Source organism: Macrosteles quadrilineatus, unplaced genomic scaffold, assembly GCF_028750875.1.
Source record: "Macrosteles quadrilineatus isolate MER2022 unplaced genomic scaffold, UCM_ALF_1.0 Scaffold_2__2_contigs__length_208266976, whole genome shotgun sequence".
NCBI classification, from domain to species: Eukaryota; Metazoa; Arthropoda; class Insecta; order Hemiptera; family Cicadellidae; genus Macrosteles; species Macrosteles quadrilineatus.
The window spans coordinates 166,618,646-166,762,824 of record NW_026542595.1 but is presented as its reverse complement, the minus strand read 5'-3'; the positions used below and the strand labels follow the sequence as shown (position 1 = coordinate 166,762,824).

At 35.6% G+C, this 144,179-nt stretch overlaps 1 protein-coding gene across 2 annotated transcripts; it reads left to right on the top strand.

Moving 5' to 3' along the window:
- The first annotated feature begins 53,688 nt into the window (after positions 1–53,688).
- On the top strand, positions 53,689–143,935 carry LOC128986481 (POU domain, class 2, transcription factor 1-like). Of its 2 annotated transcripts, XM_054406878.1 has the most exons (15): positions 53,689–54,098; positions 72,514–72,567; positions 105,491–105,595; positions 105,958–106,029; positions 106,255–106,317; positions 106,484–106,552; positions 125,030–125,077; positions 130,248–130,345; positions 134,572–134,724; positions 135,342–135,563; positions 136,570–136,635; positions 137,141–137,324; positions 137,451–137,823; positions 137,958–137,999; positions 141,752–143,935. In XM_054406878.1, exons 1-15 carry the CDS (start codon positions 53,909–53,911, stop codon positions 141,948–141,950), a joined length of 1,938 nt encoding a protein of 645 aa, XP_054262853.1. In that variant the 5' UTR covers positions 53,689–53,908; the 3' UTR covers positions 141,951–143,935. The 2 variants fall into 2 exon arrangements, with proteins under 2 accessions (XP_054262853.1, XP_054262854.1); XM_054406879.1 differs by lacking the exon at positions 137,958–137,999 and having other exon boundaries at positions 141,752–143,933.
- The last annotated feature ends 244 nt before the right edge of the window (positions 143,936–144,179 follow it).

Here is a 144,179-nt window from a genome sequence, read left to right as displayed (position 1 = left end):
GATAAAACTGTACCTAACCTGTTGAATTTTTTTTTCAAGTGGACTCATAATTAAATGCACAGTTATTACACAGAGGGATTACTTATAGCTACAGCAAGAATAATATTATTAATACAGGAATATTGTGACTATTCTTGTTAAATACAACTTCTTCAAAAGACCATCCAGTCATTGTTGATAAAATTGAAATATAAAAAAATGCAACGATGTTTAAATCTACACTCATAAGGAAGTACACAGCCTTTGTTTCCACGAATGTATTTCCCGTAACTGCAGCAAAACTAATTAGTAATGCGAGAATTTAGCGATTAATTAATTGATATTCTCATGGAGTACCACTACTTCATTGATTAAACTACTGCATTAATATTAAACAAGGTTTACCATTGCGATTTTATCACCTTCAATGCAGATTAACTTACAGATTCTGCAATGTCTCTGCAATGACTACGTATTGCAATCAGCAGTTTTTAAATCACATCCTGTATAAATAAATTAGCAGTAATTAGCATACAAAATATTATAAATTTAAGAAATTGTATTTCGTTTTTACCAACATTTATTGACATTTTATTGATCATCAAATGTTTTTTTAACTACAGATAGGTTCTTTAGTTTGATTTTAATTTTTATTTTAAGGCAATTAAGGATTTGAGGACTCCGTAGTTATTTTAGTTTGTCAAGTTTTAAAATGTAGTAGAACAATTTAATTTAGATCCATAAATTTGACGGAGAAAATACTATTTTTCATTACCAATTGTACATATATGTATATATGTAATTTAATATTTTTCAGCTAGTTACTAGATATAATTTTAAAAATTTTAGGTTGACGAAAGTAAAGCCTATTTTTATCAAAGTGGAATCATGGTAATTTGATATTCATATTCTAAACCCTAGCTTATATGCCTAGCTAATTTACCATATCAACCTCCAATAGTTAAAGCGTAATGAATTAATATAGTTTGCATATCTTAGTATTTTTATTAAAACTCCTTTAAATGTTTACTTTTGAAATTAAAGCGATAAAAATACAAAACCTCATGGAATAATCAAATTTAATTCCTATTGTGTTACGTCGTGTGCCATCTTTTACTAGTTCAGTTTGTTTTGAAATAATAGTATTATTTATAGTGTTTAGACATTTTCAAGTTAAATAAAATGTATTTATAAACGGTATTCATCTTAGTGCACACTCCCTAAGTCACCTTTAGTTAAATGAAATTTTAAAATGTATAAAGTGTATTGACTAAACACTTCAAATCTTGTACATCTTTATTGTTTTCAAACGTCTTCGCTCATATTTTATTTCTGAAAACGACATTCCATACTCATACAATACAGCTCTCACAACGGTCGAGTACATAATAAAAATAGAGATAAAAGTGAAATGGCGGACGGCGACTTGGGGTGAGGATGAGGAGGCTTACATAATTCATAGCGACTCATGGACACAGAAATCTTTATTTATGGGACTCTCGGTACGAAAACTTGGACTGGACGACGAAAAAACCCTATGAATGACAGGTAGCAGGATTTACCGCGTCGGTGGACCAATGGTAGGCCGCCATCTTGTCACGTGACCTCTCATAAACTCTCGGTCTTACATTTATGTAAAGACATGCACACGACAAAGGACTGAAATAAATGTCAGTTATTGCAATATGTTTCCTCCCGTTTGTTGAGAGGAAATATATTTTTGCAGGAAAGCCTGACGTGAATTCATTTTGTTCGGTTCTTTTGGAATTCTAAATAATTCTATATATTTTTTATTTATCAAGAAACTTTGTTAAATTCGTCTTGTCACATGATAAACTATTAAGAGTAAATTTAACGTCTGGTTATTTATTAAGGTTGGTGTCCTTTTATTTTTGCATCGGCCCACATGGGACTCGAGCCTATGCATGAAACCTATGAAGACTGAAGAGGCGTGTACCTGTAGAGAGTAGAAAAGTGATACAATTAGGCCTACAATGAGAAATACTACAAAGGCGCCGGGTACGAACCAACGACATCTTCGCCAGTGGTCCATAATCCGCCACCCACTGAGTCATCGTATCATTGTATTGTTAGATTAGCAAATCAAATTTGTAAATGACGTTGGAAAAAAAGTGCAAATGAAATATGTAAAAAGGTGGTTGTAGTAATATCCAGTTAAAGTTCTCGCAAACTAAATGGGAGCTTGATTCATTATCGGTTCGCTCATCATCAATTGTGTTTCCTTGGGTTAAAAATTATCAAGTGAAATAATTTATCATAATAAAATCAAGTCAGTCAACTAGTCCAAATCACCTAAACAAATGTTCATTTTTGTTACGCTTCAGGCAAGTCAATTCTTTGGTTGAGCTGGGAAACAACATTAAAGAAGAAATCTTAAGTTTGAATACACAATGTATGTCTTGCTCTCATCGTTGATCTTTCATTCTACTCATATATACTGCAGTAGGAATGGTTTTCAAGGAGATTTAGTTATGCAATCCTGCAGATGGATATTGTAACTCTAAATCGGCACCATAAAGAAATCTATCCATGAAACTGGTGAACAAGTACAGGGTGATTCAAAATGAATGACCCGGTTTTAACGCTTTATAATTTTTATGCTATTAAACTTACCGCTACAAAATACACATCAAACGAAAAAGCAACTCAAAACGTTTATGCCTTCCAAAGACAGATCATTTAACAAAATCGATCCAGCAGAACTGTAGATTTAATTGTTCAAAGTTAAAAAGTAATATCCAACTTTTTTTACCACTATAAATTTGGAGGTTACTTGTCGTTTTTGCAAATAACTTTTAAATGGTGAGGAAATCAACCAAAGTGGAAGGTAATATTCCGAAAGAGAATCAAATTTCCTACAATCTACTAGTATGCATTTTTTTTAAATACTCAATAAAGGTACCAAAAATTGCCTCAAAATGAGAAAAATATGAAAATCCCCGTCTTGAGTGTAGACAATAAACATAGCAAACATTAAATTTCACACCTTTTAATTTTAAGCCAAATTTAGGCTACATTTATTGAGTATTTTCAAGAAATGCATAATGGTAGATTGTAGGAAATTTTATTCTCTTTTGGAATATTACCTTCCACTTTCATCGATTTCCTCACCATTTTAAAGTTATTTGCAAAAACGTCAAGTAACCTCCAAATTTCTAGTGGTAAAAAAGTTGGAGATTACTTTTTAACTTTGTGCAAATCTACAGTTCTGCTGGACCGATTTTCTTAAATTATGTGTCTTTGGAAGGCATAAACTCTTTGAGTTGCTTTTTCGTTTGATGTGAATTTTATAGCGGTAAGTTTAATAGTATAAAAGTTATAAAGCGTTAAAACTGGGTCATTCACTTTGAATCACCACATCTAACAAACCCTATAACAGTGTGTTGTATCACAGCGTTGTCCATCTGCATGACATGACAAGATTTGAGTACCCCTAAGGGTTTAGAGGCAGGTGGTAGCCAAACCATCTATTTGAGAATTTGGTCCTCAAATCATCCTGTTCGTACCAGTTTCATCCCAGTATCACATGCATATATTTCTTCCATATACATATCTTCCACTTCTCTATCCACAAGCCCATACAAAGTGTACCAGTTACGTTTCATTATCCAGATAATTTATCTTCCCTTAACGTCGGCTAATCTTTGACGCCGACAAGCGTCAGTTTATGAAACGTTGCTGTCTGTTGCGATATAAATTATTATACCCGCGACAAGGTAGTGAAAAGTTAATAAAGAACCCTCTCTCTGTCTAACACACGAAGTTGCGTATCGTCCTCTCTCACTCGTGCTCATGGGCAGTCGTGTCACGGACACTTCTAATGAAAGATGTGTTTAGCTTCTCACATAACGAAATGAGAAATGAGTTTCTCGCTGAAATACGACCGCATTACGGATGCCTGCCGCCTCGCCGAGTAATCCCTAAGTAGCTCTTCGCCCAATTTCGGATCGATTTTGTAGAGCATTCGTGTAGTTCAAGTAATGGAGTATTTCGAGGATGTGAATTTAGGCTATTCTGCATATTGCCATGGTTTGATATTGTTTTGGCCTCAACCTTGATAATCTCAAATCTCCACTTATAGACGTATGGATTTGTATAAATTATGTAACAATGAAGAATTCAGCTGAAAGACGGAAAGCAGCAGGAATTATATTTTAAAGGCTAGAAATGCACGATGATTATCAAAGTTTATACAGAAATCACACAACGTGTGCCATTGAGTGATTTAGTGGATATATTAAGAATTGTTCAAAGTGGAGGTTTACCTTTATGACAAGTTCTTTCAAATACACCATGAAATTAGGATGACATCGAAATTTCCATGTTTAGACTTTAAAAGCGGACAGAACAGCAAAACCAGGATCCCTCGCATTAACTCAAAGACAATTTACTAAAGTAACTTTCAATATTACATCGTATTTTCTTTGAAGTCGGCTGAGCTACTAGAGCATATTATCTTTGCGATCTAACCTGTCCTTTTGGTAAAGTAAAAGACCAACCCAGTTTTTCTAACAATGGAAATATAGAGACGGTCAACCAATTCCGCATCAAAATACTGGATGTGAGAAGCATGCTAAAAAATTTAGTTTTGTATTTTGGATCAATGAATCAATTTTATCCGTTTTCCTTTTAAATGATACTGCGAAAAGAATGCAAATGCCACAGGATAAGGAGGAGACTGAATCTTGAAGCTCGCCGATAAATCAATTGATGGTTCTTTTCTCATTTCTCAATTCTGAACACAAGTATAACACATTCTTCCCATCTATGAAGTTGGAAGAGGTGTCAAACACCACAAATAGCTGTTGTATTATGCCGCTACTGCTGATACAAAACTGATACCGTCGTCCGTCAACTGATTGTATTCTTTGATACGACTGAAGGTATCCTAGATCCACCAATATTTTCAGTGCGGTAAGGTTCTTAATCAGCCGTTGTGTCCTGCCGTTGTTGGTCAACTGTTTTTCGTTGATACTGTAGGGGCTCTTCTAGATCGACTGACATGGATTGTTCTACCACTGGCGTTGTTTTAGAATCAGCTTTTGATTTCCACCTCCGCTACCTCCATAGCTGTAGTTTGACATATTCTCTTCTACCGCTGAGACAGTTCTCAATCAGCTGTTGTATTCTGCCGCTGCCGTTGATGCCGTTGTCGGGCGGATGATGTCTTCTACCGTTGGAATCTTCTAATTACGGTCTCTCCGTCGCGTGACCGCATATTGCAAATGGCGGCGACTCAAAGCCCGGGTAATTTATTTGTTTGATTCCCGCTGCAGAGATTATTCCTCTCAGCTCCGATCTCCGACGCCGTTTTTGCACGCTTCTTTACTACACGGGCTCCTTTTCTTCGGTCGCACCGAGAAAAAACGTTAATTATTTTTTACTCGAGATTTTTTCCTAGTTGACATATTCGATATGCCGTTCCGTTTGATTGGTGGAATTCTTCACCCCAGTCGGTGTTTGAACTTGTTTATGTTTTCGTCGCGGAGGTTTTATGTCAGAGCCTAACAAGTAACACGTTGTATGTGATCGGATATTGCGTTCCGATTTATATTAATTTTAATTGGCTTTGATTTTCTAAATACTATTTATGAATAGTGAGAATAAATTTGTATTTAGACTCTAAAGGATGTTTAGGATAAAGTGTTATTTGTAGAACAACATTGAAGTTACCTAAACAAAGTTCATTAAAAATTAGTAATTTTTTTCAATCGTAAAATTGGATACTTTTTACTTAATTAATTAATTCTAAGAACTGTGAGTCCTGCAAAACATACAGCGGAACATCTATAACAAGTGACTCTTGATAACAAGTGTCATTTTTTAACCTCTAAAATTTACTTTTCTAGTTCTATTTTACACAAAAATTCCATAAAACTCTAACTACGCAGCCTATAAAAACAACAGCATCTCAAAACTGCACAACCGGGACATATCTCGACATAGAACAAAACCCATAACACCCCCAGACTAGATCCAACACTATTTCATCTGTTCACTAATTACAGCATTACTAAACAAGCCAAACAAAACCGGACTAACTCACTCAGATTGCAGATACCAGAAGCCCGCCCAAGGTAATTACCGAGATGGAATTAATTCACCATTAGTGAGGCAACAAATTTTATTTGCATTCATCAAACAATCGAGAACGCCGCTTCGTGACTGAGAACGCACGAAAAATGCAGAATACAATTAAAGTAGCTGTAAACAATGGGAGTAATCTGATGAGATCGACCTGTACTCTGTAGCTCATATTTATGGGGGATGCTCCGCGTGCAGCGCGTTAATCTGTGCGAATTTCACGCTACTCGTACACACGGATGTGATCTAGATCGTTTATTGTTTATCTTTAGTATTTATAGCGGTGCAATTAATCCTGGATTTGCTCTCCTGGAACTCTTTTGGAGGACGTAACATTTGGCATTACCTTTGTGATTGTGGAACTTGAACTCAAGAGTCTTCAGGATTTATTATTGTCCATCTCAAGTATTTATTTGGTACCTACAATACATCTTGGATTGGATATTAGGAGTGTATGAGGAATGGATGAGTATTTTTAGACTGCATCATTTCTTTTTTTTATTATTGAACTTTGAGCTCAAGCGTCTTCAGGATTCTATTCTAGATCTTTAATTGTTTATCTTAATTATTTATTTATGTGGTCCAAAGAATCCTGGATATGCATAACGTTGGAATATTCCCGGATGTCCGTTAACCTGGAACTGTTTTGGACAACGTCCCTTTTGGGATTATCACTTTTCTTTGTGATTATAGAATTTTTATCACACGCTCCCAAAGTTTCTTAAGTTTACCCTTCACCTAGAGTAGATGAGGCCTGCTTATTAAGGTTATTTATTTACTTAGGGTAAATTGTACGATGGATTATCATACTCTCCTTTGGATTAGTTATCTTTACGGATCAGACTTAAGGTATCTTCATGACCAGAGAGCGTGTAAATGTTTCTCTTTATTACTTGTTCTTAACGAAATATATACACAATTCAACGAAGTTAAATGATCCATTTTAACAAAAACTTAAAGAACTTATTTGTAAAATCTACCTGGAAATAAAATAAAACATTTCGGTAGACATAATTGCTCATGAAACACACGTCAATCAGACTTAAAAGATTACAACTGCGTGTCTTTACGTGTTTTATAAATCACACCCCTATAAACCATATACTTGTTCGTCATGGCGAGAAACCTTGCGCAAGACTATCCAGTATTTCATAAATTGCCCTTTAACGTCGTAATTCCTTGCTAAAAGGAACTTTCCATACACCTAATGTAAAAAAAAAAACTTAGCTGTACTTATTTGTGTCATTCTTAAATTTATCACCTTATTAAAATCAGGTGTGATTATTTTTTTGTATACTGTATTCTGTTTTGTTTATTTCAGCTTAACTTAACCAATCAATAGTTTTATTAATACTTATGATGTCAAACGGGGTGAAGCCCGTGGGTAACAGCTAGTATATATGTAAACGCTTATCAATTGCAATCTTCCACAAGTGCCCTAAAGGCTTAGTTTAATTGTGTACTTACTACTTTTTAAAATCAAGTATCAGCTGAAATATGTTATCTTCTTCCTTGTGAAATCCCCTTTTTGAGACCTTTTTAAAATAAATATCAACACGCTTTTAAATATCCCTTGGTAACGCATGAAAATGGTTTTAAACGAGTGACCTAATTTATGTGTTCTGATAAGGCAATAAGGAAAAAATAAAGACTAAAAATGTTTTGTTCAAAAAATAAAATAAGCCCTTACTCCAAACTTTTAAGCATATACAAACTCAAATAAAAACATTAGAGTTAGCAATACAACCAGAATTTTAAATTATATTACATCTTAACATTGTCTCAGATTGAAAAACAATCTAAAATTCAAACAAAATAAAAACAACTGTCTCAAACTCGTTACAATACAAGCTCGCTGAAAAAAATGTTCACGATTAAAAATCGTCGATCTCGTATCCACTTTCAACATCACACACAAGAGGTAATACAACATAGCAACATAACGATAACAAATCAGCAGCCAACAATCAGCTGCTAACAATCAGCTGCTAACGGCACAAACACAACAATGGCTAATTCGTCTCACACATTAATTTCCAATAGTTTGCTAATCTCGTGGCCGAGCCGTCGCTGTTTCCTGGGTCGATCGCCGCCATTTCACGCCCGGTGGGTCCGATCACAAGATCACTACCGAAAACTAATTATTAACCGTGGCTCTGGAGAGAGGCAAGCCACGGCATCGCACCTCGAGAATACACTGTTGCCACGCAATACAAGGTGTATTTATACTTTATACTTTCTTATTAAATGGCGACCATACGAAGTAGGTATTTTAAGCTAAGTATGAATGGAGATGAGTGTATAGGATGAGTGGCGCGATCTTGTAGTCTTGTTAGTGACTAAGGCCGACATATTCCTTAGACATTGCTGTTAATTAATAGCCCATACAGCTTATAGTGGAATCCGAACCACATTTTTGCCTTGGTGTATACGAATTGGTCTAATTTTTAGGATAGTACTGCGGATAGTCGTAGCGGACGTTAATCCACACCAGGGAGTATCGCATCCACAGTGCATGCCTATAAATATCCACAACTCGTGACCTCCTAGTAGCTGGATTACAGGACAACGCCTATTGGAGTATTGCACACGTTCCCAGATCGTATAAACAAGTGACTAAAAGAAGGAGTATGTGTTTTGAAATTACACATTTGTTGATGATCTTTTGAGTGGTTGGTCTTTTGTTGATGGATGTTTGCGGTGGTCCTTTTTGGGATACATTTCATGGAACTCAATAAAGTACTCTTGTTGTATCTATGTATGTATTTTGTTTATCTTTTTATTTCAAGGGAAGTGTAAAATCATAAATATTTAGGTTTTGGGTCAAACCTGATCCTGAATCTAGATAAAATGGTATATAAAACAAGAATCACCTTGAATTGGTAATACAGTACGGTAGTGAAGTTTCTCTAGTGAAATGGTTAGCACTAAAGATTCCTCATAGGGTTTTGAAAAGTGTAAGAAATTGTATAGAAAACATGTAGGATCAATGATCAACAAAGTTTTACAAAACAATAATCATCATTAAGTTTTGGTTTTATGCTATGATATTATTAGTTTCAATTAATTCAAAATTATAATTATTATTTATATCAAGAGTGTTCTAAACAAGTCAGTTGACTCACACTAACTTGTAACCAGGAAAATAAATATTGTACATATAACCAATATTCTGACACGGTTGTTTGCTAGTATTAAATTTGGATTATTTATCATAAATAACCACACACACAAGTTTTGCTTGAAATCCACCATGGAAAATAAAGGAAATGCGTTATTTCTATTGATTTCACGACGGTAGTATCATTTAAACACTCAAACCAATCAAGTTTTGAAAAAAGACAAAAAACATATTGTTTATTTATTTATTAAAATACATCACATAACGCCTAAGGAGTGCTTCTGCATGCAGGCAGGTAAATTAGCAAAATCTACAATCAGACTGATAAAAAATCCTCAATTCTGTAAAAACAATTGTCTAACAGGTAAGACAGTAGGTGTAACCGGAACTTTTTAAATGATTTTACCTCTTTCAGTTATAGAGGAAGCTTATTATACAGTTTAATCGTTTACAATTAGCATACTAAATTTGTATACTGAAGTATTTAAATAATTGTCGATCGTCATATTAATGTAAGCTAAAAATGACATAACACATTCCTTTAAACTGTGTTTATATATTACCACAACTGCAATAACGTTAATATAGTTTTGCAGGATAGCCACTTATGTGTAAGATTATATCTTTTAGCTCAGCAAAAGAACAATGTCCGTGGGCGTGAAAATAGTACATATTGATAATTGTTCAACAAAATAAAATAAAAATAAATTCCAATATTTTTTCATTCCACGTATGCTCGTCCAAGGTTTTTAAAATCGTTCACCACATGATATAAGAGGCAACCTGCAGCGCCTTGACGCGCTAGATAGGCAATATGAGGACAGTATGTACATTGCCTATCTACCCCTGTGGATACAGCAGACGACTGCTTGTTCATGTTGAATTATTGGCCTCTTGAAATATAATACTTTGTTGTAACTAAGTCGACAATTAATATTGTGCTTTGTGTTTTTACCATTGAATTTAAGACTTTGCAATTAGAGTGATTTTTTTATTTAAATCAAAGACATACACGTACGACACGTAGTGTTTAATTTTTTATTTGATAATTAGTAAATATATATTTCTAGAAATTTCGTCTCCTGGAGTGTTTTTCTAATAGGTAACTAATAAATCTATGATTATGACTTTTGAAACAGTTTTTATGGTCTGTGTTTAACTTCAATCAATAATTGATTGTTTTTCATATGCAAAATCCATATCAGTGTTACTTTTTATAACTTGCTAAACACTAAATGTATGTTTGAATGGGTTTGCATGACTGTTTTTATAGTTTCAACTATGGAATTTGTTACACAATGAAGCATGGCAATAAAGGAATTAAAAACATGTTTGTTGCCTTTGGCAGAGTTAAACTGCTTGAGTCATTCAAATGATTTATTGAAAATAACATCAACAAAAGCAGACAAAAAACTGTTTTTTACACAAAAGATATTTTGAACTGGAATATCTATGCTGACAGATAGACTATTTGAATCTGAGATTGTTAAAATATTACAATAATTTGTTTTACATTTGAGCTTTTTTGGGACTTATGTACCTACAAGCCACTAGTAAAGGAATTATTCTTATTGCAATGAGGTACAAATAGAAATTGAAACTATTCATAAACATGTGCTATATTTTTACAACTTTTTTAAAGAATTAATTAAATACATTTATACAATATATAGTTGTTGATTATTTAAATAAAATATATTGATAGCAAAATTTTGTAAGAAACTCTATTTTTATTCCTGCTATGAAATGTTTTTGATAACCTTATACTGAATGTACGGGCAGTTTTTTATACGAAGCGCAAATTGCGCTGGTATTATTCAATTCCCGGGGGCGGAAAGCTTTTACTCTCAATGCCGGAAATGGCCTCTCAGCGACGCCGCCTTCACCAACATAGTTACTGGACGTCCAGCTGGGAAAATCATATTCCTAAACATTATATAAATATATACATTCTATAATAAAATATATTTATTACGTAATGTTAAATTTTGCAGCTTTAACAACATTTATTGTATTAGCATTGACTATGATGAAAGGTTTTTTTTTATCTACGCCAGTGGCATTTTTCTAATGAAGTCAAACACTTTTAAAGGTTTATACATTGCCAAATATATAACCTGCCGTTCAAATATATGTGTATAGTTTTTACCATTAGTAAATACACAAGTCAATTGTATTGTCCATAAAAATATTTTTTAGACTATTTCTACATTTAAAAGTTGATTATTCATACTATATAAATGATTACCTACTTATGACGTAAACCAAAATTTAAATAAGCAACCAATAGGTTTTGGCTCCTATAGTTAAATTGACAAAAAATTAATGTTTACAATTGAAACCCTCCAATTTCCTTACGATTCCCCGATAATAATATGAAAGCAACGATGGCAAAAATTACCAAGCAAACCAAAATGAAAACTAATAGGTTTTTGTATCGTGTAATTTAAGTAATAGTGAATTAATTTTCACAATTAAAACTATCCAACTTCCTCACTACGATTCGATGAAAAGCAGCAACTGTAAACGACGACTGAAAATAATTACAGAACTAAAACGCAGCGGAGGTAACAGTAAAACAAAAATTATGCTAAACAGTGTTCGTGGGTGATAATTTGATGGATGCGGCGAATAATTACAAACGCTGGGCTGTAATTTACTATGAAAAACAGGTGATTTAGATTGTTTCCTGGGAAGTGGAATTAGTAGTCAAATAAGACATAAGTTACATCCTCGCTCCGTATACGACATTTCCATACATAAATATCAACTAAGCGGACTTTGTTTAGGCATCTGCAGATTAACACGAGCACACCGTGACTACGCGGGGTGAGTTATACGCTACCTGTTACACGGGAACAAAACACAAGGAAATTGTGGACAACTACTATAGTTGATTGTGGACTTTGAAAGAGGTTTTGTGTGTTACGTGTCCTTAAAATGAACATTTTGTTCATCGTTGTACGAATGTGACATATTCCATTGAAGTTAGTTGTAGGCCTACATAGATTTTACGGGCGTTTTGTGTAGTTTTGATGATGATATTTCATGGATAGGAACGATTATATCGAATTTGTGTGCTTTTGATATATCGTGGATTTTTTTGGATTTTAATTTTTTGTAGGATGTATTAGTTCGTTTAGAAATGTAGAGACAGAAAGATCTCGTCTCCTCGGCTCGGTCCAAATTAAAATTAATAGAATCCTTACGACTTCAACAGCTTTATCGACGAATATTGCACGTGTTGAGAAATACTACGCAATCACTTCTTCGTGGCTACCTAACATCTCGTCCAGTCTTTGAAAGAGTTCAGACCTAAACCAGCGCCAAACTACTCGCTGAATTTTGCGGAGGCTCTAAACATCAGACATTTTACCCCACTCTACATGAAAATATAACCTCGTTTCCCATCATCAGTTCCTGTGGTGGTAAAATCGAATGGTATTCTTTTCATAGGGTTTTGCCTGATTTGATAGGGGTGTTGCTGTAAGCTAAATCCATGCCAATGTACATTTAATTCAGACGATGTTCTGAGATGTTTCTCGTTACATGATGCATCTTTTTGACAACATATTTTGAATGATAGATTAGTAGAGAATTTTCATCGCTATACCGGCAATATCTCCGATTATGCTGTGACTATGACTATGTCCTCAACAATGACTGTCTAAAGAGTTATAGTTTTTCTAGTTTCCATCCCTCAATTCCTTTCAGCCCATCGCCTATCTACCTTCCCATTTGTTTTTTCTTCTCCTCTCCATCTCACCTAATTTATTCCCAATTTCCTCCATATTCCTCCTCTTCCTCTATCCCCCGAGTTCCTCCATATTCTCCTATCCCCCTCTTTCTTCTCCCTATACAAGATTGTGACATCACCGCGGTCGTTGCTCAAGTGAGCCACGCCACTCCAGTCCAGTAACTGCCAACGACCAACGACCAACAAGTAACTGACTAACGACGGGTCGATCACATCATCACTACCGCTCTCACGGCCATTATCGATAAGCGATCGATGTAAATGAGTGGTAGCTGCAAACTATCAGTTACCGCGTGGTCCAATTTGCCCCGGACGTGCCACATGGGACGTGCGCATGCGCATATTTTAGCGTAGCGACCCGAGCGCTCCTATCGTCGCGGACAGTAATTGCCACCGCGTGCGCCAGATTGAAAACAAACAGCGCCGAAGCGAGGATTTTCACACCGATTTTTCGCGGTTCGGTCTCGCACCTGTGAAAATGATGGATAAGTGGTAGGCGGCCGGATTGGCCCGTAATAAAATCGATCGAAGCGGCTTTCGCCCGTTACTTTCCAGCAGGTGCAAATTGCCTAGGCTTGTTGACCCGCGTTTTGGAAATTGTAAAACCCATTAGTGATTAGAGTAACCTTTAGAATACCGTGGAAATGTGTAACGACTAATCGAGGAAAAAGTGACTTGAACAAGCTTTTATGTTAATTAGTTAGTTTTGCCTGCCTCTAATTGCGAATCATCGATAATAAACCACACTTAGTATCCTATCACAAAGTTATTTGCCACTGTCCCAAAATCAACTGCGTCCCCTTGTACCGTTTAACTGTCATGGCGATTGAAAAATTGTATGACCAATTTAACGGACCCATCCCTTTAAATCCTCAAATATATAAACAAATTCAAAATCACTCACGTCTAAAGAACATGCGGTGTTATTTCGTAATGGTTGGTGCAACTTGTGAAAATAGTTTCTAGATCAGTTACTCAACTGCAGAGCTGAAATTTAGACAGTTAACTATACAGACTAGAATGTAGATTTCCACTGACATACTGTAATAGACTGTCAAATCTTACTGAAGACTGAGTCGTCAAAATGAGTCATATAGTGAATGGTTGCCTTTTACGAGCATGATAGGGTAGGATATCTCTACTCTTCCCCGTATGTACCAAGGATGGATTTTAAATCTAGATTTGGCTAATAACCGAATCCATTGTGTTTTGCAAATCATTCTTTTCTTAAAGGCCATTTGCACATACATATTTTAAACCGAAAAATGTGGCAACAGATACACCTTTCAAACTATCGACCCATCACTCGTAAATTAATCCTCGTTTTGCAAATTACAAATTGGAAGTTTCTAACCATTTGCTACATGTAATGGCCACTGTGAGACCGAAGTGAGATGAGATCCTGGGCGATTTGTCAGGACGAAATAAGTCGTCGATAACGAGAAGGTTGGGGCGTTAAAAATCGGACTCGGTCCATCCAGTGACCCGAGCCCATCTATCTGGGGTGTCAATTAGGCCAGATAGTGACCAGGTATTGCTAAACACACCTAATGTGCGATAACTGCATGCAACTGCAGTGCTCGCCTCGTAAAGTGGCAGCCGTGCGAGAAACAGGTTTATAGCTTTGCATATCCGTGGAGAAAGCCACTGAATATTAGTGCAGGGATGCATGAAGAAACTGCAACGCGGGTGGTTGATGTGTTCTTGGTTGTAGTTCAGTTTGAATTAATGTAAAAAAGGATCTGGAAATATTGCACAACGTTATTGGATGACGATTTGTTTTTAAAAGGAAATTAATTACTTTTCAAGTTAATCCATCAATGGTTGGATTCATTATTTGTCATGGTTGGAGCAAAACAGGGTCTAGTGTACGGTCAGGACCGATTGGACTATTTTATCATCATTAACTTAAATCCTAAAAACTTACAAATATGAAATAGTTTTGTCGAATGATGTAAAAATCTGGTTCAACTTTTTTACTGTATGGAAATTTTAATTTTCCTAAAAATGAAATGATGAAGCATTTAGAAACGAACGATAAAATTAAAAGCATAATTGAAAATTTAATGGCAGATAAATATGTATTTTAAATAAATTTTGCACATTTTCCATAAAATTGGGAAATTTTAGAGGCGCTCAGATTTAGAAAAGTTGAGAAAATATAAAAATCTGAGAGGAAATTAAACCGTTAGAGATTTAGTCTTTTGAGATCATTACATTATATCTTCTATAGCAATTATTTATAAATATTACATGGTTGCCAATAACTTAAAAAGTATATATTAAACTGTGTCTCATTAGTAAACTAAACCAATATCCGACGCTATGTTATACTTCTATACAACAGTTTAATAACCTACTCCTCGTCCATCAGATGTTTTAAAACAAATTCAACAAGCATCTCTTTTAGTAAAATCCACATTATATTCGGCAATAAATTGCCCCACGTGGTCCGCGGGTTTAGAGCTGTAATTAAGCCATCATCTGCATCACAAATGTGGCAATCCGCTTCTCGCTCGTTTGCTAATTGTCTCAACAGTAAACCTTTTATTTTCACATGCTCAAAACTCCCGCGACCGTATCTTTGTGGATGTTCCTGAACGTACAAGTGTTTTCTCAAGTCGGGTCAGTAAGCTCATACTGTTTACTTTCACAAGAACTGTACGGCCATTTGAATACAATATTCAGTTTAACGTTTGATTCAGTTGTTTGCAGGATTTGTGCGGGCATTTTTCAATTCTAGTTGGGAAAACAAAAAATGCACGAAGATTAGGGATGTGGAATCGCATCCTCATCAGGTGAAAGATAATTTGAAAATAACAGTATTAGTACATAAGCCGGGTAAAATTTTGTTTCAACAAATGTCGAAAACAAGATGACTTGAGAAACTAACGTGACCCCTGGAAAACCTCAAAATCGTAGTATTTGATGTACTTGTAAAGACATTCTAGTTTCACCGTGTAAAACTACCCATCAGGAATAAGCCAAAAGATCAATTAACCCAGAGGTCAGCAATACTTGGAAAATTATATAAATTCTAGCTCTGTTATTAAGCGTACAAAAACTAAAAACTGATATGGTTATGCTGTACAATAGCCTCAATCAATCAAATATCCAAACTGACATGAGCTTTGACATTCCAAGAAAAAAACAAATCAAGATCAACTCCCGCCAATCCAGAGACATTCCCGCCAATTATCGACCGTCTTTGTCTTCCAGCTGACTGAATACAGTGCTGCCAACCATTAATCTTAACAATTAATATAATTAAGGATTCCATTTATAAAATTAGCACGTCGTCGGTTCTGGTGACTTATGGCAAGTGGAGCGCTGGGAACTGTTTCAGTTGGTTGGATATGTGATTGGAAAAGCCAATGAAAACAGTTTAGTACACAACTTCAAATATAATTTTGCAATGGAAAGAAATTGCCCATAAAAAATATATTGGCAATACATTTCTGAATTATATAATGTTTTGTTGCATAGTTTATGATTGAGTAGAAAAACAAAACTACTCTTTATTGGATGTTTCTGTAAAAGATTGTTGATTGTTCCAGTGTTTACAACCAACAGCAAATTACTTCTCTTTACCAAAACTAACAGAATTCTCAAAACCCAACAAAACACAACCCTAGACCCTTTTGCCTTCTAAATTACACCAGTAAAAAGTCAAATTCCACGAAGCGTTGTTTTCGAGATTGTAAAACTTTTTATTCCAAAAAAGGGGAATCGGGAATTTCCATTGAAAATTGGCACAGAGGGCTCGTCCCTGTCGGTGCATTGGTTACAATGGTAAAAAACAATCATAAATATCCGACTGTCGCGGGACTTTCTCAAATGCGAAAAAACCGGCGGCGGCCTTGAACAGGCCTGCATAAAGTCGGGGGTCTACATTAGCGGGGCCATATTTCAAAGTTTGATCGGAGGGCTGACGGCCGGCCAACCAAATTGCTACTCGGGGTTGCTCAAATTACATTTAAACGCTATCCAAAAGTAAATTCTGCAATAAATTCAACATCCAATGTGCGGTCATTATAAATAATTATCGTTTATATTCCCTTTGGGATAATGGGCTTGGAAGCGCCATGGAGAATCAGAGTGCCCTTTGTGATAGTGGCTGGTAAAAATCTGGGTTATAATTAAAATTTGTGCTATGCCATATGGAGGGATTTAGGAGGTTTTTTCGCAAAAATGCTTTAGAAAATGGGCCATGGGTAAGAAATAAAATTGCATCTAAGATTGCATTGGAGTGTGTCAGTATTAATTTGTTCTGTGTTATAATTTTTTAAAGATTTAACAAGGTAGCTTCTAAAAGGCCAACCTGCAATAATTTCGGTTATTATTATTGAGTAAATAAAGAAAATCATAGTGAAATATTGATTTTTATGATTAGAAGAAGATTATTGAACATGTTGAAAGGAACATCACACATTCAAATATTTCAAAACGTAAGAGATATCTTATAGTTTTAACTGTACTCGAAAACTAATATCTTTTGTATTACAGGTATTACCGAAAAACTATTTATCCGAGGATATTTTCCTGATCTATTTTATATTACAGTAATTAAATGCAAAATTTGGAAAAGTTTGGTTGGTTGGTAGAAACTATATACTGTACCAAACAAATATATATCTCCACTTTCAAAACTACTATTTGTGTAGTTATTTGTTGTTGGTAGTTAAACACTGGAACAAGCAACTATCTTTAACAGGAACATCCTTTAACATTTGGAAGCTCCTGGGTCCTTACATGCATGCAGCTCCGTAGTGTTCGCCACACTGGAGCTGCAAGCCTTCTTTGGGAGGTCCTGGGTCCTCACATGCAAGCGTAACGCAGTATGCAACTCCGTAGTGTTCGACACACTGGAGCTGCAAGCCTTCTTTGGGAGGTCCTGGGTCCTCACATGCATGCGTAACGCAGTATGCAGCTCCGTTGTGTTCGACACAATGGAGCTGCAAGCCTTCTTTGGGAGGTCCTGGGTCCTCACATGCAAGCAGCTCCGTAGTGTTTGCCACACTGGAGCTGCAAGCCTTCTTTGGGAGGTCCTGGGTCCTCACATGCATGCGTAACGCAGTATGCAGCTCCGTAGTGTTTGCCATACTGGACTTGCAAGCCTTCTTTGGGAGGTCCTGGGTCCTCACATGCATGCGTAACGCAGTATGCAGCTCCGTAGTGTTTGCCACACTGGAGCTGCAAGCCTTCTTTGGGAGGTCCTGGGTCCTCACATGCATGCGTAACGCAGTATGCAGCTCCGTAGTGTTTGCCATACTGGACTTGCAAGCCTTTTTTGGGAGGTCCTGGGTCCTCACATGCAAGCGTAACGCAGTATGCAGCTCCGTAGTGTTTGCCATACTGGACTTGCAAGCCTTCTTTGGGAGGTCCTGGGTCCTCACATGCAAGCGTAACGCAGTATGCAGCTCCGTAGTGTTTGCCATACTGGACTTGCAAGCCTTCTTTGGGAGGTCCTGGGTCCTCACATGCATGCGTAACGCAGTATGCAGCTTCGTAGTGTTTGCCATACTGGACTTGCAAGCCTTCTTTGGGAGGTCCTGGGTCCTCACATGCAAGCGTAACGCAGTATGCAGCTCCGTTGTGTTCGACACACTGGAGCTGCAAGCCTTCTTTGGGAGGTCCTGGGTCCTCGTATGCATGCGTAACGCAGTATGCAGCTCCGTAGTGATTGCCACACTGGAGCTGCAAGCCTTCTTTGGGAGGTCCTGGGTCCTCACATGCATGCGTAACGCAGTATGCAGCTCCGTTGTGTTCGACACACTGGAGCTGCAAGCCTTCTTTGGGAGGTCCTGGGTCCTCACATGCAAGCAGCTCCGTAGTGTTCGCCACACTGGAGCTGCAAGCCTTCTTTGGGAGGTCCTGGGTCCTCACATGCATGCGTAGCACAGGATGCAGCTCCGTTGTGTTCGACACACTGGAGTTGAAATCCTTTTTTGGGAGGTCCTGGGTCCTCACATGCATGCGTAACACAGGATGCAGCTCCGTTGTGTTTGCCACACTGGAGTTGCAATCCTTTTTTGGGAGGTCCTGGGTCCTCGCATGCATGCGTAACACAGGATGCAGCTCCGTAGTGTTGGCCACACAGGAGTTGCAAGCCTTCTTTGGGAGGTCCTGGGTCCTCGCATGCATGCGTAACGCAGTATGCAGCTCAGGGGCGGACTGGCCCGCCGGTCCACCGGCCAGTGGGCCGATGCGCCTTCTCAACATTCCAATATTTGCGCCCTCGTTAAAGGAAAAATTCATAAAAAAATTTTAAAAAATGAGACGAGATGTATTTTTTAGAAAGCAAGAGGAAAAACTTAGAGTAAAAGTTTCAGCAGTGAATAGCAAAACATAAAGTCGGGTGTGAGACCTGAATAGACACTGTCGACAAGCGAGAGCAAAGCAGCTCTTCTCTCTCGTACGTGTAGGCCTACTCCGAGTGGAAGGCACTTGGTCTGAGCAACTTAAAAACAGCTGTCCTCTTCCCGCGTCATTATACGCCGAACCCGAAAAAACTGCACTGCGACCACGAGTACTAGAAAAATACCGGTATGGATCATAAACATAAACAAATGACGTTTTTGGCCCGAAAATAAACATTATTTAACATTGCTTAAATGGAACTGCCAAATCATATGTTCAATGCTCAGTATAGGATTCGGGCCAACGACATCATTTGTTTATGTTTGTGATCCATACCGGTATTTTTCTAGTATTCGTAACTGCGACTAAATCCGACATTGGTCGGTGTCACGATGTCGTCTGTGGTAAACAACTAGTGAAGATAATTTAATATTATTCATATTTGTTATAATATTTAATTATTGCTCACACTATATAACTATTTCACTTCAAGTCACATTTAATTTTTATCAATAGCAACTCAACTCTCTTGTAAAATGACGTTTGCCGTGCATGTAATAAATAAATAAATAGTGTGAGCTGCCAGTGCCAATTAAAATGTGACTCTCTTTAGTGAGTGTCTGATTTGTGTCTCTGTGTCGAAAGCTTCAATTTATTTTTATATTCTTTACCTACACAGGAAACATGAACGAAAGCAGTATTGTAGAATCACTACTTTTAGAAAATTTAAATAGATTTAGTGACAGTGTATTTGTTAACTTAACCATTACACAGTAAAGATTAAACAGTAAACAGTATTTTAATATGTGGCTACAGCCTATTAATTAATTATTTCAATATGCAGTATGGCACTAATTTTACCTTCTACCCAGTCTAAAATACCTTCGTAGTTCTCTCTAGGCTATTTCGTTTGTAGAAATAGGTTAGGTAGGCCTACTTTAGGGTCACAGTTTTGACTTAATTTAATGCTAAAAAGTTTAAGTCAATAAATTGGTTTTGTTCACAGTGAAAGCGTATTGTTTGTGTTACAATAATTTCATAGAAATCTAAAATATATAACTTCTGTTATTTACAGTGCCAAAAAATACAACAGTTGCAAGTTCAGGCTGTAAACAGGAAGCAAATGATTTATATTGTATGCATGCAGCTAAGCCATGCAAGAGAAAACAAAGAAAATACACAAATATAATACGAAAGAACCTAAGAAAATCATTTGTATTTTTATTTTTGTTAGGATATTTACTGTCAGAATAGCACCAAGTCGTGTGGGTAAATAGTCTAAATTTGGTAAACCAAACATTAATCAATAGCTTATCAATAGTATCAATAGCTTAGTAGTGGTTGCTTATCAATAGTTATCAGATTTCTGATTTCCACTGTTAATGCCTCTAGATTGCCTAAAAATGCGAGTTTACAGGTATAATTTTTTAAAAATTTCCCGGACCCCCTTCTGTACAGGGGGGTATTCCATACCCCCCAGACCCCCCGGTTGGCGCCTTCGGGCTGGTCAAGGTTACCGCCCAGATAGAGTACCCAGTCCGCCCCTGATGCAGCTCCGTTGTGTTGGCCACACTGGAGCTGCAAGCATTCTTTGGGAGGTCCTGGGTCCTCGCATGCATGCGTAACGTAGTATGCAGTTTGCAGCTCCTTTGTGTTGGCCACACTGGAGTTGCAAGCCTTCTTTGGGAGGTCCTGGGTCCTCACATGCATGCGTAACGCAGTATGCAGCTCCGTTGTGTTGGCCACACTGGAGTTGCAAACCTTCTTTGGGAGGTCCTGGGTCCTCACATGCATGCGTAACACAGGATGCAGCTCCTTTGTGTTGGCTACACTGGAGTTGTAAGCCTTCTTTGGGAGGTCCTGGGTCCTCACACGCATGCGTAACGCAGTATGCGGCTCCGTTGTGTTGGCCACACTGGAGTTGCAAGCCTTCTTTGGAAGGTCCTGGGTCCTCACATGCATGTGTAACACAGGATGCAGCTCCTTTGTGTTGGTATACTGGAGTTGCAAGCCTTCTTTGGGTTGCGCCCCAGTATGGCGTTGTGTTGGCCATACTGGACTTGCAAGCCTTCTTTGGGAGGTCCTGGGTCCTCGCATGCATGCGTAACGCAGTATACAGCTCCGTTGTGTTGGCCACACTGGCGGTGGAGGCGTCAGAGCGAAGCGTGCTGGTTTTGCATCGATGTTATCATAGTGGCCGAGATATTTATGGGTGGGAGAGCGGCGCGAGTCCCATAACTCATTTGAGGGTAATTGTCACCAAGCGCGGTATCTCCCGCGATATCTTCTCATTTACATCGCCGCGTGCAATGCTGCGCGCGCAGGTATTCAAATTGGGCTGTGGACTCCACAAATTGTGCGATGTGGGTGCTCCTCTTGTCAAGGAGGTTCTCACGCGACGGCGAAGGTCGATTGGTTATTGTGGAAGCTGCTTCGTCTTAGCTAAAACGTTTCATCGCATAACGTAGCTTATTTACTTAATGAGAAATTCGCTCAATAGAAAAAAGTGAACGGGAGTAATTATTAAGATACAAAATTACGTAATATTGGTATTAATTTTTTTTAAATTTGTTTTTATATGAGTTGATAATAATTTATGTTCAAGGTTATTTTAATTATCACTCAATACTGTTACCTTTCCTATACGTATGGTTATTATTTGTTAATAAATGCACATGTTAACTGAATGCAAACTGCCTCGTCCTCAGTATCGTTAATTTAACGTTTATAAGGCAGAAGAATGGAAAGCAAATTCGTGTCATCTGCTAAGTAAAATTAATGTAAATACAACCATACAAACATCTGATCCTTGTAAGAGGCAGACAGTGTTCTTGTTGATTACAACCAATGACTTTTTGGATACTGTAGAAGAAATCACAAAAATATGGAGCATCTGTAGCCTAAAAAAAAATACTCATAAAATACCAGGTAAACTATACAAAACATAAATAACATGACGATGTCACAATCGCGCATTATTTTAGGAACCAATCGAAAAACAGCTGTTCCCAACACACGGGTAAAACAAGCGCTTCCGTTGCTAATTGGAGGCGTGCAAACAAACGTCTGTCTGTCTGTCTGTTTGCGCAGCTTGCGAAACCTGAGCCTTCGCAAAATCGGGGCCATGATCCGTGAATACTTCTCTCTTCCGTCTGTTGCACGACACCTACAGTTTGTCATTTCAAAGTACTGTATGTACTTTACTTGGCAGATCTAAGTTCTGCTAAATTAATTGCCTCTTGGTTATCGTACTTTTGATATTCGTTCAGTAACTCATTAAGGGGCATATTAAAATGGAAAAGAAGGTATATTTTCCAACTCACTGACATAGTTTTAAAATGTAGCATTCTAAACCTTCTAAAGTTGTACATAAGTAGGATACGTTAAGGCCCTGAATGTCTTACATTTTGTGAAGGGGTAGGGATACTATAACATCCTGAATTTCTTAAATTTATACAGTGGTAGGGTGGGGTAATTTTTTGAATTTCGTACATTTGTTTATAAAAGATTATTTAACAGAAATATAATAAAGATAACCATAATAGGTGACAAATACGATTATGACTTTCTTCCTATTCTTGTAAATATCTCAGAGTTAAACAATGGTACTCATAGTATCAACAATGTAGTACTTTAAACAATACAACTAATGTTTTTTTAGTAAAAAAATGTTTCACATGAAGATTAGCGTAAATAATTAAAAGATTTGCGCACCGTGTAATTCCCCAATGCATGTCAAACATTGCCAAACAAAACATTGTTATCCATCCGTAAATTTCTATTTGCAAGAAGTGTTCATTATTATATTCATCTTTACTAGCGATTATTTGTTTTGCTAGCCAGTAACTAACATGTCGGTAGCGTAGCTATTGCTAGGTTTACCACTTAATATTTTCAGTGCTTACTTTCTCTAACTGCATGGTTATGAATTTACGTGTAGAATTGTCCGGTAGGGCGCACCACTGAAAAGAGCCCAAAAACTCAGGCAGACGCTTGAAAAGCGCCCGGACCTCCAAGGCAAGGTCCCACCCAGGACGGTGCGAAAAGAGCCCGGTCTCTTTCTAGAACTTTCACAACGGGTCTTCAAAGGAGAAGAACCAATAGCACAATTAAAATACATGAAATTATTTACAATATTAAAAGATACACTGTTAAAAGATACATTAATAAAATATATATTATTCAAAGATATTTACATTACTAAAAGATATAGTCTGTTTACCTAACCTAACCTAACCTAACCTAGCCTAACCTAACCTAACCTAACCTAACCTAACATAACCTAACTTAACTTAACCTAACCTAACCCAACCAAACAGAACACTATTTTCTAAAACACTATATATACACACAATTTATAGTCAGCGTCCTCCTCGTCAGGTACCTGTGGAGACCCGGGCTCTTTCCATGCTTAAGATTAGTCAACCTTTTTGGGGATTAAAATTTCGGGCTCTTTTCATGTGCTCCGTTCCGGTACTATCCCATTCTTTGTCTCTCAACCAGTCAAAAGTATACGCAATTAACTACTGCTTTACGTTACACGAGACTTTGTGGGAAAATACATATTTACGCAGATTGTTAACAATAAGAACATGTTCATCCCGTTTCCATTTTGGCAGTTGCTACGATCCTAACTATCCTCCCAAATTATCAAAGATTCCCACTATATGTGATTAACGATTAGGACATGTTTTGTGTATAGACAATCACTCATACAGATATTTTTCAAAAAACCCAACACCTATCCTGCTCCCAACCTCTCTCCGTCCCCAAGAAACACCTCTCCATCAAAGAGCACATGTGTCCCCAAAGGATTAACGATAGGACAATTAGAGTAAGTAGATTTTGCGTTAAAATTTTATTTGAAATATCCCAACTCAATGCGAATGCGGCATAATCTGGTTGCCCCCCCCCCCAAACCTCCCCTGGACCCCCCCCCCCCCCCCAGATAACGTCAGAGGACGTCAAGAGGCTGGATGTCTCCCGCAGCCCTTACATATGTAGGGGCGATTTTCTAGTCGGGTTACCACCGCCTCTCCTCACTATATTAGCTTTTTTGTCTCTTTGAATTTCACTTTGCCAACCCTTGGCGAAAGCTCTTTGAAAACTTCCACATTGCTTAACGTTTAATTTGAGAAGTTCTTTACTAAAACGTTAAAGTAGATAGCTTTGTACTCCGTGCATAACATTTTATTAAGTTTTAACTATGTTTTCCTCGTGTAATTGTTTTAATTGTAATATTGGTGACTTGTTTGAACAACATTGACTGATCATGAAGTTTGTTTTCAAATATTGGTCTTTTTGGTGAAATAGTTGACTATGGTCTCAAACTTTGATCGGCTGGGCCATTCAAAGTATGGATCTAAACCAAGTTCTCCCGAGCAGAAACCTTATCAGTTAAACCATAGAAGAAACACATGTTAAACATAGTAAGTGGAATGGGTGTGGAATAAGCAAATACTTTACGTTAATCAATGATAAACGATTTGTCCTACACAAAATATCAATTATTTGTACTTATTATTTCGCGATTATCATCTTAGCTTCAAGGTTTATTTTTTTATATTATTTTAACTCTTTTCATTCAACGTGCTGGGTCGAGGAAGGAGGGTAACATACATTTTTAAGCTTTAACGATTAGTTCATGCTGATTTGTATGTGTTAAACTATTTAACTAATTAATTACTGTATATTAGTGTAGTGACAAATATTTGTCATCTGAAATCATAATCGATGATGATCATAATGCGATCTTCAACTCAAAATGTAAGATAAATCCCTAAATACAGAGCAAATTTTAAAGTAAAGCATTCAACTCTTAATCGTGAATCGAACATTCATTCAGCATCTCCAAAGCAGTTCCTCAATTTTATAATGTCAATCACTATTGACTTTCGAAATATAAATTGGACTTCTCGACATATTGTACCACTGATGTATTAAAATATCTTCTTTATACCCGGTTACGTAAGTGTGCTAAGGTGATTTAATGGTTTTATATTATTTTACAATTTTGTGCTTTATTATTATGTGTTAATAATATACCATAGGACGATCAGCAATAAATAAATAAATATTTTATAATATTAAACAGTTCTAAGGTCTATGAAATGAAATCTGAAGGTATATGAATGGGAAACATTAAAGCTTACTATGGTGCACCAAAATATGCATTGAACATTGTCTAAACTGATCTCAAAGGATTTTAAATCTATGAGGCATTGGATTTAATTTATTATAATTGATATTATAGTGTTACCTAAGCCAATAACCTCTTTGATTTTTTAATGGAAATTTAACTAATATGGTATTAACTAGGTGAAACCCGTCGAAATCGACGGATACTTTCAAGGCTTACGCTAACTCATCTAACTGCGATAAATTGAGTGAAATTATACATATTTTGAGCATTTAGCATTGTTTAAAGGGTAATAAGTGTAAATAATGATAATGAACAATAATAATATATATGATAATATATAATAAGATATATGATAATGAATAATGAAGTGACAATAATGATATTAATTGCGTTAGTTACCAAATATGGTTGATCATTCAACAAATAAGATATTTCCCATACTTAGGAAGAACCTTTAAATAGTATTAAAACCGTATTGGTGGATCTTTTTTATTAGTTAAAAACTTCCCCGATTTCATCAGTGTAATAAAGATTAATCTATGATTTTATTTGAGAGAAAATATCTGCTTGTTGAGGACACATTCTAACTTGAAAGGGAGGTCCATCCGTCATAGTGTAAGTTTGATTTTTCCTTCGTCACGTCGCATCAGTTCATATCGTACTTCTGTGCCAATGAATTATTCTCTAGTATAGTTTTGAGAAATCGGTTGTGGGGTTAATGTTAAAGCTAAAAGACACTTCTGCACTTGTATTATTTTGTATTGTATCACACAATCGAAGATTTTTCCAATGATTGAAAACATGTATGACAATAATCTCACGAACCTCTGATAATCAGTCTAGAATAATATGATAAAATATAGCCAAAAGTGGTGAAAAAGGCAGACACCAACCCGTACAATAGATATAAGATAGTTCAGTAAGAAATAATTTATTGTTAAATAAGAGTTACTGTGATAAAAGGATTTTCCACTGATTTCGTAATGGAACGTGTTATATTGCAAAATATGACATGATACAGAAGAGAATCAATTTTAAAATCAGAAAATAAAATTGCAAATACTTCTTTTGGACAATTCATTAACTCCCAATAAATGTGTGTTGTTTAAAATACAATTCAAAAATTAACAGCTGTTTCATTAAAAAGTATTATCCACATGGACAAAATGTAAACAAATCTGTGGAGGGATCTTTTGAGGGCTTCTGGGGCAGAGCCCTAACGGGATTCACTTAGTTTTTCTTTTGGTAACTCATCTAGAGACCAAGACCTTTCTTTGGACACCTATACCAAGTTTCTACGCCCAGTCGTTCTCTCAAATTAATGGAGACAAAGTTTCCAATTAAATATTTAGATCCCCCCATGTTAATCTTATGGGAGAAAATCCAACTTTGATGGAAGATCCTGCCCAAACTAATAAAGATTTCAAAAAACGAAAAAGACTTTGCAAAACTACAGATCAGGGCCATTCATTTGACACTTTAATCGTCAAAATCGGTCCAAAAATGAGGGAGGAGTTCTGTTTACAAAAATCGGCTTAGCGTATTATATATATAGATGGTCTACTGGTATCACAGATTAAAGAAAGTCTTTTATTCTTTCCTGGTAAACTATTTTCACATATAACAGTTTTAAGTCACTCTCAATGTTGAAAAAATCCAGGACATTTGGAAAGGAATAGTAACTGAATAAAGAAATAAAACATTCTACCTCCGTTATTTACTGTGTAGTTATAATTGTTTTCCAAGTCAGTTCACTCACAGAGATAAAGAGGCCCGAAGCCTAAAAATTAACTAGTGTGTCCAATACGTACCAGGAAAATGGTGAAATAATAAGAGATATTTTCGGGTAATTAATGCAAACTATCCGCAGTAATTACTTTGGTTACAGTTACTTACGCATCTAGCCTGCGTTAATGATACGTTTACATAGTTGTAATTCACCTTTGGGGTTCCTCGAGTGCTAAAAGTGTTGCTACAATAACTCTAGACTTTCTAACCTACATTGGTTTGAAGTAGAGTTATCATCGTTGAGATCTTAGTCACAAATTATTTTTGGTTTCCATTTTATGGTAGCTATATTGAAGAATGTTCTCTAGGATCATTGACTTGATATCTACACTGGGCCATGCAAAGTATGAATAATCCTATTCAGATAAACAAAGTATGTGGAATAAGCACTTTACGTTATCAATGATAAATGATTTATCCTACACAAAATATCAATTATTTATACTAATTATTTCGCTATTATCCTCTTAGCTTCAAGGTTTATTTTTTATATAATTAATTTTAACTCTTATCATTCAACGTGTTGTGTCGAGGAAGGAGGGTAACATGCATTGTTTAGCTTTAATGACACAAAAAATACAAAAAAATAAAATTGTCTACGCTTATTACTTTTCCTAAGATTTTTCCTTGGGAACGACGTAGTTTAGTACCTTCACTATATTCATCAAAATGCCTGAACCCGTATCAAACTCTGTGTTATAAAACCATTAGCTCGTGTGTCAAGCCTTTGAAATAACTACACTCAAACACTCGATTGCCCAACAAGATTATGATTCACACAGTGTTAAAGAGTAACTACAGTACTGCATTACAACCCGTATTTGCCAAAGAAGCAACCACTAAAGGGATAATTACTGAAAACGGACTAGAAAACTATAAAACGCCGAAGAGACAAGCCGTGGAGACCATCAAACTTCATAATTTTATTTACTTTTAACAGGCGGCAAGCAGTATTTAGCTCGGCGCAGTACAATGGAATGTATTACAATTGTTGACTAATATTAGATACCTTTACGGCGAACATAAAACCGCATGGTAATTGGTTAATGGCACTCGCTAGACGCAAATAAAACCGAATAATAACACCTTTGAAAAAATAAACCTCCATTTTTATGACTATATTTGAAATGTCAGCGTGGCGGGGTTTTATGTAAATAGAAATGAGAGTTGTAAAAAACACATTCTTGGTAATGAGACTGGGTAATAGTTTCTTGGTAGTTGAGCTTGTTAGCTGGAGTTTAGTGGTGGAGTTGCAGATTTATGTTGTTTTAGTTAAATTACTCTAAGAACATAAGTCTAGATTGTGAAACTTCATATTTGGCCATTTTAATGTAAAGCTGTTTTTGTTTGAATCATTTTATTTATGACACTCTTCGAATCCCTTCGCACTTTGAACACTTAAAACTTACCAATAAGTTCAAACTGAAAGGATTTCAACAACTTCAGCAGTTGTAGAATTTTTTACACTCCTACATAAATATGATGTACAAGAAGCTCAAATGAAGGACACCTGTGTAACCAAAGCACTTCAGGAATCCGTTGAATTTTCAGTAGTCATAGTAGAAAACGCAACAAGCAGAGACACGAGAATTTTCTTAATTATCTACGATTTATGCAACGAATTTTGGTACTTTTGCCATACAATAATGGTAATTTTAAAAATGCATAGCACCAAAATAGTTAGCGGAACTCTACAGCACTTCTGAAATAAGTATACTGAGCATCTTACAACTGGTTTCCTGGAATTCGCTATTAAAATTATATAGCAAACTCAACATAGATCTCTAATTGATTTTGTCCCCAGCTTCTTACCACGCGCCTTTACGACTATTCTGCGCACTATTACGACTTTTAGAACGCACATAAAGTTTATGCAAAGCGGGACAAAACAGTGCAGATCCAATCTGGGAAAGCTAGTAACATTACTTTAGTGTCTAGCAAAGGCGTTAAGAGCCTGGAACTGGTAATTAAACCCAGTTGGGACCAGAGTAAGTGTTGTCCAAGTGAGGTTTTTATCCGGAATTTGAAAAAAGTTGAATTCCGGTGGGATATTGAGAAAAAATTAATATATATTCAAAACTGTCAATAATGCATGTTTAAAAAAAAAATAGTCGACTTTCCATTGTTAAAATAATCTTTGAGGGAAATCTAAAGAGCGAAAAGACGATTTTTTTCTTGTTTGTTTTAAGAATGGGTGCTGTAAAGGCACATTTTTATATTGGCTGTGACAGAAATGACAACCTTGTAACTTACAAAAGTGGACTAAATCATTAGACACATGGGTATATATCGGGATATGCATGTGAACCTAGGAAAGGCTAGAATGGAGTACAACAAACAAACTGAGGAATGAAGTGGGTCACAAAATCATAATTTTTGGGTATCCTGGATTAGTTTATGACCGTGGAAAATGCAAGATCGTTGATGACAATGTGGAAAAATTAGTTGGATTTTAACAAACTTGGGGGATAGTGGGATTTTTTACTAGGGACAAATTGCAGAATAAGGTGTGATCACGCTCATAGACTTTGGGATAAAGTAAGATAGTAAATACCAAGCTGTGGGATACAGTGGATTACTAAATGAGAAGCTGTAGTATTTGCAAAATCTATGAAGGCAACAAGTAAAAAATATCGGTTTTAACAAAAATTTGAAAAAACGCAGGCTTTTTGTGAGGTCTGAAATATCTCGTTGGGTGGAAACCAACGCGTATGCAAAGACTTCCAGGAAAGTAAGAGGCAATTAAAGTAAAACAGCTGTGCACTTGGCGGCGACTTTGACAGTTTAAAGGGTCAAACAGTCAAGTGACATTAGCATGGTAGTTTGCATGTCACGGCTCTGAGAGGCCGCTACTTACTACTTACCACTTCTACCGCTACTTCCTGCTACTTCCTGGCGTGCAAGGGCGAATTACGCGATGCCTACGCGCTGTGTAATGTAATGACTGTAGGAGTTAGTAGTTAGTTGTTAGTAGTTAGCGATGATCAACAGCTTTTAGTGGAAACGTTTCTCAGGCTGTAGACATTTTGGGTGATTGCACAGTTGGGCGAATACAAAGTACATTCGGTGCAAAATATTTTCAATAGAAAAGGTGTTTTCGTAGTTTTGAATCAAAAGTAAAATGTCGCATGGACGATGAGGTTTACATATGTTTTGAGCATATACATTGGAATTTATTGGTTACTAATATAGACCAGCAATTGGTAGTTTTGAAAATAATGCCCCAAAATGATATTGTGAATTTTTTTAATTTTTGCCCTCATAAATCGCAAATATGGAACGTAATGCTAAGACCTGCATACTTAAGACATTGAAAACGTACACTAGTACCTATATGTCTATGATATTATAACACTTAAATCCAACAATGGACATTGTAATTTTAATTTGTCTTCTAGTGGTTTTAAACTAGTCACATTCTTCTCAAAGCCGTTCATGGTGAAACAGTTTTTTTTTTCAATTCCAAACCTCATAAAAACTACAATTTACACAATCGTTGAAACTCGAGGTCGCAACATATAATTCCGAAAATCCGCCGAGAGGGAAAGGGACGTTAAAATTCAGATCAGCGGCCCGTAATTCTTTGCCCCACAATACAACCCTTGGCCCAAATTCGGAAATTCGTTATTTCACCCCTTCGAACAACCCTTGAATCTCACTTGAATACAAAATCGGAATTGGAATTACAGAAACGCGGAATTCTCGTTAGAGATGGAGCAACTGTCAATCAAAATACTTTTGACGCGGCCCCGCCCCAGGGTAGATTGCAGGGTTTTTGGTTTTTTACCAATCGTCACCTCCTGATGATTCGGCCGCAGCTGCGCATAATCCCTTCCCTCGTGTCGACTTGCAGGATTACAACTATGATGATTCCATCCTGCGCGGCTTTGTCGTTTTTTCCGTCTTTGGATTCTCAGCATTTCCATTCGATCGTTGGGACTGCATAGGTAAATCCTTTGATTCAACCTGGGATCTGAGATTTGGGATTTTCGCGTGTTGTCATTATTGTTATTTTTTTGATACGATTTTAGCAAAATGAGACGATAGCGTGAGGTGATTATGATATAGAACGGATAATGAATAAAATTAGTTTTTTTAGTCAGACCATGGACAAATGCTCAATGATCAAGGTTAGCCAGGCTATTAACACCATTCTGACCCTTCTAAGGGTAGAACTATCTTAAACCTTTTTCAAATAATAAAAATAACATTCAGTTTAAATTATTAACTAAACGTATCTACCCTTAAGCAATAAAATTAATTTAAGTATTTTATCAGCATACTAAATTATTATCAGAAACACAAAGGGAATGGTCGTAGTACTCAAGCTGACTTTTTTCATTGACACTGACTTTCAATATTATCTCAAAATCCCACCTAAAAGGAATATTTTCTATTTTTTGTAATAAAAACGTGTTACATTTTCAATCAACAGTAAATATCATTAAATATGAATTTCAACGAGGGTTTAGATCATTAAAATTGAATATTTGAGAGAAAACTGCAGCTATAACAATTATGTGTTATAATTTTACTAAAGATCACTCAGAGCAAAATTTTACGGTTAACTGGAGACAATCTTTCTTTTTTGCACACGTAAAGAATAGTTTATATTTTGGGGGAAAATTTTAGAAATATTTAATTGAAATGACGTTAATCTGCAATAATTAGGAGATTCTGTAAGACTAGGTTAATTAAAATCAGCAAACCATTCACTCTACTCAACCACCTTCGTAAAACAAAATATTCCGCGCAACGGAGCGTAACGGGGTTTATTGGGTGGTAAAATCCACGTTCACCCTCCGGAAAAGGGGTTGATGCGGAAAAGTCGGAGGGTGGTAAAAAATGGGCAGATATTTTGTAGTAATATTCAGCGTCGTCATGTTGACCCGGGGGCACCTGCTGCTTGAAGATAACGTGAAGGGTGGAAATAGAAGGGTGGCGGGGGGGGGCCTGTTGAATGTGAGGTTACTGGCATATTCATCTGGCCAGCTGGACACCAGAGATATGACGTATTGGCTGAGGTTTACTTTCATCGGAAAATGTTTAAGTCAAGCGAGATGGGTTTTAGGATGTGCTAGATGTTTTACAGCAAGTTTTGTGACGGTAGAAAATTTTAAAAATGTAAAGTTAATTTTAAGGGAAAATGGATAGTGTTTTGGTGCTAGAAATCTAGTCTTATTTGGTTAAGTTGATTTATTGGGTTTTTTAGGCGATTCTACGGTAGGATATAATTCATTACAATATAAAATGGACATAAATATGTTAAAAACAAAACGAGATGAAGCTAGTCAAAGGGGTGAATTTTTTGGGTGAGAAATAATTAAAAACACACCAAACATATATGATTAGAAAATCTAGGAGATGGAGCAAAGAGTGTGGTTTAAGTTATACCATTTTCAGAGATATTTTATGTGTTCGATATCCTTCTTAGAAATAAATATTAATAAGAAATATGGAATCCACAGTGGTTGTGTACCTATTTTTTTTTACTTTTCCCCCAAAACATATGAAAATATTATTCATAATTTATATTTGGAACTTTGAGTAAAGTAGGTTCATATAATGTTCTATATTTAAGGTTTCGTTTCGTGTCTCCATTTCGGGGATGTTGAATTATTGACCGACGTTCCAATAAAAATTGAGGGCGACAAAATCTGCACAAAATTCACTAAAAAATATATTCTAGTGAATAGTTGTTTACAAAATTTGCAGTCAAAACTCTGTTTTTAATTTTTTCCTTGAAGCAAGTTTTTTTTAACTCTATTCGGAAACAAGAAAAAAAGTTGTAAATTATACAGTTTACACTAAGAATGCTGATATCATTAGTAAGACTAAGGGGATTGAGGAAACTAACATGAAATGTGTACAATTGATTTGATTAAAATTGTTAGATATCAAGATAACAAGTGATTAAAATTTCCAAACAAAGGTCTTCCAATATAGGATATATTTTTGTTACAACAAGAAATGTTTTGAAGAACAGATGCCTCATTTCTTGAGATACCAATACATTCTTTCCACAAAACTATATAAATCCAGCAATCATTTTATATTTAGGAAACATGGTTTTCCAAAATTCTAAAATTATAGTTCACCAAATTAAAACAAGAAATAGAAAAAGCTGAATCAAAGCCAATTTATGTGGTCTGCAATTATACATATATTTTAAAGACAATCTTACACATGGTTCGGTTACCATTGGCGTAGTTAATTTAGTTGAACACAATTTAAAACTAACCTAACTAAAATTGTAGCTATACATCGAACGAACAAGAAATAAGAAAACAATTATTTTAACAGTGATTATACAATGTTCTGGGGAAATAAATAGACATACAGTATCAAGAGACAACTTATGGAGATGGAGTTCGATATGAATTACACACAACTACTATTTTATACGTGTTAATCGAGGAAGACAGAATTTTTTGACACATGAATAATCTAGGAAGGAACGGACATTGATAAAGGTACAAAAAACAGAAGGTATGAAAAACTTCTTTTTAAATTAGGTGTTCCCCCAATGTCGCCATAAAAGGAAAATGTGAACCACACGATCATCTTTTCCATACTACTTTTCAGGATTAAAAGATTTCATTTATTTAACACCATTTTAAAACTAACCTTCCTCAAATTGCAAGAGTAAAGCCCATTCAAACCCGCTGGCCGGTCTGCTAGTCACCTGTTAAGTTAAACTCTCACGGATCTCTTATCAGATTAGGTTTTTGCTCGTCTTATCAGTAGCCGCATCAGGTACTGTAATTATCAGCCGGGTTACACCTGATTTGCATTGGCCGGTGGTCGGGGATTCTTGCACGCAGACGTGCACGCACAACACAGGAAGTGCCTGCTATAAACTGATGGCTGGGTTTAGAATATGTAAAATGTTGGCCACTATGGCTTAATCATGTCTCTCATTTGAATTGTTCAGGTTAAACTTGCAGTCTTGTGTGTCTCTGAAGTTTGTATGGTTTGAATTTGTCTTTTCTGAAATAACTATATTGAAATCGTTTCCTTTATAGCAAAGGGGTTGTAACCTGCTAAACAAACTGATTTCTTTGTTGAAAATATTCAAATTTGGGCACTGTAGCTTAATCATATGGACATTTGACAATTAACCCATTAAACGAACTATTGAAATGTTGAAGCGTGTTAACTTCTAGGTGCATTGTTAATCGTCTCTACATGTTGTTTTGTTCTGAAATAGGATAAGGTACTTCAGTATTAAACGGAGGCCACATTTTGTCAGCGCGCTGCGGCGGTTATGTTAGGTTGGGTTATCGTAAATATTATGTGTGTAGGACTTTCCTCGCTTCGTTATGAATCGAACGATACTTTCTATTATGATAACCCAACCTAACATAACCGCCGCAGCGCGCTGACAAAATGTGGCCTCCGTTTAATACTGAAGTACCTAGGATAATTAGATCGAAGCATTTTTTCTAAAAAATATAATAAAAAAAACAATCATATGTGAAATCCTACCAAATGATAGCAATAAAAAAGGAGGGGGTAAAATGATTTGGTATCCACCGAATCCAACAACTAAAAATTATGAAAACAGTTAATCTACATACGGAAAAAAAGAGAAAAAAAAAATTGATCAAGCATTACTAAAACTTTAACTTCACAGTGTCATATTAACCAAGAAACCAATGAATAAGTAGAACAAAGTGAAAAACTGCGCAAACTATACAAACGATTTATAAATCCAATGTGTGACTACCAATAAACCGTGGAGTAAAACAATTTACAACTTCCTATGTGAATAAAGGAAAATTTAGAACAACAACTTATTAAATCCAAAATGTACCAAACAACAACCAATGAGTAGAATTAAAACTGTGAACAAAGGGATACAATTCGCAAACTTTCCTTGTGACGACGTGATGTCAAACCATAAATATACATAATTCTAAAGAGTGACGTCATCAACAGGTGATAAGTTGAGTGACAGTTGGGATAGAGGTAAGAGTGTTATAATGTAGTGGGCGATAACTCTGATGGCACAGATACCAGCTGTCCATCAGCAGGTTAACTGCTTTTAAACTAGAATATAATTGACTAGGTGACATTTGACTCCGTCTCGTGTTCTTTAGGATTTCCTAACAAACACTACGAATTGCGCCTGCGGTGGCTTACAATGTGTTACACAGGTAGGCGATCGTTTGGGATTCTGCTGTGCAAGATGTAGAATGTCACTGACGCCATCTTTGTTTAGATTACTAAGAATTGAACACTTACGAGGTGAATTCAAATTGTTGAGCTTCTACTTGACAATTAATTGGCTAATTTGGAAACCTTTTGGGCCTATAATACTGCGGTTTCTATGAATCACTGCGTTGCTGGGACGAAAGTTATGCCTAACTGTGCTTTTACGATTATGAAGCAGTTTAAATGTGCTAAGCATAGACTTGAACATTAATTTGCTTTTTCAAATCCTCACTGTCTTTTCCACCCTATTCCCCGCCGTTTATACCAGCCTAAAAAAAGTTTTAGTACATTTTTGTTTCTACAGTTCCTAGTTGTGCAAATAGGGTGTTCGAAATGGTTTCGTTGGAATAGTTTGTGTAAAAGGAATGCATTGCATACATGTTATTTGGCTACTGTATGCAGTAAAGAACCTGGTCAAAGTGTACTATCAGGCCAGAAAAAATGACATGTACCTATTTGACTACTGTTGCATACACTGTAATCCCCGATCAAGCATTGGTAAACATTTTTGAAAGAGATTAAATGGGCTGAGTGTGACAAGGTTTCGGTTGATTGAAAATTACAGTGCCTAATTTAGAGTTAGCTTGTGTTAGGAGACTAACAGTTGAAACAGAAAATTACCTTACCTAACAAAATAGTTCAGTACGTTCTCAGAAATTAGTATCGCCTTTTCAGACCCTTCAAATCAGGAATTTCTGCATTTCCATTTCGTGCAGAACCAGGCAGATGCATTTAACTTGTAGCTGAAAATAAGAATGACGTCATTGGAGTGGTTTTCGTTAAATTGGTCCAGGTATGGTTTAGATTCCCCACAGCTCTTTCTAACGGTTCAACAAAATTCCTCATTATTTATTCCCAAAAATGTGTCACCTGTTTATCAATGCGTGACATTACCAGAGTCAAAACACCGCCTTGTTCGTATTCAATGCTGCCAACATTGGATATTCAGGTTCATCGGCCTCAGGCCCTACCCTGATGATTAGAATGGTTTAATGTTTCCACGTTGGTAGCACTGACGGTCTACTTGGCGTGAACCTCTGGTCACGCTCATGCTCATGTCACATTCCGTGTTGACCAGACGTCTGTCCGTCATCTGCCACCAGCATGTCAAGTATACGGGGCGGATCTTCGATGATCATGCATTAGATATCATACGCAACCGACAATACGGGGATTTTTCAGAAATGGCAAGACTTTGACCATATGGGCGTGATAGGTCAATTGAAAAGGGTGATTTCTCGTATTTCATATGCATGCAATTTACGGTGCAGTTGCAATAAAACGAGTAATCATGAAGCTGGGCCCTAGCTTTCCTTCAAAGGTTGATACCCTGGAATAAGTATCTACGAAGAAGTATTCATTAAGGTTGGGGGTTTTGAAGATGGCATACTTGCTAACTCTCCAGAAGATCATAGATTTTATGTCATACGCACCCAACAATATCGTATACAGTAGCAAAACTGACAAATGTTCACAGGATCCTACAAACTACTTTTACTTACAGTATGTTAAGGACAAAAAAGGTTAATGGAAAAATTTCCAAAGCATGTCAATTGCAATTCCCTAAAGGTTTTTATGCACTTTACTATACACATAAGCAGAAGGAAATCTTGTAGATTGAAACAAAACGTTATTTCATGCACAACTTTGATAATTTTTATGCAATAGGAGTTAACTAGAAACTAGTTCTTTGTATTTATCTGAAAATTAACCTTCTTGACTAGGCGAATCTAAAAAAAAATTATGTCTAGTGAAGAAGGGACTTAGAGCGAATTTTGTTAAGTCTGATACAGCATTTTTATATAACATCGAGTTATATTCTACCTTTCTAAAATGGTGTTTGGTTATCGGATTCCATAGTTCCGCCTAGGAAATAAAGGGCAATCTATACTACCTATAAGGTGGAGAAAGCGGTCTCTGCGCTGAAATCCATAAAAAATACAAACGCTCCAGCTCTTCATAACCCACCACGTTTTTCTACGACGTAAGTGAACTATATCTCGTAGTTTTCGCAGTGTTGTGTTTTAGCTGACATGAATGAGCGCCATCCCCTCGTAGCAGCAGGTAGGCGGAGAGAATAAACTGACCCTAAAAACCTTCAACCTTTTTTTGTTACTGGAGAAAACAGCAAGAATTCTCCCTTGAGGGTGGGTTTTTAATAGACGGATAGAATTTTGCACACGATAACTAAACCACCCCTGTATCATTACGTAAATAGGTCTATTGAGTAGAAAAAAATCCTGAAAGATTACCAGTTATAGTTTGTCCAATGTCCCGTGCGCCCTGGAGGATTAGAGCGACCCTACTCACACACGCGCTGCCACACTCACTCGCACGGTCCGGCCGACCTGCCGCTAATGGGGTTTCTATGAATCACTTGCTAGCCCAAGTGCTACAACATCACATTTTTATAACTTTTAATTTCATCCAATTTGTATTTGAATAACTAAACTCTAAATATTATTACTTGCAAAATGAGTCCAAACACGATACAAATCTGACAACTCTAAGTTATTTTAGTTATTTAAAAATTTAGAAAATTAATAAGACGCGGCCTTTATTACGTATTCGATATTGTAATAACCATAGGTCATAAATTAAATAACAGTAGTCAGATCAATGACATGGAAATAGTTTACTATTCACAGTTAACAGTTTAACAGGTTAACAGTTTAATTATTCTAGAGATGACTTACACTGTTTGCAAAAATAAGCTGTAGTCCCATTACTTGTAATAAATTAAGTATGGAAACAACGTAGAAATATTAGTTTAAAAAGGTAAGGAAAACACGATGAACAAATTAATCTGTGTAACATATAACATAATTATTATATAACGAAGGAGTTTAACTTTACTCGTAATTATTGGAAACACGCAGGGTTGAATCCCCGGCATTCGTCATGGGCCTATGAGTCACACTTAGCGGAGAAGCGGAATCTGGAATTTGAATCCCTTTTAGTTTTAAGGGATGTAAAATTGCTATGTAAATATGCCCCTGTTAGTTTAATCATGTTATTTATATTTTTTACTTCAGTTTGCACGATCTGTAATCTAGTGTAATTTTAATTTTCTTCCGTATCGGCTTATGAATGTAAATTGTTTAAAAATGTAATCTCTTGCTTTTAACTGGATGGTTAAATGATAGATGTGTTTGTGAGAAATGTTTATGATATTTTTCTCCTTGGTATTTATATTGCCCTAGAATTTTATTTATTTATATTTTGGCATACGTAACGTTTTCGTTTTCGAGGAATGTATACGATTGCTAAATGTAAATAATTACGCTATTTGACGTTGCTATGTAAATTTGATAATGTTAGTTTAATTGTATTATTTTTTTTATTTTTACTTTATTTTGTGTTTAATAAATTCTCTACAACCATTTATAAATAGTCGAAATTATTATTTTTAAACCTACTGGCCCTAAACCACTTAGAGTTGTCATAATTGTACCGTGTTTGGACTCGTTTTGCAAGAAAAAATTTATAGATTTCATTAATTAGAGTAACAAATGAGTAAAATCATCAGTTTTAAAAATGTGATGTTGTAGCACAAGGGCTAGTTGGTGATTCATAGAAACCCACTAGCGGCAGGTAGGCCGGGACGTGCGAGTGTGTGTGTGTGTGAGTAAGGGTCGCTCTAATCCTCCAGGGCGCACGGGACGGGTAGACCCTTACTGCGCCAGGACTAAATAATCCCTCTCTAGCAAACACCCGTACTGCGCCAGCACTAGTCCAGGTAGGCGAGGGGCGCCTTCTGGTTAATCTACCCATTGGTATTGCGAATGTAAACAAACATAACAGCTTTCGTCATTTGGAATTCATATTTTCAACTTTGTTTTCCCCACTTATTATTGGTCACATATTTTTATATTGTCGTATATTGATCCCCCTCCTGAAATAATTTCAGTTGTTCGTTAGTTTTCAACGTGAGGAGTTGTAGTTGTTATTTTGTTTCAATGTGTTTTTAGTTGTTGAGTTTCGTTTTGTTAGCGTTCTATTTATTTATTTGAATTAAAGTGTTTAGTTTTTAATCATGAAGAAAATTTTGAGTGAACGGGGAAAACTTTGTTAGTTATATAGTTGAAAACGTATATAGTTACGTCAAAGATCACCCTAGAGGAACGGTGGAGATGTCCAAATAACAACTTATTGTATTTTCTTTATACTTGCCTAGCTCTTTGTTAGTTTTTTTAGTTATTTATTTAAAGTCTCCATATACATACAAAGTTAAGAACATTTTTTTAATGCTCTTAAGTCAGGAAAAATTGTTGAAATTAGTTTAAAGTCAGGGACATTTACATTAATTTTGCGGTATGGTTTGTTATGTTGAAATGAAATAGTTGCTGCAGAGATTAACAAAAGTTATGAAAAATTGGTGGCATGTAATATGTAATTGTTATTACCATTTTTCTTATTTCATTTAAAGCTGCAAGTACATAGAATTTGATTTCTTACTAGGTATTGTTTTAGCATATAATTAGTCATAAGACCTGTGGCTATGGAGATGGCAGAGGGCATATTAAGTAATGAAAGTTTTTTTACTAGAAAAACAGTAATATTTAAATATTAAGACCACTCACAGTTCAATTCATAAAATAACAGGCGTTGAAAAATTATTTAGTCCATTTCTATTTGAATACTAAACCTTGATCATACATACTTGGATTGATTCTATAGTACTAAGACGAATACTACTAATTTGATCACTTAGGTTAACTAGGATAATCCATAAATATTAAAGATTAAATGTTTGCGGTCCAAAATGTTGAACGCATTCAAGGCAATGGACATACTTTACTAACCCAAGAATAAATAATAATTATTAATGTTTTTAATCGATTATCCGGCATAAATTAAATTAAACGAGAGCTAGAGCCCCGTGTTTGAAAACTCGACCGAAAGTTTGTAGTGTGTTTGTAGTGTTGTTTTATTATAAATCTTTTTGGAAAATTGTATATTGGGAACTAATACCCTTTTTTAATGTTTAAATGTATTCTGGAATATCATTCGCCTTCCCATTAATGTTAGCCTATATATAGTACAGTATACTTATAGAAAATACAAACTGAATTTCGACATATTATTATTTCTATTATGATTGTGACAGAATTATTCACTTCAAAAATCATAATTAAAATTTTATTCAATTATATTTCATTATACCAACAACTAGAAGCAGATATTAATATTTGGATCAGCATTGTTACTCAAGTTTTTATTTCATAAAGTAGATTGAGTATTGTAGTAATAGGTTTTAGCACAAAATACAGTAGGTATTATGATTGTATAAGTCACAGAGTGTTTATAAATAAGTGGATAAATAAGTTTGATTTGATTAACACACTGAATTTAGGTATACGGTATCACACTGAATAACTCATTATTACGACAGTTTCTCTCAGAACTATTATTACAAAGAAAACACCGCTCTGGCGCAGTACAGTTCTGATTTTAGGGGGTAGATTTAAGTGCTGGCGCAGTGAGGGCCTTCTACCTAGACCCTCTGGCGCAGTAAGGGCGCCCCGCACGGGACATTGGACAAACTATAGTGTAAGTTTGATAAATCTTGATTTAATGGAGTTCCTTCTCTATGTATCCTAAAGTAAACAAACATTTCTTTTGATAATAAATGTTGAAATTTCGTACAAAATAGTGCATTATACATATTTAGATCGTTAACTATATTCAATTAACTAATCAGTTTTCAAATATATTCTAAGTGGACATGTTTGTGAAAGTCAAACCCTCATCTCACATCAATCATTGCTGTAGGAAATAGACAAGAACCAACAAATTCTGTACATTTGGAGGATCAAATGTAAAATTATCATACGTATCATCGCCCTCTTGAGGGTATGAGGTACCCTCTGGGAAAGAGTAGTCAATATTGATATTTCGAAATTATATACAGCTCTGACATTAACCAAACACTACTACTGTGCTGTGTTAATTGTAAAACATATAACTCTACATTTCGATGTTATTTTATGTAGGTAAAGGTTTTAAGAGTATTTTATTAATGTTGTAGTATGATGTTTCGCAGCCCATTGACAAGAATCAACAGATTCAAAGGAGTATAAAGTGTGGTGTACTAAGTTACGTATTCTTGCACCAACAAGATATTTCAACATCTGTAATCTTCTCAAAAGATGAGTATGTCTATATCCTTTTAAAAAAGATAACCTCAATTCCCATATATCAAAAACTAATATAAGTAACAACTTCAAAATCAGGTTTCCATAAGCAACGACCTTGGGATAGAATAAAATTAAAATGGCGTTGGAAAACAGAACCACCTTTTAAAACACTCTTTTTTCGTTTTCAACTTATCATCGACAACACTACAGTGCAAACAAAGCCAACAATGAATATGTAAAAATTGTTTAACTTTTTTCTAGGATATCTTTCCATACAAAATTTTCACTTATACGAAAAATTAATACCACTTTATAACAAAGCCGAAGTATTATGACAAAGCCAAAATAGTGCTTTATTCCGATTCGTTATCTAAAATCAATACCAGTCAACGTTTGACAAAGGCTACAGTCGGCGTAGATTGTACGTTTGATTTTTGTATAAATCATGCATTTCAAATGTTGACCCCAAAAGCCCCATCATGTCCCGCATATTAAGCCACCAGCCCCCCACATCGGGGCATGTTTATTATGTAAATGGCAGAGGGGGTGGAGTTTTACAAAAAACGAGGGTAAAAAACGCGGTACAGGACAGGACATTTGTGCATGGACCTCGTCTGTGGAGTTTTAGCCTAATGCAGAACTGGGGTGGATTGTCTAGTGGTCCCAGGGATTAATGAAATATTAATACTTTTTAGTTTCTCGATCTTTGTGAAAGAAACTATACACTATACAGTTTATACAACATACAGTAAAACGTGTAGTGCTCTGCCAAACCTGTATATAGAAGGACTGGGGTGGATTTTGCTAGATCTCATAAGGAACAGAAATGCAAATATCATTTAGATTTTCTCATATCTTGAGACAAAGATTTTACTGTTTATTCGACGTGCATCCACACTCAAAATTCGAATGATGCAAAATGTTTCAATAGCCTGTCCACAATATTTAAAACATGTGAAAACAAAAACTAGTTTTTTGGTGATTGGATTATCCTGCCATCCAAAAAATAGAAATAGAGAAAAATTGATTATTTCTTTTACTCAGTTGTGTAGGATCTAATAAATTTAATAGTTTTAGCAATATGTATATACACATATTCAGAATCTAGAGGTGATACAAATAATACAAATAAAAAATGATAATGTGCAATGCACACATGTTGTTAATAGACGGTGGAAAAAGTCTTAAGTGTTCACACATACAATTCACAAAGATAAATAAAATAAATAAACTTAATTGCTTATAACATCAAAGATAAAGGTTCCCAAACTAATACTTTGGAAATACAGTTAGTTATTTAAGTTTTTTATGTCGGATAACTCGCGAAAAATCCTTGTTCGTAATAAAGCAAAAATACTCTGTACAGATTTCCTTGATCTTTTCATGCCAAAGAGTTGTTTTTTACTCCATATACTTTTCTATTGGTAAATAACTATATTTTACTAGTCACCCAACCTGTTTTATACACTATAAATGTGAAAACTGAAGAAATCCTGACACAGCTCAATCATAAACTTCGTGTTTCACCCCTAAAATATGAGGAGAGTTGACCTTGGGCCAGGTACTCGAGGGGTTGCGAAGCTCCATCCCCTCTTAAAAAACAGTCTCCACAAAAAACATACGAAGAGCCTGCTTCGCTCGACAGCTGGTCTGGTGGCCGTTGACAACATTTTGCCCCCCCCCCCGAAAAAGGACCATCGCACGCGCTAAAGGGTTGACAGGCTCGTGCCCTCCCCCTCCCCCCTTCACCAACGTTACTTATGATGGCGGGGTAGAAATATGTAATACTTCCGTAAACAGGTTCATGTATAGAAAAGGAATGTATTTTGAGATGTAAGCGGCTGTTTATGTTGGATTTGTTTGGTTTTTGTTGCACACGTTACTCCACTAAACACCACATACAACTCTGCAATGAACCATATAAACTGGACTCAGCTGTCCCTGATCAGGCTTTAGAGGTCCTGACTGAACAGCTGATCTTAGTCAGTAATAAATTTACACAGGTCATCACACACCATTTCTACACTCATATTTGGGTTAAAATACTCACACAACTTATAATGTATAATTTATGAAATTCTAACTTTTCCTTTTTGTTTGCCTTTTTTGACAATTCTAAACATTTTTGACATGTCAAACTCGATTTCATTTTGAACTATTTTGACATATCATAAGTTTATTCTCACAGATACAAAACTTTGAATAATGAACAGAGAACCATCTTCTATAATATTAAAACGAAACAGTGTTTTTTTATTTCACGATTCTGAATCAACCACTCGACGGATTTTCATGATTTTTGTGTTGAAAGAAAGATAATTTCGAGAACTAGGGAATGTCAAAGCCATAATTTTAGTTTAGGGTCCCAGTTTTTTAGAAATTAAGTTTTAATTTTTGAAAAGTCTAGCAGCCGACGCTAAGATTCTAAACTAGCTTTTGGCATAAAATAATGTGCTTAACATAACAGCTGTAAACATTCAGGTTTTGTGTCACAATTTCATCATTTGGATAAAAATGTAAAAACATACTTAGGATTGACTAATTTATACTATGTGTAACGCTAATCATTGATACGTTCAATTCTTCTGTAAGAGGATGACAGATTAATTAAATATACATAGTAAAATACTAGGATGTTCAAATTATTTTTTAAAGCAATCTTTGTAATCTTCGATTTGTTTTAGAGCAATATAATTTGTTTTAACTAACAGCAGGTTAAATATAAACTATGGAACTATGAAGTTATGTTATTTACTCTTATTTTGTCATTGATTATAGGAAATGAGTAAGATTAGTAGAGATAATTTGACCACAGTTTGAAATAGTTTAGACCAAAATTAATTAAACCACAGTACAAATCGAGGCTCTGTACACGAGTCTTAATAAAAAAGGATAAATGCAAATTATTTTACTATTCCACTTTTCGAGGAAAGAATAGAAAAATAACAATGTTTACATGTTTTAATTCTTCATGGTAGGTTTTTGTTTACAATTAATGTTTGTCTGCTTTAACTTTGATTGGATTAGGCCCAGAAATATTGATGTCATAAAAAGAAGATTTAGAATAATTAGGAATCACGATTTTAAATTACCACCACAACCTCAGCCGAGGTTTATACAAAGATTGAACACAACGTCAAAATTGACCTAGGATACTGCAATTAGACAAACCATCCTTTTATGAAATCGTGTTCAGTGTGGTTACGTTTGGGGGTGCCTATCAGCGCCCCCAAACGTGAAAATATCACTTTTATTTCAACTATGAATATATTGTAGTTTAAATTAACTAATATGGGAAATTACGATGTACACTTATTCAATGAGGGTGGGTAATTATCAAGGATAGAACATGATAACGGTATGGATAATAAACATTGACAATTACGTCATTAGCTTTACTAGCGTGTTTACTAATTATATTCCTGCTACATGTGACCAGTTCTTTTAGTAATCGTGAGTTCTTTTTTTTCAAATGAATGTTATTTGAACCTAACATCTGTTTCAAAACAAACTTATTGTTTTTACTTTTCACTTATTACACTTTTTACTTTGTTTACACTTATTTATTTAGCAATTAATGCAGTGAAATTAATATAAAGGATAGGTGTGACGATTTATGAGTATTGTGAATGTTATTGGATATTATCGTTTTATTTTAGGTCGTTTCTATTCAGACCTACTGGAAATTGTGTATAGTAGTTGTATTGTGGTGATAATAATCATGGAAGAGGCAGGTATGCTATGGAAGGTGGTATCGTTGACTAAGTCTATACACTTCTCAATTGACTATTACAAGCTATTACTCTCTCTACTGTAGGCTACTTATAATCAGTGTGCGTCTGTGCGAATCGGCTGCAAATCTCACTTCAACGCTTTTCACATCGTAAAAATTGCAGAATTGCTGTTTTATTGTAAAACTATCGAATTTAAAATGCATATCGTATTAGCCTATGGTGGAATAAAAACATATTTGGTCACACAACATTTGTTTATAAGATGATTTTTCACATTAAAACTGCAAGAAACTTTGTCTTTATATGTGTAAACTAGCTGATCTGAATTGTACACGGTTTAACTGACTACTGAATTCCCGTACGTAGGACGGGCTGACACCTCGTTACATTTTAAAATCCATTTAACTTATGCGTACATCTTACATAGAAACGAGCGGATTACTAGTAGATACAATAATATTAAATGTTACATCAATATTATCATTTAAAGTGGCAGCATGAACTCGCATTGTGTTTTTAGAAATTTAATTTTAACCTAATTTTCAAAGTTTGTCTATATTCACCGAAAAAAGCGTCTTGGATATGTCCTACAACAATATCCACAATACACGTGCTTTAATAAGTAAAATAAGTAATTTAATTTTTCTTGTTGGGTGGAGAGCAGTTTCACACAATAATTCACAAATAGCTGCTGTAATTATTACACTATAACTGCAAAATTACAATTAAAAAATACGTTGCTTTCTACAACACAAACAGTACGAACTTAATTCTCTGGTAAGGCAATGTATTTTCAATCGTCTCTTAAAATAAAGATACAGTACCAGTTTTCTCAAAATTTATTTGTTTGATTTTATTTTAAATATAAAAGTTATATTTTAAGAAATCATTGTCAAATTATGATCCAAACATAATCGGCTAATTCAATTATTTTGCATACATTTTACGCTGACTTATAAGAAGCATACGGAATAATTAAATACCCATCTGTTATTCCCAGTCAATGCAACATCTACAACATCCAGAGAGAAAATATTAATCATCCATAACAAAGAGGGGCAGATTTTATCTGTGAAATTGTTGCTTAAAGCAGCTGGAAAGCCGAAAGAGGAATGGTCGGCGAAATCTGCAAGTTGTTATGGTTCCGTGAAAAATAACATATGGGGGAGGCCTGGGTCGGAGATTTGCATTTTGTGCATTGTTAGACGGAGCCATTTGGGCGGGGGCGCGTCACCTGTAGGGGCCACAAAAAACCTCCCCCGGCGAAACTGAAACTAAAAAACCCCCAGGCTACAAAACTGCTACACTACAACTATAGCTGCGTTCTATCCAAGCTAGTTCACAAGGTTTCAAAACCCTAGAATTTCACTTACGAATAAACTTCAATGAATAAACGTAGAAGGTTAAGTTTTTCCTATGGTGTCTGATTAATTTGCAGTTTTAACATGTAATTTATTTTTAGGATATATTTTGAGAGATAGTTTCAAAAATCTTAAAATCAAACATGTGTATAGGCCTAATCATAATTTTACTTAAAAGGTCGTGTAAAAGTTGCATATCGCCTCAATTCCAACCGAAAATTACAGTTTGTTTGAAAATGGCAATCTCTGGAAATTTATTTGAATGCAAATGCAGTTGAAAATCTTATTCTGGGCACAATTACTTATTAACTAAATGTTTCCACTATGTGTTGTTAAATGAACAGGCCCTAATCAAGCTTTTACATGTAAAGTGTTTTGAAATGTCTATTTTATACAAATTATAAAGCGTACTGTACTCGAACCACCCAAAAATCAAGTCCGTCAACAAATAAGTTTGCTAAGTTTACAGTTCTTAGCCATGACAATGAATTTTATTCTTATCAAGTACTTTACCTAACTCTTAAGTAAAATTGCTGATGGTCCAGAAAGTATAACCTTGTGAAGGTGAAGGTATGGATATTGAAATTGATTAAGTTCTAAATTCAGTCAAAATTGTTCATGTTTACGTAAAAATTAGATTTTTACTCATACAAAACTTATGAACTTTGACTGCGACCATTAAAGGCATGAAATTAATGAATTTTATAAACACAACGTATTCCAGATCAAATAACTAGTTCATTCAAAGAATGCGTATTGGTACTCAAACTGTGAATGTGTTTTTACTTCATACATACATTTTTTTTTTTTTTTTGGAATCGTGAGCATTTAGTAAACACAGTGGGATAAAAATATCTCACATCCTAATTATACATTTTCAACCTCTTCATACTTCCCCTTCATCCGCCCTATCCGATTTTTTACCGAATATCGGAATCCATATTTCTTTTCACGGAAAGGGCCCAGGAGGTAAAATAACCCCAAAAGAGTTCATGCAAAAAACCCTTCTTTATAGGGATTTTTGACGGAAAGGTCTATTTGAAAATGAAGGTTTCTCAAAGTTCCCAAGTTTTTTGCGAGACGAGGGCGTCGCGTCACAATAAAACGGATTTATCCAAAAATTGGGTCGAACTCCCCCGGGGTGGTTTTGGGTTCACAGGGGTGAGATTTTGACAAAACACACAGGAAACACCTGAAACTGGGGGTAGGTCAGGGTCATTTCTATTGTGCTATAAACTGAGTGTTGGCTGAAACTGGGAATCGATATCAGTACGGACCTGGACGCTGGTCACCCTTGTTGTGTTTACGTTGGAGCAGGAATATCCCTTCATTGGAATATCATTCGCTATTGGATATTTTTAGGGACTTCCTTTTAATTAGAACCACATCAAGGGTTTTCTAGCTTTGGCTGTGTCGGACAGCGCCCTTTCTTTATGTTATTACTGTAGTAGGAAAAGTCTTTAAAGTTTTTTAGAGTATCATCAAGGATTAGAATAACAATAACTAGGATTTCACGTAATCCACCACACAATTGACTAAACAATTTAGGTAAAGAAATTACTTTGGACAAATAGATTATAGTAAAGTTAAAGTTGAATATTAAGTTGCAAGATATAGTAGTTTTAAATTTGTGTAGTCAAAACTATCATAAATTATCGGTAAGCATTGATCCTTGTGATTGGCATTTATATAACATAAAAGCTTTATAGTATTATGACAGTTATGGCATTTCGATAGTACAGTATAGACCGTACAATGTGGCCACCGACAATATCACATGGAGGTGATAAATGATTCCAGCCCGGCGAGTAGCGATTGTTGTATGTATAAATGTATGATAACCGCCAGTTTACATAGCACGGTATACACCGTACACTGTGGCCACCGACAATATCACTTTGAGGTGATAAATGATTCTAGCCCGGCGAGTAGCGATTGTTGTATGTATAAATGTATGATAACCACCAGTTTACATAGCATGGTATAGACCGTACACTGTGGCCACCGACAATATCACTTGGAGGTGATAAATGATCCTAGACCGGCGAGTAGCGATTGTTGTATGTATAAATGTATGATAACCACCAGTTTACATAGCACAGTATAGACCGTACACTGTGGCCACCGACAATATCACTTGGAGGTGATAAATGATTCTAGCCCGGCCAGTAGCGATTGTTGTATGTATAAATGTATGATAACCGCCAGTTTACGTAGCACTGTACACTGTGGCCACCGATAATATCACTTTGAGGTGATAAATGATTCTAGCCCGGCGAGTAGCGATTGTTGTATGTATAAATGTATGATAACCGCCAGTTTACATAGCGACGCGGCGTTGCCACTTTTCCCGCGCTTGCGCCCGCCCCGTCATTAAAATCAATACACATTCTCGTCATAACCTCCCTCTCTCTCCCTATTTTTTATTGGTGGAAAATAACTTGTACGACCAATAAGAATATTTTTTAAAGTTTCACTTTCCGCCGCGCATGTCCGAGGTGACACCGCCTATGGTAATGTAGGCAAATGTGGAGGGGGAACCTCCCGATCACCCCTTCTTCAATTATTCCAGCCCTAAACGTTATTTCTTCTCGTGTATTATTTCCGCTACTTGCAATTCAGCTCGGCCCCGGGCTTTCCGTTCATGTATTAGAAAATGTTATTTGATTTATAAACATACGTGTCGGGGGATTGGCTTTTGTAATGCGGGCTTACAAAGTTTCGAGAAGCTCACGTGTTTTTATTGTTCATTATTTTCCATTGTGGTGCTATACAATGCTATTAAATGTTAATATATTACAATCGAATGGAGCTATTATTAAATTTGAAAATTAACCAGAAACTTAATTTAAATTTATAAAATGTTGTTAATAAACTTTTAAAAGGCTGTAAATATTGCATGATGCAACCCAACTTAATATATTGCAAATTTAAAACGTACTGTAAGCACAATTCAAAAACATCCTACTGTATTGTCATTTGGTTACATTCGAAAACCAAATAAGTGTAGCACTTAAACTTAAATATTATTATGCAAATATCATAGAAGAAATTATGCTAAAATTGTACTTAAACAATGATGCTCATTAAAAGAAATTATGCTAATGTTGTACTTAAACTTGAATTTAATCATGCAATAATAACAAAACAAATGACTAAATCATTATTGAAGTTTAAATCATGATTCCATCTGATCTCATATCCCCAAACAAATTGTATTTTTAACTTAGCAAAAACACACTATAACTGTAAAAATATTATTTAATATCATGCAAACTTATTTATCTAATATAAATTTTACACATAAATTAATTCAATAAATCAAATAGCCCATAATTAGTCTTTTTCTTCTTAGGCAGTTCCACAACTACTTCAGCCATTAGTTTATTTCTCCCACGATGTTTTTATTTCTCCAAGTCTGTCCGAACATAACGAAGAGTAGACGTCAGGTTTGAAGGCCTTTCTTCGTCAGCTGACCACCCCGCTGGACACATCATTAGTGATTCCAAAATAGCCCCCTCCCCTCCCCCAACTGACCAGAAATCCCTTTTGGCACAAACAAAGCACACTCGGTCCCAGTTTCGGGAAACGTCAAGGAACTTGAAGTATTTACATACGAATGCGAACCTCCCTTAAAATTAGCAAATCTTATTCTTTTGTCTGAAGGATTTCACTCACGGGGTTGGTATGACAAGGGTTTTGACCACTACCTGTTGTGTAGGGAATTTGTGGAGTTAATCTATTGTCATCATTGTTTGTGGGGGTTAAGCAGTTCTTGGATTTTGCAGTGTTTCCATATGGAATATTTTCGATTTTCTCTTAAAATCTGTTATTCAAGGTCAAATCACTCTGCATTATTAGTAATTGTGTTGTCTACATTTACCTGACAAAGTGGGCTTCCTTCCATGATTATAGCACGCAAAGTTGCTAATTGCTGCATTTTCCACCTTGCCGTACTCATTTTCTTTTGCCACACTCCAGTATTTCAACGAAACAACACCAAACAGTGTGCTTTTATTATGCACGTAATACGTGTATGCTTGAAAATAAGTTGGCAACGCTTAAAGATACTACGACTACGATCAGCTGGTGCAACGTTTCCTATTTCGTCCAACGCTTGGATTTAACCACATTTAACCTAACCTAAAACCATGTGTAGTGTTTGAAAGACTAATTATTTATACGATTTATAGTAACTGTAGGAAAAATATAATGTGTAACACGCGTGCAAAGTGCCTTTAAACTATTTAATTTCTTGGATTGTTAGTATGACAAAGTATACAACTTTTCTTCTATACCTCAAAATTCAGCGTGTAAACAGAAGACTAAGCGTGATTTTACATATTTCACGCACTATCTTAAGATCTTAAGTAGGTATAAGGAGTTAGCATGACTTGAAAAAAAAATGTAACTACTGTTATTGGTTTTGGCTGGGTTATAATTGTGTGGGAAATTAGCAAATACAATTTTTAGATTCTAGAGAAATATCTTTTTAAGTTTAAAACTATTTTCAATACAGCCACTCTGTCCCTGTGCTTGGTTACGGAGAGTGATCTTAGACTTGAATCAAAATTTCTTTTAAAAAGAAAATCTGTTATTACCACCATGGATGTAGTACGTTTTCATACATTCAATAGCACCAACGTACATTCAAAGGAATAGACGTCCAATAGTTATGCAAATCACTTTTACTAAAAGGACTCACTTCAACACTTAAAAATCCTAGGTAATTAAGTGTGGATAATATTTTAGCAAATTTTCAGCCATACAGGTAAGATATACGTGATTGGAGACAGACACGATTTTTGTATCAGTTGGAACGTTCTTTACACAATCTGTTTTTTTTTCAACACACTATTAACTTGTGTATACGTAACATATTGCAGTTAACCTCAACTTAAAACTCAACACCACGAAACGCCACAAATTGCGATGTATGCATTCAAAATCAAACCAATAGATCACAAATCCAATTAAAGTAGGCCAATGACGACAAGTATTGCAGGAAATGTCAATGATACAAGACTTGAGCAAACACAGTCGTCGCCTTTATGACTATGTGACTCGACCGACCATTGAAATCATAAGTCAGGTCTAGTTGCAACACTCGGCGCGGTTACCGTGAGAATCAGTGTAATGTTGTGTCAGTGTGTGTGTGAGTGTACGTGAGTATGTGTGATAGCAATTCCAATGTAAGCAGGTATGCTGATCATATTGCCGTTAATTATCAGTGTTACCTGGAACAGTCTTGTGACATTATTGCGATTTGTAGTGAGTCATGTGTGTCGCCTGGGAATCGGTTTGTTACGAAATATTTGGAATTTTCTAATTTTAACGATTCAAACTTATTTTGGGGTTAGTCTTATTTGGTGTAAGTTGAAGTTTATTTAAATTTTGAATTTTGATTTAATATGACTTGAAATCGGACAAATACTGTTACGAAATAGTTGTTATTTTCTCAAAAATATTTCAATCTTATTCTGACCGTTATTAGAAAACATGGATGTCGTCTAACTCGAGCCGTACGGTACGTTGATAAAGTAATTACAAAATTGATTAAGTTATATTCAAAAACATTGAACATTTAAAGGTCATCCTAACTTTGAAGCGTCAGTGATGTCACTTGACTTGAAACCGAATGTGTATATATTTATTGTATGATACACAATGTCATATAATATCAATGCTGGTGAATAGGTGAGGTCGAGATACTTCAACATTTTTCAGACTACTGTTTTAAAATTAGTATCATCCCACCTTAGTCATGTATTTCATCGAATTGGAATCCAATTCGATGAAATTGGAATTTGGTAGATGTCACAAATTAATTATAGTTTTCTGCGATGATACTTAAAGATTTCTAAGCATCTCCCAAACTTACTCATGGATGTAATTTAACGTGAAGTCGAATGATAAAGTTGTTGCAAAATAATACAATTGTTCTTTAATTTAGACGTATTCCCATCTTGATGTGTAATAAATGTTATGTGACAGTCAGTCGGATGTGTAATGTCTTACAAAAGAGTAAATCTTTTTCAAAAATCTTTGTATGCTTAGGGTTATTCCAACATTGATGAGTTATTAAATATCGTGTGTTTGCCAATTTTCGATATTTTAGCCAAATTATTATTAGTTTTTCCCAACATTGATGAGTCATGTACCTTTTTACCGAAAGTACCAGATTTTCACTTAGTAATAAAACTACAACCTTATTGGTTTGCATAAAGCGTCAGTAACGATATTTAATTTAAAAATGCATGTTAAAATACATAGACTGTACATGGAATAGGGTAAGAATATTATAAAATATATTTTTAGTGAGTAAAAAATTAGTAATTTGTGTACTGTTGTATTATCTACAAATAGTTAAACATGTGAAAACTCATCTCCACCCTTAAGAGTGTGGATTATAATGGTAGAGGATAAATAATACATAAAATAAATAACGGTAAACACAACACAATTTTTCCAACAGTTTTAACAATAGTTTTCAATTTTCACTCAATATATTTTTTTTTTTGTACTGGTAAGTATATGAATAAATCAATTTCTAAAAATGTGTTTAACTACACCCCTACGAAAAAACTCACAATTATTTTTAGGGGGCCGAAAATAAGTTTATTTGCATACATTTGTATTATGCACACAAAGGGTGAAATATTTCAACCCCCGCCACGAGGGGGAGGCTGGACAAACATAGGGTCTAGGATGCAAAATTTGTAAAAGTCCACAGTGGTGCAGGGTCACTCGGGGCAACACCTGGTATCGTATCCGACCTCTCGTTATTGAAATCAAATTTATTCCGCAGAAAAAGGCGCCGGCAAATAGTGCAAAGAAAATAAGAAGGAATAAATCGCATTTATTCAATCCCGTTTTATTAGGTGCGCATATTTATCGGCGCGCAGTTTGATTGGTTGGCTCCACCCCCTTCCCCCACCACCGGGCAGGCGGCGACGGTCGGCCCTTCATTCACTCCGGTGGTAGTCCGCATGAAGCTCGGGCCGCGCAGTGCAGTAGCGTAGCGTTGTAGCGTAGTGGCGTGTGTATAACCGGCACCATTGTGGAAGAGACGGGGACCAACGAGGCTTGGCTGAGGCCCGCCTTGGCCGACCTCAAGCGATCCGCGGCGATAAGACGGTGGCTGCAGCAACAACAGCATCACAACAAGATCAACAACAATAACAACAACAGTCCGCCAGACAAGATGCCCATGTTGTTGCAACACCCGGTGCGGACGTTGGAGGCTGATCCGCAACCTCTGGACTTCTCTGTGAAGCAGTACAACATCCACCCTCGCAGGCACGACATATTCCTGCACTCCAGCAACAGTGAGACGTCCGAGGATGAGGGTGGGCCTCCGCCCGACAGTCCGCTGCGAGGAGACACGTCTAGCGGTGAGTGAGCGCCTAGCGGTGATAACAGTGTAGATAAGGACTGTGAATTGTGTAGGAAATTAGGTGTTTGTGTAGCTTACTGTGAAACTTACGGTTCAATTACAAAACGAGTAGGCCTATTCCTAGTATGGCCAACAATCGAGAATAGATTTTGTAGAAAGGATATGGCGTACAATACGTATCCTAGTATGGCCAACAATCAAGAATAGATTCTGTTTGGAGGGATATGCGCGTACAATATCATTTAACTGTTTCTAGAATTGCCTTCAATAGTTGTATGATTGTGTCGCTTAAGATACATTATTTAACTGAATAAACAAGATAGGCCTAGTTTCATACAGATCGATTCATATCGAGCAATCCCCTAGTTTGCGCAATTAATTGTCTAGGTCTAGAGTAACGTTGTTTATAATAAACCAAGTGGGCTACATTTTAACATAATTTGCGTACATATTACATTTCTAGTATTGTCCTCGATGGTTGGGTGGACATAACTTACCATAATAGTTACAAAATAAATAAAAATTCGGATCGGTTAGGTAGGTACTCATACAAATTGGTTCCTAAATGTAATCCTAGTCTGGCGATTTATTTAAAATTTATGTTTTATAAAGTAAAAAAAGGCATCATAGACTATTTACAATTGAATAGGCCTAAGGTTTTTTTTTAAGAAATTTCATACCGATAGTCAACTTGCCTGTTACAATAATAGGTATTACCGCGTTTGCTCAAGGTACAGTATTTTAACTGCCAGCTAAATAATCTAGAAGATTTCAATGATTCAATTATTTATTAGACCATTAAGCAAAGCAATAGACTATGTCACTCACAATACAAAATAAATAACAAATCTTGACTCACAAATGCATGCTAGATAAATATAAAATATACAAGAAATTGCCTTAATTGTTAAAACCTACTATAAACACAACCAAAACTACAATATTTTAAACATAAAACAAACATATTTACTGAGATTCTTCTAATTAACATTGTAGTTAAGATTTAACCTAAACAAATTTCGTTGTTGTGCCGTTATGTATCTTTGTACACTGACCATATAAAGGCTACTGATCAAGCTAAACTAAAATAACTTTTCTTTGGTGCGTTATTGGATCGTGTTATTGTTTGATGATTGCGTTAGGAATAGTGAAGTAAACCTCTTATCAGTTATTATAATTTTAACAATAAAGTTTTAGCGTATCAAACTATAAAGTTTACATATTTTGCACACTTTTAAAACTCTAAATACTTTACAAAATGTTTAAATATAATGTATTTAAGTATGTTTTATTCACAATGTGTAGTTTTGATCAGAGTCCAATCATGTTCTACTTCACAAATATATTCTTGAAAAAGTAAAAAATCCATAATTATTCGAAGATTCAATTTGGTTAGTATATTCATGTCCATTGATGTATAATTATAATTAATGCCTTGTCAATCAAAGTAACTTCTGTAGAATTACACGGTCTTTCTGTAACATAATATTTTTTCTTATTGATTACGGCATGTATTGTTATCAATTTACATACAAATACAGCATGAGATAACCGTTAAACACTTGTTTTAAACTTAGTTGTATTATATGTTTTGTGTTTTCGTATATTGTAATAAGTGTTGGAGATCAGATCAAATACCGGTACCAAGAGAATACCCTACTTATTAAAGTTATAGTGAATTTTCTTTTCAATATACATCTTTTCTCCTAAAACCTTTGCTAGTATACAACCTCCTGTCGCTGTATTCATGGGAAATATATTGTATAACGAACTCCCCCTTGTAGAAAGTAGGCCTAGATTTGACGTAAATATGTCTAATTAGATTGTAACAGCTGTTTGAAACAACAATTGGATCCTATAGATAGTTGGCAACATTGCATCAATATTCTATATCATTTTATTTATGCTAATCTATTGCAATACATTCTTTCACTTCTTCATCTGCATTTCCCTTACTGGTGCAATGATCTGATCTTCTGGACATTTCAAATTCAACCTTCATGCCCCAATGTAATACTCGTATAACATGTTTTAAACCCATTTTATTCCCCATAATTACACCATTGCCCTGGGATTTCTTCTAATTATTATTTAAAAAACGTAAACGTTTGTAAACGCACCAATTGCTGGCAGTAGCCCATTATAATTGCCTCGAGACCAGTTCGTTAGTACTTAATGATGCGAAGGCTATGATTTCCCGATAATTAAGACTTGAGATGAGATTTTACACCCGTCACAAAATATACAAAAGTCTGACGGAATATTTATTCAGTTATTAAATGTAGTTTTTGCTCGCGACTGGCTACACCCTAGCGCCACCGTGTCGCCTCTTTGTTCCACTTCGTTTTGTTTGCGATTTATTCATATTCAATTGTATTAGCATGTTGTTGTTGTTGTTTAGTATAACTAATTAAGACGTGGATGTAACTAAGCATATTTGCTCCAAATGTGAATAATTGGTATAAAATGGAGTTACTAGGACTATGTAGTTTTTTACTCTTTAAGATCAGACGATTCGGTAGCCAGAATTATTAATCGATGTATAGACCACACACATCCATGGTATTGTGGATGTTGTACGTGAAATATAAATTATTTTTGTACACATCATTGTTTTCACACACCAAGTTCATGAATGATATTTGGTTTAATTCAATTGAAAGTAATTTCAGTCCAACCCATAAAATGACATCCATACCTTTAATATATGTATTGAAACTAAGTATTTTCCATACTTCAGTACATAGGATTGAGTCCCCCTACCTTCAATAATTTACCGCTGTTGTATGTTAAGTAGCAAACTATTTGTGTTTCAAACATTTTGTTTGTCTATGTTTCACACTAGCCTGTACTTAATTTTCTTTGTCACACCGTATTCCTGTGTTTAAAACCACAACAGAAAAGGTAGTACCCGTTTGTGTAACTAAAGAATATACTGTCTTCCCAAACATCGATCAATTTCCAAAACCCATGACTTTACCATGTTACTCCAATACACATTTCACAATACACACAATATTTGATACCCTATATGTAGTCAAGAGTGAATAGGTACTAAATTAACATGTATAGCAAGTCAAATAATTACCAAATCATCCACCGTTCTATGTTATAAAATTAATTAAATTCACGGTCCTCTCCACGATTTGCATCTTCGCGTCCGTGAACGTGTTAATTCTTGCTCCATCACGCAGTCTTGTTACATGATTCTACATGAAGTCAGTCCAATTAGATAGTTCTATAAAGCTATGTGGTATTATCAGAAAAAGCCTTTAAGGAATTAGATTTGTTCAATATTTGATTGGAGACGTGCTTAAAAGGACACAGCTATCATGAAACCCAGTTCGAATCTTAGCAAACGCCAATGACAACCTTGTGATAAGTTCGGGACCATGTGAGTCGGAGTCCAGGCGAATTCGCTTATATAACGAAACTTTAAAATGTAAGAAACTTTCCTTTGTATTGGAGGACTACCTCAAAAAAAAAAAAAAAAAAAAAACATATACGATAGGCCTACTAATACTACAATATACACTGGTATATTGACAATAGTCAAGACAAAAGTGAATCTTTGCGGGAAGTGTTCTATATTGAATCAAAACTAATTGACTCAAAAAAGACCATTTTCTTTACGTTTTCCATTGATTACGTTTACGTAACATTCAAAAGTGTTTAATGATGCTTTAAATTGAATTTTGTGTAACAATATGTATATTAATGTCAAGCCAGAATATCTTGATAGTGAAACGTACGATTTGTTTGATATATACCGTGATAAACAATTTTATAGAATTATTATTCTTTTTATAAAACTTCTAAAAGTGATTGATTCTGAATAATACATTTTAAATCTTAAGTTTCAAAATAAATAGAGTATATGCTTTTTAAGCTTCTTGCGTTCAATTTAAACTTTTGTGATTAACTTCTGCTTTACAGCTCCTGTGAAATCTTTAAAATGTATCAAGTTATATGATTACTTTGCATTATATTTTGGTAGTGTGTATATTTTAGGGTTCAAGAGTCATAAATGTTTTTGAACTGTATTTGCAAACAATTAATTAATGAAATCTATTAGGCAATATAAAACAATCTTTACCCACCGTTTGCCACACTGCTTATATTTTGTCCTAAGTTTAAGTACACTGTACTTGTACAAGTAATTTAAAATAACAGCTTGGCCTTCTACAAGTGCCATTAAGTATTTCCGAGTACAGCTACTTATAATTGCCATTACCTAGAACTCCAAATTTGACGTGTCACTTTCCGACTGACGCCATTCATGGATGTTCATTTGAATGGAAATCTCAATTAGAAAGTAAATTGGTGTTAACCCGACAGGTTGTTCCGTTACCAAAACAATATAGTGATGTGCTTTTAGCATTTCTTGGAATATGACTCGAAATTAATTTCATATAGTCTTCGGAAGTTATTGAATGTCATTATACTCCTTACATATTATTGTATAGTAATTTGACTCGTGTTTATGTATAGTGAGTACATTTTTTTTATAAAAAAGAGATATTAAAGTCATTGACGCAAAGCTACTGGATATAGGAGTACCAAAATACTAAAACAATACAATAATATGACAAAAGATATGATTTCAATAGGCCTACGTAGATTTAGTAAGTTACGATGACATACCGTAAAATACACATTGGTCCCTGAATGTGTTAAAATTTAAAAATAATCACTTGAATTAATCACTAGATTTGTGAAACTTTAACAGCCCTATTAGATGCTAGGTTCACAATCAATTTAATAAATCGATGTTTTGTAAAGCAAACTCTTTTGATATTCGATTTTTGGAGCTCTTTCAATTTCCTACCATAGGAGTTTTATAACTATAGACAAAAATTTGTAAGATTTTTTACTGAGAAACCATATAATAAATCTGCAGATTATTGGTTTACCAAAGGAATCTAATATATTAAAATCAGGCTAGATGAAACAACTAAAACCACTATGTTCCCACAATATTGCAGGATGTACCCATAATGCACTTCGAGGTTTCGATTGCCAGTTGCCGCCCAACGAGCGACACAGCTACAATTACCGGGAGCATAATTAAGTAATTAATCGTGTAATTAGGTATGCAAATTAATTACCACGTTGGGACAAAAGTAAAATACGAACCTGCAGCCATCCTGGTTAATTATTTAATAAATGCTAATTCCCTCGTTGCTCTTAACAAACATACAATCGTCAGAACGATTTCAATTTCAGTTTAATTAAGATTGGGCGCAGATTACAAATGATAAAGAATGATTAGTTTATCACAGGAATTGTGGAAGTTAATATTTGTTGACACAGTGTGTTTAGGGAATTATTGTATAAACATTTGCGTGTGTAATGTTTGTATCCAAATGAATGGGTCGTGACGCATTTCGGACGATTCAAATGTTTAATACTGTTTAATGACTTGGCTGTGTGAGAATATTACAGAAAGTGCTATTCTAGAAATTCTATTTTCCTCAGATTTTGATTTTAGTGGTTGAATAGTAAAATATAGAGTGAAAGTGTAAGCGATATAAACCTCTTAGATCTAGTAGGTTTACGTATAGAAAACCAAGACTTGTTCAATATTTCTATGACTACATGGCGTTATATCGATATAAAATCAATTAAATACGGTACGTAAATACTCCAACTTTAGAGAGATGAAATTGTATTTTTTTTTTAGTCTTTCCAGTTAAAGCAATCTTTACGTCTAGTTTACTTAAGAGTCTTAATCAGTGGTACCCATATTGAATTTAAGTCCCATAACAGCAATGTTAAATTTGACAGAACATACCATAATTTGAAGCAGCATGCCGGTGTTATTTAAAAAGACATAGTTTTGAAAATTTTTGATTAGGTTTACAACATAGACTACTAGGGAATAAGGAAATTATTTCAAATATTCTTTTTGTCTTTTCTTAATACATTATTTAATTAAAGGCTTAATAAATTATCATTAACTTATTAAGTGGAGGGAAACTTGCAAAACTACCTTAAATTTAACACCTCAATCATTACTTTATCACAACAGGTTTTTTAGATATTCTGTTACAAATTTAACATTGCTCTTATGGGTCTAAAATTCAATATACCACTGATGAAGCCTTTTAAGGTGTGTGTTTTTAAACGATTAATGTTGTATTCGGACAAACATTATACAACTATTATGATACTTCTTTAATTGATCACGAAATGTTTGTACCTACCAGCTCGAGAACTCATACACATTTGTTGTTGTTTGTTACGTGAACACATACACTTTTCTAATTTTCACCTTACTTTTCCTCATTTCAATTCGCAAAACAAAGCGAATGACCCAACAATGCTATCCAAACGCAGGTCGTTCAACAAAGGAAACAACCCAAGATGATATCTCGCTCAATTATAATAAAGATGCGTAATGTTACAATTCCGTCATTCCCAGATGTCCGTCTGTCTGTCTGTCCGTCCACTTCTCAGTTGCAATTCCACTGTTCCACTGCTTAACTCCTTCCCATTCAGATTCTTATCTAGCATGCTTAACAATCACAATTTCGCTGTTTTAATTCTATTAAACAGATTCGAACCGTGAAATCTCGAGCTGTAGTGTATTACATTTTACACGCGTTCGCTTCTTTGTAGAAGACAAATCCTTTAATTGCGTGTTATTTTAATTAGAGTTAGACCCTGTAATTATTTGGTAGTCGAGATTTCCTCGCTTCGCTCTAATTCGTCAAAATTTGAAAACTTGTTTGTAAGTGTAGTTCACTATTGTAGTTGCTTAGTACTATTAGAAGGAAAAAAACTGTTAAAAATTATATTGTAGGTCCTACTTAACGATTTCCCTTTTCTCCTTCAATTTGTATTTATTGACAGTTTCCAACTGGTGTCCTCCTGATTGCGAACAGTCCTGATTGCGAACAGTCCAGACTGCGAACATGTTTGGGTCTACGAGGTGGAGGGGGTCGTCCGTGGGGTGGGGAGGATTCCTGATTGCGAACACATTTTGAGTGGTCGGGGTTTTCAACCCTTTCATAGAAACCCTTAACAGAATGATTTAGCCTAATTCACAACTTAAGACTGGTAATATACATAATGGAGAGGATGAATGTTCTTGAAGACATATCTTTATGAGACGTAGTATAATTTTACGTAAAGCCGCTTGTATATTAACAGACAGATTCTTCCAGACTCACAAATTCGTCCTGATAATAGGTATTTAACGTGGCTGTTTATTTAAAATTAATTATAATATGTTTGACTTGAACAAGCAACAACAATAACTAAAAAATCTCAGAGTAAAAGAAATAAAACAAAAATTTCATATGAACTAGGGTACCTGATGCTCGAAATCAAGCAACTGTCAAGTACCGGTATTATACAGAAGTTATTTTAAAACTACAGTAATAACAGTCATAATTTTCGATCAGTTTAAAAGACCCAACTAAATGCTTATGATTGTAACTAATTGAAATACTCACGCTATTTAATACCGCTTTGTAATAATAAACACTTAGTTTATTTTAGCACTTTTTTGACCCGGCCTATTTTTTAGTGTTTTCTACAAATGTTTTCCGACGTAAAGCTTTTTACCAGTAATTCATCTCCCCAAGTGATTGTGTACCTGGATCCCTTACTGTGAGACCAGGCCTCACCTCTACTCTTCTCATACGTATAAGATTTCCTATCAATTGTCTCCTCCACCTGTTTTCAATATTTCTCCTTTAAACTTAAGAAATTTTCTGTTCTTCCAACAAAACTGATTGAGTTTCGATTTGTCTATAACCTCTTAATTATTACAAACATCAATATTTACTCCCAAAAAGCTGGTGAGTTTCTTTTTATATACAGTTGTTTTTGTTTTTAAATTTGTTTTCAATGTAATTCTTATGGGGAAAATGCGACCCTTGAGAGCGTCTCATGCCTTTAAGGGTAAGGGTTTTTAAATTCTAAAACCTTTATGCAAAACTACAAATTGAGACGAATTATTTGACACCTCAAACGTTAAAATCGGCCCAGAAATTACGGAGGATTTTTGTTCACAAAGAACAGCCCTGACGTATTAATATAAGAGATACTGACTATAGTTTAACATAATTATCCGAAATAACATGCATTTGCCAATATCGCATTCCAAACTCAATCATTACCTAAAAAAAAAACATCGTCAACGAGCAATTTAAATATCAACTAAAACTAATACAATACTTACATACATCTTACATCCGAAATAACATGTAGCCTATATGCATTACACATTACAACATCAATCATTCAATCACATTCCAACTCAATTATTACCTAAAAACATCAAAAACAAGCAATTAAAACTCACGTTCAACAACAGCGACTAAACCATCTTAACAGATTCCAAAATATTTGTTCGCAGTCTGGACGACTCATGTTCAGGTAGTCCACAGCATTTTTGAGGTGTTCGCAGTCTGGACGATTTTACCCTTGTTCGCAATCTGGACTGTTCGCAATCGGGACACAACCTTTCAACTAATGACAATGTAAACCTCACTTGTGAAACATTTTATTTGGTTTGCAAACCATTCATATAGTTTCATTAATAACAAAAAGTAACATTATTTGAAGAATATGAAGTCAGCGAAACTTTTATATAAGACCTTTCACAGTTGGTTTAGAAATGGTGTAGAAACTTAAAACTATTTGAAATGCAAAACTTCAGAGTTTTTTGAACAACATGAATCGATTAACATACAGAATTCAAAAGAAATAACATTTTCATACCCTTTATTTTTCTAAAAGATCTGAATTGAAACATAAAGCAATAATTATTTTTTTAAGGGGATGGAAAACATGAATTTTCTGTTAAATGACCATTGCATGTTTAATGACACCCGAAACAACTAAACCCAAAGAAAACATTGCATAACAGTAAAATCAGTAAAATCCATTATTATAGTAAAAGTTATAAAATGGCAACACAGGACAGAATTCTATTTTCATGCTTACTTGCATTAACTCACTGTATTCCATGTGTACAACCAATACGCGCGCGGGCAATATGATCAGTGATATACAGGTTTTACATTAATTGAACTAACCCAATTAACAATATATAACAGGGTGGGGGTGGGGAGGGGTGGACAGGTCACGTGATCATCCATAGAGCAAGAAGTGGTTATTAATAGCTTCAATTTGCAAAGAGTAACAATGTGCAGTACCGCACGCCATGTGATATACATTGGGAATGATGCGTATATTGAGTCCTACACGTTTGAAAAAGCACGTTTTTAATTGGTTGGATGTAAAATTGATATTTTTCTGTGATAATTATTGATTTGTATTGTTCTAAATAATTTGTCAGTATATCAGTATTTTTGTATATTTGAACGACAATATACAATAGAAAGACTAGGATTTTCAATTGTACAATACACGTTATATTTTGAAGTATCTAAATACATTTGCAAAATGAAATAGTAAACCTAAAAAATAATTAGTTTTACTTTTTGTAATAATTGTTATATCCACATTAAATTGTGATAAAAGTTAAAGTGTTGAATCTGTAATTGTGTTTCTTTCCTTAGCGACAGTGTTAAATCTTTAATCCTCCTAAATCAATTGCCAGTCTATCGTTTCTAAAGCGTCGGTTTTCTTAACCTTAGCCTTAGAATGCACGTTAATTATGTATCTTTTTCCATGTTTATTGTTACATTAAAATGGGAAACTACTGTAAAATTGATAACAGCCATTTGATTAAATTTAGGTTATTTATTCTGTGTAAGCACTTATCAGTAGACGAATATAACTGCTTATATTTTGTTTTAAATTTATGTTATATCATAATAATGGTTAGCATTCATTGTTATTATCAGAAGATAAAAAAAAAAAAATATTATTAGAGTTAAAGAATTGGATTAACAGTTTGTGCATGTTTCAAGACTATTTTGTAAAATACGCATAATAAAATAGACTAGAAATTATTGAGCGTTATTATGTCTTTTGACTCTTTTTATAGGTAGTTGCAGAATAGCAAACGTCTAACTTAGAAAATACTTTCGTTATTTAAGACACAGAATGAATATTACGTCTTGAAATATTTTAAAATTGTAAATTAAATCATCGAAAACAATAAACATCCAAATGAGCTTAGAACATCTCTCCGCTCAATCGTGAAGAAATTTAAATCTTTCAGATGCCTTAACTATTCAATATCAACGTAATATAAGTAACATTTGTAGCTATGAAAGTAATTTAATACCAAACAAGTGTCATGGTTTGTAAGCATATCAAATGATAGTCAAAAACCGGTTGGGAAATAATTAAGCCATAACAACAATAGAACTTGTGGCTGTGAAATTATACTACGGAAGAGCAGAGGCACTAGTGCCCCTTAATTGTGCAGGGGAAATTTTATGGTCCTAAATTCATATTTTATTTTTCACTTCCGACATTCGCGTGTGAGTGAGAAGTCGCGTCGTTTCTTCGCGGTTCTTTGTAAGGTTCTTTTTGAAGAACCTTTAATCTTTTCGTTGCTAAATGCATTTTAGCTTCAATAAATGAATCCATTTAATGGTACAGACAAGAAAATAATTTCTCTGTAAGTTTCTTTTTGGAGAGGAGCCTTCTCCATTTTCCTTTAGCAAAAACACATGGTGACTTTGATAAATCTTACTAATATTATAAATGTGAAAGTTTGTGTGTTTGTTTGTTTGAAGTTCAATCACGCATAAACCACTGGACGGATTGGGCTGAAATTTGGCATGATGATAGCTTACATTCCCGATTAGCATAAAGGCATATTCTTATCTCAAAAATCCTTTCGGGCTCCGCCCCAGTGGCTCTGTAATTCCCCATGTTAACCTTATGAGTATTCATATTTAAAGGGAATTAAAGAGTTTAGTCAGCTGTTTCAACTAAAAAAGTTGGTTCTATGATATGGAAAAGCATTCAAAAGTTATAAGATTTACCAACAGGGTGCAGCACTATATTTTTTTTGCATTTATGAAAACAGATAATTTGAACTAATAGCCCAGGAATTTTAGAAAAAATAATGCCCTAAAATAGAACAAATTAATAACTAGCTGATTTTTGGTGTGGCGTTAGTATGTCATTAGGTAAGTATTTTCTGAAAGTTCCCCTCACTTCCTCAGCTTGCTTCACCCAGTAAAGGGCTAGAAAGGGTCTAGTGACGTAAAAATACAAAAATATTTATTGAGTGACACCAATGTCACCAATTTTAGTGGTTTTAGTCTTAAATCATTCAGAATGAAAGTAGTCATGCTAAATAATCACCACAACAATAATTCATAGCACTTTAAGGCGTTTTATTTGATATATTTTAATTTTTGTTTAAAAAAAATATATATAAAAAAATAAATAAAACTCTTGCATCATTTGTAAGATATGTATTATTGGACTTTCTTTACCTTAGTTTTTTAAATCTTATTTACAACTAATACTCACATATCAACAAATAAAAAAATAGCTAAGATAAGTTAATAATTATTCCTGCACATTTTAGAAAAGTACGGATCAGTTTCTGGGGGCGAATTTTTACGTCACTTAGACCCTTTCTAGCCCTTTACTGGGGAAGCAAGCGGAGGAAGTGAGGGGAACTTTCAGAAAATACTTACCTAATGACATACTAACACCATACCAAAAATCAGCTAGTTATTAATTTGTTCTATTTTTTTACCTAAAGTGCCTGGGCTATAAGCAGCAACAAAAAACTGTGATTCGCAATGAGAACTGTCAAAGTAGGATTGTTTACAGTTATGTATATGTTTTTCATTTAATGAATAATTTGTGATATTTTGCGAATTGATAATTTATTTTTCTCTATTGTTTAGGTAAAATGGTAGAACATTATGGCTATGGTAGATGTGTAATACTATAGAATACTGTAAATTTAAAAAAGCAAATTTTATCAAACTGTGTCTCCTCCACCCATTGCAATCGCAAAGCTTGAGTATAACTGCAATAAGCATTTTATACTTATATTCCAACCCCGTACCAAGGACGGGTACTCTGCTAGTTAATACTATAAATGAATTTAAATGGTAAACTTAAGGAAAGGGATTTGTCTTTCAGTCTTTACGTGTGTGTGTTTTTTAGCGTATTGTTCTTTGTGAAAATAAATCCATGCAGACAATTATTACTTTTAGCTTCCAAAGGTTTCGGTCATATTGTGAGACTCTAATTTTAATGGTGATTTTAAAGTTAACTATGCAATATAATTCTAAACTGTTTTATACACGTTTACTTTCATTGTTGAGAGAAAGACTTTTTTGTTTGGCAAATTGCAAATATTTCAGGAAAAATCCGTTTAAATCAGTATTAATTCACTCTTAACTAATGTGTCAAATGAATACCACGCGCTTTAGAAACAAAGATTCAGTATGATTGTGGATTACAGTTACATAAACTTGGGACTTCTTATCGCATTAGGTTTATAGGTTACCAGACAAAACGTAAAACCTGACAACGCTTTCGTAATAATGGACATTCTATGTTTGCAAAATGCAAATTTCAGATAACCTAATTGCAACGTTTAATTAATTGGCTAGTAAAACAGACCTACAGCGAAATAATTTATGCAGCAATTATTGCAAAATATGGAAGGTTGTAGTGATACGAGAGAGTGTACTGGAAGGCGAGAATCTCACATGAAACGTGGAAGAGAAGTAAATAACCCGGCACATTAACATTTCTCATTTCATATTAATGTGCGGAAATAAACTTAGATATTCATAATTAAAAAGGCCGTGGCGTAAGTAATGAGTTTCGGAGTGACAGGTGGCAGTAGCTTTGCATATAACTGCCTTCTAGATCTAGCGTCGTCGCTCCGTTCCGTGCCACTGCCCGTTGGATATCGTTGACGTTGGAGGTTATGTTCGTTAAAGAAAAATTCTGATTTCACTTTCTTATAGTGGTAGTTAAGCACAGATAGTAGTCATTACATTTTATGACTATAATGTGAAATATTTCCAGTAAAATTTGTACAAATCGTCCAATTCTTGTTGTACGTAGTTATTGTATACAGTGCCATCTTACTGATAGTATTAATTATATTTAAAATAATATTACGATATTTACAACTTTTCAAATGTGTTATCATTTACAATTCTATTAACGGACCTTACTTACTACAGGTGAACATAGTGCACGAAACCACAAATCGTACTATTTATTCTATTATAAACTTAGGTCTATTTATATTCTCTTCGCCTCTTATTCCAACCCTTCCCTACAGGTATATTCCAATCAGTTTGTTTAAGGGTGCGGCGTGGCACAAGAACACTTGTTCTACAAAAAGACCAACCCTTGCTTAATCCGTGGCGCGTGTTCTTTAAGTGAGTGGCCGGATCTAGTTTTTACCTGCGATACTTTTGACTCGATGAAGAGTTATGCTTGGTTCATTTAATACCATCCGACTAAACTAAGGCAAAGAGATGTTTTTGGATACTACAAAATAGTTTTGATAAAAGATGTTGTCCAAGTGGTTTACCTTAACGCTTTACAATATTCGAATCTAGGATGATGATCCAATCCGTTCTAAATCATTTTAATTTTTTACAGCTTATGATTGAAAACGTTATTACAAGTTTTTGTCAAAGTACTACTTCAAAAGGTATGCTTTTCTGACACATTAACACATAAACGTGGAACTATATTTGTCTTGGTGTTTAATAAGCAATGAAAGTCTACTACAACTATAAGACTAATTTGTATATGTGTCTTTGGGCAAATCTCTGCAAGTATATATATTTTTGAATACATATCGTACTAGTAAGCACAAACTGAAAGGTTTATCTCTTTGTAGCGTGGTCATGAGCCTCAAATACAACTGTCTGTCCTTAAATTTAACTTACCGTACTTAGAATGTTTAAACCTCAAATAACCACATTATAATGTATAACGTAGTTACGGCGCAATTGTAATTTGATCTTGTCATAAGCATTTTCTCACGCCTGCGCCGCGGCGTATGTAGATGTAGATGGATCTGTAATGAGATGACTCAGCGCTCCTTGCATTGCCTTAATGACTCAGAGCAACCATAATATTGATACCACTGTAGGACTCCTCTCTATTGTACGTTACTGGTTCAGTTGTCACCACAATAAGTTATATCAAAGTAGGGTTGTATTTTTTATCCTGTTGACGCAACAGCTTCTAGGAATTGTTTACCTTTGCGTTACTGTTCACTCCTAAATCAGATGTCTCCACATTATGGATACTTTCTGTTGAATATTACAAATTTACGTCTCTTCACAAGACTGTAGACCAACACAATTGTACGCTTCTAGTCACTTTAGTAAGCAGTGGAATGCAACATAATATTGACACACTATTTAAGTTATATTGCACGTAAATTTGTTTGCAAGCATGTATCGACCCAGGTTAACTATCTGTTCACGTTGCTTGCTAGTTTGCAGCCATTCTCTTATCTCCCTAATTGTCACTGCACCAGAATAATAATAATATATTGACGAATCAGAAGACCTTCACCCTATTTTGTGTTAACCAACAAAATATTTACTAAACTACATTGTTATAATTGTATGAATATAGATAATGGTTGTTTTTAGTTTATTGTCAGATAAATAGTAGATGTGGATACAGGAATCTTGGAACACTAGGAGAAAAAGACTTGTTATGTACCTTTCTTATTTCTTACGTATATGAATATTTTTTATGTCGCCCCTTCACATCTTAGGACGCTAAGTTGTAGCCCTGAACTGTTTTCACATTACTTCAGGCTAGTCCTAGATGGTCGTGGCATTTTAGATAAAATCCATTTGTGATTGGCTGGATTTGACCCCGGGACCTCAGGGTCTGAAGTTTCAACCTCTACCACTAGAACAGCTCGCTTCACAACGTATATCTGAATATAATAGTAAGACTGTTAATACTATATGGACTGTGTTCAACCATAGACAACAAGAATTAAATATAGACCGTCAGCCATGCTGCGGTTACCATAGGTTCTGGTGCACACCACTGGGAGCGCGCTACCTAACTACATGGCGCTCCCAGCGGTTTGCGCCAGATCCTATGGTACCCACGGTAACCGCAGCCCGGCTGGCAGTCTATATTTAATTCTTTTTGTCTATGGTTCAACGTATACACTCTTCTTCACCTCCTGTTTCCATATTTCTCTTTACCCTGTATCTTAGCCATACACTGCCAAAGCTCGGCCCTTCACGAACATTAGTACAGCAGCCCTCACCAAATTCACATTAGACCTAATGTATTCAAGATTGCCCGGGCATTTCTCTCCTTTTTAATACACAAATGAGGCTTCAATGGAATTTCCTAATTCCCTCCACCACTTCGAAAAAGACATTAGCTCTGCGTGGCTTTGTGGGGAGTGAGTAGTCAGATTTCCCCTCCTCTTACTCCTCTTTTCTCCTCCTCTTTGCTGCAATCCCGCGGTCGGGCCGACTCACAGGCTCACACCTTCTAAATGGTATGCACGACTTGCGAGGCATGATCCTCTTCTAAATCCTCCTTGGAACCATTAAACCCTGTTTAATTACATTTCATGACTGTGTAATCTGATATTGTATCAATGCACGTTATGTGCAATCGTTGGGTGTAATGGCGAATTCTAACTGCTGTTGATGATGCGATGAAGAGGTCGAAAAGAATTTGCTGTGTAAATAATGTGAGTGACAAAAAGGGATAAATTTGTAAGTTGTACACTCAACATTTATAATTATTTGTAAAAGTTGTCATCTAAAACATTTTACTTCACTGAAAAATCTTCGTAACGTGTTTACAATACATAATTTGTTCAAACAACAATACATTTCAACAAATAACATGATTTATCCTGTGACGTTTATTATAGGTGAAAACCCCGCTAAAGTATTAAAAGTATGAAGGGAAAAGATAACTTTAGACAAAATGTATTGAGAACTCTTATTAACTTTTATCATAAATAATATTCCTGTGGAAAGAAATGGATAACTAAATTCTGCGATACTGTGACGCACATGTAAAACTGTTTTTTAGCATGAATGAAGAGCGATTGAAGAATTGAGTGAGATTGCCTTTATGACATCTTAGGATCGAACCAATGACGTAATGATTGATCACTAACCGAGTACAAACATAATTTAACTACCGATCTTAAAATAATTTTAACCGTTAATGAAGCACATATTATAACTTTTCAGTGTAACTACATGTACACAACTAACTGTACCAACACTTCGGAGCAGCGCAAGCTTTTCTACTTCCATAACATCATGGTGTAACTAATAAACGTAATATAAAATGTAAATCTGCCCTTACTCATAAAGTGCTACAATATATTGCTAGACATTAATAAGTTTATGCAGCCCGTGTGTTCGTAACTGTATAACTCGTAATAACATAGCTTCTGTACTTCCAGGCGTTAAAGTCACTTGTAAACCTTCTTAAGCTCGCGGTTCTTTTATCCTGACAAGATTAAACTCTCGTAAATCTTCTTATCTTACTGAGGAAACAAGATATTACGAACTATGTATAGTTTTCTATTCATATTATGTTTGCTTAACATAGTGTGTTTGAGTGTCGTCGGCTATATAAGTCCAATAAGAATATTCAATGGCATTGTTTCGACTTTTATTATCATCGTTTGTCTCTCCAACGATGAATTCTAAGGAATGGGCCTTTTGCGGAATATCTGATAGACAAATACCTGCAGAACTGTATGAACACGATACCGGCGCCCGTACAAGATTCTTTGTCCTTAAGGCCTATGGGCAATTTAATACTAATTTAATTTGTATGTCTCTTCCTTACACATCTTTGGAAGGAATTAAATAATGAATTTGTCAAAATTTCAATATAAGCAATGTTACAGAAAATATTTAATACAGTTTAGGAGATTCCGCTTAGGCTGTTAACATTATAAAACACTGCCAACATTTTGTAAATGTTTGTATACAACCACATCGTGTTTATATCTAGACGCATTGAAACCCCAAATATTCACCATGGACAAGTAAATCTACAAACCTTGTCAACAGCTTCTGTCCCTTGTATAGGCGTGTGGGAAGGTCAACATCGAAGCGACCTACTTGTTGTTAACTATCCGCAAATGTCAAACCCTGTTCGGAATGTTTCAACCTTTCGCTCGTATTAAAACTCCATTAGTCCATTCATGTAAATCTCGATGCATTAGAATACTCACCATTACGCCGGGCAATCTTTTCCACCTTCGTATTTAAATAGAATATCAAGGTCCCGGAGATCATTAGAGTTTTGGCTGCCTTTGTCGAGCCCTCATTAATCGTTTTTGTGTCGGCCCTTGGGTGGAGGCATTACGTCTTTTGAATGCTCGGTGATTTCCAACTGACATTTCGAAACGTGTAAATATCAAGGATAATCCATCCAGCCGTTTGCGCAGATTGTGAAACTGCCGTAAACCGAAGTGACGACGTCATCATGCTAGCACTCAACTATGTGTGCTTTGAACAGTTCAACCCAAGTAGCAGTGTATCCTTGTAATCTCAAAGTATAACATCTGTTACCATTAAGGGAGTTGTATTACATCTGGTAAACAAACCGCTTTCCTCCAACCTTGAGAATTGACATAGGAAAACACTCGGACGATTCACTTAAAATAAAACCAGACGCGGTGTCGTTAACTGGCAAACAAGCTGGATCGGATTGAGTCAAAACAAAATATTTAACTTTACGATTTGGAAGTTTACAAGAGAGGTAATGGTTTTGCAAGTTGAAAATCTTCTAGAACTGTTGTTTTCCTGCTTTTATTAATTAGGTTATCATTTACGTTTTGCGGTTGCTTTGTTTGGATTTACCAATTTATTGGTTTTACGATTCAACTTTAGAAATCGTGTTGACCTTAAATTTGTATATTTCGATAGCTAAATTTATAGCGATTCTTATTCAAAACAGTTGGAATGGTTGCTTCAAAGCAGCACGAGTGTTCTGAGTCAAAGAATTGTAAAGGAATTCAAGTAAAATATTGGAAACATCTGAAGAAATCTCTCTACATTCTTTCAAAACAATCTATAACGAGTAATCCAATTTAGGGCGACCTTTTCTACCAACCAGAGAAAGCCATCAGCAAGACCGAGATGATCCTGTGAGAAACCTCACGTTGAGCGCTCTGGAGCCGACAATTAAGACATCCAGATTGGAGGAGGGCCTAGACTGATGGCCGAGTCTCTATTTGTTATTCTAATGATAGAGGTAACGAGCGGGCGATCCTGGCAAAAATAATGGGGGGATTTGTCCCGGAGAGCGCGTTATTGATGCTCATCATTTGTTGTTGTAATTCGATCTGTGGCTTCTGCTCGGGCTTTCTCGCTCGTGACTTGCGAAATGTAAATGTAACAGTTTGCCCGTGATTTGTTGCAGGTTCTCCGCTGGAGAAATTGTTACTATTATGTCTTGCTCGAAGGCTTGTTGGTGAAAGAGGTGTAATAATGAAATTTGTTTTACAGATGCCTGTGATCCTACGACGATGAGGGAGTCCAAGCCCTTCTTTAGAGACCATAGTAAGTATCTAGTTAGAGATTTTTATTTTTAAGTTATACCAAAAATGAATGTTAAAAAAATGTAACTACTTCCAAATTGCGAATAATTAAAATACCTCGAACCATCGTGACATATTGCTAGTCCTATATCCACGTCTCGCTTCGCCCAACATGCTGCAGGCCCATCGCAGTATTCAATCAAGCGTTCTCTACCTGCCAGATCCGGCTCGAAGGACCATTTTCTACGCGGATGATCTGCAATTTGGCGGTATTCGCTAATAACGCCGGCGTCGCCCGGGCCCCGGCGCCAGGTCGACCCTTGATGCACTTTTAATTTCCACCTGTCACAAGTAGACAAGGGTTCGCTCTTCTGTTCCTAGTATCGGCCCTTCCTTTTCCCTTCCTGTGGTGAATAGATTATCGTCGATTAGATCGAAACCTCAACCTTCCCTGCGGGCAAGGCCGGCCACTACTGGGAACCTAGTCGGTGGTTATTTACTAGATGATGGGCGTTTCGATGACTAATATGCCCAAATATTGAGCTACCCGGGTATCGATGCGGGATTGCCCAGGAGTCACCCTAGGCACAAAGAGTTAATGGTGTGAATTATCTCTTCGGTAGCGGTGATTGTTTTTCTGTTGAAATTGCCTGGAGAGTATCAATGGAGGGTTTCCCGCAATGACTCAGTTTGTTTTTAATCTCATGATAGTGAAATATCCCTTACGTAAAAGACAGCTGATGACAGTTGATTCATCGTTTCTAAGCACTTGTTTATACATTTTAAAATTTATCCTTCATTTTTGGGGGCGTGTTACTTCTGGGACCAGTCAAAATTACGTAAAAGAGTAAAATGAATAAAAGAGGGAATTAAATAGTCATCACGCTGCAGGTCGGCGGCTTTGGCCCTAATGACACGGCGTTATCACTCATTTACTTAGCCGGGACGTTTGCTGCATTATTTAAGGCAATTTGTCCAAATGCTTGGTAATCCTTGTCGCCGAAGGAATCATGCGAGTAACAATTTGACGTCTGGGTTTACTCGAGTCGTTAGAGACAAACAATCCCAACAAGAGGTTTGTTTCTGTTTACTACTTGTTTAGCACAACTTACTAGTATAGTTATAAACGACAATGAATACTAATTTCTAAGATTTCTTCTTCTTAACCTTTATTCTATCAACCTAACAGATTTCTATTCTATAAAACTTTCCTCAAATCTTTTAATTTTAATGTTATAACTATTCTTTATTGGTTTATATTTTAGCTAACGATTAGTTCTCACCATATTACATTTATACTATTGGAAGTACCATCATTTCACTCCTATTCCTACGTAGTTCCACCTCATAACGTCAACTCTGTCCTATGATCTTCGTAGCTCCCATGACTAAGGACCAATCCAACTAAGGATTCTTTTCTAATCAGTTACCTCTCCTTCGTGAAACATTTCAGTCACGATATAGTCGATATACATAATTGGGTGGCTCTTCTCGAATCTGCTACCACTTCCATAACCATCAAACTCTCATTGCCCTGGTTGAGCTTTTTCGCTGAAACATATTCTTTGATCTCTCTTTATATAAACGTGTTCATCTTCTACTCCTCCAAACCCCAACATTGCACTTCTATCTCTGCATCTTCCCCCTTTGTCAATTCTCTTCTTCCTCTGACCCATTGACTTCTATGTCATATTCACAAATTGAAGCATGAATTTAATCATATTCCATCCACGTTCTTCTTCGACAGCCTCAAGTATACGTAGAGGAGACCCAGTTGAAGGCACTCCCACCTCCACAGCCTTCTCGAGCTTCGGTAATGTGCGTTGTTCCATGTAGTCTAATCACAGAGCCAACGATCTGCTTGACCCTGCCACGTTCCTTTGATGATCCAACAACCGAAATCGCTTCACGCGCGCGCCGCCCGCTATCCCATCACATATTGTTCCTTACATCTAAACTTATACTTGTCTTTTTTACTGGGGGTTTAACACGGTTTAGCTTTCGCGGGACTAAAAGGTTTTAAAGACAGAACAGATTTACCTTCTCGCTTGTTTAACTGATATTATTAATGTAGGACAAGATTAAATCATCAGTGGTTGTTTTCCAATCAACCGATCAGCTGATTCTCCCGAATGATTGATGTACCAGCTGGGTGGCTGCTTGGCGGGAGTTTCTTTGACCTGTGACACCTCTAGAACAGGCAGTAATTGATTGTCTCAATGCAATGATGACTAGAAATTAATCATGAACTTGTCCGATGTTGTTACATAAAGACTAGCCAGACGTCAATCAGTAAGCAGATTTGTTAAAAGAAATACAAAACTTCTTAGTGTTTGTTTCAATTTGTTCCTCAAATTTTGTTTTTACCTGTTCAATGAGCAAAAAGCGATTCTCTGGTACTCGTTCTACTTCCAAAGACTTTGAAAAAAGTAACAAAGTCACCAACCTGACCTTGGAGTTTCCAACGCTTTTCCCTGAACGCTTTACATAACGGCAAGGAAATGAGACAATAAGCAGGTGAAATACCCAGTTTGCTCGAAGGGGCAGGCACGACAACGCTGCATGAAGCCACGCGGTCCCTACCGTGTGTCGATACGCAAATTAACGACCAGCGGAAACCCACATGCGTGCTCATAATTGAGAGGACATTGCGATAATTACAAACCTCTGTTTCCGGGACGAAATTACATTCTTGGTTCGCTGACATGGGACGACATGCCAACATGTTAATCAATAAACGAATGCTCACAGGGTAATTTCCATTGGATTGTTCTAGGAAAATTTAAATTGCTTTGACAGGCTTAGTTAGCATTCTGTAATTTTTATTGTACGTGGTTGGTAGTGTAGATTGTAGAACACGTTTGTTTCTGTTTTGTTGTTAAATAACATGTTTACAAATTTTAGTTGCAAATACTCAAGGAGACTTCGTTCGAAGTACAAACGATACTTGGTTTGTTTCTGATGATTAATTCCCATTTGGCTCTATCGTACCGTAAATACCCACCTAAAAATGAGTGTTTTAGTTCGTATATGTTTTTGATGCACCGAAAAGTGACAATATATTTCCTATCTGTTTGAGCTTCTCAACTGAAGAATATTAATTGATTTAAAATGTCAAAGACGATTATGAGGTAGCTCAAGTTCTGCTTTTGAATTTTAATTTAAAACTCCTTCTAGAGAACATGAATTCAGAAACTGCCGTAACTCCGAAATCTTTGTCACGTTGTTTTAAGGCACCAAAACCAATAATTGAATAGTCAAATTCCGATTCAGATTTCCCAACATGATTGACACGTTGCCAGCGGAAGGACGTTCACCGAAAGTTCACCCCCCCCACCCCCCCGAGGTCGCGTGCCTGATAAAACAACCCTTCCGTCACGCGCAGGCCTCGCGACTTCCGGTTGGTTTAGTGGGCCCGGCACGAGAGGGCTGGATATCATGGAGGCGGTGGATTGCTCTTGAGTAAGAGGGTAGTTATCTTGGAGGCTGTGATTTTATTCAATACTATATTACTCGTACGAGAGAGTTATTACAGATTAGACTGGAGTAAGACTGTACATTTTTTGGTATGAGTGGTTAGTTGGAAGGCTAAGGATTTAGCCTACACGAAGGGTAATTATGACTCAAATAACATAATTCGGGTGGAGGATCGCTCATATTTTCTTCTTAAGCAAGAACATTGATTCTTGGTGCCACAATTATTTGTGGTTTGTGTGAATTAAATGCATGTTATGTTGATTTGCCAGCTTTAATTACACAGTCGCACACTTTTAATCTGTGGATCTAATACATTTCTCACCAATGATATATTTTAATGCTTTACCAAACATCCACCTGTTTAAACCATTAAGTTTAAATATAACAATTTAAAATATAAATTACCGATTCGAATTTGTCACCGGATTTTCACTAAACGCAGTAATTCCTAACTAATAAAGTTCTGTAATTTTAAATGTCGAAAACAAGACTATTTGTAGCCTGATATTTCCTAAAATGACTAGTAAAATGTACTGCCTTTTGGACACGTTATAAGAAACGGTAGAATAAGCACAGAACCTCATACACTTGCACCTCATATCCTAAAAATCTCCTCCCAACTATTAAATATGTAAAATACTACACACTCTCAACTACAACTACTACAACTATTCATTTTTGAATCAATAATTTGATCCGGAAGTGCAAATTATATACTGTTCCATCATAACTATCGTGTTCAGACACTCTGGACTACTGTTTGTATAATTAGGCAGGTTCCTAGGTTCCAGACAGCTGAGCAGATCTTAATGAGTGATAACTATTTATAATGGCTACTTTGTAGTCATTGGGTGGCTGATGCGTAACCCCGTATCTTCGCACCGAAAACTCGTATTTTGATGTCATTGTTGAAGAATTTTCTGCTAAAGTTTTTGAGCGATGGCATCTAACTTATCTTTTTCTTATCCATGATCTTCGGAGCTATATCGTCCGCCTCACTTTAGCTGTGAAATTACAGGTTTTTTAATCATTAGGTGAAATAATTAATAAAATATACATCTCTACTAAACGCTAGTTTTTACCCCAGATGGCACTAGAGTTCTGCTTGTGAGTTAAATAGATCGTATACTTGCAGTATCTCTCAAAGCAAGCTCTCTCCACTCCATCTTGGGCGAATTGTCACTTCGTTTGGTCAACTGTTTAATTAATAGGAGATTCTTTGATGACTGATGTTTTGTTCTTTGACGTAGATGCTTTTGTACCTCCTTAAATGCTGATTGAGTTTATTTTTAAGTTTATAACAACTCTAGACACATCATACGAAACAAAAAATCAATAACTAATTTAATATCAAATCTTGCTCGCAAAGTATAACAGCAGTATCAACTACACCGGTTGCTAAACAACAGAGAAGTACTTTTGGCGGGTGCTGAGCGCAAATTCGCGGTCATAATCCCGCTCAACACCTGCTCGGCTATTGTCGGGGTTATGTAATAAGTCTAATGGTGACTATTAGTTGTGTAATATAACACCTGATGGTGCTCCGGGTTGTGTAATAAGTAGAGAGCAATGTAATGCTTACAGACATTGCTATACAGTTTCGGCGTTCGTTGCTTAAAATGTTAGCGAACCTTTTGTTAGAGGTTTGACACAATTATCATTAGGAAAATTTGAAAATACAGCGTTTTAGTTACTCAAAGACTAACTTAGGCAGTTTCAATGTGCATTTAAATTTTAAATAGTTGACCGGTTCGTTGATCTCAGGTCATTTTAGAAAATATTACAGGTCGTTTATAATGACGTGACAGGAAAAGGCCCTCGTACGTGATAGTTTCCTCATAGTTTACTATCTGAAGGCCATAGACCGCCTAGTAGTCATTCATAGTCACAGTAGACGTATTGGAACCGTTGACTCAAACTACTAAATTAAAAACCCAAAGGTTTATCCAGAAATCATCCAGGCTATATTAAGTTGTGTTTCAATATGTACTGCGATGTTCTATTTCCATCGCGATCCATTTTGACACTCCTGATTGGTTACTAACTAAAGTTACTGAAAATGAGTTAGTTGTTAATTTTTAATTAAGTTTCTTAAAACCAACACTATTGGTAAATCACATAAATACCCTGACTTAATCAAATACTAAAGGGTGGAAAAATGCTCTTATCGTTGAAATATTCTGTATGTCACTTATAGAGTTCATTAATCCATTCGTGATTTTAAGACGAAGCTCAGTGCTAAAGTGGTAGTGGCGCAATCTCAAATGTCGCCTCTAAAATGCTAAGTGAGCTATCCTCACGAAGGTGTAGGTCATAAACAAGATGGCTGAATACTTACGAGCAGCTAAAGGACGATTTCGTAGTTTGAGTCACCATGTTGTCATTATCACTTTGTCAACTGTAAAGGTCTGTGCTTTCAAGAATAGTTTATTCTTCAAATGTATTGTCCGTTTAGTCTGTAAGAAGGTTTCTCATGGATACATTTTAAATTTGACTGTTCAAACTCGTTTTTCAGTAAATTCGCTATGTAAACCGCCTTATAATAAACCGTCTAAGAAATCATTAAACTTAAAGCCCATATTCAAACCAATTAAAGTATAAGAAAAGGTATCAACAAACCATACGTATAGAAAGGAAATTTATTTTACACAGACTCTTAAACATTTTCTCACAGACGCGTAATGGACTCGCCTTCCTTCGCCTTTCTTCCTCGTTCCTTTAGGTCGTAATGGACCTAAAGGAACTTCAGAGTCATTTGTTTAGTGTTTGTTTTCGTTAGATATCCATCGAGACAACCTCCTTAGGCAAATTGTGTAAATGGTGACCTAGCACTTTCCAGTCGTTATAACGGTGTCCATAATTTATTCCTGTCAAAATGTCACTACAAGTTTGCAAAAATGGCCCAAGCTACTAAAACAACTGTTGCATGATATTGCTACACATATAACCCATTTTCTTGCATTCAAAGCGTACCATTGTACAACATGTGTTTGTATTCTCTGTGGATTTCTAAAATGTAAATTTCCTTACCAGTGCATGTACCTCACCGCACGGCAGTCGCTGTGGTTTTGTGGTTAACATTTGTTCTTATTTGGCTACAAAACCTCTGCCTTCATTTGCAACTTCTCACCGCCTGGAGGATAATGACTTGATTGCCCAATTTTAACACCTAGTTTGATACAATCTTCTATTTGCGCAACCCGATCAAAAAAATACACTGATTTAAGCGTTCTGGTGTTTTTCATTACGGCTCTTTTTAGCTTGAAGATAGGTTTAAACAATTAAATATTTGTTTTCCTATTAGTTGAAGGTTGATGGTCCTATTAGTATCAGTATGGTTTAATCACGTTTAAACCATTCCACAATAATATTTAAACTGTACTTATATTTAATTTTATTTTTATAGGGTAATTAAATCCTGAATATATATTTGTGTTTGACATTTTTCTGTGTTTACTTCATATAAGTTTCCTTTATTTCGCACTGCGTTTGAAGGGATTTAAAAAGTAATAATCGTTCAATTTAAATGTCTTACCTATTCTGTTGATTTTCAAAAGATTTTTTCATCTAAACACTGACATTAAATGTAGCTTATCAACAGAAACTACTTACATAAGCCAATGCACACGCACGACAAGTCTTTCGTCACTTTCACGCACCTTTTATAAACTCCCAACAAATACACAAACTTGCCCGGAATCGGTCGGAAGCAATTAGTGCACAGGATGGCCAGATAACAGGGCAAAGTTATGCGAGGCGGTAGCCAGAATAAGACGTAAACCTGGTCAGAATTAACCCACAATTAAAGCTAATCAGAGCCCATACGTTACCTGGTAATGCCTACCTGGCAAGTAGCGACGGGAGACCCCACCGACTACGAGAACCTGCAGCCTGTAACCTGGCGTTCCCATGGTGATCACTCTAGCTCTGCGAATATCAGATGAATATTGCCACCCATCGCGAGTTATTCATCCATCAGTTGTTGGTATTTATAAATCATCTTAAAATTATATGTTGAAATGGTCCTTAAAAATTGATTATGTGATGAGTAGGTAACAGTTGTTTTCCAAATGCTCGTAGTTCCTTAAATTTGTAATTATTTTCAGAAATAATTAGTTATTATGTTCTTCATTGGTACGCATTTTTTTTTTGTATTTGAACTAAATTAAATTATTTGACTATGCTGTGAATACATTTTTTGGAATGGAAAGTCTTTGTGACATCAATACATAATTTAACTTAATCCACCTTGTAGAGTCTCCAACAATCCAATTAATCAAATGGACCAGATTCGTAGTTCAGTCTATTTGTATACTGTATTTGTTTTGGGGATAAAACGACGAGTCAGTTCGCAAGTCAGAACTCTAATCTCCAAAAAATATAACAGTAGTGCAAAACACTATGCTCGCAGTATGAAAATATAATTTTGTCCTCCAAAATTTACTTTAAAGAAACTCTTTCGAAAAATAACGATTTTCGACAGGTAAATTAGTTTCGGAACTAATCGTTACAGTAATGTAAAAGTGGGATAAAGACTAAAGAGGGTATTATACCTTACTGACCATCCCTCAAGCAAGGTGCAGTCTGCTAAGATTTTCTCTCCTAGCCCATCCCTCTTACGTCTCAACAGGGTGGGTCCGCACCACCCCGGCTAGCACCTGCCCCCCCCCCACTTCTCAGGTGCCCCTCACCTGACGGCAACAATTAGCCACTTAAGTACTCGTGCATTTAAACTGTCTGCACGCGTCACTTAGCACGGCACACGCTTGATAAATGAGTCTACATGCATGCTTGCGTTGCATTGGTTTGCGTTGGGTGATTGGGGGAGGTGAAAAAAACTATTATAGGTGATGTTGGTTACACTTTGGGGTTTGTTTTAAAGATTTACTATGAGCAAAGCGGATTGATTTTTATGCTTTATTTATCTAATCTCTTGAAACACCTGAAGCTTTTGGAGTGTGTATTTCTTCGGCTTGGCTTTGGTTGATGTAGATTAAAATGGTTCTATTAATGGTCCCTCTAATTTTAGATTTCATTTTACGGTTATATAAATTATGGTCGAAAAATAACGCACTCATCCGTTGCCGAATATAAAATTAGTAAAACTATTCTTTAGCAGATCCTTGAAGATAATAACTCTATAGGGGACTATATTCAATCTAAGACAAGAATTAAATTTCCACACGTTTACATCAGTGCAGCGTTTGCAAACAAGTCAAACATTTCCAATAGGAAAGTCGATGCTCAATCAAAATACCTAATAATAGCTAGGAATAAATATTAGTTTCCTAAGTCAGAAATAATTTGTAATTAATTAGTTTTTAAGATTTTTAATGGATATACTTGGATATTTTGTGAAAACTTCCAATATGTTAATTAACTGGTATTTATCTACATAGCTGATAAATTCAACAAAAAAAAAAAACGTGGAAGATTACTCAAAAATCCACTCACACTTATCCCATTTCAAAAACCATCCACATCTTCCCAGCAAAATTGCCCTGCTGGGAAAATAATTACAAAAATCGCGTTTCTTTGTCATAAAAACAAAGGGTGCTCGATGAACCATACGCCACAATAGAGAATTCCCACAGCAAATGAAGATAACAATTACTCCTATCAGATCTAGGTAATTCTGCAATTTGTATGCCCGGGAGCCCGATACCGGATACGGAGTCTGTATTTTTATGTAAATCGTCCAAAAGTAAACAGACAAAGATCTGTAATACTAGTGTAGAGGCGGAAGAAGTATCGCTGGTGTCTGGTCATGTAATTATCGAACTGTAAAGATGAGCGCGTCTACATTACACATTACAGGTCGCAATTGCATTAGTGGACCTGATTACAACGTGGGCGTTCTGAAAACATCGGGTTCTCGTTATGACCTTTTCAAAAACATCTGGTTGATTTGGTAGAACTTGCAAATAACGAAATAGTTAAGTTTACTTGTTTTGTGGAATGCAACGAAAGATGTCAGCCAAAGTGGTTTGTAATATATTTTTTGACAAACGTAACTTTTCGAGTTACAAATATTAACTGGTAAAAGTTTGAAGTCTCGAAATAACTACAAGATTCTAAAATCACACTCGAAGAGGATAATTTCCTCCTTGATATGTTACTGTATAGTATAGTTCCGATGTTTAGAATAACATATATAGCTCGGTATACACAGGTTTGAGTAGTCTTGTACATAACCAGTTAAACTCATGCAATAACTGCACACTATGACAAGCGACGGTTGAAATCCGCCTACTTTGTACATTAAAATGTACGATATTATAAAGTTCGATAACCACATTGTCCGGTAGATATGGAAATAACATTATACAAATAACTAGAGCATATATAAAACCCTATCGACTATACACACTTATCTTGCAATTTCATATCGATAGTTCGGTCATTTATCGCATACGATAATTTACCAGTGATCTGGAAACTACACTACTCACCATCGACACCCACTTTGCAATTTTACAATTTACTTCAATTGTAAGATAATTTAAAGCTCGCATACGATAATTGTGATGCAATCTTGGAACACATCGTCCCGTTGATTGCTCTTATACATTACCGGGCAGCTTCCCACCATCCCACCATCAACCATCCCACCATCCCACCATCCACCATCCCACCATCCCACCATCCACCATCCACCATCCCGGCCTGATGGCCAATTTGACTAATACACTACTGCTTTTGGCATTAGCCTAATGCTTCAATATAGGGTGCGAATGAGCCAGCGGAATAGTTTCCCAGGGGATTCGAATGCCAATCATCCCAGAAAACTATTTATATCTAACTTTTGTGTACAATCAAACTTGGATGGTAATTCCATCAATGACAGTTGATTGCTTTGTTTTCATTATTGAATTTAATTATGTACAGAAATCCGTAGAGTAAGTTTACAATGTTGAAATTATTCATTTCAAGGGCATAAGTTTTATCATCTAGATATTCATTGTTCGGTAAAGCTATTTCATAACAACATACGCCAGCGTTAGGGCCATATGAACCTGTAGATTCGCCGATTTAGAAATTAAAAATACCATAAATTACATGCTTAAAATTTTTGATTTTAAAAGTCAGAGAAATAAAGTTTTACTCATCTCATAACACAACTCACTTGCCGTAGTTAATCATTTCTTCCCTTCAAACCCTTGTTAATTGAATATGTACACGGTCCTGCTTCCGTTAATTTCGTTTCAATACATTTAACTTCGGCCAATTAACTCTCATTACAATCATTCAAATCATTAAAGAATATTAACACGCTATTAATTCGGTGTTAATGCAAAAAATGGCATAAGTTAATGGTAAGCGAAAGACGTAGTGAGCTTGTTAGCGGGTCATTATGTTCAAGAGAAGCAAAAACCACGATTAAAAATACTTGAACCCATGATTATTCATAATTAGGACAGTCTTAAGTCAGGAAACGTTTTATAATTAGGGCCGCATTTGAATATTCAATTCAAAACATTCAGTTGCTTGCGTTTTAAATATTCGAGCTAATTTGGTTCGCAAATTGAATTGTGCGGGACTTTCGATAAGAACTTAACAATAAACTGCGAGAGGGAAACGTATTTTAAACAATATAAACATCTTATAAAATCTGAACATATTTTAATCCTTTTGAAATCTTTTAAATCCAAAGAGGTGAATAGATTTGCTAATAATACGTTTTCCAATTTCAAAATCAGAAATGTCTCAACTATTAAATGAAATCGTTTAGTTTTCCAAGGAAAAAACCATGTTTCTCATGTTCTTCGTAGCCAATGTGGTGTGGTGTTCGGGACGAAAATAACTGTTGAAAAGTAAAAGGAACAATTAAATCAGTTATTGGAGTAAATCATGATTGCAGATCGCTGAACTGATTTAATTAATATGCAACACGATCTGCTTTGTTTACTCTGATTAATATTACCATGTTTAATTAACGGTCGAACCTCCAGCGAAGAACAAGGTATCATGAACTGAAGCAGTAGACCGGCAAACCGTCCAGCCGATACCGCATGATGAAACTACTGTCTAGAGCAAAATCTACGATGGCAATCTTGCTGTCGATTAGTTTAAAACCCGTACGGTACATAATAATAACTTTCTATTAGGAAAAGGTAAATCTAACAAAAACAAATCAAATAATGTTAGAATAAAAATGTTGTAAAATTCTAGTTTAAGCTCGGCAAACTTGCACAAAGGCAATAAAGAACTTTGAGATGATAATTTGGGCGGGCATTAATTGTGCCAATTGACCTGAGTCAGGTAGTCGGACATTCCTGAATTGCGCCAACTGCTCCAGGGAGCCACCCGATACGTTCATTAACTGCACCAAGTGGTGGCCCTCTTTCACCATATTATTGATTAGGTTAGGTTAAATTAGGCCAGGTTACATTAGGTTAGGTTAGGATGACACGTAAACAAGGACATTCCTTCTGTCGGCAACTCATCCTACTTGGGCTTGGCGCAACTTAAGGAGCAATGTCTGGGACCCTTTGAGGCCTTGACGCAATTAATGCACGACCACTTGAAAACTGCCACTCAGCACTGTGTTGTTGTTTTTTTGCCAAGTTACTCTGGGCAGCACCACGATGTGTGTTGGGGTACGATGAACGGATGCCCAATGACCTTGTATGTAACCTTGCCTCCAGCGACTCACTCATTCAATGACTCACCACTTTCTCCACGGTGTGTCTCTTGTCTCAAAGCTAATCGATGCTCGGATCAAGATTGCGCCAATCTTCGGATTTTCACCTTCCGCTCTGAATCACCCGTAGGTTTCCCTATAATGGGTTCCGATTGGTCGTTTTGGGAAGCCCCTCAGCGGCACGTTTTGAGGTAACCGCTCCGTTACTAGAACAATAGGATAATCGATGATCTAGACTTTGTGGCTGGGTGTTACGGGGGTTTCCGTTAACATGTATTCCCGAGGCTGCTTGTGATTTAAAAAGTGTATACTTAGTAAATCGTTATTTAAAACGTTTGTTCATTGGTTCTGATATGGCTGTGTAGATAGGACAAAACTCAGTTTATTATGTATCGGATTTGATCGCATTTAAATTAAAATCATCATGGAAGCTTGACTAGAACAGTCATTATGTAAAACTAGTCAGTGTTAGAGGAGTGAAACTATTCGCTGAAAGTGCAATCTAACTTTTTAATCTTGAGATTTATTCAAAGATTTCCCAACATAAACTCATAAATTATTGCAATTTAAACTAGAAGCTTATTTCTGAACAGTTGAGTTACTCTGGCATGATTTTTTCTGGACTTTAAGTTTTTATAGCTTAAATTGTAACAGGCCTTCTTTATCGCAACTAATTTTCTTTACGCAATTTTGTATGCATTTACAGTGTTGTGTGGTTGATGATAAAAATCTGCAATTAAATTACACCCATATTTTAGGATTAGGTTTTGTTTGACTCTGTTGCTGATTTTCATTTATGGGGATTTTTAACCGAAATGAGTTTCACGTCCGGTATATTTCTCTCTCCCCGTAGTGAAAATGTGTCATAACATTTTAATTGCGTGTCTGTATTTCGACATATCCATTTTACGCTTGCATGCGTGGTATGTTCCAAAAGAAGTCTCGCATAGGCAAATTCTAGCATCACACCATAGCCAAAGCCTCCTATCCTAGGGATGGTCAGGAGGGATGCGCGTATTCAAAGCGTACACAAAGTGGCGATCAGCGGGTGGTCCCAGCTTCCTCCCTCGACAAAGAAGTTCGCAGAAGAACCCCCGAGCGCACAAAAACTGAATACATTAGCGCATTCCTCTCCGGGGCTGGGGCAGGGCTGACAAGTGATTTGGGAAGTAAAAAATTTTCAAATTTCTAAAACTTAGCCATTATTTCGTTGAAATGACTTCGGGATTCTAAAATTGTATTGCATTTTGAAGGGTGGTGTAGTAAGAAAATTGTTTTTGTGAATTTGTTTGTAAGTTGCTTCATTTCAGTGTAATATCAACACCCCTAACCGTAGCATTGAGGAATGGAAATTTAGTCTAAAACCTTACACCATATCCCTTTATTTGTACTTAGAAAAGTCGTTGACTTTCAGTCCTATAATTTGTAATCCAAGCATATCTTCCTCCGTTGGATTGAGGAATAATAATTTGTCACTTCAAGAACAACAACTACATATTTTTTATAAGGAAAATTGTTGACTTCATTCTCTGCAGTAAAGTTGAGTATACAGACCAATTAGCTTACGAAACCGCTTGTTACACTATCCTACCTTCTTTTTGCACATTCGCTGACTCATGAGGTCTACCTTCCAGCAATACTCCAGAGCTCTCGTTTAGGATCCATTACCAACATTACGGTAAAAACAATTTTCCACTGACGTCCATACTGCATTGGATTTAGATTGTTTTCTTTCTGCGTCCTGTTGTGATTCACGCGATATAAAAACACTGTTAAACCTTTTCACAACAAATTTTCCAAAGTTAAACTAGAAATGAGGTTTTCCAAATCATTACGAATTCCCGAAAGTGTTCGCTCCCTGAGGATTTGCAATGACAATTCAATTTATAATATAGCTGCAACATCCTACAGTTACACCTTAACGACAAACAATAATAAACAGTTGCCGAAATTAATTAGTTTAATTCAACCATCGCCATTATAAGAACCACGATCCAGTAAAAACAATGGCTCACGTACCAGAGGCAACTGGATAATTGCAGAACACCCTGGAGCTCGTTAGCATTTCTAATTGTCAGTTTTCAATTAGCAAAGTTCATCATGGGTCAACCCCTGGACAGATTAGGCTTGCATCTAGTTAATTTCGCTACCTCACTTCAGTGTGTACACTAATTATGTAAATCGTTATTTCACAAGTGATATGCTGGCTTGGGAAATCTTAATTGGGACTGTAATTGTAGTAGGACGTACGGAATCGTTGTTTTTGGCAAAAGACGTGATTTTATTATTTTGGTGTTTTTGGAAAAAATTACTGTCATTTTTCACACTCCCATAAAAAATTTGACAATGTTCGTGTCTCGATTTTATGAATAAGTACGAAAAATGTTGTAGCAGAGAACGTGTGATTTCTAGGACGGTTGGAAATTTAGCTACAGTATCTAAGAAGAATTATGAAACTTTAAACATTTTCAGAAGAACGTTCGTTATGTTTGTATCACGAATTTGATGGTCAACCAAACTTTCGTTACCTACGATTACGATGGCTGTTTGTGTGTATTCAAAATCACAAATATTCATGTTCGTAGAACTAGGTTAGTTTTGTGCGAAGAAACTTCTCAAGTTAATTTGTAAAACTTCCTAAGATTTTTCATAGTTTTGAATATAATCTTGAGAACCTTTTTCACTTTTGCACATGCGACATTAATAAATTCTATAGCTCCATAGAATTGATGTTCGGTTTTACTCAGTCGCTGGCATCGGGCGGATTCGATTTGCATCTAACGTGGCGTAAAATCGGCCCCTTTGAATATCTTTAACTACTTAAGTAGAGGAGCAAAAACATAATGGACGATCCACTGGCCGCTGTACCGTGGCGGTGTGAACTGCGGCGTAAAACACAATGGGAATGGTCAGCCAGGTGACAGTGGTCAGCTGATGTCGTGACGTCATAGGCACGATCAGCTGTTCAACAATGTATTCCTATTGAGATTATTTCGTTTTACTATGATCTTTGACTATGACCACGGCCTCCTTTAACTACAGGCCGCGGCGTTCGAAGTGGCAACACCGCATCGGATGGCTGGATGGCTAAGCTACGCTTCACCACAACACCAGTGAACGCTCGCGCTCGCGCCGCGGAGGATTGGAACAAGCACGCGAATTATCTATTAATTTAGATGTTTTATATCTGTTAACACTGATGTGTAGGAAAAGGAGTAAATAATTATGTGAGGCTTTCGTGTCAATGCAAGAATGTAATACAATATTTATTAAAACCTTTTACGGTACATTGAACATGATTGAACGTATAAGTAGGCGCATGATTGTAGTTTTCTTCCGTCTCTTCTACGTATTTACTCTATATGATTTATTAATTGTTAAACACTTAAAATATAAATCCTATCTGCAATGTTATTTAGTTACAGCTTCTGTGTAAGCTATTGTTTTATCATTGGAATGATGACGTTTACTATACAAAGTAAAAATTAACAAAAGCAATAAATAAAGTTATTTTATTCAAGAAAGGATTGACATTTTTCAATGGTTACATTGGCTATTATTTTGGTCTTTTTTACTTTCGTGTAGATATTTAAAAAATATTGCTCATTCTCAAAATAATTTTTGATACTATTTCCTTCAAATTATTTATTCCAAAAATTCAAACAGTTTCAGCTATTTCTAAAATATCGATATCTGACATAAAAACCACTAGTCACTAAAAACCAGCCAACACAGAAGAACAACTGCACGCTAATTATAGGTACAGGTTGTCGCTAATTTTAGTTATTCGCTAATTCCACCTAATTCAATGAAGATGGTGGTCGCCACGCCACTATTGGTTGATGAGCGCTAAATTAAAAGTTTTCGGTAGCCCCAACTTCCGATTGTCTGTTGCAAGAATATTATCAATGGATTAGTTATTATAATGGTTTATTTCTCATAATACTACATAATAACGTGTAAATAAAACACTTACTTAAAATTCATAATAAACTACAGCAAAATTATTAAAACTAAAAGGAAAAGGCATTTTTGTTTTAGGCTACGGTATTTAATTATGAAGACATTAAGTCGTGCAGTAATATTCTTGTGGATAACCAAAAGGCATATTAAAATGCTTGAAATAATTCAGTTGGCCTACATTAATTAATTATTAGCTATGCGATACTACAATACAGTTGCGAGCAGCGCTACTCGCCGCGCCGTGCCATAAAACTGAGATTTGGTCACTCTGTTCAACCCAAAATTTTAACAAAACTAAGCATGATAGAAAGAAAAGTTAAATACAAAAATTAAAGTATATTTAATTATCTACAACTTTCTTACAGACGAAACTTCTCTGACCAACAAACAAAAATTTTAGTAGGCGACTAACTTTTTCACTTCACTATTCCAAAAATTTTCTATTGTGTTAATTTTAAAAATATATATATGTACTACCAAATAAAATTTTAATTTTCAAAACCATACCATTGGCATGAAGGGTTTATTCCCTAGCTCTGTACAAAATTTCAAAATTTTATCTCAATTGTAAGGGTGTAAAAATGCAGTATATTTAAACCACGACCACTAGTTTCGTACTACCGTAATGGTGAAATGGCCGGGAGTTAATGCTCAGTGCGACGTTGCCAATTCTCGCTGGCCGCGGCCTGTAGTTAAAGGGGGCCGTGCTATGACTGTAACTTTTTATTCCACTCTATGTTACAGGTGTTGCAAGTTTTAAGAAAAAAACTAACGTGGCTGAATTTATTCAGAGGAGTAATTGAAACTGTCGTTTGGTGATTTCTGACTAAGCCAAATTCGTAAACATGGCGAACTGAAAGGAACACTTTTATGAAGCATCTTTTTGTGACATTAACTATCTGTAAGAGGCTCACATTAATTTTTTATTGGAATATAAAATTGGTCCATACAGATCAAAAGTCTTCCTAAGTAGAAAAATGTCCTGACGTTTTAGTTGAAAGATATTAATTTCCAGGTGGTGACCCGACTGATTGCAATAAAAAACCCCACATTGATTTCCAGAATTGTTATAGACACTTCTCTATACTAAACTAAGTAATTGAAGAATAATTTAATCTCATTAGATTACAATTTTTAGGTAAGACCTCTAATGGCAATCGGAAAAGTTACAATCCACACGTGTTTATGACCTATCACTTTTGTGATACAGCCCCATCAGCCTACTACAGCCCTGACGGTTACACCAGCTAGAAACATGGATTTCGCTGGAAATCTTCACCAACTGGTTCTCGTAGGTTCCTTCCCAACCTACAATAACTTGCCTCGGACGCTGACACACGTTTTCCCACATCCAAACAATGCCACAGTTTCGGCGCCAGAAAACACTCGTGACCCAAAACATTTGCGGCTCCTATTTTAAATAAATTTCCATTCTAGAATCGATGGGGTTCCGGACATTCCATGCATAATGTTATAATTCCTCAGTATATAATTGAAAGGACTATCGCGTGATTCGGATTCAATCCGAGACCCCCCCGGGGGCCGTCACCAAGTGGTTAGCATAGGGGGGTCAGGGGGTTACATAATTACTACAATTAATGTGCTCGCCGATTTATGCCTTCTATTATCGCGGTGTATATGAGTTCGAGCCGCGATCGCAATCTATTTTGAAGTGATTTGTTCGTTTTACCGTCCGCTGCTCTCGTCTCCGGTCGTGTCGCTTTCCCTGAAGTTGGAACTTTCCTTCTATTGCAGAGTAGTGCAGAAAATGTATGTTTTCTTGAAAGCATATTTTATTAGTTTTCGATGAGTAGAATTTTTTGTATTGTTTTTTTCTATTTTATTGTGTTCTTTGTTTTTGTCCTGATTGGCTTTTGCTGTTCACAAGCCATAAGCTTAAGAATTTCCTAAACTTGTCCAAGGGTACAAAAATATGCAAATTTAATGTTATTGTAGGTTTTTTGTGTATATTATGTCTTATTTTGTCAGAATATCTTAAACTTTGTTCAACCTTCCTTTTACGATTTTTTCTTCAATTATTTCATATATTTATTATTTAGAAAGAGGTGTTCTGTAAATTTCTGAATTATTAGTTCATTTTTATGTGCTGTAAAGTTATGATTTTTTTGTGAAATTCCCTTGTTAAATAACTTACAACCAATCCTTAATATTCTTCCAAACAATTCCATTACAAATTTAATACTTCCTTTAATTCATTGTACATTCAACCAAAAACTCCTGAAGAAATCGAAATCGCACAATCAAAACAATCCAAAGCGACAGCCCTTATCAACAACAAAAGACATCGTCGCCCTGCGATAAAATATAAAGCAACACCGGCCTGCAGGAAATTGAAAGGTTTGGGAGGGTTTTGTGAATTAATCTGCACAGACTCTCCAATTTCTAACAAAAAGAGGGCTGAATGGTGACCGATAACGGAGCGAAATTCGATTTCGAGTTGGAGAGCCGCTTTGTGCGCTTTCATTAGTATGATAATATGAGTGGGCGGGGGATCGGGGACTTACCTTGGATATTGCCCCTTCAGGCGGCTGTATGCAAACCCTCTCCCTCAGAATAAACACACCGCCCCCGCAAATCTTGACCCTTTTCGATATTTTCCAAACGCAAAATTGTTATATTAAAATTGAGTTGGAATAAATTCAAATTTTTTAATTTGGATATTTTTACTTTTTCACCGTTTTTTTTAATGGAAATTTTAGTGTGAGATGCTAAAGAAAATTTTTCTGATAATGTACAATGTACTGCTAGTTAATAAGTAAGTGGAAAGCCATTTTGTTTTATAAAAAATCTACTATGATGACGGATTTACATATTCAACAATACATTTTTACAGGAAAGAATCTTTTGAACATTTTCAGACAGAATTGGGTTGTGTGGAATGGACTCATAATATTGTATAACTTTTTCTAAGTTCTCGCAAATACACAAAACACTACAAGAGTTTTTTATTTAAGGTTATTCCGCAATACGACCTTTCATTGGTTTTACCAATATTTTTGCGAAACAAAGTTGTACTCTTATAAAACAATCAAAACATTTTTTCTCGGCACTGATTTACCTGCCAATGTTGAAGAGAAACGTACCAGAGAAAACAGGACGTATAAATCAGGAGGTGTGAGTTTTAAAATAGTCATAAAATGATGAGTCCCCCTTATCAGCTGACAACCATCTGATAAGTGAACGAGGTTATGCAAGAGGGGTTTCACAATTAAATGCTAATTTCTCGAGAATTTTCCGCTTTCGCAGCGCTGCCGCTGACGATCCATTGTCGCAGCACAAGTCTTCCTAACGAGAGCTGACGATCGTTTATCGTTTTTCGCATCATCGTTTACTATCGCGTTATCGCTCAATGTTGCACTTTTAGAAAAAAATAATTAGCTACTCAACACCAGTGTAACTATTTGCATAGGAATGACGTAATGAAGTACTGCGGTTTACGTCATATAAATTATAGAGGGAGCGTCTATACGTCTTCATTATGGGAAGTTATAAAGTAATTTCCTACGGAAGATACCGAGATACCGCATTTGGTTATTATTCCGCGCATATTTAGCGTTTACGACGGGAGCGTTTGGAGCGAGTGCACAAAGCAAGTTGTGTGTTATATAAGGACTAGGGAATGTTGTATGTAAAGAGGTTAACGCATACTGGACTGGGCATTTAAATTCTTTGCATAAATTTTTAGCTTACATTTTTAATGTAAAGCAGATTTTCACACTTTTGAGGTTTTAGGTTTCTTGTAGAAAGGAAAGGAATATAGGCCTAATGCTAGATCTTTTAGGATTAGTTCTTAGTTAAAATTATTATCTTAGAAAAAATCTTAACATCAGATTTAATCGCGACAAATCATCAGTTACCCACGTTTTACACAAAATGTGCCCATTTTCGTATTTTAATTTTTAGATTGTTTGCAATATTTGTGTATTCCGTCTTGTTTTGTCAGAATATGATATACTTTTGTTTTTAATAGTTTTTCCTGTTAGGAAATAAGTTTTAACAATTTCCAAACTGTTCAGGAAACAAATATACAAATCCTATTAACTACTTAGCTTTTTCTGCGTTACTTTTGTATTTTCTCTTCCAATGTCAAAATATATTTTACTTTCCAACTGCATTTCCAGTATTTACCACACACAAAGGTAATTACCAATTCCAAAACCTCCCATATGGCCCTCGTCGGCACGGGCCTAACGGTACAACATCTGTTGTAGAATAATCGCGCGGCAAAATAAAAGACAAAATTTTAGCAGTTATGATATCCGGCGGAAACCCTTTGCTTGTAATATTACCCAATATTCGCCCCTCGGAGCGGCACGGGCCAAAAAACGAGGGGTAGAAACGCCGCGCGGGGTGGTGGGGAGGGGGCAATCTTTCATTTGCCAATCATAAGCGCGGGCCCGCCGGTTGTGTGCTGCTTGCAAATATTGAGACTGTACGTGATTTAATAAAGTGGCACCTCGTCTGGATGTGAACTTAGCCTGCGACATCTTGATCATGATTGTCGGCTGCTGGAGAAACTTTCCCGGTGATGACGTCAGTCTGTACTCCAGGCTAACGGGTGAGTCAACTGCCTTGTGTATATTGTTATCTATAAATTTTTTGAAATTCAATCGATAGTATTTTTACAAGGTTTTATAATTTTTTTCCGATTGAGGTAATGTTTGTGGTGTAAATTTACGTCGTATAATCCTAATTTAAACTTATTCGACTTATATGTTTCTTTATTATGTATCATTGTAAATTGTAAACCGTGAATTTAAAAGAATACGCTCATTAAAAGTTTGAAATATTATTAATATTATATATAGGTTATGTGTATAGCATGTGGAATTATATACCCTTTTTTGTTGGTTTAAAAGTTCTAAACTTGTGAGTTGAGTTAAAATGTAGATGCAATACCCCATGTTATTTTTTTGACGATTTAACTTTATAAGAATCATTATATTAAACTATACTGTATTTAATGTTTAGTATTCATAGGTATAGCTTAAATATTTCCCATAGGGTACTTATATTTCACTTACATTTCGTTTCATCTTTCAATAGGTACTATTTAAGCGTAGTATCCAATTTTACAATTATTGCGTGATAAAAATTGAATAACTTTCCCCCGGTACACATTAAGTTATTGTTTGTATTGATAAAACAAAAGGTGAGACATATTTTGGAATCGCGATTTATAAATATAGTTTGTACCATCCACTTACAATTTAATGTGCAATTTACCACAATGCTTGTATGAACCGTTCAATGTGTCACTTTATAATACAAGATTCCAAGGGTAGTTTCCACGAGACTTGCTTGTGTGTTCCACATTTTGTACAATATGTGCACAATCAGTCCCTTTGTTCAGCCAGGCGAACCCCCTCTTTATTTTGTTACAATATTTATTTTCTGTAAGACTAGATTTGCTGGTTTATTGAAGATTTCTGTTGAAGGGAACTGACAGATTGAAACAAACATTTGGACCTTTAGGTCACGTAATGCATTTGTCCTTAGTGGAATGAGTGTTTTAATTTGTTGTATTTTTTTTAGAAATATGTTTGAAACTAAACAGTGGGTGACTATTTCTTTACGTATTAGTAGTTTAATATCAGTATTTCATGAATTCAAGTGTAAAATTCTGTTTTAAAAGCCGACATTTTCCATCAATTTTAATAGTACTGTAGTAATATACCCACAATGAAATAATAAAAATTAAATATTTTTTAAACAAACATTCTTAAAAATAATTGTTACAATAATATGTAAATTGCAACTGGCCATATTATAATGAACAATTGTTACTATCACTATTACTTTTTCCAATACACATCCTTTTCATATCCTTAATCCTAAAATCCTTATTAGATCAATTAATCCCAAGTTCCAGGTAGGCTCCGAACAATATTGTCACTTTATAGGCATTGAATACATAACACTGTAGTTATAAAAAATCTATTCTTGAAATAATGGTGCTCGGTGTTCTTTAGGTTCTCGGGTCCCTAGCAAAGAAGTTCCGGTTCTAGCCACTAGATCAAATTATATTTTAAAACTTCCAGTAGCCCCTAAATGTCGCAGTATCATAATTTAGTCACGTTCACATTGTTTCTATATCTATTCAGACATTCCTTCGACGTCCTCATTTGCTATGAAAATAATTATCGCTTCAAAGTATAGTCAAAAATAGCAGCACAGCTGTTTAATAATTAGCAACAGTGGTTGTGCATGTGCTGGTGAAAGGCGGGTTTCTTCGAAGCCAGCTGAAGTCTTGCAGCTGATACAACAATAGAAGACTCAAACGCATTCGCTCCTGGATTATATGCTTATTAGACTCATAGCAGGGTTATTTAAACAGTTGGCAGCCTAAAATAGAGCTTTTGATTTTTGTGCTGCTGTTTAGCTGCCAATGCCACATATGTTTAAGGTATGACAAGTTTCGTCAATTTAAAATTTGCATATATTTTATCAAATGCGAATTACGTAATCTTAAAATGAAACTAATTTTCTTCTTAGATTTGTATTTACCTTAAATTATTTTAAACTGTTTGAATTAGGTACTGATGAATTTTTAAGTATGTAGAATGTTCTAACAAAATTGTATAGAACATACGCAAATTTAATTACACTATTCATCGTTTCTAAGACTACATCGTATCAGTAAACTGTAGGTATATGTTTACGTATTACACCGCAAGTCAAAAAAGCTTTGTTGTATACTGTAACAACAATGCAACGAAAATAGCCAAGTAAATCGGAGGCAGAAGAATTACGATACTAAATAAATAATTTCCGATTGACAACAAGAGTCCAAAAAAGGCGCAGACTTGGCGCGGCGGCGTTTGACGGGATGCCCAAGTTTTTTCCGCGACGAAATGGCATGCAGCAACCTTCTCATTACGGGAAACTGTTTTTGTGCGCAACCGGAATAAACAATTTTCCTCCGCCGCCATCTTGAATTGATTACTGGTGACAATTTGCAAATTTCATATTTCGCAGAGCTACTCACCGGAGATTGTTGCGTCGCCATTTTGACTTTTTTCCCGCCCGAACGGTGACATCGACTGTGGGAATCTACTGCATAATCCCGCGCAATAGTCTTTCCAGATTTTAAAAAACGGTAGGGTCGCGGCTTTTTACGGCTCCAACGGATTTTTTAATGGTGAGAAATTCCGCGGAATGGGAAAGGCGTTTTTTACCACGAGGGTAGAACTGAGTGCTCGGCGCACCCTCCTGTAAGAAGAATAGCGCGATTTCGGGTTAAAAAGGTGCTTTTTATTTCCAGCAAAGAGATTTCGCGATTCTATAGAACTACGAGTTTTTTAGCTCAAAAAGACGGGTCGCGGCGGGGGGAATGTAGGTTACATTAGGGGCGGAAAGGAAGTTTTTGATCAAAAAATGCACTTGCGGACCCCAACTGCTACCCGTGGGAAGATTCGCACTTGCTTTCCTGTTTTACGGAACATTTTTTACCCCGGAGTTCCCACGTTTTGCGCCCTCGATTATTCATTTATTCACTACCCCAAGTTTTTTGCTGATAAATTAAGCCAATTGTTTGGATCGAAGGTCTCAACTTCTGGAAACTTCCAGAAATGTATGTCTACAAGGATTATATCTATAGGCCTACATGCACAGATTGTTGCAATTCTCTTCAAAACATGCTTTGAGTTTATTTGTTGATTATTTTCACAAAGGCTTGGGCATGTATAGCTTTTATTTTAAACCTTCCTAGTTTTTTTTATATTTTTTTATATTAAAAACTGCTCAAAGTAAACCAAACACGTTTTTTATACACCATCTTGTACGATCATAGGAGAGAAAGCTGGTTTTACCACATATTGTACTACTTAAGTGCATAATTGCCATTACCTATTGTACGTTATTAAAATATACAGCTGACAAACATCTCACTTATATTTAATATCCTGTGGAACGATAAAAATGACACATAATATTTCAATTGCTTAATTTCTATAGGACCTATTCGGGGTTCTTATAAACTGTTGTAGTTTTGAATGCAACGATTGCTCTAATGAAACACATGTGTTTTTCTATAGTAACGTACATAGAAATCCGTTGTACCATAACGCAAACAATATATCAACTTAAGAACTTAAGAAACTTTACACTCATTTGCTATTCTCTCTAGGAAACTCGTTTACTAATAAAAATCTTTTCAAAATTCGTTATTCCAAAAATGTACAGTCTTTATTTAATTCTATTGTCGACGTCACCTTATCCTTTACCTTACACGGTTAATCAGTTCAACGGTCGTTCTGTGACTTTTTTCTCCAGTTAACGGAAACGTCCGCCATTTTGTGTGCTCAGACTCCAGCTCCAGCAGTGGCTCCAGGTGGCACGTGCTGGGGGATGGAAGGGGTAGAACCAAAACAAACTGTGCACAATACGACCCCGTATGTCGTAGGTACCCCAGTGTTGATAGATTAAACGTCACCCGTGCCATTGGGGCTGGTTTGTAATGACGGGTTACGATCAAATACAGTTTGAATTGTATTATTCAAACTGATTTACGCTTCGATTACCTTGAAGATGTTTATAGTAAAATGGATTTAATTCTTCTAGCTTAAGTTTTAAGTATTCATATTCCCCATTCTTTCAATGTATAGAAATCGTTTTTGATAATCTTTGATTAAGTAATTAAAACTTACTCATAGTACATCATAAGCTAAAATGCCACTCTCATTATGGCATATTTTTAATTATTGTATCAAAATGGCATATTTTAAACTTACAAAACATTTAGTAACGTCTGTAGAACGACTTAGCTGTCAATCTTTAATTGAAAACAGTTCAACTCATTCATATTTGATAAAACCCCGTTTATAGAGTGGAAATGTAAATAATTTCTGTTTCTCAAACAAAATTGGTAGCTACAATTTCCCCCTGAAAACTAAGGTGTAAACCGTTTGGTCACTTGTTAGATAATATACATTTTGGAAACTTTGATTCTCATTAAAAAAAACTTACACCAATACCAATCTTCACTTACACATTCCTATTCACTACGTAACAATTCTCATCTTAAATTGCCATCTCATTCAACTACATTTTTCAAGATACACTTTCATTACAATGGCATTAAACTTTTTAATCTCTTCCCTCCCTCCCTTCAGCTGGAGTCGGACTTGAACAGCTTTAAAAAGCAATTCAAAAAAATACTCTTGGCCAAGGGTTACTACAGTGTTCGAGATTGTGTCGCTGATGGGTTTAGTTAGTTAGTTTTTTTTGTTGAAGAAGTAATTGGTATTGTTTTATTGAAGCAACATTGTCTATTGTTTATTTTAATTTTAGTTCTATTAATTGACATGACCAATGCAAATGTTGTATATGTTATTTTGGTTCAATAAATGAGTTATGACTTAGCAAAATCCCCCTGATTCGTAACCCCGTAGCCAAATGTTCTCACATACTGTATTTTAATCATATTAACTCATTTTTCATAGATCGTGTTACTTATAACCTAACCTAAACATCATCTCCATTTATCTTGCCAATTTGATCTCACAACCATTTTACTCACCCTGAATTTGAACCCCATTACTTGTGCCTCTCGTATTACTCTTCGATCCTGTTACGTCACTCAATGTCACTAACGCCCCCTATACGTTACAGAGTGCATGATTTGTTCACATTATTGCAGAATTAGCCAATGAGGAGCCATATGTGCCGTACCCGCCTTGTGTCGAATTACTACACCAGGCTATACATTATGTAGCATTACCAACCCTTTACTATGGTAATGTATCACCCGCGAGGGAGGGGCGTGCGCACAATTCCCAAATGGATTTTTTATCTCCGCCAAAAATCAGGACGATTGTTTCGCGCTCTCGTGAAAAAGATTCGAGGGGACACCGTGCGTGTTAAGTATTTGAAACATAGCAAAGTAGTGTGAAGAATCGAGGGAAAAGCGTTGTAACGAAAATGTAATTTTTATAACGCCTGTAGAGTGAAATATACGACTTTGAATTTAATTTGTAACATAAAGATAACGTATTTTAAGGAAGTAGTGATTGAAGTGAAGTTAGTTTTTGTTACTGACTAGGATCAGCTGATTCTTAAGAAGGTTCCACCAACCGGCTGTTTCCGCGTAAACATGGTCCTACTAAAAAGAACCTCTTGGCATTATTAAAGTGTTAATCGAGTTGAAATAAACTGTAAAATGTCCACAAGGATCGAAACTATTCATTGGTTGAACTGAAACCTCGTAATTGTTTCTTTAGGTATTTACAAAATCATTTGGAAAATGTGCAAATTAGTCTTTACATGCGATTTTAACTTCTAAATAATAGTTATAAATTATATTTGCTCCACCCACTGTAAGCTCTTAAATTTTAAGAGCGTAACAAGCACACAATCATTGGAAACAAATTAATTTTAGGAACATTAGAGCATGTTTAGTCGCCATCTTGAATTGACCGAGTAGAACCCCCTTAATTCAGACTATGTTTAAAACCCAATGTTAAAGAGCGTCTGGATCCAGTTTTAAACCATCAAAAAACTACTTTTAGACTTTTTTTACTCAAAACAGAATCACAGAAGCGTCAGTTTTCTCTTTGTTAGGCACCATATCCTCAGTAGAGTGGTGAGATTGAATTAAATGAAGATTTGTACCATCATTTTCAACTAGTACGATCATGTACCAAAAACTTACTATTCATTCAACTTACTATACTAACTTATTATTCATGAGTCTTATTTCTATTTGATCAAATACTAGAGTACAGAGGAAAGTTTACAGGAAGTAGACAAGCGTTATGCAATTTTCGAAATTCATTACAGTTGATCTACGCGTTCGTCACAGAATCTATCACAAATCACTCCATTCCGCACTACAGTAACCGCTTTCCACGCATTCCCGATTATTTTACGTGCCTGTAACCCCGGGAGGGAAAGTTCAATCTAAGTTAGCCCGGAAACCGACGCATAAACCCTAATTGCCTATAAAGTATTGTTTTATTTTCCGGCGCAAATATCATAGTTACTACCCGCAACTTTCTAACACGGAGTTAGTTGGCCAATTATTCGTTTTATTGTTCGCAATATAACTCGGTGAATGCATTATGGGAATGACTTATGTATGCGTTCGCGCTGTTACACACAACCCCGTTCCATTAAGTGTTGCACGAAATAGAAATTAGTAATTAGTGTCTAAGTGTTTTGTAGGAGACAATGTAGCATGTTTAAAACTATTCCGGAGTTTAATTTTTCCCCTAGCTATTGCTCTGATCAATATTTTAGTATAAATTCTAAGATGTTGACGTATCATGCTGTTTTATTGAGGCCAGGACTCACATTGGTATGTTTGTCGATATAATCTGTTTGCATTTTTGACAATTCCTTTGTTTTTTAAGAAATTGTTAAACACAAATACTTTAATTCGCATAGATATTCGCACAAGAACGAGATTAGGTACGAGATGACATGAGGAAAATAGCTACATCGGAAGCATCACATCATCCAATACACTTACCCCTGGAATATATTTATTATTTATATTATCGTGGAAATTTGAACTAACCGTATACATTGGCTTAGTAAAAATAATAATCTTCCTCCCAAATGTTTTCCTTATGAAAAAGGTTCAATTTTATTTAAAAATAGAATTTAATGTAACGTAAATGCCTCCATTGCCACTATATGTAGCAGTAAGTTATGTACGTTTATAACTCTTAAATTAGTATTATTACCAAATAAAACCGTTTAACAAATATCCGAATATCGGAACTGTCTATTTCTATACAGTTTTGAACCGCCATTAAAAATATTCAAATCCTCCATCGCAGCTGGGAGGGATGCAAATGTTCAACCCTTGCGTATGCAAACGATTGGCCCGTGCTAGGGGTGCGGTGAAGGGGTGAGCAGTACTGCTTACTTCCCTTAACGTACGTTGTTTTTTAGCCTCCATTAAAATCCAAATCCTCCATCGCAGCTGGGAGGGATGCAAATGTTCAACCATTGCGTATGCAAACACGATTGGCCCGTGCTAGGGGTGCGGCGAAGGGGTGAGCAGTACTGGTTACTTCCCTTAACGTACGTAGTTTTTTAACCTCCATTAAAATTCAAATCCTCCATCGCAGCTGGGGGGGATGCAAATGTTCAACCCTTGCGTATGCAAACGATTGGCCCGTGCTAGGGGTGCGGCGAAGGGGTGAGCAGTACTGGTTACTTCCCTTAACGTACGTAGTTTTTTAACCTCCATTAAAATTCAAATCCTCCATCGCAGCTGGGAGGGATGCAAATGTTCAACCCTTGCGTATGCAAACGATTGGCCCGTGCTAGGGGTGCGGCGAAGGGGTGAGCAGTACTGGTTACTTCCCTTAACGTACGTAGTTTTTTAACCTCCATTAAAATTCAAATCCTCCATCGCAGCTGGGAGGGATGCAAATGTTCAACCCTTGCGTATGCAAACGATTGGCCCGTGCTAGGGGTGCGGCGAAGGGGTGAGCAGTACTGGTTACTTCCCTTAACGTACGTAGTTTTTTAACCTCCATTAAAATTCAAATCCTCCATCGCAGCTGGGAGGGATGCAAATGTTCAACCCTTGCGTATGCAAACACGATTGGCCCGTGCTAGGGGTGCGGTGAAGGGTGCGCTGTACGTTACAGGGTTACGCCATTGGTTACCGCGTGTACGCCGCAGGTGCAAACCCTTTGGTCGTTACTTCCTTTGATATAAATGAAGAAGGAGACGACAATAGTGCTGCTACATTAGTGATTCTTTTATCCCCAGGTCGGGTGGCGGCTGCTATTCAGCAAGGGTTGCCCGTGCCGTGGGGCTGCGCATGCGCGCCTCGTGCGGCTCGTTCTATTTCCTCGTGTAGAATATCTATTTCCCGTTTAGAACCTCAATCTCTATTTCCTGTTTAGAAGCTCTATTTACTTTTGTAGGAGTTGTATACCTGATATATTATGTAAGAGTTTATTTGTGTTTTGCTAGAAAGCTCACTTCTCAGGAAATAACCACTAAACGTGTGTCTGGACCCCATTTTTGTGTACAGCATCTGTAGAACATTATTTATGTGATGCACGGGAGTTTCCTCCATAGAAAATTTGCTTCTTACCCTATTACCGTAGAACTTATATTTTGTAGCACATCTATTATCCACCTAAACATCCATTTTATACTTTACAACTTCTTCAAGTTCTTTATAATCATTTTGTTTAGGAAAATATTTTGCGAGTTAATTTTGCCAACCCTTATTTTTGTATGTGTTGACCAGAATTCATTCTCCAACAGAGTAAACCTTAGGACGAATCTCTTTGCCACTTAGGTATAACTTTTTTATCCTAGATATCTATATTTCTGGCTGGCTATAAAGTTTCGGTGTTATAGCTTGCCTAATATAGTTGTTTTCAAAAATATATAAGTACAAAAGACAAACGTATAGAAATTATAAACAATAAGAAGTTAAATACACTTTTCATAATATGATTGTCTATAAAAACTATAAAAAATCCTTAACGTATGAAGGTTTGAATTCTCGCAACATTTTGTAATTCTCCAATGTTCCAAGCCCAAACGAACGTCAACCTCAGTTTACCAACCCAAATTTCTTTACCTACAAAGAGACGTCTTGTTTAGAGAATGAGGACCGCAGTAAAAAGTGCCGTGTAAAGAATAGATAAGAGGACAAAGGCGTCCACAATTCCGCGCCGCGCTGAATCCAATTGGGCTTCAAAGCTTTTCTTTGCTGATTTAACTTGATTTTGTTTGCCATCCTGATTTCGTTCTATTCAAAGTGCACCTCCTCAATAAGGAAATAGCGGCCGCCATCTTGTCATCGAATGTTTTTGGCAGATTAAAAGAAGACTCCCTGCTCCATTATTCAACTACTGCCCTTCAAAAACATTCTTCGCTCAAAGGTTGGCAAAGGCGACTTTCGTTAGTTTATCTCAGACAAAGGTGTGGAAAACGTCTTACTGGAGCACTCTTACTTTTTGCTTGTGTTTACAAATTCGAAGAGAAGTTTTAAAAGATACGTTGAATTATTTTGTCTTGGTCAATAACTACTTTTTTCCTCACCAAAAGCTTTTATTATGTAGGTGAATATATATTGTTATTAGGTAAAACATGTTGTGATAAGTTATTAATTTTTATCAAATATTTTTTTGAAACCCACTATTGAATAAATTCATACAACGTTTACTGAATTCATATGAAAAATGTCATTGGTGAACAACATATTTACGCAACGTTTATAATGGATTATATCATCATTTCCAATTGTAATTCAAATCTATAATTTGTAGGCCTTGAGCTGATCCTGTGACTAAATCAGTAAACTACCTTCGTGAACCAGCTTTAAAGGGGTTTAACACATGTTACGGCTATTTCAGCATCACTGCCTTCTTCAGACATTTCAATTTCAGACAAACATAGTTTATGGCCTAATCTATTTATTGTAAATTATATACGTCTAATCTTTTACTAACTATAAAAAATCAAGTTAAATTATTTTAAGCCTACACCTCACCATCATGATAAAATTAGACTATTCACAATCGTTGAAAAACTGACAAAGTCCACACCTCACACTTTATAAAGCCGAACCACCCCTACTTTCAGCAGATATTTCAAAGGTCCAGCCCGCAGATGATGTTCCCGAGCAGATGACGGCCCTCCCTCCACCCCCATATTGATTGTTGGACGTCGTCAGCTGACCACCCTAATTGTTGTCCACTACACCCCCCCCCCTCCACCAACTAAGATCCCCTATGGTCACTCACTAACTGAATATGAGTCATATTGCTTCTTAATCGATCGTGACGAAGCTGGTTGACCACATTTGTAGAAAGAAGTGAAAAATATTTTGAATATTGCACAGATTAATGATAGCATGTCGGTACTTTCTTCTTGGTATTCACACAAAGACAAGGTCATACCCGAGATGATTGACTTCGATTATAATCGATTGTGTTCGAGCTAGATGTCCAGCTTTGGGAATAGTAAAATATTAGAAAATGTTTGGTTGACATCTCAAACTAGCCGATGGTCTATTAGTCTGCTACCAAAGGCTTTCCTCGGTAGTCCGCAGCAGGACAAGGTCAGACACAAGATGACTGGCAACTTCGGACAATGCGATATCTGGGTTAATTATGCGAGGACAATTAATAAACCGTAGTCAAGGTCAGAGCCTGCGGTTAGGTCTCCGATGGTATATAGGAATGTCTCGGTCATTAGGAGTGTATAGAACCTCCTTTGTATTGCCACTGAATATGCATTCATGCGTCGTCCAAAATCTCTGCATAGCAAGGTAGTATGGCAATCAATCAGTACATGAAGTAATTTATTGAAAACTGTACCAATCTTCATTTCAGTTTTGAATTTTACGGTCTTGTGTGATTACTGCACCATGATCACTCCCTGTTCCTACTTGCCTACTTCGAAAAAATTGTTTTGCGCAATCAATTTTATGAACTCATTCTACTCGTCAAGTGTAAGGAGTTGTTGATCTTATTTTAATTCACGATCTTCAACGTAAAACCTCCTTGACCAAGAGTTCAGTGTCAACTTTTTTCAAGAGCCGTGTCAATTGACTGTCCAGCGCAGTCCCGGAAAACGATATCGAACGGTTTACGGCGTTCGCGGAATAACGGCCTCGCTCCAGTCCTCTCCAGAGATGGTGATAACAGTCTTCAACGCGTTTACGGGGTTTCTTCGAATCCGCAACACCTTTGTTATGACTCATAAGTTTTCAGTTCATAAACAGGTGGGCAATAAATGTTCGGATTTGGTTTTGCATGAAGGAATGGAGCGAGGCATAATATCGCCTTAATTAAAACTGAGACGAAACTCATTTAATCTATTGTTGACGTTTTAGTGTTTTCCGTCCGGGGAAATGAATGTTCAGTCACGTCTGCTCTGGGTTGGTTCGTGTTACGTAATTTACGTCGATTTGATTCTGCGACTGAGTTTGTTGAAAAATCTGTATCTATATTCTTGCTTTTGTTGCAGTTTAGAGTACCTAGTTTCTCCATCTCCGGTGTATACAGAATTGTCTATCTCCATTAGAAACATTATCACCAAATATCAAAAGTCACCCTAAAAATTGATTGAGTTTCTTGCAATGTGCAATCCTAAAAAAATAAGTTAGAAAAAATAACTATTTAGAATGAAATTAAAATGTCAATATTTCGGTGAGCTTGACTCTCTTGCAGTCTCCGGACATCCGCAGAAGAAAACCTTCATCAACTCTTTGCGTATTCCACGTCGCGTTGTGTGCGTGACCGTTTACCGGATCATAGTTGCTCTCGTTCAGCAATCTACAATTAACCTTTCCGCGAAACGATTTATCCCTGACTGCCTACAATCGCTCAAACAATTAAAATCGCTAATGATTCCGCATTTCACGATGTCCTTAGCAACGATGCAGATTTCTCTTCCAGGAAACCTCGATGATTCTATAAAGTCTGCGCCATGTTTGTCAATGCGTTCTACTTTTTGCGATTCTGATTGGTCCGGTCTGATCCGCCGTGTCTATTGGACTGGAAAGGCCTTTAGGTAGTAATTAGTTGCTTGTCAGTTGGCATTTTGTAATGGAGCTTATGATGTGAAATGCTTGGTGGTAGTGAAAGAAAGTAAAGCAATTAGATGGTTTGACAGAAAGGTTGACTTACGTACCTGTGTTTGAAGATTTGAAACAATTTCACATTTGGAATTGAAGAAAAGAAACTAAAGTAACTAGTTTTACTGAAAGATTTTGTTGGCTATGAACGTCATCAACATTCTTTTCGGCCGGTTTCCACAAACCGACAAACTCTTCAACACTTTGTAGAGTCTGCTCCACTGTAAGATAAATTATTCTTATTTCCATTTATCTAACTTTTGTTTTCTGTTGCAGGCGCCCAGTTACCTTGGTTGAAGGAGGAGAACCACTGGATAAAACAGGAAGATGAGAGGAAAGCCGCCCTTCACGCAAGGCTTGGCCTGCCTACACCTCCTTCAGGTAAATGAATGCTTAAAATACTAGGATTTTATAATAGAATTACACTTTATAATTATGTTTCCCCAGCATTGGAATTTTTTGTGAGGGAACGATCCAAACCCTGGTCTTGTTACTATCTAACGTCGAGTTTTTGTCAGCACCATTAATTGAAAACCCAATGACAATAGCATCTGAGTTTAGTAACGATTGCGTTTGGAGTCGAATCAGTGGCTCTGGATTTGAAGGTGAGCTTTACAACCTCTCGGGTACACAGATAGAATACTTGGTTTAAAACATTCAAAATGAAACTCAATAATAATTCATCTCTAGGAACATAATCGTGCTCCAATGTGTTAAAAAGATGGCTCCGTTTAATTTTTCAGACTGGCTCAAACAAGAGGATGACAAAAAAGCTGCCCTCCACGCAAGACTTGGCCTACCTACACCTCCTTCAGGTAAATGCGTGTTTACAATATTGTATCATAGAATTACACTTTCAAAAATACACCAAAATACATCTACCAAAATCAGACGAGTACTAACCAGACTGTTGACTATACTTTAACAAATACTTGAAATAAAACCGAAGCCAAACGTATTAAGATCAAAGAATAAATTATCTTTAGAAACATAGCCGTGCTACAACCTTTTTGAAAATACGGCTTCATTCGATTTTTCAGACTGGAACAAGCAAGTGGAGGAGAAACAAGCCGCCCTCCACGCCATTCTTGGCCTGCCTTCAGGTAAATGACTTCTTGCAATTTTAGGATTTCTTTGTAGAATTACACTTGTAACAATGCAAAAGTGTATCTTCCAAATTCTAAAGGAACAAGGCTAAACAATAAATCATATCTAGAAACTTGATCGTGCTCTAACTTGTTGAAAAGACGGTTCCATTTGATTTTTCAGACTGGAACAAGCAAGAGGGAGACAAACAATCCACTCTCCACGCCAAAGGTCTGCCTACATCTCCTTCAGGTAAATTATTTGTTACAATGTAAAGATTTGTTCATACCCATTAAACTACTTGAAATACATCAACTTCAACAAAAACAAATAGCTAAAAACCATCTCTAGGAACATTATTGTGTCCTATTTTTGAAATTAAGACTGTATTTTCTTTGAAATTGTTCAATATTACTGCTAAAGATAATATAGAAAGAGAGTGTAGGGTAGTATGAATAAGTCACAAGCACACAGGGTATACATTGGAACAATCTAAAAGATTGTAAACTAGACACATACTTTAAGTAATGCCCGGTGTTAGTAGATAATTAGTTTTTCAATAACCCTTGCGAAGTAACACCCCTTCTTGACCCTGCAATCGAACGTCCTTAGGGACGAAAAAGGCCGCGGCAATAAGGGCACTTGGCCGGGAGAAAACTCAATTTGAATAGAGGGGCGTCAAAGTGTTCTTTATTTAAAGTTAACTTAATTCAAGTTCCCACCACTTTGGCCACTATGGTGAAAGAGGGCGGGTTTTTCAAGGACTTTTTGAAACACTCAATAACCTTCATAGTCCCTGGGTGGGGGAGTTTTCATTTTAGGTTTGGGCTCTATGAAATGGAAATAGCTGCGATTACTATGTAAAGTGTGGCTAAACTGTTATTCATTCTACTATATATAATTTAAACAGATTTAAAAGGTAATCATCGACTGTGAATACTAAAGTATATCACCCATCTCTATAACACAGAGAACATAGTGGAATGATCTTGTAATAGTGTGCTTCGTTCTATATTCTACCTTCAGTTTTGCATACTATGAAAGTTAGTTGATATAAATACCTTTCTTTCAATATTTAAATATTCAGTATGTATTTTTATGAAACACAATATTTCTTCGTGGTGGTATGTGAAAGAAATTGTACTTCATAGTAGCAAACTCCATTGATGGTAAGCTAAGGGTTTTTTATTATTTGAAAACTAACTGCAAAATTAACAAGGACTTGGAATAGTCATGTCACAGTAGTGTTACTACCAAAATAACATGCATCTAAATATAATTTAGACTACACTTCTTATTAGTCAAGCTTAAATTGGTAACAAAGTAAAAATGCCACGTACCTTTATTCTTGACAAGTTCATCATGAATTCCTTAATCCCCTTACATGCCAGGAAGCACCCGTGGCTCAAGATGAACTTTTAACGTCTTTGACGTGTCATCTGCTTCTCCTTGAGATTGGAGACCCTCAGGTGTTCTTCCTCTTCGCTTAACTAACCTCACAGCCTCACTTGAGTGTCAAAGACGCTTTTTGATGTCAACCTTTCCAAAGGCAAAACATCTGCTTCCACGCGACACCAACGTATAGCCTGCTTAAGACTGATATTGATCAAGACAAGTAAACTCATGTCAGAAGAGAGTTTTCCAATGTTTGGAAATTCGTTCATCAATATCTTATTCTATTATGCTTAGTGGCCCATGATCACTTATCGAATATCTTATTATATCATGGTCATCAGTTTTTTGTCAACCATCATGTAACCGTTGGTCATCGGATCTGTCATTGGATATAGTTGATCACTCACAATTCAATTAAGTAGCGATGGTCTTTGGGTTCGTATTTAAGCTGGTATGGATGCACAGATTGTGTAGCTTTGCTAAAGAAGATGAGCTTCTTCTCCACCCAGGATAATTGAAAAGCATAATGATCAAGGACAAATGGTCACGCTTTTGAACTATCAAGTCACTGGCTTTTGCTCAGGATTGAACCGGCGATCTTCAGAATTTTTGTTGAGCACTACGACCAGCTACCCAGCACCATTTGTAAAGAGTAGTGTGCCTAATATACTTGGTAATATTTACGAAATACTGTAAAAAGGACCTTAAAGGATGTAAGAACGTCTAGACTGGACGAATACAGAGATCAAGCAACGGCGGCAGGTGTGTATGAGTTATAACCCGTGTACTACAATGAAAACGAAGACCATAAAGCCGTTTACAGCCAATATCCCGATCGGCCCTCCCCCTTTCAATCTTTTAACACTTGTTCCCGCTTTTTTCCGCACTTGTGTGATTTATGAAGGATCATTGGCAATCACTGCTGAATCATAACCTCGCTTCTTGAAACCGGGGAGGGAGTTCTTGCTTTATTTGGGTTGTTAATGTTGAAAGGGCGCTTATGTCCTCTTACGACAGTGTGTATAGTGTTGAATGAATACTTGAAATATGTTTAACGGGGAAAAACGTCGAAGTTATAATATGCCATAAATACTAGTATGTTTTACTACACACTAATGTCATGCCATGCATTGATGTAATATTACGTAGATTTGGTACTGACTGAAATATTAAATGTTCTATAATTCGTTTACTAAAAGCATTGCGTTCGTTTTCAAAACTATAAACAGCTACTAACTTTTCTCACTATCTAACCGGCGACCAACAGATTGTTATTAAACTAATATAACTAATCAGCTACTAATCTATTCCTCTATTAAATACTCCCGGTTTTAGCAATCTCTAAAATAAACACTCATGGTTTAATAATTCACGAATTTCCTTTAGTTCGCTTACAACCTTTCTTTGATTATAAGTAGGCTACTCTACTACTACTTTAATTATAAATATACTCACCAAACCTTGCATAAGGGTTTATATATAAACCTTTTTCAACTATAAGAATTTGAGATTAACCTCCTAACCCCCTAATCATTGCAAAAATGGAAACCAACAAAAAGAAAACCGGTGCCATACCGCGCCCCTGAGGTAGTCCGTGGTCCAGATGGTAGTCGCTACCACAAAGTCCACGCGCTAGACGGTCCAAAACAAGGCAATTATCGCCCTGATAGCATCGGCAGCAACTAACATTCTAATTAACCCCTGGATACTTGCAATTAGGACAAAAAGAGTCGTGAACGCCCAGCGGGGGATGAGTCATAATGTTCTCATTACTTCATTAGTTTCGACTCCGTGTTGGAAGCTGGGCAACATTTTACCAGACTTGATCACAGTAAGCTCAGCGCGTGTCGTGTACTAAAAACGCTACAAATATCTATAGAGATATATTTGAGATTTGTATGTTTTAAGATTTGTTTTAGTGTCTTGTTCTTCAAACCTTTTAAATCTTTTCAAATTTTAAAATTTTTGATATTAGACTATTTTGATACTTAAAAGTGCCTTCCTCGACTTTTATTTCCACCGTAAGAACGAATAAACATGTCTGGTTAAAATGTACTTAACTAAACAAGTGAGAATATTTAAATTTCTAATACTTTCGTCAAAACTCTTAAATCATAACCTTATGTCAGTTTAACTTTACTCCATAAACTTATATAAAATTACTGTAGTCTACAGTATATCCTACTAACACAATTAATTGTGTTTAATTATTTAAAAAAATTAAGGTTCCCTTGTGCTTTAGATTTAGTATTACTGTACATCAGTGGTCGTTATTGTATACCTAAATATATTTGGAGAAAGCTTTTCACGTATTCATAATTTGTCTACTCTTTCCCCTGAACTTTGTTCGTTACAAAATATAAGTCTAAATCCTATCGTATCATAAGACGTTTTAAATGTGTTTATAAACACAAAATGGCTGTGTATGTTCTAAATTGTACAATAAAGTACATTTTATTTTATTTCATAAATGAAATCTTACGTAAAATGTCCATCCTGTTTTATAGTGTTCTTTGACTAGTGAAACAAGAAATAGCCCATCTAAAGACCAATGTATATACAGAGGACTTTATATAGGAGCGCAAAAGAAAGCATTTCAATTTCACAGTAATTTGAATGCCCTTTATAAACACAGTTTTGCATCGTAGAAGCTTCGTCTTGAGATCGGTTCTCGGGTCATCTTTTATTTAAGCTCTCACCTCCTTTGCGCCCTTTTTGCTTCGATATCGTCTTTTAATATTCTTGGACGTCGAATCTCTCAACGTTAAGGTGGATATAAAGCATACTTTATTGTTAGGTATTATTTTAAGTGGACCGAATGTGTTTAGTAATCTTTGAATTTAATTCAGTATTATCATAGACTACGTAACAATAAACTGTTTATATTTTAACTGTCAGCGAATAAGCTACCGAAATGTAGTCTGGGATTGTATCACGTCGATCTAAAAAATATGAGTTCTTTCAAGCTTTAAGGACATATCAACTTGAACCATATTCTTGGACGAATAAGGAATAAATGGAACCTATATAAGAGCAGTCTCGAGATTCATGGGACAACCTCTTACAAAAGCATCTAAGAATGGACTTCATTTTCCCTCGCAGTAACCAGCGTTTACCACAAGCATCGACGGAGATCAATGGACCAGAGAAATGTCTACATACTCGGGCAGAACGCTTGTTGGCAAATGCTGTTAAGGAGGCCGGAAACAGTAAGACAATGGGGTATGAGCTTGCGTACTCGTCCTGCTGGATGTTAATAGGCCTGTTAGCTTAATGTGGCTGTGGAGCTGGGTGAACGAGACAGAACGAGCACCACACACGCACACAGACGCACACATGTAAGTGGTCCACAATATTTGGCACAGTGAATTATCGTATGAAGAAAACTATATATTTTATACTAAAGTGTAAATTTGTTATATGAAAAGATAAGTCTTCAATGGTCGCAGGTTGAAATTTGTTTGAGGCTTTTTGCTATCTAATATTGCCGCGAATCTGTAGGTTTTCTAAATATGAAACACAAATACAGGTTCCTTAAATTAGGAGGAATTGTTCAATTTTTTTCCAATTTTTCAAATTTCAATATTGGGAAACTATCTTTTGAAGCCTTATGATGATGCTAACACTCATAATTTAGAACTTACAAATTCCTGTTACAAATATAATTCAAACTAAATTTGTATTAGTAGGTTTCATATTCGTATTTACAACTTTTAGTTTTCATTTCATTTTGACATTTTTTAAATCGTTGTGTTATGTAAGTGTTATTATTTACCGTCCTACATCACGAGGATTTTAACAATCATATTTTTCTAGATAAGGTTTTTGAACTTCATTACATTAATTGTATATACACGTATTTTTGTGTTTGTGCTAGTTGGGTGAGAGTACAAGAGGGTTTACAAATTGCATTCGTTTTGAATGTACAAAATACAATTTCAAGTAGTTGAAAGCTACAACTATTGCAGTTCTAAGATGTTCAATGCAGCAGATTTTCAACAGCAACCCCTACATCAGTTTCATCCCTGACGCGCGCTCTTGTCCCAATCATTTTCACCCTTTGGCGCGAGCCGGGCATGTCCTGGCGCTGTTGTTGGTTCTAGCACACCACAATCCCCCTTCAATTACATTTCTATTGGCTCACTGTTATCTGGTATGACGTCATTCAAAGGGATTTAAAATGAAGGATCGATATAGAACTTCAATGGGAAGCTACAGTGGCAAGGAGTATTCCCAGCAGTTAGCCGTAGCTTGGAAATGTTTTTACTATTGTATCACTAAACTGCAATTATTGTGATTAAGTTAGCTACTGATAAAGATAGTTGCTGATGAATTCAGATTGTCTTGTTATAGCGTGAATGTTCAATACTGAAGTAAACATCCCATTCGTGGATCAGCTGATGCAAATTGTTTAATTTTAGATTTTTGATAGTAAATTATCAGATTCTTTTAGCCTTTACTCGTCTGAATTCAGGACCTTTTCGTTCTATTCAGGATTCCACAATTAATCACGCTAAATATTATTAAGTGAATTTATAAAAACAAAAGTTTATACTGATAGTAGTCTGGCGTTTAGTGAAATTTACTCGTACTCAACGCTTACTTAGGGCTGGACGAATTCACTGTTCCCTGCATTCTGGCCAAACACATAAATCAAGAATCTAAACAATACACATTCAATAACACCCATAAACTCACTAATTCTTTACTCAGCTTTTCCATCGCTTGTTTAAAGCTTCCACAGTTTCAATCTGGAATATTTTTATAACGGAGCCATTAGCCCAGACGTAACACACTCCAAAACCAAATTGCTCCATTTCATTTTTTACACCCTCAGTGACCTACTTTCTCTATTTAAACAATTAAATCTCCTTTAACGGCACATAACCCGCGTTATGACTAACGCTATCTCACATCTCATTTGACTGAGACGTTTCAACTTTCTTTCAATCTTCCGACACAACCATAAACTGTTCTGTATTAGCTGTGTTTTATGTATGCACTTTGCTTGGCTACTTATTTTGTCTAGGCGTTGGCCATACTCAAGATACATCTTGGGTGATGTGTAACGCTTAATTTTCAATGTTTTGTCAATTTTAGTTTATATTTCGACCTCTTTTCCTGAATATATAGGATGTTTGTTAAAGTAATTAATTCTTATAATTTTACCGTTATCACTTTTGTATGGTACACACCTATCATAGTTTACTACTGGCAAGGAGTCCTTAATCTGTGCTACTGGGAACTTAAATAATTCTCTGTCAGCATTAATTTTTAAATCACCGTTTTCAGATAGTTTGCTTTTTATTAGCTAAAAGCTCAAAACAGTGTCTTTAAAATTCAGAAATTTGAGAAAAGTTTGGAAATAATCGATTCACTATGGCTTAAAATAACTACTACGTTAACAGTAATATTTTACTGTATTTGTATAACTTTCCCTCTTAATTAGTGTATATTCCCCTTGTATAAATGTATCTCTAACCCACTCTTTTACAAACTTGTAAAACTTACTTTTGGAGACACCTTACGAAGTAAATCCCACTCAGAAATAAAAATAACATAGCAATTTGGCTTCAAATGGCAAACACACGAGTGGAACTAATAAATTAGCTACAAAACAAGCTAGGCGGGCGAAGCTGAGAATCCAATCTATCATTTTCGTATCTTATTGACCCTCCCCCTCCCCTAGTCCTACGAGAGGGTGGAAAACAGGGGAAATAGCAAGGAGAGTAATTATTGCCACGATTCATTAAAAATAAAGCGAGAGATATAGAAGTGGAAACGTTAATAATCGATAGGAGAGCGGCGCAGACGCGCAGACTCCCTCCCCTTCACAAATTACCATTATTCTCTCTCTGCACATTGTTCTCTTTAATTACGCCTTTATTGGGCAACTTGTTTGGTCGTGATTCGCTTTTAATGAAATTTTGATACCCTTTGGAAACGAAACTGTAAACATAATATTGTTTACGTGTAGAGAGAAATGGCTTGTGTTAGTCACGTTGTATGTTGCATAGAGACAACATCTTGAGTTGAATGCAACAATGTAACTATTTTAAACAAGTTTAAATATGATGCGCTCATCACATGCTGATTATACGATGATCATATCAGGTTCGATGAATCTTAAGTTGATCTGGCTATTGTAAGGAACAGATCATGATCCTAAGTTCAGGCTGTGTTTAACTAGTTTATGTAATGATTCCTGCTAACGATTTTGTCAAGTTTGTTAATTTTTACAACCTATGATGAAGTTATTGTTGTTGTATTTCTTAAGATTGTTCTTAAAAATTAAATGTAGTTGACATAATTTTTCTACCTCTGATGCATTACGTTTTGCTACGATTGGGCCACTTTTTAATCAAACCACCAAAATGCCGCAAAGTTCTCGTCACATTTCAGTTCACTTTATGCATATTCTAATACGGTAGTTATTATAATTATTCAAAACTATGTGGGCAGTGAATTTCATCCCCTCTTAAATAAGTCTCAAACACTGTTGATCTTGATTCTTAAACACTCAATTTCCATTCAATCCCGGAACCGTATTCTTCCGGAAAAATACGTCTGTTTTTATTTCAACCCCAAATGTAAACAAGACCGGAACGCGAGAAGTGACCGATGGAGGTAATTTATGCAGTCTGCTTCCGGTTCTCGTCAGTAGACGATTGGCAACCCTGCGAGGTGGTGTGCTGCTGTCCACGTGAGTTGGTACCACTGCATGTGTAACAATGTTTTAAAAATAAGTACATACATAAAATAATATAGGCATATAATAAAATATAATATAAAGTACGTTGTTCTAGACGAGATGAAAACTATAAATTTAATTTCACTATTTTAGTTTTATTTTTTATTGAAAACAACCTAAGAGCTCTCCTGTTCGTAATCTATGTCCATATCATTTCGAATCAGTTTATAAGAAATAAATAACAAACAATGTATTTAATATGATGTATTCTTTGAAATTCAGGCGATATATTATTGCTTGTTGAATTGTTATGTTATTCAAAATTTTAATTCGGCTATTTTTCATTCAAAATTTAAATTCCACTATTTTTCATACTCCATAAGTTGTGTGGTAGTGAACGTGATAGTGTGTACACTATATAACTAGACATTCCACCCCTTTGTTAAACGTGAAGCTACTTTTAGAATAAAAACGAACGTAGTTGGACTGTGACAGAGGCTGATGTAGATTACATGTTTCTGCCGACGTTTATACCAACTTGTAGACCTACCTTTGATGTCTCATCAACAAAAACTTAAAGCGAAAATAAAACTGAGTGACTCATTGAAATATATTATTTTGAGATTTTGTTTGAGCTGATCTATGTCGATGTCAAATTTAGTATCCAACGGTCAATGGACACCTGTACAATAACGATAATAACCCAAACCTTTTCGTAACATTTTGTTTGGATCAGCAAACTCAACAATTAGATAAACGACAACAATCTGGTCGTTAACGATTTCCACCATCAATAGCAGAAATGCCTTGTCCAGCCCAGGTGTCCTGTTATTAAAAGATAATATTTCATCCCCTCTAGGGGCTAACTTCTTAATTAATAAGTGGGTGGTGGGGGGTGTTTGTCTCCAAAGAAAGCGTTCCTTCGCAGAGGGGCCGATTTAATAACAATCACTAGAATTAACGGGCACCAATAGGATTAAGTTGGACTCCAGTTAGCCATGTAATTGGTTGTTATTTCATCATGTGATCGAACTTGTGCAGTTCTCCAGGACATTTGTTATCGCTATTTTTGACACTCATTTGATACAAACCGTAACTTTTCCTTCGGTAATTACGTGACGTCGAACGTTTATTAAATTCTATCGCTTCTCAACTTTTTGATTGGGGATTGTTGGGAAATCTTTGAAGATTGAGTTAGGTGTTGAATTTATTGCTTTATTTTGCCGTAGATTGTCAAGCACACTTTTAATTGATTGATTTTCAATTTTGTTGACTTTCTTACTTTTTCGCCCCTTGAAAATATACGGGATATCCTTGTGATTATTTGTATAACTTTTATGTTCATTATATCGTAAGAATCATTTCATTGTACACTACATTCTTGTGTCCATTTGTGTTAAAACTCACATAGATTGCGTTGCTGGCCTTAAAGTAAAAGTAATAATAATGATTTTTACCAGTAAAACTTTTTATTTTGTAAATCTCTCCATTACAGAATAATGTTTTTGATTACTTTATCACAATACATTGAAGAATTGGAAACCCATCCTTTGTGCACCTCTTAATAAATTAAAGCGTTCCACGTGAAAGTAAGTATTTTCTACAAAAGTTCTGCATATGCTACAGTGTTTTCTTCATTTGGCAACCTCTCTCTTTATCGTCCCGACCCGACAATTCTGTTTCTGATCATTTCATCACACCACCACGAAGACATCTCTGGAGCTCACCTCCCATAAACAAGTACCTTGTCACTGTTGTTTATAGGCGGAAACAAAGCACAGCATCTGCATACGTAGTCACATTTACATTGTACGGTTCCTGGAATACAACAATGCACTCGTGGGGGTCCTTCCCCCCCTGCCCCCCGCATTATGCATATACTACACCGGAAGTGGTCTTGCCCAGGGTCTTAAATATTGATACATCACGCAAAAACCGCTATTTAACTTGTAAATTAGGACACCTGTTATGGACTTCTCTTTCTTCGTATGCGAAGGCGATAAACGGAATCTTGTTTCTCGTTTTTGTTTTGTAGTTCGCCAACACGATTGACATTTGTTCGTTTGTATGGTAATTTGTCTTTTTGTATATTATAGTGATTTGTCAACTACTGATGTCTCTGGTCCGATAGCTAAAGTCCGTAGCTTTTGATTGTTAGAAATCGTGCACAGCTGTCCTTGATCATTTTCTTCCTTGGTCACCTTAAGTTCGTAATAAGCTATCAAAAAAGTTAGTGTCAGCGTGGTGTAAACCTAACCTAATGTATTGAAATTGTATGGTTAAATATTAAATTGTGAGGATAAAAACTATAGCTATTAACTAACTTAATTTACACGGAGAACAACTTTTATGAACATGGAATAACTGCTTAGCATTACACATTTACACATTTACCCTTGTTTTTCATATTTAGAATATTCCTACCACTTTTACAGTTAAATAACACCATTGTAGTCCGTTTTACGCCCTTTGTTTTACTACTTCAAGACCCACGTGATGGGCTTATAAAGAAGCTATTTTGGGTACATCCTCATGTAGGGTGGTCAGTCTCTCCCATAAGGGATGAAGAGTGTCGGTCCCAAAAACGACCCCTGAGGGACACCGCTGAGCCGCCTTAATACAATCCATCTGTTTTGCATCCCTTCGTTCCATCTCCGATAGTGATACATTATTGGTCTACTTGCGCTGTTTGAATGTGTTAAATTTGTAGTATAGAATGATTTCTAAATGTTTTAAATACTAAAAGAAAAAATATGTAAAAGTAAAGAACGGGAAAACTGTGATAAAAACCCTACATGCCTTGTAAATGAAAACCAAATAAAGTTTCTAATAAAGTAGGTATTTAACATCTACGTATATTTAAACTTCGATAGTGTAAATCTTTCGTTGTTGAATATGTTCCGTAATTTCACCGAAACATTTATTTACATTTCTTTTATATTTTTCTCGCATCCAATGGCCCATCCTATACATTGTTTGGTAAAAAAAGGCATCAAACACCTTAGCATGGCTTTTACTATACTTTTTGAACTGTAGGAGAACTATGATTCTCTTTTCACCAAAACAAAAAAGCATTTCATTTTCTCCCATTACTAAAAGAACATAGTATTCTCCGTAAACCTATCAGGTTTACCTCTTAGCACTAACTACAGATCAATCATCCAACACTAAACAAACTATAGTTAATATATTAGAGACGAGAACCTTGTTTCGGACCAGAGTTTCAGTGACACATATTTACGCAGCAGATCTGTATACTATATCAAGTAAGGGTCGACGGAGGGACACTATGGGTCCTGTGGGAATTTAGGGATCATTGTGATATCCCGGTCCGTCCCGGATAAAATATACACACACCATTTACATCCTTGTAGAGGGGTGGGTGGAGTGTCCACCACCATAAACTAACGGAGAAAGCTAGATTGTTTGTTTATACTGATTATTTATTTATATAATAAATATTATATATATATATAAATTTATTTTATGATGTAGTTTGGTGGTTATAAAGTTCACCTGCAATCGGGGGGGTTGTCAATTTGCTTCATAATCAACTAACTTTTGTTGCGTCAAAACTTGAAATACGTACACAAAGTATTCTCTGTCTTAGTGGAGTGATCAAATGATATATTTAAACATTTCTCGTTTTTATTTACTTCCTTAATGATAAAAAGTTAGTAAATGATTTAAGAACTCGTACGCACATATGTGTGAAGTATCTTTACATTTTATTAAAGACCCGTTACAGTATATAGTTGAACACTGACACTTTTGAACATCTTAAACGTTAATGCAAATCTCTCTTGAATAAAATTTTAGAGCATACCATAAGACTTATGGTATAGAGGACGATACTTTTAATGTTTATATTTTAAAATATTGTCATTATGCGTCAAAGCTCAGGTATTGCTTAGTTTTTCAGTTTCATGTATTGATATCACGCAGAGTTTATAAAATTGTCTATTTTTTACATATTACTACTCAGTTTTTACTGCAATATAACTTTAGTAAATCAAAACCTTTGAAGTTATTAAGTTTACAATTTTTGAACGTCATGTACACGTATAGCAATCTTATTGAACTACACATTCCTATATCTATGGAATTTATAAGACACATTATTCAATTTTCTCGATTTGTTAATGTACCGTAATGTCTACCATACATGTATACCAGCTCTAATAAACTAATGTAAACACATTTACCCTAACACAATTAATATCAAACCACAATCGTCAAGTTTCTGGTCCCGTAATTCTCGGAGAATGTTCCGTTGTGAAGTTCCCTAGCGGAAGTGCACTAAAACATATGCAAGTGCATAACAATGCATATCATATCGCTTGCACGCAATGCGCTGATGAATATTTAAACACACCTCTCGGATGATATAATTGTGTTTTTATTGTTTTGTTGTTCGATAACCTTCGCTCCGGGGAACTTCCCAGTTGCATGAATTGCATATTCGCTTTTAAATAACAGTAATTATATTTAATGGTGCAGTTTTTTTTGCGGTGTTAATGTTGAACTTTCCATGAGCAATGTAGGTTCAGGTGGAATTTTACGAAATCGGATATTTTAAGATTTGATCTTTGAACGATCGTTTAATCGTGAAGTTTTGTAAAAGAAAAATTCATTTCACGTCCATTTTTCATTCATGAACACATTCAACGCACTCTGCTTAAGATGGCTGCACTTTCGTTTACGTTCTACACTCATTTGAATGAAAAATATCGATACACAGATTATTCGATATACCGATTATTTTTTCGGCTAGATAGGTTAGGTTAACCTAACTTGATATATCGAATGAAGTAATCGATATATCGATCGATATATTCATTCGAATGAGTGTAGGACGTAAACGAAAGTGCAGCCCACATATCTCATAAAAATGATTCAGTAGATTTTTTAAAAAAATAATCAATATTTGCTACAGTATACCAAATGAAGTTTCTCTTCTGTATCCTTACTCCCGTCGCGATACACGGGTAGCAACTTAACTGCAATATCATCGATTAATTTCTCACATAATCCACAATCCGATTGATTATTAATATTTTAATTCCCCTCAGTCAATATTCCATCATAGTTGTCGTGTTGACATATTGGCTGATGAATACTGTATGTGCCTGTCAGTTTGCATGATGGCCTAACCTTTAGCTACAATCGTACTGATTATTTATGGCGATTGTGTTTTGCGGTTTGTAACATGCTTATTGCGTGACTTCCCTTCCAGTTTACCAAGTTTGCCTCAATATGTGGAACCAAACCACCCGTCCCTGTATATTTCTTATCTTGCTATTTGGACTTTTTTGTGAGTAATGAATAATTCATATAAATAAATTAGTAGGTTTGAGGTTTTAACAGAATTTTGCATCGAAGCGGGAGCGCGGCGAAAAAGCAATATAACGATGTTATGGTGAACTAAATTTCTACTACAGTATTAAATTGTCCTATGACATCTCAGTAACTCTCATTGAAGCATTTCGATTCCAAATTTTACGATTTTGTGCCAAATGTACAATTTACTAAAAGTTATAAGGCACTAATTACAAAAATATGAATCATAAACCTTATTTTTGAGCCATTAGTGTTATGCTAATTCATTCAAGTGTAAAATTAATAGTTTTATACAAACCATTAAGCATAAAATCGGTATACCCAAAAGGGTAGTTTAAACTATTAGAATCTTGCCATATTACCATTGTAGAGGATAAGTAATAGTTTATTTTATTGCGTCAAACTAGTTTTATTCAAACCTTTGAACTTCAGTTAAATCTACAACGTACTATGTTTGATGGATACCTACAGTATTAAACACTATAAAATAAGTTAAAAATAGCTAAATGCAAAATTGAGCCTAAGGGTTGAAATCACGGACTTCGGTACAAAGGATACGGGTACGATTCCCGATACATCCCCAAACATTTGAGGGGAATGTGTTTGCGATACTTCCATTCAAAACTGCCTCTGAACCAACAAAACAAAATGCTTAAGCCAAAGTAACCGTCCCTTGGGTATTATCTGTTAAGCACTGCGGGTTGTATTTTTTATCCCTCCCACGACAGGGGTGTCACCTGCCTTTCTACATGGAATTTTCTCTCCCCAGTTGCCATATTGGGGTGACCAAGACAAATGATCATAACATGTCTCCAGCGCCATACACGGAGTGCTCCGTCCTTAATCGTCCGGTATCTTAGCAACCATCTCTTGCGACACGGCGATCTGAAAATGTAGTTGTTGCCGATAAGTAGATACAACAATAGTATTGATTTGAAAAAAGGATAAATATTGGTAAACAGATAAAGGTAAATTAGGATTTTTCCTTAACAGATTTTTTTGGTTGTAAAAATTTACTGTTAAATTAATTCTTACGAAGAACAGTCTGTTAAACGTTAAATTATTTAATACCTACGAAAGATTTTTTACAATTTAGACGACATTTGACTAGGTTAACACCGATAAATTTAGGTTTTATTTGACAAAATATCGTTCTAAAACACCGTATAGTTTTTAGGATTACAAATTTTATCAAACAATTTTACCTAGAATGTTTCTAGCACACACCCATATAAAACCATAAGAAACTTAGTACTGGGACACAAAATATATTTGTTTTCTATGTAGGTTGATAGGTATAAAAATTAGATCTCCTAAAGACTAATTTAACTTAGCCGGAATTAAATATCTCTTCATTTTAGTCGACTAATTACTCAACAAATTACCTTATCTTCACAGCGTCAATTGCAAATCAATTTCATTAAAGTAGTATTGTCCCAAAATATAATCGAAAAATTATTGAAAAATACAGTTCTAAGATAAGACTACATTTATCTCCTCGTGTTCAAGCAAAATTAAATCAAATAAATTCAATAAAAATGATCCTTTATCTCAACCAAACTACTCATTCAAACATTTAAAGCTGTCCGTTTATAAAAATGACCCCCTTCTTTTTACCCCTTAATAAGTAAACAGGCCGACCCCCGCGGCATCCATGCACGTACGGCCGCATAGGAGCTGTTGACACGTCTATGGGGGGTACAGGAGGCGGGGGGGGGCACGTCTTGGCATACAAATTAAACTGGAGACCAGCTGGACAACGGTCCCCCTCAATATTGATGTCGCTATGGAGATGTATGCAGAGAGAGATGAGATTATCAAACTTGCATAAGGTCCGGTCCCCAGCCTTGGGGGGGGGGGGGGGGGCTCGGTGGTCACTCGGACCTTCCACCCTCAGTTTACATTTACATAGGCTGAAAGTGCATTTAAAAATTAAACGTATCAGTCGCTGCCATCACATGCTGTCTTAAAATAGAGTAAAAGATTGTCGAGCAATTTAAATTAAATTGTAGTTAGATGTTCTACAATCTGTATTTTATTAGAGCATACCTCAAATACAGTTTTTTAATACGAGAACAAAAAAACATGCAGTATTAACAACAAATTTAAAAAATCCAATCATCAACTTGTAAACAACTCAGTAATATTTCTACTTCGTCCATATGACATATGTAGTTAGTTAAATGTTCGTGTACCTCTCACCACAAGTAAATTAAAAAAACTTAAGAGTCCTTGGAGGCTAGCGGCCATCTTGGATAAATTCAAACAGCTACTGAAGAGATAATTATCATGCTAAAATATATTTTGTTTAATTACTTATGCGATTATAATTTAAATATCTAGGTTACTATGAGATTATAAATTGTCTTTGTTGTTTTGAATTGATTTCCAAGGGAGTCCATGAAATAATAAGTCCACAATTAAGAGCAATGTTAATTTCGTTATCTTTAAACAGCCGCTGAAGAGTTATTTACCATCTCAAAACATTTGTTCAGATACCAAAGTTATTCTAATTTAAATATCTAGTATACTGTGGGATTAGAAATGTTCTTTGTATTTTGTTAATTGTTTTATGAGTTAGAACGTCTATGCTCCAAGGACTCTGGTTCCTACACAATAGTCATATTTAGTGTTTTTTAGTTATCTAAGGTTTGGTCATCGTATTACTGTTTAAAAAGACACACAAAAATAATACTATATTTTTTATGTAAAACGAATTACGTAACTCGTTTTAAAGTTTAAATCGTACCTTCATATTTGGCTTACTTCTCAACCTTTACTATTTCATGGAAACATCATACACTTTCCAAAGTTTCTCTATGACTAATCATGGATTTTTCAAAGGTTTGCCTCGTACATAAAGTAACTGGAACGGAGAATTCAATGGGACAGGTCTAGGTATTGCAATCTCGGAACTGAAAGAGATAGTAAATTACCTTTTAACCGGTACACGGCTCTAATTAGGCTATTGATTGAATTAATTAAACGTGGCTGCAACAAATTGCAACCAGAGTTTCATTTCTAGGTTTCTACTAATTGCTGCGTAAAGGAGTGCCTAGATCTGCATAGGTGAGGAAAATGTCAATCGTTTGTGGGGATTTCCAACGCGATGCAATCGAATGAAGGATTAGTTAAGCGCAATTAAGTATCAACCACTTAATTTATCACCTAGACAGCGACGTATTTTGTTTAAGTATTTTACTGAATATGAATGTGAATGTAGGATGAATTTGTAATGACGTCAATAGTCTTTGTAACTTTGTTACTAAGATCAGCTGTGTATTTAATTAATCTATCCATGATCAGCTGGGTTTAGTTTTGAACCATCCAAAAGCTACTGAAATTGCTGGAAATGCTAAACGATCAGCGAATGCACTTTCTGTACTGTGAAACCTTCTGTAAGAGGATTATGAAATGAATTATTCAACGTGATGGAAGCCCTTTAACAATGGATTAGTGACGTCATGGCGCATGGGTAACTAACAGCTGACCCCTGTGTGAAAACGGTCCACTGACGTCAATGGAGTTATGGATCATATTTACACCGTTTCGATCCTGAAGTAATTATTCAACAAATGTGTTATTCATATTGGCATTTCATGCCAGATACTGGGCATCAAGAGTTAAGTGTTCATCTAACAACCAAAAGGTCTCCGGCTTATACCTGAAAAGAAAACTTGTATTAGCTTTTTATTGTTCAAAACAGGACCCAGCTGTTTTATTGGCTTAAAAAATTGTCTTGGCTAAACAACTAGATGATCTTTGTCAGTAACAGATAATCATCCTTCAATTAATTATATTCGCATCAAAATACGCATCCAGTGTCGTTGTCATGCAGTCTAATCGAAGCCCTCAATCCTTCAAAAAACATTTAAAAATTAATTCAATCCAATACAACCCTGGATTTCTCGATTAAAAAAATACACCACTACCCCTTGGTCGCAAGTCAAGAAGGAGGTTCCCCTTGTATTCAAGTCTTTACAAATCAACCACAATTACCAAGTACTCGTACCCCTTTACCCTTCTCAATTGGCCATTGACATATTCAAAAGCCATTGCTACCCTTTATTATGGTAACCTACCCCACCTGGGCGCTGCCACCTGACGCCTGCCACGCGCCTAGGCGGCACCTGCACGCCCTGGGCCACACGACCAAGCTTAGCTCAAAATAATGCAAGGTATTGCTGGGTCCCCCAAGTAGCAATTAGGGCAGCTCGCGCCCTTTTGAGGTGCCAAAAGGGTTAGAGGGATTGAGATTTGTTGTATGATTTGTTTACTAGCTAATGCGAGGTTGCTGTGTAGCTGATATCTTAATTGTCTTGGTAGCTGAGTAATTATAGTGTTCACCTTCAAATCTAAAGCTAATTATAAGGCTGTTAGTTCGATCCTCAGTGTTATCGATTAAAGACTCAATGGTCTATAGTCTGTGCTTATATGCTATTTGTCATTGGGATATTGATTTATGTAATCGGTAACAAACTATTGATAGTAACAAGACCAGATTTTCCTCCGTTCCCTTACGAAAGAACGTATAAAATGACAAGTCGAAGATAAACGTTGTCAAATTGCATGGTTAGATCTGTGCGTATTAGGGTCTATTTTGAAAGTATATTTCGGGCGATTCTTTGGGATTTGTTATGTGATATTTGAATTTGAACTTTTTAGGGTGAAAGAGTAAACAACTTTCAAAATTGCAATTTAAAAAGGAATATTGATGTTGGGATTTGTTATAGTTTGATTTGTTGGTGTTTTCAATCTTCTTATCAAAACCACATCTTGCTTTTGGATTGACGTTTTTTGTAGTTTAACGTGCTATGCAATGGTTAAACTGTTAACAAGGTAATCTTTCATAGTTCATAATCAATATTTGTTCATGTTTAGGGTGTGTTTAACTTGAGTTCCCAACTATTTTGTTGTTATTTATCATTCTTTATAAGATGTCAGCTCTTTTTGAATATTTGTAATTGCACAACATGTAACTCTACTGTAGCCGACCGTTGAACTTGATTGTAAAAGTATCTGATAAGTGATAAAAGTTAAATACATAGCTCATACTGTACAAACGCCACGCATCACACCTATATCTCAACATCTCAGGGCTTTAAAATTTGTTCCGCGCGATAAATTAACGAATTAATTAACCATAAATTGCTTTATCACACTCCTCTTGATATGAGGTCTACAATGACCGGTGTAGACTGTACCCGACAACCGCGAAGTACAGTCTGGTCTGTCGCGTGCCCCGGACCGGAACCGGAAGTCGACGGTTATAAAACCGTGTCTCATGATTTGTTTGTTTACAGGTGGTGACCGTCCAGACAAGAATCCAAGCCCGCCACCCCTACAGACAGGTGAGTACGAGTACACCACAAGTCAATCGTATAAGTACAATTTACTCAATTTTACTCACTCTTCCGCTATAGAGCGTTCAGGAATGATATTGAAATGACGGTCGGTATACAGGGAAATAATTTTTTATTGAGATGGCTGTTGATTCTTCAGAAAATATCAGCAATCAAAAGTAAAAAGCATATTACGAATTGGGAAGAACACATATCTACCGAGGTCAACTATCGACCCATTTCCCTTCTACCCCACATTTCGAAAATATCGGAAACCACTGCGCTTTAATTGTACGCTGTATTGTACAGCCCAATTATGGTTAAAACTGTAATAATATAAAATTGAAATAGTTTCATGGTTGTCAATTTTGATGGACCTTTCATTCATCAAACAATATGGCAATCGTTGGAAAGGACACCTATCCACCTTCCTCAACTATCGACCCATTTCCCTTCTACCCCACATTTCGAAAATATCGGAAACCACCGCGCTTTGATCGGACGGCGGCGGGCGTGGAGCGGCACTGTTTTGAAATGCCAATCCAAACAGACGGACAGACGGACGTAATTTCGGCAGCCTTTGTGCGTGCCGGTCTCAATCCATCAATGCATCAGACTTGCTAATGCGCGCCGCTCACACACGCATTTAATTTATTTTAATCTATTCCTGGAAACGACTGTACAATTAAAGGAATATAACATTTGCCGTTACGTGACGTGCGTATATAGGGTCGATCTGCGGAGTGCAGCTGCCATCTTGATCTTGCAATCGTACATGAGGACCTTGGGCTGCAGCTCGCAGGCGGAACGTTTGGTCAAGCGAAAGTCACACAACACAAAGTTACCTATACAAATTCATTGCCGTAATTTATTTGCTAGTTTGTATGACTACTGTCCATTTATTTTTTTTTTCCAACCAAACACATTTTATAAATTTATTTATTAGGATCTTGGCATGACAGAGGGTTTAGCTTTTGTTGATTTTATGTAATTGAAAAATCAGATTTTTATTTTGACTGTGGGGTATAAAGAATGATCTATGTTTACAATACTAAACCGGGATACATTAGTTTTCGGCTGAATATATACAGGGTGCGTTTATAATGGGGGCGAGATGACCTATATAGTTATTTTATTAAGACCCATTACTAGAAGTCTTACGATCAAGGATAGCTATTTATAGGTCCAGTTTTCAACCATAAAAACACCTTTCTCAGGACCGAAGTGCCTGTGTTTCCATAATTCGATGCTAGAATATACAAATATATTAAAACTCATTATAATTTTTCGTAATTTAAATAGCTTTAAAATCCTTTGTACATATTTTTTTATTTTGTAACCCTCCATACACAATAATACATTTTGCAGACAATATCGGTGCACCTCCGAGCCAATGCATTGTTGAATGATTAGTTCCTCAGTCTACCGCCTCTGACCGCTAGCGCCACATGCAGTCACACATTTGTATTCCTTGGTTGACTCTCTGATCATACGCGGCCCCTTTATACAGCTTGGAAAGGAAATCGACACACTTTAAATATGACTATGTTGAATTTTAAGCCGTTCTTTATTCAGCTCGTTTAAATAAGTACATTTCATGTTACTCTGAAACAATGAATGCTGAACTTCTATTCAAATGAATACATGGATATTTGTGGTTTTATCATAAGTTATGTGGTGTATAGGCTGGAAATATTATATACGGATTTGGTTTTGAAAGTAAACATGATGTTTATGGGGTATAAACATCACAAAAAGCATTTATGTTTTATGGTGTATAAAGGGTTTACAAAGCAAATTGTGTGTCAGTTTGGTCTTGGTGAATATCGAAAGTATTAGTAAAGAAAACTAAAATAGTATTTTAATGCAAAACTTCATTGAACCACAAGACTAATTTTCATTAACTTACAACTTTCATAATTATCATATAATTATACCACTAATCTTTTAATTACCACTAACATTATGTTTTATTCGAGCTCTCCTTAGGATATAATATTAAAATTCAGATAGGCTATAACAAAATGCTTTCCCGGAAAGCTTTCTCGGAACCTGTTAGCCTACTAGTTAAGCTAGTTTAATTTTTTTCACTTAAACGCCATGAATAAATCAGACTTATTCTCGAAGAATAACGTACAGGCAAGGCAGATAAAAATTAAAAAAGATTTCTTAACGTTGAAGTAGTGTCCAAAAAGACTGCATATAATTTAGTTGTCAGAAAACACAACGTTTTTACATCGCTCGCAATAAGTATTTCCAACGAAACACGACAAGAACAAATCGGAAGTATTCTCTAAGGCTAACATTCAGACAGAAGCGATGTGTTCTAACTTTAAAGTGGCCGATCGACGATGTACAAGTCGAGACAAGATGGATGGTTCATGCAGATCCCCTTACCCCTCTCCCTCCCAAAAAGTTCAATTTGCCTGCTCCTACATGCGTGAAAACACCCTCTGACCCGCTATTAGTTTTTAACCCCTCCCGCGCCCGGGCCATGATTGGATATGATTGACACTAGCAGATTATAAACCTGAGGGTCCTACCCTACAAGGGTGGTTAAATAAGCTTTTTAAGAAATAAACAGTCTATTGAGACCCCCGACTCACCCCTTGCGATGAGCTCGACGTTCTTTTGGACACCGCTGCGAGCGCGGTTTGGTTTTTGTGTTTTGAAAAAAGATTGAATTAAAAATATTATTTTGTGAGCGTTGATGTTAGTTTACACCCACCTCAGTCATTTGTGAAATGCTTTAGACATGGACGTGTATTGGGTGATTTTTTTAGTAAAACTTTAAATAACGAAATCGTTTGTAAAATATTTGTTTGTATACCAAAAAAATTACTTTTTAGCTAAAAACATTTTAACTGAGTAGTTTTCGAAATGTTTATGCAACTACATATTATTTCTGAATTTTTAGAATACGATGGTTCTTACTTATTTGTTTGGACTAAAACAGTAACATTTTTGATAAGACATTGGGGTACATGATTTTAGTTTCAATCATAAACGTTATCTTTTATTTGAGCAAATATGCATGTATCTACTAAATATTCATAGTTTTATCCAGTTTTATTCACATCTTAATAAAATTGTTGATGTCGTAATTTGAGCTGCACTTGAAAAATAAAATGTACATCCCCTCAACTTTTTCGTCTAAGCTTCTTGATAACGATTTGAATTGATCTTGAACAGTTTAAACTTTGAATGACATCTAGAACAATACAAACTTTTGTGTCGTAGTACAATTTAGTAAAAGCTGTTTATTTTAACACCATAATTTAGTTTTAGACCAATTTTACTGAGCTTAGTCAAATGTGCTACTATTTGTAATGTATCGCTCCCAAAGTCTAAAGTTAATTAAAGTTTTTTTCTAGAGGGCGTTGTCGGTTTATATTTTCCCACCACAATCAGGGGATGTTTCCCAAAACCCATCAGTTTGTCGAACGGCGGCGAATTCACACGACTAGTAACCAATATGGTTGATTATAAAAACATGGCTAGGCCCGCACGGGAACAATTTAAAACGGGCTTCTAATGAAGGGATGCGGGTTTGGAGGGATGGGGGTGCTAATTCCCCCCCCCCAATCCATCACCGCCCCCATTAATGTTCCCTCGAATTAGATACATTCGCCGAACTTCTACCGGAACCAACTGTCTTGAACTGCGTTTAAAACTTGATTTTAAGTTGGCTGTAATGTGACCGAAAGTTTTAACTTTGAATCCAAAATAAATTTTCCAACTCATCATCATCCAACCAAAACTTGTATTATGTAATGTGTCAGGTCCAAGAATAATCATGTAGATTTCCTACTGAGTTAAAATTTAGGAACAACAAATTACAACAAAATGTGCATTTTGATAATTGACTATCTAAGTAGTAAAATTATCATCAATTAACAACTAACAAAACTTGTTTAACCAAGACTACCCGATCACATTCTGTACTAAAATGTCTGTAACTTAGGCATGGTCATGGTACTTATTCATTTGGCTACTGTATTTAAAGTTATTGCAGTTGTTCCATGTTGTATCTTATTCTGTTGGTTGAAGAGTGAAATACAATACCCTACATTTTGAAAACTTCACAATCGCAATCGATGTAACACGTTACATTACATTTCTATCATACAGTAAACAAATCTTGGAACACCATTTAGTACAGAAAAAAAAGATGTTTTGGAATAAAAAGGATTCAGTGCGCAACCTGTTGTTTGAGTTAACCAACTGTTTGTCAGTAGTTACACGTTTGGCCGCTAGATCGTAGCGCTACTCTGGGGAGGCTGTCCACAAGATGGATCACCCTCGCGATTAACATTGTTAGGGTTAGGCTGTGCCGCGTGCCGTGCATAACCCCTTCTCTCCCCTTCAATAACACTACATGTGATCATTTCTTTTTGATTGGTTCTGATTGTTGGTGCCGCCATTTGCGCAAGCTGTCCCGCCGCTGTCGCTGCTAGTTACTGATAAATAATCGTCTTTTATCACGAATTAACCATTTTGCTCTGATTCCACGGACGTGATTTATAAATCGGAAATAATTGGCAAACGATACAGGGGGTTTCAAAGGGTAAAAAGTGTTATTGTTCGGTGGAGAATGATGAATTTGAACGTTAAAATGGAAAAGTTAGTCTAATCCCATGGACGTAGTGTTAAAATTACTTACATTTGATGGTTAGCTATTTGCTACAAAAAATTAAACTGTTTACTGTAAAATTAATCATTTCATACCTTTATCCTTGTTTGTTGAAAATAACAAATCAACAATTCAAATTGTAAAATAAAAGTAAAAACCCCAAGAAACAGTTACAAACATTCTAATATTTCATGATAGGCACTGAATTGCAGTAACATGTTTAAGACAAAAAATAAAATTTTTGTTGTCAATGATTGTTTTATTGTTATCTTATAGAATTTTAATTACAATTTCCCACTTTAACACTTTGTTGATTCACTTTTCCTCATTGGAAATAGTTTTATTGTGCATTTTTCCTTATTGAAGTTCAGTATTGCAAAAACTCTCCATTCAATTCCCTTCTTACATCCTTCCAGATACATTCCAATTACATCATAGTTAAGTCAGATTGTATTTCAAGAGTAGAACATTGTATCTATTGGTCTCAAAATTCAGGATTCAACATTTGAAATTTATTTTCTAATACTTACATAAATTATGTTCCAGACATATTGGCCAATGGAGAAGGAGAAGCTAGCAATGACAGCTCAAGTAGTGAAGTTTTGGACTCTGTTGACTCTGAAAAAGAATCCGCTCTGAATCTGGTGATTAAACTTTCTTTTTATACTATACGATCAAATTTAAAATGCATATCAACATCCAAGAAAATGAATGTGCAAAATGATCCTCAATTCAGTTGAAAAAATATTTTTAATAAAATAACACACTTTTAACCAAACCTATTCATCATGATGACTGTTTAATAGAGGATTGATATTAATAACAATTGTTTGCTCGTACTGTACCCATTTTTCACAGTATCTGTTGAATTTTCTTATTGATTGTGAAGTAAAGTTTTTAGTAAGATTTCTTAACTTGTTATCAAGCCAAAACTTAACCACACTATTTCTTTTTCTGCAATTTCTTTGATAAAACACTTAAATCTGTATCCAAAAGCAGATTAGATTTGGTTTGGGTTGTGGACGAGATTTATTCAAGTGGAGAGTGCAAAAGATAGAACATGGGTGGGAATGCATTGGACCGACTTCTAAATCATTTTTATGCCTTGCCTGCATCTTATGCCTCTGTAACTGCAAAACGGAGTTCTTGAGACATTTTGTCTTTTTATTTAACAAATATACTTTACCCACGTTTGTATTAATTAAAATTGAATTGAATAATTTCATGAGATTCAGTTTTAATTTTTTTTTTTTATTATTTCTACTAATATCAATGCTTAGTTATGAGTATTTACCCACTTCATGGCCCCCACAAGGGTGGGGCTGGTGCAACTCTGGTCACAGGGCCCGGGCCCTCAGAGGGCCCCGGCCTACCATTTTTTTATTTTTTTATTTTCCCCCATTGAAGATCACTTTACAGCAGATCATAAATTGAAGATAAAAATAGGCTAATATATATATTTTACAAAAAACAAAGTTTAATAATTTAAAATGTGTTCATTCTAGATTCTAAGCTAGTTTATATTTAAATACTAGGTGCGTAGGTGCGTATGTACTATACAACAGCAGAACAGCCAGCTGGGGCCCCAGTGGCCGGCCCCACAAACTCCCTCTACCCCTTCCTCCCGCCAGGCGCCTAGCCACTCCTACCTCACTCCTCCCATAATAAACAAAGTTTGGTTTTATAATTGAACTGATAGTTTCAAGAATGAATCCTTATAGTTATAAGTTAAAATAAAATTTGTAAATCATTGAAAATTTGACATGTAGGCCTACTATGTACCGTAGCTAAGGTGGCCAGACGTCCAGTTTTGAATGGGACAGTCCCGTTTTAGGGGGACTGGTCCGTCCCGACAAATCCTCTCGGGACGCTTATTTGTCCCGTTTTATCAACATTTGGTCCCGGTTGCACTTTTATGTATGGAATATTTCAATTAATTGCAATCAAGGTTATTTGACACAAACTTAAAAATTCTTTACTTTTGGAGTTTAAAAAATATGAAAGATTGTTATAATTTTGACCTAATAAGTTTCCTTCCCAATTCGTTCGGTATAGTTCTGTACTAAAGCATGGATTGGATAGCATCGGCATCGACAGCATCGGTCATTCTCGGCGTTACTCGTGCACATTCGTTTTTCTCCGTGACTACTCGTGCAAGTTCGGCAGCTCAGGCATCCACTCCCAAAAAATGTAGTATTGTTAAAATTCTTGATGAAATTGTCACTGAATAAAATATTATTTCATTGGTGTAAGCTGAACTCGATTTACGTAAGTTTTTTTCCTACTCCATATTACAAAGTACAATTATAGCAGTAAGATAGCCAAACCCTTTTACAGGGAAATAAAAAAAGACCAATTATTAATAGGCATGGATCTTTTGTGTATTGATATAATAGTTTTAATTGCTGAATTCCTGTAATTTTAAGTCTTATAAAAGTCATTGAAGAACTCTTTTCTTCCTTAAAAATGGCTGCAAAAGTGCCATTTACCATTCACAAATTTAATACCTAGATTGCCTTAAAAACTCACTAAAATACATGACATTTTCAAAATTTTCCCGGATCCCCCTACCATATTCCATACCCCCCGACCCCCCGGTTGGTAGGGGGGCCCGAGCCAGATCCTGGTAACAGGGCCCACAATTAAATGTGGGGGCCATGACCCACTTATATTGGTGTTGTAAAGAAAAGTACTTTGAATTAAATATATTGTTCTTTTAATGTAGTAAGGCTACATGTTCTTGCTTAGAATAACTAGGGTTACTGTTACTGAAAAGGTAACTTGTATGATTTGTATAAACTCACGTAAAGTAACCACCCATAAATTGTAACCCTAGTAGCACAAATATGTATTTTATAAATATTTTATATATTTAAAGTTGTATTTGATAGAACCTCGAATAATATATATATATAATATATCTTTAATAATAGTTTGATATATTCAAATATATATTTAAAAATATTCCCAAAAAGCAATGCAAAATATAAATTAAATATAAGTTTTGAATATATAAAATACATTCATAATATATATTGATAAAACAAGTATAGAATCTATAATATACATATTTTATATGTATATTTTTCCTATTAAATATTTAAAAAAAATATGTGTTGAGAATATTTTAAATATATATATAAAATATTTTTGAAACTATATTATATATTTAAATTATTTATAAATATATTTTAAAACACGTCAGATATTTTTATTAATAAAATAATATTATATTTGTAGAATATATAGCCTATAATCTTTTATAATTAGCAAATAAATAATTTGCATCTTTTTGTTTTATATGTGTCTATCAATTTATACATACATTTTTTGTATGATAATTGCTATTGTGAAAGCGTTAAATTAAAATTAAGTTAATAATAATACGTACTCTGAATGGTGTCACTCTATCATACACGTAAAGAAAAAAATAGCATATAGTTAAGAGGCAGTATACATGTTCGACAGCTACATTTGGGTCAAACGAAAAAAAGTGTTGATGGGTTTTACTTTTTTAATTGCAATATGTGACAATGAATGTGATCATAGAAATCTCGAATGATTGGCTAGAAAAGGGTGCTAGTGACTGGCGACCTTTTAAGAAACTAATTAAGGTTGTATATGACGTTCTAAAAATAATTATTTGATTTACATATGCCATAAATTACATAATATTTGTCATAGTATTTAAATTAATTTTTGTAGTTTACTGTATTTGTATTCGTGGAGACTACTCACTATTCACTACAGCACTATTCAACTCAACTACTTGATGCCAAAACAGATTAACAGAATCTTATTATACTGTAGTATCAAAAATATTTCAAGTATTGCAACCATTGCAACTGAGGGCCACTCTTTCACCATTTGAAAACTAATGCTAACAACAGTCACAAGTAGCTCAGAGGTAAGGTAGGAGGCTCATAAGTCGAAGGACCCAGGTTCGAGACCCACACGGGCCGAAAAAATTTTATCCAGTAGTATTTTCAAAATTTGTTTTTATGAACTATTTAATCAATTTACTCAACTGATAATTGTGTTTTTCATACTAAATCTTTATTATTTTGTGTTTTTATGTTTAGGCCCCATGGGATGTTTGGAAGAGATATTAAATACATTTTTTATTTAAATATTATTCACTAAAATATATTATTGGAACATATTTTTTTAATATTTAATAGATTCAAAAACATATTTTTTATATATTTAATATATTTTAAATATTATATAAAATTGACATTAATACACACTTGAGATATATAAAATAGATTATAAATATATTTATTCATATGTATTTAATATATATTTGTGCTACTAGGGAACCTACCTTTTCATTGGTACCGGTACTGGTAATCTATGAGAAAGTTAATGCAAATTAAGATTAATGTAAGGAACATAACTGTGTAGTACTCACAGTTTCTTTAGCATGAGGGTGTTAAATTCAACTTTGTAATTGTAATAAATTGTAACTTTAAAAAATTCACAACTTAACTAAGTACATACCTTTTATACAATCCATTGACTTTTGGATACTGAAGAAGGCAGCTCACGTATATGGTCCACCTTTAAAACTATACATAAAGTTTTCTATTGTTGGCTCAAATCAACTATATAGCCTAGATTCATATTTCTAAAAACGTCTACAATTTTAACATGGCACATGGAAATAAAATTATCATGAAATTATCCATTGGCAAAATACAACCATAACAATCCAAAAAAGTTCTTGGTTAGGTACAAGTTTAATGTACAAATAAATTATGGATAAATGATGGATCATAGTACATTTCCACACAATCGAGAGGTTGAAATTGTATTTGTTTTTCGTGGCTTAACACTGAAACGTACAATAAATATTTGTCTGCTGTAGGTTACAGAGACTTCGCAGAGACAGACGACCAATGGAGCCTCCAGTTCTCCGAGTTCTGGAGTCTCCAGCCAGGTGACGTCCAGTAACGGCTCGGCTGCTAGCGTCCAGGCCGCGTTGGCAGCACTGCAGACCGGTCAGCTGTCTCTCAACCAGGTGAGTTCAGGCTTGCCAACTTACCTCAACAACAAAAAACTCCACAACAATACAATAACATACAAGCTACAATACAATAGCAATACATTGGAACCTCAATAAGGAAACCCTCTATAACAAAGTCGCCCTTGATAACAAGTGCAATTTTCAAATCTCCTTGAATTTATTTTACCCCTGATCACATGTTATTGCAAACCTCAATAAGAAGCCAACCTTGATAAAAAGTCTTATTTTATAATCCCCATGAGAGTCTTGTTATCGAGGTTCTACTGTAATACCAAATTTTATCAGCTACCGGTACAGGTATGTCCCACTGGCTATCATAGTACTGTACAAAAAAACGAAAAAAATCAAATGTTGGCAGCAGCACATTCAGTGAGTGGCTCATTTACCTATGTTCTATTTAAATACCGGGAAAGTATACTTCAGTGTCGGGTTTTCAATGTTCCTTAGTACAGTCAACATGCAATCATATTCAGGTTTATATTTTTACATTAATGTCGCTGTCTCCAAAAATAATACCTCTTAGTGAAGTGAAATGTAAGCATTCATAAGCACTAATCAACCCTTTAACAACTAAGTTACTATAACAAGTCCTGATACTAATTTTTGTTTAGTTGATGAGCCTGGGGGCTGCGCAGGGACAGCAACTACTGCTGCAGAACCAACTGACAGGTCTGCCAATCCCCAACCTCGGCGCTGCGGATCTGCAGAGTCTGCAGCAACAACTGCAGCAACACCAGCACAATCTGCAGCAACAACTGCAGCAGTTTGTCATGTTCCAGCCAGGCGCAGGGGGACAGCTTCCAACTCAGGCGCAGTTCTTCCTTCAAAACCAGGTGGGAAGAGTTGAGATGAATTGGTTGAAATTGTTACTCAGATTGTTCTACAAAACAGCAATAGAGAGAGGTTTCTGCATTTACTAAGCGCATGTAAACTTAGTCAACTTTTCAATGTGTTTACGTTTTCGTATTTTCTTTACTTACTGCAGCAAGAGTTTGAATAAATCGTTCACTTTTCATATTCTACCTTTAATTTGTTAACATAAAATAACATCTGTTTTTTTAACTATAGTTCTGCATTCTAGTTCCATAACCATCGCTAAAATTCAACAAAACCAACTCTTGTAGCTGCTTTTTATCACTCCTGAACGTAACAGCCATATTCAAATTTAAAATAAATAGTCATATCTTAAACCACCTGAAATTTTATTTTGTATGGAGGGCATTTTGTAGTCGGACTAATTTTGGTTGACACCTGCATGCCGTTGTGCATCATTGAGTTCATTAATAACACATTTGTATAACTTGAATACTCTTTCATTAAATAAAGCTAGCCTCTTCTTCAGGTTCCACTTGTCATGAAAACTTTATTTCAACAAACTTACTGCCTCACACAGTAGTTCACATAACATTTACTCTCACAATACCCGTTAACATTTCTTGTTGCTGTTTGAAAATATATTTAGAGTTTGGATCAGGTAGTAATCCAATACTTACATGGGGGCTGTATTGGAATGTAAACGTGAATTAGGGACTAATGAAACTTCTTATGACTGTCTTCATTTGTAGACAAGCTTAAGCGGCCAGTGGCATCACTATATTCTGCTTTATCTTCTGGTGAGAGTTGCATCAAATTGATATCTACATTATTTACGATACCAGACGTCATAGAATGGGCGAAACGTCTAGTATTGAGTAAATATCCTAATGGAAACATTGTAAATACCAATTTGACACTGGAAGATCAAGAATGTAGTTCTTACTACTGCATTGATAACCTCTATAGTCTGTGGTAGTTTTGTAGTTTTTACTCGCTGCATGCTAAGACTTGTGATGGTTACAGGGTCTTCTATCTCATGGCTACTCCAGGCAAAATCTTCCATCTCCAAGAGTCTCTCACTCTGTGCAGGTACTTACCTTACATCACTATCTGTCTTTTGTTAGCTTATTGCATGAATATAGTTCAAAAATAAAAGCTGATTGCATGTGAATCCAGTCAATCGGAGGAAATATCGCATGTTTTTTTAGACTTTAGTCACATTCTTCTTGAAGAAGTTCTTACAGATTGCCATAAATTTTGTCTCATTCATATTCTCTTCCACGTAAATTTTCCTTGACACCCTAAACAAGAAAAAATAGTCTTATATCTTCATATTCCTTAAAAAGAATATTGTATTTACAAAGGGATATTTTGTTTTGTTTTTCTGAAAACCAGGACAATTTAACATCAAATGGCTCTTTTTGGAATCTTGGATTATTTATTAGAAATTTATTGGGTGGTCAATCATAAACTTATTGCAGTAAATAAAGTCTTACAAAGTCCATGGAAATATCTTGAAAGTCGAGAAGTCTTTGACCTCTAGATAAGCACGCTGATTTTTCTCTTGTAAAGTTGGGCTGATGGTTGTGTGTAGGTTCAGCAAGCTGTAGCTCAAGCAGCTCAGCAGCTACAACAGCTACAGAAGCAGCAAGCTGCAGCTCAAGGCTCTCACCACATCAAGAGCCCAACCTCCAGACTGCTGGATACTGAGGAAACAACAGACCTCGAGGAGCTCGAGACATTCGCCAAGACATTCAAACAACGAAGGATCAAACTAGGTCTGTATATTTCTGGTCTTTCCATTACGTTCATGTTGTCTTTAGCCGTAGTCAATTATTTTACTGAATAAAACTAAGAATTTGAATCGCAAATATCGCAAGTTTCCATGTTCCGTTCTCTTTCAGGTTTTACGCAAGGAGACGTCGGACTCGCCATGGGAAAACTCTACGGAAACGACTTTTCCCAAACGACAATCTCGAGGTTCGAAGCGCTGAACCTCTCATTTAAAAATATGTGTAAACTGAAGCCGTTGCTGCAGAAATGGTTGTTAGACGCGGACAATTCTGTGAATAACCCTAACTCGTTAAACAATCCCCTCACGACACCAGAGGCGATAGGAAGACGTAGGAAGAAAAGGACGTCAATAGAAACCAGCGTACGAGTAGCGCTGGAAAAGGCGTTTTTGCAGAACCCAAAACCCACTTCGGAGGAGATCTCGATGCTTGCGGACAGCTTGGGGATGGAGAAGGAGGTTGTACGAGTCTGGTTCTGCAATAGGTGAGTGGATGTGTCTAGTATCTATTCTTTATCATCTGGTACCACAGTCCATGCGAGCTGTCTATATCTGTAGCATGCCTCCAGTCTATTCCTCAAGCCTCCAGTTCGTCTTATACTTCTTGTTCGACTTTCAGGGCATGGGCTGTGGGGCCCGCACCGAGACTCCACAAATTCCCGTAAGTCTCATTTTTACCTACTTCAATTTCTTTCCGATCCGTTTCCTCTGTTTTTCTTATTATTTCATACAGTTTTAAGCGCTGTCTATTTTTAGTTTTTGTATATTTTTTTAGTTCAGTGTGGATTATGTTTCTAGATTACTATTTCTGGATTACTAGTGGAATGCCTGGTCATCAGCATCTAACACCTGCCAAATTAATGTTTAGCGATTCAAATAATTTGTTGAGATGTGTTGTACGGTATATATTAATCACAAAGAAAAACTAAAACAATGATGTTTAGAGGGTTTGACTCCTCCCTCTATATTTCCATAGCAGATGTTGTCAATGAAACAGTTGTAATATTGAAGTCTAATTTGATCTCTTTAAGTGTTTGCATTGCGTTAATTTAATGAAGCAATTTTTATTTAGAAAAACCCAATATCCTTAAGTCAAATTGGAATTCATGGCAAAAAAAAAATAGTTCATATTGAAAGTTAATATCAAGATTACCTTTTTCATTGGCTAGTCTTGTCAGGCTTACAGTTTTTCATTTATCAGTTTTGCTATCAATCATTATTTTCCTAGGCTTTTACAATCATTTTGCATGATTTTTAGGTCTTTTATTAAAATATTGTGAATAGATAGTATAAATAAATCTTTAGATTGTAACAATCAATTTGAGTTCAGGCAACATTTCATGTCCAGTATCCTCTACTGGTAGCTACAAATCTATGAAAAACTACAGATTTGAAATAAGGAAAAATATAATATCTTTTGACGTACTATTCAGAAGCATTTGTGTTTTACCAAAACATATTTAGCAAATGTTGTTGTTGGCTGCAAGATTTATGCAGTGAAAGTCTGTTCAACACGTCTGGGGTCAAACTTTACTTAGTTGGATGACAAAGATTTGATAGTTCTTAAAGTTGCATACTGTTGTATGAAGCCAGGAACCTAACACCGTCTCAGTATAAAAACAAAACATTGTAATCTATAAGAACTAAGTAGTAAATATAAGAGTAGTAAATATTAAATTAAATATAAGAACTACACTTTTACAACATATAAAAAATAGTTCCTGCAAATTAAAAAATAAAAGAGCACATTTTACACTTTTTGGGTGACTAACATCCAGTTATTCTGTCTATTCATGAAGATGGAAGTATTGTCACTCCCCATTAATAATGTTATCCCCACAAAGAAGAACGGAGAATAATCATCTTCTGTCAATATGGCTTGTAACTCTTCCTTGTAACTTCATGACCAAATTACCTAAAAATATTAAAACCCTCCATGATTCTTTTCTATGTACCTATTTATTTAAACTCATTTCAACCATTGCATTCTAAAAATTACCTCTCATATTTTGCATGAGTTGTGCTCGAACCAATCAAGTCAGCTGAATTATCTTGAAGTTTCATATCTATCAGGTGCTGGACTAGTGTTCTGTCTTAGTAAGGGTTCAGGGTTCAAATTCCCCCAATGACCAATGGTTCAGCTTTGTGAAAATGATCTTGTGGTTCAAGAGCTCCCTAAATCTGAAGGTCCACTTATAGAAAACAAAACTGAACTTAAGCTAAAATAGTTTCAACCACCTTCATCATCTTGTGTTTGTGATACACTACAGCTTTGGACTACAGTAATAGAGTCAATCTTCAAGTATGACGTATTAAGTGTTGACGGATCCAGGGCCGGATTTAGCATTTTGGCGCCCCTAGGCCCAAATGATTTTCCGCCCCCTAGTCTGGTCACAGTTAATTTCCTTCAAATCTCTATTTAAAACTATATCGTGTCCCTAGGCCTAAGATAATTGCTTGAATACCACTCCTCGTCAGATTTTTATCATTGCAAGTTACTGTATTTGAAGAATTGACTTGTTTAGCCTTAACAATATGGCGTCTTAAACACTTTTTTTTAGCAATTTTGTGCTTTTAGTAAATGCTCACGTTTGTGGGACTGAAAAAAAACAACTCAACCCTCCGATCATCCTGCAAAAAATCATGGCCATTGATTCCAATTTTAGGCCCAAAAACATGAACTCCATACAGTACGTGTACCATAGATTAAACATAGGTACTCCTTTAGTAGATTTGTCATCATTATGGATTAGCTGAAAACAATTATTGTTATTTAAACATATTTTATAAAAAAAACTATTTAATCATAAACCATAGGTCGTCTCCTGGTTATATTACAATAAATTAAAACACACATCATAGAAATAACCCTAAAATTATAGAAACAAAAGTAAGTCAAAACCAACGTCCAGTGTCACCAACATGAACTAGACGTGAACAAATTTGAATTTACAATGTGATAAGAAGTTGACTTGAGTTATGTGGTTACATTTAATCTATGGTGGTACTGCATCTAGGTTGTTATATTTCCAAAGCAAAACAGAGCAACATTCCGGCCAACCATACCGATCCTTAGGTTTGAGGAGAAAATTAAAGCATTAATGGTGCTTTGGAGGGTATTGCATTTTTCTAAAACCTATTGCAAACTGAGATTAATATTTTTTCGTTCATTTTAAAGATAAATTCATCATTTTTAAATATTCAACACAACGTATTATATTATATTTTAACTTGATCCTGCAGATTGTTGTAAATTAATCAAAAGATTAGTTAATAACTTTTGTTTTGTGAGTGAGGGTGGTAACAATGTCTAGCACGCTACGCATGCGCCCCTAATCACTCTGATCAGTAGTAGAGTAGTACCATATAGACTAACCAGCACAAGGGAGTATGTTTTATCTATGGTAGTACCTAGATTTGTCATCCTTATGGAACAGCTGAAGCCAAATTCATTATTAGTTCTGTACGTCCAACTGTAGAGGTTATGTTTTGTTTACAATTTGTTTCTTGTTATTTCAGTTATTTAAAACCTCATTTAACCAAATAAAACTATTTAATCATGAACTATAACTGGTTTCCTAGTTATATAACCAAATAGTAAAGCATACAAATCATGAAAATAACACTAAAATAATAGAAACAACATTTTGTCTACCCCAGCGATCAGTGTGGACGTACATGAACTAGACACAAAAAACAAGCAAAAAATTTACAATGGGATGAGGAGTCTATATCTATGGCAGTAGTTATATATCGATGAGTGGCAGTGCAGTGGCAATACGATGCGTACCGATCGGGCGCTCGTCAACATCCTACAGCCTACTCCCGTATAACCAATGTTTGTTACCAATGTTGTAACGAAATTGATGCGTAATTCTGAAAAATTAGTTTACATTTTCTAACAATTATTTCTACCTTTTAACTTCAGAATCAGAATGCTTTACTAGCCAGGTTTTTTTTTATCAACTATGACTACCTATTTATTTTTATTTTTAGATATAACAAAAAATCCTCTCGGCCTTGCGCCCTCTGGGAGCTCGCGCCCATAGGCCCGGGCCTACCGGGCCTATTGGGAAATCCGGCCCTGGACGGATCTCGGATCTGCCCAACTTGGATGGATAACTAGATGTTTGTGTCACACAGATTTATTCTAGTAGTCAAAAACTATAGTAGTGTGTTACTAACGCAAGATTACTTGACGGAGAATGGTAATTCAAACTAGTTCATCTTAAAACTGGATAGGTGTCTCTTGTGAGAAAAGCATTTTTGGAGAACACAACTAAAAGGCACAAGATGATAATAATTTAAATAATACAGATTGTAACAGTAATGTACTTGTAACATGAATTGTGATTATGGCTACCATTTTGCTGCATAGTTACTGTTAAATAACTTTGGGTTTTCTTTGTTCAGGCGGCAGAAGGAGAAGAGGATAAACCCCCCGACCGCAGCGATGGGATCGCCAACGTCAAACATGTTCGGGGCTCCGCTACATCCGACGTCGACACATTTACCAATGCCGCAGCAGTCTCCCTCCCCGTTGTCTCTAGTCTCTCCCTCCCCACACCCCCATTCTCATTCCCACCACTCGTACACTCCTCGCCCTGAATGACCATGGTACCACTCGCCGGTGCTCCAAGACTGACCGTGTAGAGTGGACTTCTAAACACTTCAAACTCAACACCACTCGTAATGTCACAAAGGTATCTTACTTGACTTCGTTTTGGAAAGCCTGTAAGATTTTTCCTTTACAATCTTCTTAAGCATTTAAGAAATAATGTTAACGTTGACTCGTAGGTTTGACAGGTGAAAACTCAAAACCCTTGGGTAATCTTTTTTATCATACAAATATATATAAATTCCACCAAGACTATATTGGAACTGTCCGTGCGAACTCAAGACAACATCTTTGAATTACATCTTATTATTTATCATCAAAGCCTAAATCAGGAGAATGATTGCATAGATGATAATTGATGAGTTTAATACACCCAGGTACAATTAATTGACTAATCCCCTTAAATTAACTTCATGTTGCTTAGTGTGATTGCTGAACAGGGATGAAGTAATTAGAGTATTAAAGAAATATTTGATCAACTTTAATTTACACAAGACACTTTTGCAAACTCTTGTAAACCTAAAATAACTTTTTGTTTCTTTTGTTGATTCACTGGTTCATTACTGTACAATGGAAATATTTTGAAAATGCTGTGGTATTATTTTTTATACCTTTATTGAATTCTGTTGAGACTCTTTTACACAACGTGTATATTATGAAATAGTGAAAAATCTTACAAAGGCTGAAAAATGAAGTCAATATGTTGTGATGTTCTGACTGGTGTTGTTCTTTTATATTGAAATTGATGTATAAACATTCCAAATATGTTAAATAGTGGATGTGCGAGTGCAATTTGGCGAAACTTAACTGTATACATAGTTATGAAATAGTAAAAATACAATTTATAATTTACCATACTACATGGGCAAGTATGGCAGTGAATGTACAGAACTTCCGTTTGTAAATATATATATGTGGATCCATCGCAGTGTAGCTTTGTCTATGCGTTCGACTCTCTTGTCGGTGTCGAGCAATGTAGAAAGTATGTAGATAGTTTTAAAATACGTCCAACATTTTGTTTTACCACACACATTCCATGGAGAGTATTGTTTTCAGTTTTTTTGTTGCAATGTAAGACCCATTTTTATTTTCAATCTTCAGCCATTTTATTTCATTTATTACGATTATTAGTTCCTTAATCTTGTTTAATAATGTTGAAATGTCAGTTAGCGATGTCATTATTGTGAATGTTTCAATGTTGGCTGCTAAAACAGACTGTTGGATGTGTGGATGTTTATAATGTATCTTGCGTTAGGAAAGTCGCAGGCACAACTGGTGTTCCAAAGATTCAACAATTCACGTAGAACGTTGATGATCTCAGATAGTTAATCTCCCTTCTGTGTTATCCAAAATGTATAGAATAACATCGGTTGTTTAATTTCATCTTGCAGTCTTCCAATGTCGTGAGGAAGAACGGAAAAGAAGTTCCTAAATCACAAGAGATTTTTTACACATTATAATAGAAGTATAAACACTTTTTAGAATAGTGTTAACTGTTTTGACGTGTAAATTTTGCAATCAGTTTTTGTAATATTCTGTTACGTTTCTAGTTTTGTTTCTCCAAAGTATTATTTCGATGCTTGTTTCAACTGAGAGGACCAACTTTATAAATAAAAGTTCCTATTTGTCTAACGACAAACGCGTAGTTTTGTATATTTAGTTTATGTTTATTTTATTTATACGACTGATTTTTGCTTCGTTTCTTTGTCGATTAATTTATTTTTCCACTTTTTCTATATGAATGCTCAGATTTTTCAATTATTTATGTCGGTCGATTCAACTTTCTGTTAGCGGCTTTATTTTACTTTCGACGAAATACTTATATTTTGGACATTTATTGCATATTAAATTATGTTTTCCACAGTTTTTGTTTTATTTTATTTTCCTTTTGCTGACCGGAAACAAGGTACCTTGTAGTTTTAACCTAGCTTAGATCCCTTGTAATGACTTTCATTCGTCTAAATTGTTTTCACTGGTAACATTACACTTTAGTGAGGTATCAAATACATGTGTATACTCAATAACTCTACTGGAGGAAAGAAACTTGTTGTATCAACATTTTCCTTAGACGTATTTAATATATGGTACAAGTTTTAAGGCTCAAGAGATCCAGAGAGCATATTTCAAAACTAATAATTTTATGAGTCAGAAAAAAATAACAATGTTATTTAAAAATTACATTTCAAATTGAGTTAATTTGAATACAGTTGAAAATTAAATGTA

What these genes read in the sequence shown, in the direction of transcription:
- LOC128986481 (XM_054406878.1), top strand. Translation starts at nt 53,909, where the DNA reads ATGCCCATGTTGTTGCAACACCCGGTGCGGACGTTGGAGGCTGATCCG. An exon ending in GCCCTTCTTTAGAGACCATA is followed by an intron (nt 72,568 to 105,490) that starts GTAAGTATCTAG and finishes TTTCTGTTGCAG; the next exon opens with GCGCCCAGTTACCTTGGTTG. An exon ending in CCTACCTACACCTCCTTCAG is followed by an intron (nt 106,030 to 106,254) that starts GTAAATGCGTGT and finishes TCGATTTTTCAG; the next exon opens with ACTGGAACAAGCAAGTGGAG.